This window comes from Bufo gargarizans, chromosome 9, assembly GCF_014858855.1.
Source record: "Bufo gargarizans isolate SCDJY-AF-19 chromosome 9, ASM1485885v1, whole genome shotgun sequence".
NCBI lineage: Eukaryota > Metazoa > Chordata > Amphibia > Anura > Bufonidae > Bufo > Bufo gargarizans.
In genome coordinates, this window is record NC_058088.1 from 172,145,041 (window position 1) to 172,289,219 (window position 144,179).

The 144,179-nt window shown below is 43.6% G+C and overlaps 2 protein-coding genes across 3 annotated transcripts in view; one reads left to right on the forward strand and one right to left on the reverse strand.

Moving 5' to 3' along the window:
* Positions 1-23,727: 23,727 nt before the first annotated feature.
* On the forward strand, positions 23,728-97,721 carry AVPR2 (arginine vasopressin receptor 2). Its single transcript, XM_044305985.1, has 3 exons — positions 23,728-23,909; positions 91,775-92,657; positions 97,417-97,721. Exons 2-3 carry the CDS (start codon positions 91,775-91,777, stop codon positions 97,620-97,622), a joined length of 1,089 nt encoding a protein of 362 aa, XP_044161920.1. The 5' UTR covers positions 23,728-23,909; the 3' UTR covers positions 97,623-97,721.
* Positions 97,722-138,917: 41,196 nt separating this feature from the next.
* The window catches only part of ZNF628 (zinc finger protein 628), a 9,186-nt gene continuing 3,924 nt past the window's right edge, over positions 138,918-144,179 (reverse strand). Inside the window, exon 2 of one of the 2 annotated variants that reach the window (XM_044268534.1) lies at positions 138,918-142,519. In XM_044268534.1, the coding sequence (XP_044124469.1) occupies positions 139,230-142,508 (3,279 nt within the window). In that variant the 5' untranslated portion in view covers positions 142,509-142,519 and the 3' untranslated portion in view covers positions 138,918-139,229. Of the gene's footprint in view, positions 142,523-144,179 lie in introns of both variants that reach the window. The other variant, XM_044268533.1, reaches the window with a different exon arrangement.

The following is a 144,179-nucleotide window of genomic DNA, read 5'->3' on the forward strand; positions in this document are numbered from 1 at the left end:
CACACCCTGACGGAAAATTCGCTCATGTGACGGAGGCCTAATAGGTCTGTGTACATGAGTGTCGTTTTTCACGCATAATTTTTTAGTTTAGGAAAAAAATAAAATCGGAGCATGTCTTATATTGTGCATTTTTCACGTAGCTCTGGTCCCATAGAAGTGAAAGGGGCTTGCGTGAAAAACGGATTGCATCCAGATGCAATGCGTTTTTCACTGATGATTGCAAGATGTAGGGGGCCATTTATTAAACTGGTATAAAGTAGAACTGGCTTAGTTTCCCATAGCAACCAATCAGATCCCATCTTTCATTTTGGACAGCTCCTCTGAAAAATGAAAGGAGGAATCTGATTGGTTGCTATGGGCAACTAAGCCAGTTCTACTTTACACCAGTTTGATAAATTAACAGTTGGTTGAAATGTTGAGTGACTTAGGCCTCTTTCACACTTGTGTTGTCCGGATCCGGCGTGTACTCCACTTGCCGGAATTACACGCCGGATCCGGAAAAACGCAAGTGTACTGAAAGCATTTAAAGACGGATCCATCCTTCAAAATGCGTTCAGTGTTACTATGGCAGCCAGGACGCTATTAAATTCCTGGTTGCCATAGTAGGAGCGGGGGAGCTGTATACTTACAGTCCGTGCGGCTCCCGGGGCGCTCCAGAATGACGTCAGAGCGCCCCATGCGCATGGATGACGTGCCATGCGATCACATCATCCATGCGCGTGGGGCGCCCTGACGTCACTCTGGAGCGCCCCGGGAGCCGCACGGACGGTAAGTATGCTGCTCCCCCGCTCCCCGCTCCTACTATGGCAACCAGGACTTTAGCGTCCCGGCAGCCATGGTAACCATTCAGAAAAAGCTAAACGTCGGATCCGGCAATGCGCCGAAACGACGTTTAGCTTAAGGCCGGATCCAGATCAATGCCTTTCAATGGGCATTAATTCCGGATCCGGCCTTGCGGCAAGTCTTCAGGATTTTTGGCCGGAGCAAAAAGCGCAGCATGCTGCGGTATTTTCTCTGCCCAAAAAACGTTCCGTTCCGGAACTGAAGACATCCTGAACGGATTTCTCTCTATTCAGAATGCATGGGGATAATCCTGATCAGGATTCTTCCGGCATAGAGCCCCGACGACGGAACTCTATGCCGGAAGAAAAGAACGCAAGTGTGAAAGAGCCCTAAAAAAATTATTTGAAAAACACCACCCAAAAAAAGCTTGAAAAAAAAGCTTTTCCTTCACACCAGTTTTGATATATTTCCCTCTTAGTTTTTTTCGTTGCTTTTTTTTTTTGTCTTATAAAAAATGTAATGAAACTCATGTTGCTTTTTTTTTAAGCATTTTTTGGGGTGGTGTTTTTTTAAATAGTATTTTTTAGTCACACAACATTTCAGCCGACTACTGTTGGAAAAATTGCCGTGAGTGATGGTTGACTATGGCCGACAGCAAACTTCTGTCTGCTGAAAATGTGTTTGGCCAGGTGGGAAGTCTTTGCCATTGCGCTCAAGGACCAGAGAGTCCATTTAATAAAAAATAAAAACCATTGGGGTAGAAAAGATTTATCAAGACTGGTGTAAAGTAGAAGTGGCTTAGTTGCCCATAGCAACCAATCAGATTCCTCCTTTCATTTTTCACCGCTCCTTTGGAAATTGAAAGGTGGAATCTGATTGGTTGCTAGGGGCAGTTTTCCTTCACACCAGTTTTCATATATCTCCCTCTTAGATTTTTTCATTGCCTTTTTTTGTCTTATAAAAAACGTCATGTTGGCTTTTTTTTTTCAAGCATTTTTTGGAGTGGTGTTTTTTAAAATTTTATTTTTTAGTCACACAACATTTCAGCTGACTGCTGTTCGAAAAACTAGCGCGAGTGATGGTTCACTATGGCTGACAGCAAACTTCTGTCTGCTGAAAATGTGTTTGGCCAGGTGGGAAGTCTTTGCCATAGCGCTCAAGGACCAGAGAGTCAATTTAAAAAAAAGAAAAACCATTGGGGTAGAATAGATTTATCAAAACTGGTGTAAAGTAGAACTGGCTTTGTTGCCCCTAGCGACCAATCAGATTCCACCTTTCACTTTTCACAGCTCCTTTGGAAAATGAAAGGTGGAATCTGATTGGCTGCTATGGGCAGTTCTACTTAAGCCGGTTCTACTTTACACCAGTTTGATAAATTACCCCCGTAGTTAGTTTTTTTGACGGTTGGTTGAAATGTTGCCAAATAATTGGCAACCAAGCCAGTTTTCCTCTAAACCAGTTTTGATAGATCTCCCCCTAAGTGTGGAAGTACCCTTGTACTGTGAAAGCAGCGGAAAACCATCACCAGATATTAGCGTAAGTGGTGGAGATTAGGGATGAGCGAACTCGAACTGTATAGTTCGGGTTCGTACCGAATTTTGGGGTGTCCGTGACACGGACCCGAACCCGGACATTTTCGTAAAAGTCCGGGTTCGGGTTCGGTGTTCGTCGCTTTCTTCGCGCTTTTGTGACGCTTTCTTGGCGCTTTTTGAAAGGCTGCAAAGCAGCCAATCAACAAGCGTCATACTACTTGCCCCAAGAGGCCATCACAGCCATGCCTACTATTGGCATGGCTGTGATTGGCCAGAGCACCATGTGACCCAGCCTCTATTTAAGCTGGAGTCACATAGCGCCGCCCGTCACTCTGCTCTGATTAGCGTAGGGAGAGGTTGCGGCTGCGACAGTAGGGCGAGATTAGGCAGATTAACTCCTCCAAAGGACTTGATTAACTGATCGATCTGCAGCTGTGGATCATTGAGCTGCTGATCCTCAATTGCTCACTGTTTTTAGGCTGCACAGACCGTTTGTCAGTCTCATTTTTCTGGGGTGATCGGCGGCCATTTTGTGTCTTGTGGTGCGCCAGCACAAGCTGCGACCAAGTGCATTTAACCCTCAATGGTGTGGTTGTTTTTTGGCTAAAGCCTACATCAGGGTGAAGCTGTCACACCAAGTGCATTTAACCAGCAATAGTCTGTTCATTTTTTGGCCATATACAAAATCAGGGGCAAGCTGCGCCTGTCACCAAGTGCATTTAACCCTCAATGGTGTGGTTGTTTTTTGGCTAAAGCCTACATCAGGGTGAAGCTGTCACACCAAGTGCATTTAACCAGCAATAGTCTGTTCATTTTTTGGCCATATACAAAATCAGGGGCAAGCTGCGCCTGTCACCAAGTGCATTTAACCCTCAATGGTGTGGTTGTTTTTTGGCTAAAGCCTACATCAGGGTGAAGCTGTCACACCAAGTGCATTTAACCAGCAATAGTCTGTTCATTTTTTGGCCATATACAAAATCAGGGGCAAGCTGCGCCTGTCACCAAGTGCATTTAACCCTCAATGGTGTGGTTGTTTTTTGGCTAAAGCCTACATCAGGGTGAAGCTGTCACACCAAGTGCATTTAACCAGCAATAGTCTGTTTATTTTTTGGCCATATCCCAGTCTAATTCTGTCACTAAATCCATACCGGTCACCCAGCGCCTAAATACTAGGCCTCAAATTTATATCCAGCTAAATCTGTCCCTAGTGCTGTAGCTGGGCGAGTTATTTAGTGTCCGTTCAAGCACATTTCTTGTTCTGGGTTGAAATACAATTCCCAATTTAGCAATTTCATAATTTAGTGGTTCCTGCTATATCAGAGCTATTTGAAATCTATCCCAAAAAGGGTATATAATATTGAAGGTGCACATTGGGTCATTCAGAATAACTTCACACACACCCGCTACTGTGTATTTCCAAGTCTAATTCTGTCACTAAACCCATACCTGTCACCCAGCGCCTAAATACTAGGCCTCAAATTTAAATCCCTCTAAATCTCTCGTTACCCACCGCTGTACTGTTGTTGCTGGGCAAGATATTTAGTGTCCGTCAAAGCACATTTTTTGTTCTGGGTTGAAGTACAATTCCCAATTTAGCAATTTCATAATTTAGTGGTTTCTGCTATATCAGAGCTATTTGAAATCTATCCCTAAAAGGGTATATAATATTGAAGGTGCACATAGGGTCATTCAGAATAACTTCACACACACGCTTCTGTGCATTTCCAAGTCTAATTCTGTCACTAAATCCATACCGGTGACCCAGCGCCTAAATACTAGGCCTCAAATTTAAATCCCTCTAAATCTCTCGTTACCCACCGCTGTACTGTTGTTGCTGGGCAAGATATTTAGTGTCCGTCAAAGCACATTTTTTGTTCTGGGTTGAAGTACAATTCCCAATTTAGCAATTTCATAATTTAGTGGTTTCTGCTATATCAGAGCTATTTGAAATCTATCCCTAAAAGGGTATATAATATTGAAGGTGCACATAGGGTCATTCAGAATAACTTCACACACACGCTTCTGTGCATTTCCAAGTCTAATTCTGTCACTAAATCCATACCGGTGACCCAGCGCCTAAATACTAGGCCTCAAATTTAAATCCCTCTAAATCTCTCGTTACCCACCGCTGTACTGTTGTTGCTGGGCAAGATATTTAGTGTCCGTCAAAGCACATTTTTTGTTCTGGGTTGAAGTACAATTCCCAATTTAGCAATTTCATAATTTAGTGGTTTCTGCTATATCAGAGCTATTTGAAATCTATCCCTAAAAGGGTATATAATATTGAAGGTGCACATAGGGTCATTCAGAATAACTTCACACACACGCTTCTGTGCATTTCCAAGTCTAATTCTGTCACTAAATCCATACCGGTGACCCAGCGCCTAAATACTAGGCCTCAAATTTATATCCTGCTAAATCTCTCGTTACCCACCGCTGTACTGTTGTTGCTGGGCAAGATATTTAGTGTCCGTCAAAGCACATTTTTTGTTCTGGGTTGAAGTACAATTCCCAATTTAGCAATTTCATAATTTAGTGGTTTCTGCTATATCAGAGCTATTTGAAATCTATCCCTAAAAGGGTATATAATATTGAAGGTGCACATAGGGTCATTCAGAATAACTTCACACACACGCTTCTGTGCATTTCCAAGTCTAATTCTGTCACTAAATCCATACCGGTGACCCAGCGCCTAAATACTAGGCCTCAAATTTAAATCCCTCTAAATCTCTCGTTACCCACCGCTGTACTGTTGTTGCTGGGCAAGATATTTAGTGTCCGTCAAAGCACATTTTTTGTTCTGGGTTGAAGTACAATTCCCAATTTAGCAATTTCATAATTTAGTGGTTTCTGCTATATCAGAGCTATTTGAAATCTATCCCTAAAAGGGTATATAATATTGAAGGTGCACATAGGGTCATTCAGAATAACTTCACACACACGCTTCTGTGCATTTCCAAGTCTAATTCTGTCACTAAATCCATACCGGTGACCCAGCGCCTAAATACTAGGCCTCAAATTTAAATCCCTCTAAATCTCTCGTTACCCACCGCTGTACTGTTGTTGCTGGGCAAGATATTTAGTGTCCGTCAAAGCACATTTTTTGTTCTGGGTTGAAGTACAATTCCCAATTTAGCAATTTCATAATTTAGTGGTTTCTGCTATATCAGAGCTATTTGAAATCTATCCCTAAAAGGGTATATAATATTGAAGGTGCACATAGGGTCATTCAGAATAACTTCACACACACGCTTCTGTGCATTTCCAAGTCTAATTCTGTCACTAAATCCATACCGGTGACCCAGCGCCTAAATACTAGGCCTCAAATTTAAATCCCTCTAAATCTCTCGTTACCCACCGCTGTACTGTTGTTGCTGGGCAAGATATTTAGTGTCCGTCAAAGCACATTTTTTGTTCTGGGTTGAAGTACAATTCCCAATTTAGCAATTTCATAATTTAGTGGTTTCTGCTATATCAGAGCTATTTGAAATCTATCCCTAAAAGGGTATATAATATTGAAGGTGCACATAGGGTCATTCAGAATAACTTCACACACACGCTTCTGTGCATTTCCAAGTCTAATTCTGTCACTAAATCCATACCGGTGACCCAGCGCCTAAATACTAGGCCTCAAATTTAAATCCCTCTAAATCTCTCGTTACCCACCGCTGTACTGTTGTTGCTGGGCAAGATATTTAGTGTCCGTCAAAGCACATTTTTTGTTCTGGGTTGAAGTACAATTCCCAATTTAGCAATTTCATAATTTAGTGGTTTCTGCTATATCAGAGCTATTTGAAATCTATCCCTAAAAGGGTATATAATATTGAAGGTGCACATAGGGTCATTCAGAATAACTTCACACACACGCTTCTGTGCATTTCCAAGTCTAATTCTGTCACTAAATCCATACCGGTGACCCAGCGCCTAAATACTAGGCCTCAAATTTAAATCCCTCTAAATCTCTCGTTACCCACCGCTGTACTGTTGTTGCTGGGCAAGATATTTAGTGTCCGTCAAAGCACATTTTTTGTTCTGGGTTGAAGTACAATTCCCAATTTAGCAATTTCATAATTTAGTGGTTCCTGCTATATCAGAGCTATTTGAAATCTATCCCAAAAAGGGTATATAATATTGAAGGTGCACATTGGGTCATTCAGAATAACTTCACACACACCCGCTACTGTGTATTTCCAAGTCTAATTCTGTCACTAAACCCATACCTGTCACCCAGCGCCTAAATACTAGGCCTCAAATTTAAATCCCTCTAAATCTCTCGTTACCGCTGTCCTGTTGTAGCTGGGAAAGTTATTTAGTGCCCGTCAAAGCACATTTTTTGTTCTGGGTTGAAGTACAATTCCCAATTTAGCAATTTCATAATTTAGTGGTTCCTGCTATATCAGAGCTATTTGAAATCTATCCCAAAAAGGGTATATAATATTCAAGGTGCACATTGGGTCATTCAGAATAACTTCACACACACGCTTCTGTGCATTTCCAAGTCTAATTCTGTCACTAAATCCATACCGGTCACCCAGCGCCTAAATACTAGGCCTCAAATTTATATCCCGCTGAATTTGAATACAATACATTGGGCCAAATAATATATTTGTTGTTGTGGTGAACCATAACAATGAGAAAAACATCTAGTAAGGGACGCGGACGTGGACATGGTCGTGGTGGTGTTAGTGGACCCTCTGGTGCTGGGAGAGGACGTGGCCGTTCTGCCACATCCACACGTCCTAGTGTACCAACTACCTCAGGTCCCAGTAGCCGCCAGAATTTACAGCGATATATGGTGGGGCCCAATGCCGTTCTAAGGATGGTAAGGCCTGAGCAGGTACAGGCATTAGTCAATTGGGTGGCCGACAGTGGATCCAGCACGTTCACATTATCTCCCACCCAGTCTTCTGCAGAAAGCGCACAGATGGCGCCTGAAAACCAACCCCATCAGTCTGTCACATCACCCCCATGCATACCAGGGAAACTGTCTCAGCCTCAAGTTATGCAGCAGTCTCTTATGCTGTTTGAAGACTCCGCTGGCAGGGTTTCCCAAGGGCATCCACCTAGCCCTTCCCCAGCGGTGAAAGACATAGAATGCACTGACGCACAACCACTTATGTTTCCTGATGATGAGGACATGGGAATACCACCTCAGCATGTCTCTGATGATGACGAAACACAGGTGCCAACTGCTGCGTCTTTCTGCAGTGTGCAGACTGAACAGGAGGTCAGGGATCAAGACTGGGTGGAAGACGATGCAGGGGACGATGAGGTCCTAGACCCCACATGGAATGAAGGTCGTGCCACTGACTTTCACAGTTCGGAGGAAGAGGCAGTGGTGAGACCGAGCCAACAGCGTAGCAAAAGAGGGAGCAGTGGGCAAAAGCAGAACACCCGCCGCCAAGAGACTCCGCCTGCTACTGACCGCCGCCATCTGGGACCGAGCACCCCAAAGGCAGCTTCAAGGAGTTCCCTGGCATGGCACTTCTTCAAACAATGTGCTGACGACAAGACCCGAGTGGTTTGCACGCTGTGCCATCAGAGCCTGAAGCGAGGCATTAACGTTCTGAACCTGAGCACAACCTGCATGACCAGGCACCTGCATGCAAAGCATGAACTGCAGTGGAGTAAACACCTTAAAACCAAGGAAGTCACTCAGGCTCCCCCTGCTACCTCTTCTGCTGCTGCCGCCTCGGCCTATTCTGCTGCTGCCGCCTCGGCCTCTTCCTCCGCCTCTGGAGGAACGTTGGCACCTGCCGCCCAGCAAACAGGGGATGTACCACCAACACCACCACCACCACCTCCGTCACCAAGCGTCTCAACCATGTCACACGCCAGCGTTCAGCTCTCCATCTCACAAACATTTGATAGAAAGCGTAAATTCCCACCTAGCCACCCTCGATCCCTGGCCCTGAATGCCAGCATTTCTAAACTACTGGCCTATGAAATGCTGTCATTTAGGCTGGTGGACACAGACAGCTTCAAACAGCTCATGTCGCTTGCTGTCCCACAGTATGTTGTTCCCAGCCGGCACTACTTCTCCAAGAGAGCCGTGCCTTCCCTGCACAACCAAGTATCCGATAAAATCAAGTGTGCACTGCGCAACGCCATCTGTAGCAAGGTCCACCTAACCACAGATACGTGGACCAGTAAGCACGGCCAGGGACGCTATATCTCCCTAACTGCACACTGGGTAAATGTAGTGGCAGCTGGGCCCCAGGCGGAGAGCTGTTTGGCGCACGTCCTTCCGCCGCCAAGGATCGCAGGGCAACATTCTTTGCCTCCTGTTGCCACCTCCTCCTTCTCGGCTTCCTCCTCCTCTTCTTCCACCTGCTCATCCAGTCAGCCACACACCTTCACCACCAACTTCAGCACAGCCCGGGGTAAACGTCAGCAGGCCATTCTGAAACTCATATGTTTGGGGGACAGGCCCCACACCGCACAGGAGTTGTGGCGGGGTATTGAACAACAGACCGACGAGTGGTTGCTGCCGGTGAGCCTCAAGCCCGGCCTGGTGGTGTGTGATAATGGGCGAAATCTCGTTGCAGCTCTGGGACTAGCCAATTTGACGCACATCCCTTGCTTGGCGCATGTGCTGAATTTGGTGGTGCAGAAGTTCATTCACAACTACCCCGACATGTCAGAGCTGCTGCATAAAGTGCGGGCCGTCTGTTCGCGCTTCCGGCGTTCACATCCTGCCGCTGCTCGCCTGTCTGCGCTACAGCGTAACTTCGGCCTTCCCGCTCACCGCCTCATATGCGACGTGCCCACCAGGTGGAACTCCACCTTGCACATGCTGGACAGACTGTGCGAGCAGCAGCAGGCCATAGTGGAGTTTCAGCTGCAGCACGCACGGGTCAGTCGCACTACAGAACAGCACCACTTCACCACCAATGACTGGGCCTCCATGCGAGACCTGTGTGCCCTGTTGCGCTGTTTCGAGTACTCCACCAACATGGCCAGTGGCGATGACACCGTTATCAGCGTTACAATACCACTTCTATGTCTCCTTGAGAAAACACTTAGGGCGATGATGGAACAGGAGGTGGCCCAGGAGGAGGAGGAGGAGGATGAGGAAGAGGGGTCATTTTTAGCACTTTCAGGCCAGTCTCTTCGAAGTGACTCAGAGGGAGGTTTTTTGCAACAGCAGAGGCCAGGTACAAATGTGGCCAGCCAGGGCCCACTACTGGAGGACGAGGAGGACGAGGATGAGGAGGAGGTGGAGGAGGATGAGGATGAAGCATGGTCACAGCGGGGTGGCACCCAACGCAGCTCGGGTCCATCACTGGTGCGTGGCTGGGGGGAAAGGCAGGACGATGACGATACGCCTCCCACAGAGGACAGCTTGTCCTTACCCCTGGGCAGCCTGGCACACATGAGCGACTACATGCTGCAGTGCCTGCGCAACGACAGCAGAGTTGCCCACATTTTAACCTGTGCGGACTACTGGGTTGCCACCCTGCTGGATCCACGCTACAAAGACAATGTGCCCACCTTACTTCCTGCACTGGAGCGTGATAGGAAGATGCGCGAGTACAAGCGCACGTTGGTAGACGCGCTACTGAGAGCATTCCCAAATGTCACAGGGGAACAAGTGGAAGCCCAAGGCCAAGGCAGAGGAGGAGCAAGAGGTCGCCAAGGCAGCTGTGTCACGGCCAGCTCCTCTGAGGGCAGGGTTAGCATGGCAGAGATGTGGAAAACTTTTGTCAACACGCCACAGCTAACTGCACCACCACCTGATACGCAACGTGTTAGCAGGAGGCAACATTTCACTAACATGGTGGAACAGTACGTGTGCACACCCCTCCACGTACTGACTGATGGTTCGGCCCCATTCAACTTCTGGGTCTCTAAATTGTCCACGTGGCCAGAGCTAGCCTTTTATGCCTTGGAGGTGCTGGCCTGCCCGGCAGCCAGCGTTTTGTCTGAACGTGTATTCAGCACGGCAGGGGGCGTCATTACAGACAAACGCAGCCGCCTGTCTACAGCCAATGTGGACAAGCTGACGTTCATAAAAATGAACCAGGCATGGATCCCACAGGACCTGTCCGTCCCTTGTCCAGATTAGACATTAACTACCTCCCCATAACCATATATTATTGGACTCCAGGGCACTTCCTCATTCAATCCTATTTTTATTTTCATTTTACCATTATATTGCGATGCTACCCAAAGTTGAATGAACCTCTCCTCTGCCTGTGTGCTAGGCCTAAATATATGCCAATGGACTGTTGCAGTGGTGGCTGACATGAAGCCTGATTCTCTGCTATGACATGCAGACTAATTCTCTGCTGACATGAAGCCAGATTGTCTGTTACGGGACCTCTCTCCTCTGCCTGGGTGCTGGGCCTAAATTTATGACAATGGACTGTTGCAGTGGTGGCTGACGTGAAGCCTGATTCTCTGCTATGACATGCAGACTGATTCTCTGCTGACATGAAGCCAGATCCTCTGTTACGGGACCTCTCTCCTCTGCCTGGGTGCTGGGCCTAAATTTATGACAATGGACTGTTGCAGTGGTGGCTGACGTGAAGCCTGATTCTCTGCTATGACATGCAGACTGATTCTCTGCTGACATGAAGCCAGATCCTCTGTTACGGGACCTCTCTCCTCTGCCTGGGTGCTGGGCCTAAATATATGCCAATGGACTGTTGCAGTGGTGGCTGACGTGAAGCCTGATTCTCTGCTATGACATGCAGACTGATTCTCTGCTGACATGAAGCCAGATCCTCTTTTACGGGACCTCTCTCCTCTGCCTGGGTGCTGGGCCTAAATTTATGACAATGGACTGTTGCAGTGGTGGCTGACGTGAAGCCTCATTCTCTGCTATGACATGCAGACTGATTCTCTGCTGACATGAAGCCAGATCCTCTGTTACGGGACCTCTCTCCTCTGCCTGGGTGCTGGGCCTGAATATATGCCAATGGACTGTTGCAGTGGTGGGTGACGTGAAGCCTCATTCTCTGCTATGACATGCAGACTAATTCTCTGCTGACATGAAGCCAGATTGTCTGTTACGGGACCTCTCTCCTCTGCCTGTGTGTGTGCTGGGCCTAAATATATGCCAATGGACTGTTGCAGTGGTGGCTGACGTGAAGCCTCATTCTCTGCTATGACATGCAGACTGATTCTCTGCTGACATGAAGCCAGATCCTCTGTTACGGGACCTCTCTCCTCTGCCTGGGTGCTGGGCCTAAATTTATGACAATGGACTGTTGCAGTGGTGGCTGACGTGAAGCCTGATTCTCTGCTATGACATGCAGACTGATTCTCTGCTGTCATGAAGCCAGATTGTCTGTTACGGGACCTTTCTCCTCTACCTGGGTTCTGGGCCTAAATTTATGAAAATTGACTCTTACAGTGGTGGGTGACGTGAAGCCTGATTCTCTGCTATGATATGAAGACTGATTCTCTGCTGACATGAAGCCAGATTGTCTGTTACGGGACCTTTCTCCTCTGCCTGGGTTCTGGGCCTAAATTTATGAAAATTGACTCTTACAGTGGTGGGTGACGTGAAGCCTGATTCTCTGCTATGATATGAAGACTGATTCTCTGCTGACATGAAGCCAGATTGTCTGTTACGGGACCTTTCTCCTCTGCCTGGGTTCTGGGCCTAAATTTATGAAAATTGACTCTTACAGTGGTGGGTGACGTGAAGCCTGATTCTCTGCTATGATATGAAGACTGATTCTCTGCTGACATGAAGCCAGATTGTCTGTTACGGGACCTTTCTCCTCTGCCTGGGTTCTGGGCCTAAATTTATGAAAATTGACTCTTACAGTGGTGGGTGACGTGAAGCCTGATTCTCTGCTATGATATGAAGACTGATTCTCTGCTGACATGAAGCCAGATTGTCTGTTACGGGACCTTTCTCCTCTGCCTGGGTTCTGGGCCTAAATTTATGAAAATTGACTCTTACAGTGGTGGGTGACGTGAAGCCTGATTCTCTGCTATGATATGAAGACTGATTCTCTGCTGACATGAAGCCAGATTGTCTGTTACGGGACCTTTCTCCTCTGCCTGGGTTCTGGGCCTAAATTTATGAAAATTGACTCTTACAGTGGTGGGTGACGTGAAGCCTGATTCTCTGCTATGATATGAAGACTGATTCTCTGCTGACATGAAGCCAGATTGTCTGTTACGGGACCTTTCTCCTCTGCCTGGGTTCTGGGCCTAAATTTATGAAAATTGACTCTTACAGTGGTGGGTGACGTGAAGCCTGATTCTCTGCTATGATATGAAGACTGATTCTCTGCTGACATGAAGCCAGATTGTCTGTTACGGGACCTCTCTCCTCTGCCTGGGTGCTGGGCCTAAATATATGCCAATGGACTGTTGCAGTGGTGGGTGACGTGAAGCCTGATTCTCTGCTATGATATGAAGACTGATTCTCTGCTGACATGAAGCCAGATTGTCTGTTACGGGACCTTTCTGCTCTGCCTGTGTGCTAGGCCTAAATATATGCCAATGGACTGTTGCAGTGGTGGCTGACGTGAAGCCTCATTCTCTGCTATGACATGCAGACTGATTCTCTGCTGACATGAAGCCAGATTCTCTGTTACGGGACCTCTCTCCTCTGCCTGTGTGTGTGCTGGGCCTAAATATATGCCAATGGACTGTTGCAGTGGTGGCTGACGTGAAACCTCATTCTCTGCTATGACATGCAGACTAATTCTCTGCTGACATGAAGACAGATTCTCTGTTACGGGACCTCCCTCCTCTGCCTGGGTGCTGGGCCTAAATATATGCCAATGGACTGTTGCAGTGGTGGCTGACGTGAAGCCTCATTCTCTGCTATGACATGCAGACTAATTCTCTGCTGACATGAAGACAGATTCTCTGTTACGGGACCTCTCTCCTCTGCCTGGGTGCCGGGGCCTAAATATCTGAGAATGGACTGTTCCAGTGGTGGGTGACGGGAAGCCAGATTCTCTGCTATGGAACCTCTCTCCAATTGATTTTGGTTAATTTTTATTTATTTAATTTTTATTTTAATTCATTTCCCTATCCACATTTGTTTGCAGGGGATTTACCTACATGTTGCTGCCTTTTGCAGCCCTCTAGCTCTTTCCTGGGCTGTTTTACAGCCTTTTTAGTGCCGAAAAGTTCGGGTCCCCATTGACTTCAATGGGGTTCGGGTTCGGGACGAAGTTCGGATCGGGTTCGGATCCCGAACCCGAACATTTCCGGGATGTTCGGCCGAACTTCTCGAACCCGAACATCCAGGTGTTCGCTCAACTCTAGTGGAGATGTTTCAGGCCGTTACAACAATTATTATAATCATATTAAGGCCTATTGCACACGTTCCGTGGCCGTATTGCAGGACACATTTGCAGATCCGCAATACAGGGGCACCGTTCCATGTGCATTCCGCATCACAGATGCGGACCCATTTGCTTCAATGGATCCGCAAATCCGGAGATGCGGAATGGAAGCACGGAACAGAACCCTACGGAAGCACTACGGAGTGCTTCCGTGGGGTTTCGTCCCGTACTTCCGTTCCACAAAAAGATAGAACATGTCCTATCTTTTTGCAGAACAGCCGGATTGCAGACCCTTTAAAGTGAATGGGTCCGGGATCCGCTGCAGCTGCCCTACGGTGGGTGTTCGTGCATTGCGGCCTGCAGCACGGCCACGGGGCGCACACGTTCGTGGGCAAGAGGCTTGAATGAATGAGTTGTATTTATAGCATTAGGCCGTGTGAGAGCAAACACATTATGTCCCTGGGGTCCATCAGAGCTAGAAAACATAATATGTCATCCCACCAGTAGTTACTTATTAAACCCGTCCCTGCCTGGCGTGACTAAAAAATCCTGGCGTGACTAAATGCAACGGGCGGCCGCACCCCAGGGCCCTCTATATAACGCATCCCAGGTGTAGGAATTGCCGAGTGGTATAGTGCGGCCTAAAATGTCTCTTATTGTGTGTCACGGTGCTCCTACCTGGATACGGCTCGACCCCAGGCTTTGGCTCCAAAGCAATAAATAGGGGGAATAATTTAGGGAATAAGGAAGAACTTGAGTCCAGACCTTGAGATAAAGTTCAATTGGCAGCTTTACTTGAGTAAATGTTTTTCCAAAACAGATTTCAGGCTTTGTCTTGGTTCCAGCAGGCTTTAGCATTAAACTGGCAGGCAAACTTCACTCTGCTATATCAGTTTCTCTCTGGCTCTGCTGTACTGACAAGCTGGCTGTATAACTCAGCTTCTTCCGTATGCTGCACTTTGTAGTATAACTCTAGATTAGGCCAGGGAATTTTCCTCCTGGCTCCTGAGGCTTCAAGCTTTGGCCTCCATGGCCAGCAGAGCTTAAGGTGCTCTGGCTGGCGTGGGCACGTCTAGCAGGGGGTAAGCTAGACTGACTCTAAGTGGTCCCCACCCTTCCTGCAGGAAGTAGGACTAGCCCACTTCTTTCCAGAGGGGAGTTAGAATGGAATGGAAGGTTCCATTCTTTCTAAGTACAGCTCTGCTTTGTGTTCTGCCACCTGATGGTGAACCAGGAACATCTCTATTTATAATTTCTAGTAGGAGTAATAGAGGGAAGACACAACATAACAGTCTAAGAATAGATTATCTGGAATTGTTATTACATGGGAATGCAAGTAGTTGCTAAAACAGACATGTCAGAAGAGGGGGCAGGTCCTCTTTAACCACTACAGGACCGCCGTACGCAGGATTGCGTCCTGCCGGCGGCCCTGCTCTTCTGGGTGGACGCATATACGCGTCCTCCCGCGAGAGCCGAGATTTCCTGTGAACGCGCGCACACAGGCGCGCGCGCTCACAGGAACGGAAGGTAAGCGAGTGGATCTCCAGCATGCCAGCGGCGATCGTTCGCTGGCAGGCTGGAGATCCGAATTTTTTAACCCCTAACAGGTATATTAGACGCTGTTTTCATAACAGCGTCTAATATACCTCCTACCTGGTCCTCTGGTGGTCCCTTTTGTTAGGATCGACCACCATAGGACTAAGGTAGGTCAGTACAGTCGCACCAAACACTACACTACACTACACCCCCCCCCCCCCCGTCACTTATTAACCCCTTATAAACCCCTGATCACCCATGATCACCCCATATAAACTCCCTGATCACCCCCCTGTCATTGATCACCGCCCTGTCATTGATCACCCCCCTGTCAGGCTCCGTTCAGACGTCCGTATGATTTTTACGGATCCACGGATACATGGATCGGATCCGCAAAAAGCATACGGACGTCTGAATGGAGCCTTACAGGGGGGTGATCAATGACAGGCGGGTGATCACCCATATACACTCCCTGATCACCCCCTGTCATTGATCACCCCCCTGTCATTGATCACTCCCCTGTAAGGCTCCATTCAGACGTCCGCATGATTTTTACGGATACATGGATACATGGATCGGATCCGCAAAACACATGCGGACGTCTGAATGGAGCCTTACAGGGGGTGATCAATGACAGGCGGGTGATCACCCATATACACTCCCTGATCACCCCCCTGTCATTGATAACCCCCCTGTAAGGCTCCATTCAGACGTCCGCATGCGTTCTGTGGATCCGATACATGTATCCATGGATCCGTAAAAAATCATGCGGATGTCTGAATGGAGCCTTACAGGGGGGGTGATCAGTGACAGGGGGGTGATCACCCTGATTACCCTGATCACCCCCTGTCATTGATAACCCCCCTGTAAGGCTCCATTCAGACGTCCGCATGCGTTCTGTGGATCCGATACATGTATCCATGGATCCGTAAAAAATCATGCGGATGTCTGAATGGAGCCTTACAGGGGGGGTGATCAGTGACAGGGGGGTGATCACCCTGATCACCCCCTGTCATTGATAACCCCCCTGTAAGGCTCCATTCAGACGTCCGCATGCGTTCTGTGGATCCGATACATGTATCCATGGATCCGTAAAAAATCATGCGGATGTCTGAATGGAGCCTTACAGGGGGGGTGATCAGTGACAGGGGGGTGATCACCCTGATTACCCTGATCACCCCCTGTCATTGATAACCCCCCTGTAAGGCTCCATTCAGACGTCCGCATGCGTTCTGTGGATCCGATACATGTATCCATGGATCCGTAAAAAATCATGCGGATGTCTGAATGGAGCCTTACAGGGGGGGTGATCAGTGACAGGGGGGTGATCACCCTGATTACCCTGATCACCCCCTGTCATTGATAACCCCCCTGTAAGGCTCCATTCAGACGTCCGCATGCGTTCTGTGGATCCGATACATGTATCCATGGATCCGTAAAAAATCATGCGGATGTCTGAATGGAGCCTTACAGGGGGGGTGATCAGTGACAGGGGGGTGATCACCCTGATTACCCTGATCACCCCCTGTCATTGATAACCCCCCTGTAAGGCTCCATTCAGACGTCCGCATGCGTTCTGTGGATCCGATACATGTATCCATGGATCCGTAAAAAATCATGCGGATGTCTGAATGGAGCCTTACAGGGGGGGTGATCAATGACAGGGGGGTGATCAGGGAGTCTATATGGGTGATCACCCCCCTGTCATTGATCACCCCCCCCCCCCCCCCCACCTGGTAAGGCTCCATTCAGACATTTTTTTTGGCACAAGTTAGCGGAAATTTTTTGTTTGTTTTTGTTTTTTCTTACAAAGTCTCATATTCCACTAACTTGTGTCAAAAAATAAAATCTCACATGGATGCACCATACCCCTCACAGAATCCAAATGCGTAAACATTTTTAGACATTTATATTCCAGACTTCTTCTCACGCTTTAGGGCCCCTAAAAAGCCAGGGCAGTATAAATACCCCACATGTGACCCCATTTCGGAAAGAAGACACCCCAAGGTATTCCGTGAGGGGCATATTGAGTCCATGAAAGATTGAAATTTTTGTCCTAAGTTAGCAGAAAGTGAGACTTTGTGAGAAAAAAACCAAAAAAATCAATTTCCGCTAACTTATGCAAAAAATAAAAAATTTCGAGGAACTCGCCAGGCCCCTCATTGAATACCTTGGGGTGTCTTCTTTCCAAAGTGGGGTCACATGTGGGGTATTTATACTGCCCTGGCTTTTTAGGGGCCCGAAAGTGTGAGAAGAAGTCTGGGATCCAAATGTCTAAAAATGCCCTCCTAAAAGGAATTTGGGCCCCTTTGCGCATCTAGGCTGCAAAAAAGTGTCACACATCTGGTATCGCCGTACTCAGGAGAAGTTGGGGAATGTGTTTTGGGGTGTCATTTTACATATACCCATGCTGGGTGAGACAAATATCTTGGTCAAATGCCAACTTTGTATAAAAAAATAGGAAAAGTTGTCTTTTGCCAAGATATTTCTCTCACCCAGCATGGGTATATGTAAAATGACACCCCAAAACACATTGCCCAACTTCTCCTGAGTACGGCGATACCAGATGTGTGACACTTTTTTGCAGCCAAGGTGGGCAAAGGGGCACATATTCCAAAGTGCACCTTTCGGATTTCACCGGCCATTTTTTACAGATTTTGATTGCAAGGTACTTCTTACACATTTGGGCCCCTAAATTGCCAGGGCAGTATAACTACCCCACAAGTGACCCCATTTTGGAAAGAAGACACCCCAAGGTATTCCGTGAGGGGCACGGCGAGTTCCTAGAATTTTTTATTTTTTGTCACAAGTTAGCGGAAAATGATGATTTTTCTTTTTTTTTTCTTTTTTCCTTACAAAGTCTCATATTCCACTAACTTGCGACAAAAAAAAAAAAATTCTAGGAACTCGCCATGCCCCTCACAGAGTACCTTGGGGTGTCTTCTTTCCAAAATGGGGTCACTTGTGGGGTAGTTATACTGCCCTGGCAATTTAGGGGCCCAAATGTGTGAGAAGAACTTTGCAATCAAAATGTGTAAAAAATGACCGGTGAAATCCAAAAGGTGCACTTTGGAATATGTGCCCCTTTGCCCACCTTGGCAGCAAAAAAGTGTCACACATCTGGTATCGCCGTACTCAGGAGAAGTTGGGGAATGTGTTTTGGGGTGTCATTTTACATATACCCATGCTGGGTGAGAAAAATATCTTGGTCAAATGCCAACTTTGTATAAAAAATGGGAAAAGTTGTCTTTTGCCAAGATATTTCTCTCATCCAGCATGGGTATATGTAAAATGACACCCCAAAACACATTCCCCAACTTCTCCTGAGTACGGCGATACCAGATGTGTCACACTTTTTTGCTGCCAAGGTGGGCAAAGGGGCACATATTCCAAAGTGCACCTTTCAGATTTTGCAGGCCATTTTTTACACATTTTGATTGCAAGGTACTTCTCACACATTTGGGCCCCTAAATTGCCAGGGCAGTATAACTACGCCACAAGTGACCCCATTTTGGAAAGAAGACACCCCAAGGTATTCCGTGAGGGGCATGGCGAGTTCCTAGAATTTTTTATTTTTTGTCGCAAGTTAGTGGAATATGAGACTTTGTAAGAAAAAATAAAAATAAAAAATCATCATCATTTTCCGCTAACTTGTGACAAAAAATAAAAAGTTCTATGAACTCACTATGCCCATCAGCGAATACCTTAGGGTGTCTACTTTCCGAAATGGGGTCATTTGTTGGGGTTTTCTACTGTTTGGGCATTGTAGAACCTCAGGAATCATGACAGGTGCTCAGAAAGTCAGAGCTGTTTCAAAAAGCAGAAATTCACATTTTTGTACCATAGTTTGTAAATGCTATAACTTTTACCCAAACCATTTTTTTTTTGCCCAAACATTTTTTTTTTATCAAAGACATGTAGAACAATAAATTTGGCGAAAAATTTATATATGGATGTCGTTTTTTTTTGCAAAATTTTACAGCTGAAAGTGAAAAATGTCATTTTTTTGCAAAAAAATCTTTACATTTTGATTAATAACAAAAAAAGTTAAAATGTCAGCAGCAATAAAATACCACCAAATGAAAGCTCCATTAGTGAGAAGAAAAGGAGGTAAAATTCATTTGGGTGGTAAGTTGCATGACCGAGCGATAAACGGTGAAAGGAGTGTAGTGCCGAAGTGTAAAAAGTGCTCTGGTCATGAAGGGGGTTTCACCTAGCGGGGCTGAAGTGGTTAAAGGAGTTTTGATAGACTCATAAATGTCTGGTCCCTTCTATTGCTAGTACAGGGCCACAATTCCATTCATTGCTATAGAATTTCCGAAAATAGTCGATCTCTGGCTATTTTTGGGAGTCCCATAGCAGTGATTGATATGCCTGTGCGATCTGCATGCACTCTGTTCATGGTGAGGTCACGTTCCTCAGATGGGACCTGCACCTATCAGACATTTATGACCTATCCTATCCGTTTTGCAGCCTATAGACCTCTATTATGACGGAATGAATAACGGAATGCCTCTAAAGGCTTTCCGTTATGCATTCTGTCATAGAGTTGCGTTATGGTCCGTGGTAACGGAATCCATAACGCAATTCTGCTTTTACCACCAAACGAAGCGTGAACGAATTTCATAAAATGAAATTCGCTCATCTCTAGTTATAAATGAACTGCCAGCAGTCTGCAATAAACGTAAAGATGGGTGTTACCAGTTGGGGCGTGTCCATGCACAGTCTGGCACTATCCAATCAGAGCTGTGCAGGGACACACCCCCAACTGGTAACACCCATATTGACCTTCACTGTAAACTGCTTGCAATCCATTCATAACTTCTAGCAGGAATAATAGACATGTCTGGTTTAGTAACTACTTGCATACCCCATGTAATAACAATTCTGGAGCATCTATTCTTATGACTATCTTGTGCCATTCCTTTATTATTCCTGCTAGAAGTTATAAATGATTTGCCAAGGACCTGTCCCCTCTCCTGACATCTGTTTTATAAACCACTTGCATTCCCCTTGTAATAACACTTCTGGAGCATCTATTCTTATGTCTCTATCTTGTGCCATTCCTTTATTATTCCTACTAGAAGTTATAAATGAATTGCCAGGGACCAGGCATGTATGGGTCTATCAAACCCCTTTAAATAGGACCTGTCCCTTTCTCCTGACATCTGTTTTAGAAACTACTTGCATTCCCAATGTAATGACACTTCTAGAGCATCTATTCTTAGGATGTTATGTTGTTCCATCCCTCTATTACTCCTACTAAAAGTTAAATATGAATTGCCAGCAGTCTGCAATAACGGTTAAGATGGGTGTGTCCTTACACAGTCTGACACTATCTAAACCAGGCATCCTCAAACTGCAGCCCTCCAGCTGTTGCAAAACGACAGCTCCCAGCATGCCCGAACAGCCTACAGGTATCAGCCTACAGCAGGGCATTGTGGGAGTTGTAGTTTTACAACAGCTGGAGGGCCGCAGTTTGAGGATGCCTGATCTAAACTGTGCAGGGACACCCCAAAGAGAACTACTTGTTCCAAAAAATAATGTGTACTATAGTGCGGGGGTTATTAGCAGGTCAATGTATTACAACCCCCAACATTCTCTTTATAATGGAATGTTGACATGAAGACCCCCACCCCCCAGACCATCAAACACTACACAAGTGGCCTGTGCTGGGAAGACAAGGGTTACAGGGTCACAGATTGTGTCCCCGGAGAGAGGGGGGGGGGAGGATTTGGCCATTGAAGCATGCCAGAAGCCGGCCATAGAAACATGGCGCTATCTCGCAGCGCTTCTGCTCCCAGATATCGGATCTTGTGACGAGCTTTGCATATGAAGGACTTTTTCAGGACACATGTTTATTTTTCTGTCCGGAAATCTTTTTTTATTTTTTTTTAAGTTTCGCTGAATTTCTTGGAACGACTGAAGAGACCCTGTGGTTGGGGACAAGCAATGATACGAGTGCAAAATGCAATGGAATTAGAAGCACTTCCTTAGGGCTCATGCACACGACCGTATGTAGTTTGCGGAATGGAACAGCTGACCCCCTAATAGAACAGTCCTATCCTTGTCTGCAATGCGGACTATAATAGGACATACAGACGTACGGAAACGGAATGCATACGGAGTAACCAGGTTTTTTTAAGGACCCATTGAAGTGAAAGGTTCCGCATACGGTCCGCCAAAAAAACGGAACGGACATGGAAAGAAAATACGTTTGTGTGCATGAGCTCTTATACGCGTCTAATCAGCATCACATAAGGGCTCATGCACAGAAAGGTATTTTCTTTCCGTGTCCGTCACTTTTTGTTTGCGGACCGTATGCGGAAAAGGAAGTTACTCCGTGTGCATTCCGTTTCCGTATGTCCGTTTCGCAAAAAAATAGAACATGTCCTATTATTTTCCGCATTATGGACAAGGATAGGACTGTTCTATTAGGGGTCAGCTGTTCTGTTCTGCAAAATACGGAATGCACGCGGACGTCATCCGTATTTTTTGCGGATCTGTTTGTGCAGATCACAAAATACATACGGTCGTGTGCATGAGCCTTAAGTTTTTTTTCCGTTCTCCTGATCTGTCAGAAGAATAGATAAATAAAGCAAAAAAGCAAAGCAAAAAACTGATCCATTTGAGCTATTTTCATCGGAGATCCGTGCGGGACTTTTTTTTTCCACTTATGTTGTGAGGATCCGGCAGGCAGCTCCGTCGCCGGAACTGGCTGTCGGATCCGGAAATCCGCGTGCAAACGGATAGCATTTGTAGACGGATCCAGATGCGGATCCATCTAACAAATGCATTGAAACACCGGATCCATCTCTCCGGTGTCATCCGGAAAAAAAGATTCAGTATTTATTTTTTTATTGCATTGTTAAAGGTCTGTGCATGCGCAGACTGGAAAACCGGATTCGTTTTGCTGAAACAATTGATCCGGCAGTAATACATTTCAATGGAAAATAATGCCGGATTCGGCATCCCGGCAAGTGTTCTGGAATTTTGGAGAAAATACTGCATCATGCTGCGGAATTTTCTCTGGCCAAATACCGTAAAAGGACTGAACTGATGCATCCTGAACGGATTGCTCTCCTTTCAGAATGCATGGGGATAAAACTGATCAGTTCTTTTCCGGTATAGAGCCCCTAGGACGGAAATCAGTGCCGGAAAACTTTAACGCAAGTGTGAAAATACACTAAAATAACAGATCTGTGACGGATATGGCTCAAATGGATGATAAGGGTCCATTCACACGTCCGTAACGTGTTTTTGCGGATACGCGGATACGCAAAACACGGACACCGGCAATGTCGCACTTCGCCAGCACTAATAGAATATGCCTATTCTTGTCCGCAATTGTGGACAAGAATAGGACATGTTCTATTTTTTTCGGGAACGGAAATGCGGACCTGGAAGTGCAGGTCCGCATTTCCGGAGCCGGGCTGCACATCGTGCGGCCCCATAGAAATGAATGGGTCCGCAATTCCATTCTGCAAAATGCGGAACGAAATTGCGGATGTGTGAATGGGGCCTAAATGTGCATAACTGATGCACAGGATCCTTTTTTTTTCTTTTCTGCTCTTCTGATGGATAAATAGATTACAGATAAATACTGAAGATAGATAGATTAGATAAAACAGGGAGAAAAAGATAAGCATATATATTAGACTGATATATGTACAGTACATGCATGGGGATAGATAGATAGATAGATAGATAGATAGATAGATAGATAGATAGATAGATAGATAGATAGATGGATAGGAAATAGATAGATAGGTAGGAGATAGGAGATAGATAGATAGAAGGATAATAGATAATAGATAGATAGATAATAGATAGATAGATGGATAGATAGATGGATAGATAGATAATAGATAATAGACAGAAGGATAAATAGATAGATAATAGATAGATAGATAGATAGATAGATAGATAGATAATTAGATAGATAGATAGATAGATAATTAGATAGATAGATAGATAGATAGATAGATAGATAGATAGAAGGATAATAGATAGATAATAGATAGATAATAGATAATAGATAATATGTAGATAGATAGAAGGATAGACAGATAGATAGATAGGAGATAGGAGATAGATAGATAGATAGATAGATAGATAGATAGAAGGGTAATAGATAGATGATAGATAGATAGATAGATAGATAGATAGATAGATAGATAGATAGATAGATAGATAGAAGGATAATAGATAGATAATAGATAGATGATAGATATGACTGCAGGTGACTGTAGATAAACTGACGTGTGTCCAGCAGATATTACAATCATTGATGCATTTATGATGACACAATTACCCATCTGATTAACTGGAATGGATCATACTGGTCACCAGTCCTGGTCAGGGAACAGTAGCTAGATCTCAGCAGTCCATTGCCCCTGGTCACCGTCCAGCTGTATAACATAGGGTTAATCTGGACCAATAACCGGTCAGTTTGGTTTATATAACAATTTAATGTAACAATTTTGTTGCTGAAAACATTCTTAGCGAAGCAGTGCTAGGGTTTAGTGATGCCTGTGCCAGCCCCTGTGTGCCCCCTCCTCCTCCTCCTCCTCCCTGCACAAGTAACAGCTCCAGCTCCTGTCAGGCTCACAAGTCCTCCAGCCTGCCGCCTCATGTCATGTCCCTGCTGTGGATCTAGAGAGCCTCAGAGTTCCTCTTTAGGATTTCAAGGGATCAGGACAGGTGTTGTTGTCCTCTTCTTGGACTAATACAGCAACTCAACAGACAGATGCCAGGGTAGGAGGGGGGATGCCCTACCAGTACCCATCACAAGGTAAGGGCAGGTCTGAAGAACCCTTCAACTTTGGGATCAATGAAGCACTGGTCATGGTAAAAAGCTTCAGAGATATTTTTGAGGGATAATTGATATTATACATCAGAGGTTCCCTCTACCATGATGATTAGCATCACTATCATCATTTTAAAAATGTATTATTATTATTATTATTACTATTATTATTATTATTTTCTATTTTATTATTTGTATTATTATTTGTATTTTTATTGCTATTTTTTTTAATTATTTTTTATTATATTTTATGTATTTATTAATTTCATTCTTATTTTTGTATTATTATTGTATTCATATCTCTATTAGTGTAAATGTACATGAAGCGTCACCCTTTACAGTTCTGTCCAAGACTTATTATGGCTTTGTCGCTGATCTTTGTTGAATTGTGACCAGTTTGGTCTTTTAGCTGTTTTAGACCTTTGGACTTATTTTTGCTGTTCACACCTCGCCTCCGGCGTTTCCTTTTGGCAATGCTCATACAGTCTGCAGCATTATCCTTGTAGTTCAAAAATATCAGAACCTAGACGAAACATTAACGTTAATGGCGTTGATCAGAATTTACCCACGTCCGTCATAACTGCGTAATAAACACTAGACGCGGGCAGTGTGAACAGAGCCTAAGGCATGCCAGACCTGATCATTCACAGTACAACAGGCAATCTAGACATCGTACCATTTAAAAGAAAAATGTACATATATATTTTCAAATCAACAAAACTTTTTGCCTATTTAGGGATTTGCATGAAGATCGATTCCCTACTAAATACTCGTCACAGAGGAATGAAAAGGGGACAAATTCTATCTAAAATTAGGAAACTATCTTTCTGACAAGTTTTACAAAGTCCAGTAAGGCTACTTTCACACTAGCATTATTCTTTTCCAGTATTGAAATCCGGTAAAGGGTCTCAATACCGGAAAAAAACTCTTCCGTTCAGTATGCATCAGGATGTCTTCCGTTCCAGCCCTTGTACGGTATTTTTTCCGGCCAAAATTCCAGGACACTACCACACTTGCCGGATCCGGCATTCATTTCCATTCAAATGTATTGATGCCGGATCCGGTACCAAGTGTTCCGGAAATTGACGCATCGCCGGATCCGTTTTCCGGTCTGTGCATGCACAGTTCTTTCTAGCTTTAAAAAATGTAATACCAGATCCATTATTCCGGATGATACCGGAAAGACGGATCTGGTATTTCAATGAATAAGTCTAACCGATCCGATCCGTTTGCATATGGATTTCCGGATCCGGCAGGCAGTTCCGCCAACGGAACTGCCTGTCGGATTCTAGCAACGCTAGTGTGAAAGTACCCTAAGATGTTTTAAGCTCTATCTGTTCCTGGGTGAATCCTGAATGACAAGTAGTTATTAGACAGTGATGAATAATCAGCTATAATATTGTAGTGGAGAGATAAACCGCTAACCCCTAGCTGTGCATGCACCAGATATTCCCTGGCACTGAGAGTTTTCCATCCCATTTCAGCTTGTACTGTATATGCCAGTATTCCATGCTGCTCCCATGGGGGGAAATGACTCTTAGGTACCATCCTCCTATATGGACATTGCAGTATTTTACTTTACGAATGTGCACATTGCGGTATTTTACTTTACTTTAGAAAATTTACTACTAAACAAGATAGACAAGGCGGCAAATCATAATGAGGTGGTTATTATGGGGGACTTCAACTACCCAGATATAGACTGGGAAACTGAAACCTGTACATCTCATAAAGGAAACAGGTTCTTGGCAATAACCAAAGACAATTACCTCTCCCAACTGGTTCAGGACCCGACTAGAGGGACGGCCATACTGGACTTAGTATTAACCAATAGGCCTGACAGAACAACAGATGTGCAGGTCGGGGGACACCTGGGACATAGTGACCATAAAGTAATAACCTTCCAATTATCATTCAAAAGAGCGTTTCTACAGGGAGGAACAAAAATACCAAACTTCAAAAAAGCTAAATTTAGCCAACTAAGAGAGGCCATAGGCCTAACAAGTCCTCAAAAATAAAAATACAGCTACAAAATGGTATATTTTTAAAAGCATCCTTAAAACTTAATTGTGAGAGGTACATACAGTATGGGAATAAAAGGTTAAGGAACAAGAAGAAACCAATGTGGATAAATAAAATGAAAGCAATAAATGACAAAAAAGAAAGCATTTAAATCACTAAAACAGGAGGGTAGCACGGAAGCACTGAAAAACTATAAGGAAAAAAAAAAAATATGTAAAAAACAAATAAAAGCGGCCAAACTAGAGATTAATTGCCAAAGAGAGCAAAATTAACCCTAAAATGTTCTTCAATTATATAAATAGTAAAAAGTATAAATCTGAAGGTGTCGGCCCTTTAAAGAGTAATGAGGGGGGAGTCACAGAGAGCGATGAGGAGAAAGCAAAGCTATTAAATATTTTTTTCTCCACTGTATTCACTAAGGAAAATAAACTGTCAGATGAAATGCTGAATGTGAAAGTAAATTCCCCATTAAAAGTGCCCTGTCTGACCCAGGAAGAAGTACAACAGCGACTTAAAAAGATTAAAATAGAAAAATCGCCAGGACCAGATGGCATACACCCCCGTATCCTAAGAGAATTAAGTAATATCTTATTTCTGATATTTAAGGACTCTATACTGACAGGGAGTGTTCCACAGGATTGGCGCATAGCAAATGTGGTGCCAATATTCAAAAAGGGTCTAAAAACAGAGCCTGGAAACTATAGGCCGGTAAGTTTAATATCTGTCGTGGGTAAACTGTTTGAAGGTTTTCTAAGAGATGCTATATTGGAGCACCTCAATGAAAATAAGCAAATAACGCCATATCAGCATGGCTTTGTGAGGGATCGGTCATGCCAAACTAATTTAATCAGTTTCTATGAGGAGGTAAGTGCTAGACTTGACAGCAGCGAATCAATGGATGTCGTGTATCTGGACTTCTCCAAAGCGTTTGACGCTGTACCACATAAAAGGTTAGTATATAAAATGAGAATGCTCGGACTGGGAGAAAACGTCTGTATGTGGGTAAGTAACTGGCTCAATGATAGAAAACAGAGGGTGGTTATTAATTGGACATACTCAGATTGGGTCACTGTCACAGTGGAGTACCTCAGGGGTCAGTATTGGGCCCTATTCTCTTCAATATATTTATTAATGATCTTGTAGAAGGCCTGCGCAGTAAAATATCGATTTTTGCAGATGACACTAAACTGTGTAAAGTAATAACACTGAAGAGGACAGTATACTGCTACAGAGGGATCTGGATAGATTGGAGGCTTGGGCAGATAAGTGGCAGATGAGGTTTAACACTGACAAATGTAAGGTTATGCACATGGGAAGGAATAATGCAAGTCACCCGTACATACTAAATGGCAAAACACTCGGTAACAGTGACATGGAAAAGGACCTAGGAATTTTAGTGAACAGCAAACTCAGGCTACTTTCACACTTGCGTTCAGAGCGGATCCGTCTGCATTATATTGTAAAATAAATTCTAAGTGTGAAAGTAGCCGCAGACGGATCCGTCCAGACTTTACATTGAAAGTCAATGGGGGACGGATCCGTTTGAAAATTGCACCATATTGTGTCACCTTTAAACGGATCCGCCCCCATTGACTTCCATTGTAAGTCTGGACGGATCCGTTTGCCTCCGCACGGCCAGGCGGACATCCGAACGCTGCAAGCTGCGTTCGGGTGTCCGCCTGCTGAGCGGAGCGGATCCCAAACGCTGCCAGACTGATGCATTCTGAGCGGATCCGCATCCACTTAGAATGCATTAGGGCTGGACGGATGCGTTCGGGGCCGCTTGTGAGAGCCTTCAAACGGAACTCACAAGCGGAGCCCCAAACGCTAGTGTGAAAGTAGCCTAAGCTGCAGAAACCAGTGTCAGGCAGCTGCTGACAAGGCCAATAAGATAATGGGTTACATTTAAAAGGACATAGATGCCCGTGATGAGAACATAGTCCTACCACTTTACAAATCACTAGTCAGACCACACATTAAGTACTGTGTACAGTTCTGGGCTCCTGTGAACAAGGCAGACATAGCAGAGCTGGAGAGGGTCCAGAGGAGGGCAACTAAAGTAATAAATGGAATGGGAGGACTACAGTACCCTGAAAGATTATCAACATTAGGGTTATTCACTTTAGAAAAAAGAAGACTGACGGGAGATCTAATAACTATGTATAAATATATCAGGGGTCAGTACAGAGATCTCTCCCATCATCTGTTTATCCTCAGGACTGTGACTGTGACGAGGGGACATCCTCTGCGTCTGGAGGAAAGAAGGTTTGTACACAAACATAGAAGAGGGTTCTTTACGGTAAGAGCAGTGAGACTATGGAGCTCTCTGCCTGAGGAGGTGGTGATGGTGAGTACAATAAAGGAATTCAAGAGGGGCCTGGATGTATTTCTGGAGTGTAATAATATTACAGGCTATAGCTACTAGAGAGGGGTCCGGGATCCAGGGAGTTATTCCGATTGCCTGATTGGCGTCGGGAAGGAATTTTTTATTCCCCTAAAGTGAGGAAAATTGGCTTCTACCTCACAGGGTTTTTTTGCCTTCCTCTGGATCAACTTGCAGGATGACAGGCCGAACTGGATGGACAAATGTCTTTTTTCGGCCTTATATACTATGTTACTAATGTGCACATTGCGGTATTTTACTTGACTCATGTATGAACTGCTGTATTTTACTTTATGAATGTACGTATTGCGGTGTACTTTACTTTATGAATGTACATATTGCGGTGTACTTTACTTTATGAACATTAAAATATCAAAGTTAAAACCTAAACCTTCCTTGTGCTGGGGAGATGGGAAAAACGTTGCACTTATAGCGCCGCCATCTAATGATGTAAATGCTGTACTTATTCTCTAAAAGCTCATGCACACAAACAATTTTCACGTCCGCCTGACTTTAAAACAGACGTCATCCGGACTGAACATCAAAATCAATTGGTGCATTTACGCAGCAGTCTTTTGTCATGTCCTATCTCTTCCGTCAGTGAGAAAAGAAACCCAAACCACACTGATGGTCGGTCCATTTTTCACTGATGGTTGCTAGGAGAGGTAGAGAGGATTCATCTTTTTTTCATTCATGTAAAAGAAAAAAAAAACATCAAAAAGTTATGGCATCCGCACAGAAAAAACGCAAGACCTTAAAGGCGTTATCTCAAAAATTGTAAACGTTTTTTTACACACATATCTAGAGGACTTTCTTCCCTTTCTGTGGGTGGGCAGCAGCTCATCAAGTACTTGTAGCTCCTGGGATGCATAGCAATAAGCTCTTGTTAACCCCTTGCTTCCCTGCATAGAAAATAGTCCCTTCCATGCAGGGGTGCACCACCAATAAGGCCAGGCAGCACCAGGTAGGGGCAAGAGGGGGGCAGCCGAAGGGCCATGGGCTGAAGTGAAGGGGTTAGGTTAAGAAATTGGCATTGGGGAGAGAGAGGCGCCGTTTCAGTTTTCGCCTCAGGCAGCAGAAAGGCTAGGAGCACCCCTGAGAGATGCTTATGGTATGTAACGCCCCCACAATAGAGAGAGATAGAGCTATATGCCTCTATGAATGTAGACTTACGGATAAATGGATGAAAGGTGTCTGGACCACTTCACTACTTGGTACTGAAGCAAAAGGAAAGGAGCAGGGAAGCTACTGAGCATGTCAGTCCATCTCAGAATGCATGTGAAGGAGGACCAGAAGGATAACCAGCAGGAGGCGCTACCAGAGCGGAAAATGACGGAAAAAAATAAAAATATTTTTTTATTGCATGTATATTGCAGTAAAATTTAATTTAAAATGCTCTGGTCATTGCATAGAAATACTTTTCCTGGGATAACCCTCTTGGGGCTCATGCACACGACCGTATGTATTTTGCAGTCCACAAAACACATATCCGCCCAAAAAAAAAAAAAAAGAATGACATCCATGTTGCATCCGTTTTATTTATTTTTTGCAAATCCATTGTAATCCAATGTCTGTCCTTGTCCATGTTCAATTTTTTGGGCGGAACGGACACATGGGCATAGGGACACGGAATGAACACTGAGTCTTTTCCGTTTTTTTTCAAGCCCCATTGAAATGAATGGTCCCGCATATGGACCTGTAAAAAAACGGAACGGAAACGGAAGAAAAATAAGTTTGTGTCCATGAGCCCTTAACAAAATCTCCAAAAACACTGGAAAACCAGTAAAAATGTCAGTTTTCCAATAACAGAGCTTGAACGTGCTGTGCATGAGTCCTAAGTGCAGTCATATAGAAGCTGTGACATCAACCTGGGAACATATATGGCAATGAACGCATATTTTTTTTTACCAGGGAGCATTGCCTGCAAGACTCCCTACATCCAGCTGGATCTCTCCAAGGAGGACCAGGGCTCCTCAAGAGTCAAGTCTTAGCTGGCATGCATTAAGCTAGCTCTAGACATCCTCTGATTTCGGCGAGACTGGCTGACCGTCTAATGTGCATAAGAGGGGCCTCTGAACTCTTCCCCAATGCCTGATGTCATGGCAGATAAGATCAGGCAGTTGGATTTCAACATGCCCAATCCTTTTGTTCTTGAGGAGACATCACCAGAAGGGTCTAGCAGCGGCTTTCACCCCTCTCCCTGTTGAGGACACATACACATTCGGCCAAGCAGACATGTCTATGGGGGAGTCGGGAGAGAGATCTGACAGCTTTCTAATTTCAAAAAATTTCAAGGGAGAAGTTAGGGCTCATACACAAACCTGTAATGATTCGGAATATGGTGCCATATATAGTCCACATTGTACCTTCACGTACCTCCGACTCCATATGTGACATCCATATTAGACTTTCCGTCAGATGCCGTATTACAATCAAATTCTACAAAAAAACAACGCTTGTAGGGAACAGTATGGTGCCATGGTGCACGCTATGGCAGCACAAGGAACGCAATATGGATACACAGGGAACATTTCCTTGTGCTTCGTGGTAGCGAAACAATTTTCCCTGAATGGCGGTAAAAAAACAAGCATTTTAGAGCGCTCCGTTCTGTTCAGTTCAGTTTTGTCCCCATTGACAATCAATGGGGACACAACTGAAGCGTTTTTTTTTTCTGGTATTGAGCCCCTATGACGGATCGCAATACCGGAAAACTCAAACGCTAGTGTGATAGTAGCCTTAAGCCCATGTCGTGGTGACAATTCTCAGTATTAACCTTCATCATTAAGTGTTGTATTGAGCTGACTGATCCCATTTGGTGAATTCTATCAGTGTGGGCAAACAATGGTGGCAATGTCCTACCTAATGCTGGACAAAAGGAACCAGATCAGATAATGTTCCCATTGTGAGGATCCATTGTTGGAGCAGTCCCGGCGTATTGTTCAATGCTTTATCAATAGCCCTAATACAAATATTGAACGATCATCATATTACTATAAGGACGTCTCTACCTTTTTATCTGTTGGCTGTACGACTACATATCTGTCAGTATAGAGATCATGTATATGTAGAAGCCTCTGTAGCAGAGATGAGCAAATTTCTTGAAATTCGTTTTGGGTCCAGTTCTAACGAATAGGTCAAAAAATTTAATTTGCGCCTGAATCATTTCTACCTGAATCAAAAGTGCACCAACTGGCTGGAAAATTAGTGTTTGACACTAAGATATTCTAGGACTGATATTTTTTCTCTCTTTTTCTTTATTTTCCTTATTTTCTTTTTTTCTCTCCCCATTTTTTAAGCTATGACAGCAATAGTAAATAATGTGAGAAGTAATACAGACATATACAGCTATGGGTAAACGCATGGTTGATGGTGTGAACAAACACACTTCGCCATCAGATTTGCTGTCCGCTTTTTACTATTGATGACCTACCCTCAGATCGGATCGGCGCGGGGGGGGGGGGCGACTCCCGACACCACCACCGCGCGCTGCCTTTTCTGCTCTGTTTACCTACTCGCCGCAACAATTGCAGTGCTGAGCAGGTGTAATTACAAGTATGGCGTCCCTATTCACTTCTATGGGACGGCTCTGTAGTATTCACTTAAACACTTAAAGTATTCACTGCTATGGCGAGCAGGTAAACAGGGCAGAGAGGGGAGCGCTGGTATAAGTGCTGCCTTCGATTCAAACAGCTGAAGGGCAGGGGTGGCCGGAGTCAGAACTCCGACGATCTGATATTGATGATCCATTCTGAGGATAGGTCATTAATAGTAAAAAGTGGACAACCCCATTAAAAACATTACAAAAATTGCCCCTTATTTGAGGCAGACACGGGGTATCGGAAAAACACACACGGGGTTATCGGAAAAAACAAGCCATCCCTTGGTACAAACACACTGCACTGAGACTGACCCACTAAAATGCACACAATTGCACAAATATATATGGTAGCAAAATTGCAATGTTTTTTTTTGCAATTAACAGAGGAGCAATTAAACATCCCCTGCTACGAACACACTGCACACTGGTAGTGGCACCGTTAAATGCAGTGAATTGTGCGGTATAAACAATAGCAAAATTGTAACGAAAAAGGCACAATTGTGCAGCGCATGCAATGAAATATATGCTGCTGGTGGTGCTGGGAACATGCCTAAAGAAGCCTTGTAACATATATTTGTTTTTGGGGGGGGGAGCTGGGCATATGCACAGAACAAAAAGATCTTTGTGTCTGCAGTGCACATGAAGAGCTCCAGCAGCTGCCCTCACTGTAAGACACAGTACACTGCCCCTATGGTCTCCCTACTGATAACCTGACTTTCTATCTAGTAGATCAATCTACCTAACTAAATATATCCCTACATTGTCCCTGCAAGACCCTAAGATGTCTCACATCATTGGCATAGCTCACAATAGTATTAGTGCTGCAACGCATTGTGGGAAAGCCCAGGGTCATGTGTTACATCCTCCCTGCCCTGTTTCCCTGGCACTTTAACAGCAAACTGGCAGGCGTCATTTTGCATGATTGGTCCATAGCGAATCGCCAAAGTTTCGAATTCATTTGGTAAAAGATTTTTTATGAAATTTGTGACAAATCCCTTAATTTAGAATTAATTCAATAATCTCTTCTCTATAGCCTTTAAAGGTGCCTATACACATGAGAGAGTCAGTAGAATACAGTGACTATTTTATGTTTATGGAATGTCAGGAGGAACAGTTGCTCTACCAACAGCTATCTCTCCCGACCCATCAATACACATGTATAGAGATGAACGAATCTCTTGAAATTTGTTGTTGGTTGAATATGGCCAAATCGGTCAACTGATTCGATATGGGTTAAAATTAATTCTGCTTGAATCGATAATGCTCCAATTGGCCTGAAGATGTTACAAAATTCAGGTGAAATCCAATTTGTTTAGAATTGATTCCCTCCTCTCTACACATGAACACTCTACTGAGCATCCCTGAACAGAGTGGGGGAGAAAGATACTGCCAGGCCCATCTGCCAGATGCTTATCTCTCCAAGAACGAAAGGATTCGGCAATTTAACTCCATCAGTCATCGGGGGAAGAGTCAGATGGCCCCCATACACATTAGATGGTCATCAAATTGGTGGATTAGGCAAACATTTATCTGATTTGTATGGCCAGTTTTTGTCATGCCCTGCTCTGACTATGTGCGGAGGTCTGCCAGATTGGCAGCACGTGTTTAGTTTTTTGTTTTGGAGTCGTGCTAGATCAGCCTCCCTTCAGGTGCACGGTGTGGGATCATTGGTTTAAATTGCTCTTACTTCCAGTGTTCCGTGCGGGTTATAGCATCAGTCTGGCTTTGGAAGCAAGGAAGGAAGGATTGGCGCTGTTCCGGCTCAGATAAGATAAGTTTGGTTTCTGATGTTTGTTTGCTGTCTAGGCTGTTTGAGTGACGTCTGTCCCCTCCAGGTTCTGAGGGAGCAGGCTGCCCCTTTCCCCTTTCACCATCTTAGGGATTCTAGGGTATTTTCAGCCCAGGCACGAGGACACATTATTCTCAACTTTAGGGTCTGAATGTGGGCATAGCAGTATAGGGAGAGCTGTTAGGGATTTGCTAGGAGGTGACCTTATCCCCAGCTTCTCGCCTAGAAACTTGTTTATTTATCTGTGTATCTGAGATCCTGTCTGCCGTGACAGTTTTAGGCTTTAGCGGTTCAGTGTTTACCATATGTTTTCATGGAGTCTGTCAGCAGTTTTGTCAATACAAAACTGCTGACAGACTTAGGCTATATTGGCAGGGGACAGGAGGTAATATATAGTTCTGTCCATGCTTTTAACCAATAGAGTGCTTTGAAAATAACTTTGTAGCATCAAACCAAGAGACCACTACAGCAGAGGTGAGGGCCTGTGAAGTACTGAAGCCTATGGGCCTGCCCCCGATACACTCATATAAGATAGGGCCAGGGACTATTCATAGTATTCAGTATATTGGGCAGACTAGATGGGCCAAATGGTTCTTATCTGCCGACACATTCTATGTTTCTACTTACGATATACTTGCAGGAGTGACGCCCACAAAATTCAAAGTTACATTTTACAGCACTCCATTGCCTAAAAGTGGGGACAGAGATATGTATTACCTCCTGTTCCCTGCCCCTACCTATGTCTGTCAGCATTTGCACCAATAAAAACTGCTGACAGATTCAATTTAAAGGGCAATTCTACTTTTACTTACTTCATGACACCAACATTATTAGGTTGACTTATGTGCCTACGTGTCCCATGTAACACATAACTTTTTATCTATGCTAAAATCAATGATGCATTTATGTAACCCAAGATAAATACTATCCCTGACCTCAAGATTCGGTGGATTACTTGTGTAACAATATGTTATGTTTATTTTTGATGGATGATTAGCTCATACCACTATTTATGTGAACATTTCGTTATAAACCCCTTCCGGGAACAGCTCCTTTCAGCAATCCAAGGGTTAAATTGGGACTGAGCGACATGCAAAAAAAAAAAAAAATGGAAGAGTACTGCTATTTAGTAATATATTACTATTATAGCCCATGGTAATTTGTATGTATTATCTAATTATAAGACTTTCAAGGTAGAGTTTTGCATCCTTCATGTGGTTCTTTTATAGGGAAGGTTGAGAGACACCTGCTTGGTCACCTATTCTGCCCCACCCAAAAAGTCTTAGTGCTTAGATATGGCAAGTTCAACCATCACCCAATATGTAGGGTGAAGGAAGTACTTATGATGTCATCTGTAATTATGTACTATTGAAGGTGACCACCTTGGCCTACAGAAGAACATGATGACCTAAGCCAGGCAGACACAATGTGATCCACTTGTTGGTTCAGACCATGCAATATGAGTAAGATACACATTTAAAAATACATGAATCCTAAAAAAAACAAAAAAAAAAACATTACATACTCACCTGTTTCCCCTACAGTAGTAAATGAATAGCAAGGCACACAAACCCGGCCACCGATCCATTCACCGCTATGGGACTGCCGGAAATAGCCAAGCCAGAGATCATATATTTTCAGCACTCACTTAGTGGTGGATGGAGGGTGGCCATACATGCACAGTTGCTCTCCCTTCACTTCAGAGGCCCCATTCGCGAGAAGGTCCCAGAAGTGGGACCCACCTCTATCTGACAATTATCGATATACCACAAATGTTTCGATGGTGTAAACAGAGCCTAACTTTGGAGTGAGAGGGATTCCATTTGCCAATTCACCACTGAGCTCCAAAGGGGTAGAGGAAAATTACCAAGTACTAAACCCTTTTCATTTGTCCTTCATAGGATGTTACAAACTTATAACCCAGTTTACTTACTTTACAAAATGTAAAAGTATTTGTAAGTTTGCCTTTAGGTCAAGTTTTTTAAGGAGAAACCAGTTTTGATCATATGTAGTCAGACAGGCTGGACTGCTCAACAGGCATCATAAACAGATTATTTATGACTAATCATAAATATCTTGATTTTCCATAAATTTTTAGGACGGCAACCTATTTTATGCAAGGTTATGACTATAATCTGAAATTGACATTAGACTCACCGTGAGACTCACTGAACATTGACATAACATGACCAGCATCTACAGTGCCTTGTAAAATTCTATTATATGTAATTACTGTAACTTGATGAGAGACTGAAACTAAAAATTGCCTAATGTTCCACATTCTGTTAACCCGTAAAAATCTATTTGACGTTCCACTCCTGCATTATGCAAAACCATGTATGGTGGCAACGGCAGGACTTGTAGCTTCTGGGCTCCAATGCAAAATCTTAACCTGGCCCACATTCTATTATAATATTGTCGTCTCCTTATGTGGTGCCTAAATACACTCAATAACTGTTGGACAAATGACTAATGGTGTACAGGCAGCTATTCTTTCCAATTTGGCTCAGTCAAGCATGCGTGTGTTCACAATGGGCAGGTGGGAGTATAGTAAGCCTTCATTAGATACCTTTGGTGGCAACTTATCTCAAGCGTTTAAATTTAACATGTTCGATTCTTTCCCGAAACATCCTCTGTCGAGGGATAGTTGGGCGGTCCCACCAAAAGCAGAACCAGCCAATACATCTTCAGTTGCTGTTGGTCAAAGGCTTGTTCAGTTAAGAGCTATTCTCACTCATCCCCATACACAAACACGTATAGCTCGGCTAGTAAGATTAAGTCATGCATTGTCCTCTCCAGCTGATCCATGACCAAACTCTACCAGTACCTATATAGTTAGGAAACCATCAGTCTCTGCATTAATGTGACTCTTCTTTTCTCCACCAAACTCCTTTTTGGGCAACTTCATGCATTTACATCTATATTTTCTATGTTGCTTCTTAGTCCAGGAGATACACCACCAAAATGTATGACCATGGTTGAATTGGTCAACTGGTTGCAAATCCTAGTATTATCCCTGGTGGCATAGATCCCCAGAATATATCTGACCTTACCCACTGTCAAAACCCACTCATAATGTTTGTAGCAGCAATACCTAGCCAGTCTGTGACACCTTGATATGAACTTTCGTTCAGAGGTGCTCAAAATTAATAGCCAAATATATACATACAATGATGGCCTCACCTGTGGCTTCATGGATGCTGTGCATGTTTATGGTGGATTCAGGGGGAGCAGTTATCAGTCAGACGGCCCTTTGGACAACAGCTGTCTAATGTGTGTGGCTACCTTAAAGGGCTCCAGCCTAGGAGCTTACAAACCCAATGGTTGGAACCTAAAAATAAAAAAATACACTACCACATGGCTTGGTACCATGGCTTCTGCAGCTAATCTCTGTCCTCAGCTGTCACATGTCCTAGAACAGCATGTGTGAGGTGCTAACGATGTGCCGTTCTAGTGAAGCCAGTGATTGGCAGCATTGGTCACAGGGCCAAGCCATTTGAGGCCTGGAATGAGGCAGCAGTGCTGGAACAGCAGTACTGTGGACAGGTGAGTTTTTGTTTAAATTGGGAACAAGTTCCAACTATTGGTTTTGTCTGCTCCTAGGCCGAACAGTCCCTTTACTCATCCCTGTCCAAGAGCTCTTTAGGGATTATTTTTTTATACCATTATCATTACATCTAAGGAGGGCATATCTCTTCCAGTCTATAAGGAAAAATCCTGCAGCCTAATGTTTCTCTGATAATGTCTGATTCTGTCTCCCTTGATAAATTGCACCGCAGAAAGCTGCGGTGCGCTTCACATATGAATACAAATGGCAGTAAAAGTGCTTTGTTCTATTCCTACCAAGACAAATCCAGCTCAAGACCAAACCAAAGACGGCTACGACAACTACTTACTTCACAAAAAGTCATTTCAGAAGTGCTTGACTCATAGGACAATGCAACCAAATCATATTAGCAGATTGCAGGAGACGGGACATCCTGGGACGAATTTATGAAGGGTTCGGAATATTCTACACAGAAGTCAAGGTGGTCTTGATATTGTTGATACTGTCCTAATTCTATCCAAATTTATTTGGACAGTTAAAATTTTTGTGGATGATTTTCAACTCAGTTCAACTGTGCAAAGGGTAAAAAAAAGCTCAGGTAATTGTGCAATTTGCCCATTATTGCTGTGTGTGGTCCCAAATTAGCCCATCTGGTTATATTTAGTTCAGTCTATCTCAGGTTTGTTGGCACATGCCAATAGCAAATGTTACACATTGTTGCCAACTTAGACCATGGACACCCTTTAAAATAGAGAGGGCACATCCCTGGTAAACCCGGTCCCGGTGATCCAGTGGTATATTTCATGTTGATTCAACTCTCAAATAAAATATAGTTTCTCGCCTCTGGAAAGAGGCAGGCTAGTCCTGGTTGGTCTCATTCCATGTGCTACAAGGTAGTGAGATGCATTTTACATCTTCACTCATTGGGGAATCTGCATTCACAAAAAAAAAAAACAATGGTGAATTGGTCAAGGAAGAAAGAGCTTTGTGGATGGAGCAAACACCAGACCCTTCTTTCTTGAGTAAAGGGTCTCCATGTTGTACACTACTGCCAATGAGATAGCATTCATTGCCTCTTGATATTGCTTATGTGTATTTCATGGTCATCTGATGGATGGTCCTGGTAGCTGTCCAGTCCTAGGTAATCCAACAAACAAGTGTCTCTAGGGACCTGGTCAGAAAGTGTCCTTTTTGAGGAGATCTAGTGGTGCAATGTCCTATAACTAGTGATCCTTTAGTCATAATATCCAGTGCCTTATCCCCAGTGATGTCTGGGAAATTGCCTTCCTTGTCTGTATAGCCAGTCAGTATCTTTGTCACAGATTGTTTTAGGAGAATACAAAATTGAATACATTCCTTTGACTTTTTGTCTCGTTGGAGTGTGGAAACTTCAAGATTTACAGCCAGGTAAAGCCTGGAACAATAATACGGTTTGGCCAAAGTCGAGTGCCCCTTCCTTTATGCTGTCAGATGACTGCTCAATGGAGTCTGTGGAAACCTACTGACTCCAACAATGCTTTAATAATAAAAATATTTCATGATGGTGATGAAAGTGTTAAAAAACCTGATGCTACCATGATTTTACAACAGCAAATGTGTTATTGTGAGTTATTAGGCATGAGCCATTTATAGAGGAGTTGAAGATGGATGGAACTATGGAAAGGTAGAAGAATTGAGTCGGAAGTTTGACTTTAATTCTTTAGCCCTGTCTTAATCCCTACTCTAGCTCTCTGAGGGCACTGTGATTATGAAATTAGTCATTTTGTTCTTCCATCATGCCAACACACTGAGAATTCCCACAGTTGCTTTTAGCTGCTTGTAATGGTGAGTTTTTATCACCTACTATACATCCGTACATCTAAAGTTCACTCTGTCGGAGTCTTAATGATAAGGATTCGAGACGTGCTTCTTGAGACGTGTTTCCGTATTTCATGGCCGGACAGTCTATGAGTTAATCAGAAGAGTTACCTAGTATAATGTGATAGGCTTACAACCAGTCATACCTTATCCACAGAAAGCCTAAACTGCAGATTGCTGATTTCCTTTAGCAGCAACTGTACCAATAAACGTTAGGCACCAGATTGCTGACTAACCGTTTCACTCACACAGCTGCGTTCCTCATACTTAGAGTTAATCACATACAGCACAGCATCTCATTACTTCACAGTTTGAAGTTTCAGAAATGCTTGCAGATATTTCAGTGTGGCTTAAAGGTGTATTTGCTTAAATTGAGTTGATATCTCTGTAACACCGCAGGTAAATCCAGTAACATCAGCTGCATCACATAAGATCCATAAATTTAAACATTTCTCATTCCAAAGCTAAGCACCTGAGATTTGAGGGTACGATGTAATGTAGAACATTGCTGGGTATTCTTGATGTGTCGTGATGATGTCGTGTTTAAAGCGTAGGTGAGTTTTCAAAGAAAGTTTGCATAATGACTGTGGCTTTGTACAATCCTAACTTTTTTGGGCTTCCCTAATGTCTTTTCTTTGTTTCAGCTGCACAGCTTGATGCATTTCTCTCACAAGCAGGGACCGTCTTCCTTCTGTGGAATCTGCCACCACTGTACTGCTGTGATGTCCTTTCCTTTACTTTCCACTATGTTTGTTTTAAGCTCTGAAACTCACAGAACAGATAGGGAGGGGAAAATACACTTACAGACATACAGGACACTCCTATAATTCAAAAGCTGTGTAAAATAAATTATTTTATCAGGCTCAGGATCTCAGCTACCTCTGACACATCCCCATTTTTTAAGAGCCGTTCCATTTCTCCTTTGCCATCACATTGAGAAACATTGTCCTAGAAGACAGGAACAACAAGAGCTGTCACTTTTGCATTAGGTAGGTGTTTGGCTTCCTGAGAGATGGAACTATTCCTCAGGAGTTCTCCAATGGTAAAAAGGTTGGGAATCACCCTCTGCATAATGCAGTAGCCTGGGTGATCATGCATCCATTCCCCTAATACCAAGACCCACCTGTATGATGTCCATTTCTATGCCTTAATAGGGCATATGCACAACACTTGTCTTCATAATATGACTCCAAGGAATCACCAAACATATTCCATGTTTATGGGATGGTAAAAGAAACAGTTGCATAGGGGCCTCTATCAATGAGAGTTCTTTAGCAATCTCCCTTCAGCCCTTTCAGACAATTTAATACACTTCAACATTGCCAGATCATGTTGACATCAGTAATAGGGATGAGCGAATTGATTTCGGATGAAACATCTGAAGTCGATTTGCATAAAACTTTGTTTCAATACTGTACGGAGTACAGTATTAGAATGTATTGGCTCTGTTATTACTTCGTGAAGTCTCGCGAGACTTCGCATAATAACTTCAAAAATTTATTTCTACTGTAAGAAAACATTTCCCGAACTCAGGTTCGGTTCCAAGGGATGCCAACAAAGTCTGATGTCTATGGCCATCTTAAGCTAGTCATAAATTATATGGCACTGCTGTGGAGGAGGGTGGGGGGTCCTGCCATTGTTTTTGCCAAAGAGGCAACAACAAACATTGCTTCAGCTTCTGGCATGGTACCTTACATTCAAAGCAGTCGATAGTGCTAGTGGTCGATATGTGTTGGCATGTTGTATGTTGAAAAATTACTTCAACACTTAATTAAATTAGTTTATTGACCTTTTAGCATCTCTAGATCATTGACTTGCTCTGGCAGCTTCCTGAACATCTGTTGTGTTTCATAGTACAATATGATGCTACATTAGCTGTCTTCACACACACAATAAAAATAAGGATATGCTTTTGGTTCCACCAGTTGGAAGGTTGCTATTCTATAAGAGGAGCATAGCATGGCCTGTGAGACTCCTCACATCTACTAGGTGCTCTCTACAAGGAGAAATATTATGATTCCACTTCACTGCTTAAAATCTACTCTATGAGTAGGTGCAGATCACCAGCTTCTTGACCATGATTCCTCTGGGTCTCAGACCATAAAAATAAAAAGACCATAATACAGTGGGCACCTTAAATTAGGCACCCAGAAGATTTATACTTTCTTTTCCAATATATAACAAACTATCTCAGTCAAATCAAATGTAGTAGGCACTGGCTGACACCATTGGATTTTCTTACTCCTTCAAAAGTGGCACCATTGCCCAGTATTAGATATAGCACTTCTCCTGGAAATGACTGAGAGGAAATATGGTTGTCTCTCTCCAGAGCTGGAGCTTGGTTTTCTTGGTATTTATGACATCCAGCACTGAGAAGGGTTTGGAAAAGCAGGATGGCTTTTTAGGCTTTTTGACTAACTCAAGCATGACAAAGGCGGACATGCCAAATGTGTAATTTGTACATCTGTAAGCAAGGGGCCACTTCCACCTATTAATGCATATGGATGTCATGGATTGACATAATAGAAAATGCCGCAGCAGATTCAATGGTCCACGAAATGTAAAATAGCTTTTCACAGCATAAGATTGGAATGTGCTCCTGAAAATGTAATGTTCATCTCGAAGAGCTTGGAATCAAAACTTCTGAAATCTTTCACTTATATCTGCTGACTCTTAAAGTCCCCAATTTATTCCAGCTGGGACAGCTCAAATTGAGGAGGTTAAACTTTTTTAGATAATACACATCTTCCCTAGCTGCTGCTTAGGTTAAGCCTGACAAGCAGAACGTATTAGTGATTTATGAATTATGGCAGCAATTCCCACCAAATGTTTTTCTCAGGCTGAAGAATCCGAAAAGAAAGACGGAGCAACTGTTCTCAACATAACTACAACACAAAGGATGGCTTTGTTATTAACATGGTCGTAAGAAAATGTTTGGTGTCCATAGAAATGCTTCGCATTGGTTAGTAAATTTTTGATGGGGAATGAATGGAAAGAACTGATGGTTATTGTAAGGTGGACAACAATCACTGTACAGTGTGTCCACATGTGTGCCTTTAACTGTGTATATTCCACAGGTAAGTGAGTAGTCTGCACAAAACAAAACAAAAAACACTTTAAAGAAGTTCTGTTATGAAGACAACCCCTTCCATATGTTCTATTACGGCATACGGACATCATATATGGGCAGGGCCCTCTGGGCCATCATCTACTGTATGAGCTACTGAGAGAGACCAATACTGTTTATTTGAATATCTTTAATTGAATGCAATATGTTTTTCTTCTACACAGTAGAAAATTGATAGGATTACCAAAAATAAACCCAGCGCATGGAAAAGTATGGTTGCTGGAGGTAAGAGCTTCCCAAACCCTGGCATTCACTTGCTAAGATATTAATCATTAGCTATAGGGAAATGGGGGAGCAACAGTCCAACACTGGTCGCAATTAGTAGGAAAAAGAAGCAATAAAAAGGTTGTACAATGAAACAGACAGAAGCCAATGAGCAGCAGTTATATTGGACTGTGGACTGTGAGGTCTAATGTATGCAATAGGCTTACTGTAAGGGAAGGGGCCTGAGACTGAACCAGCATCTATAAATCTGCCCCAATGTGCCTAGTTCTGCCAGAAATAAAATAGTTATAGCTAGCCTTTCCTTCACCCAGGGCAGCAAATCAGTTTTGGTCCCAAGCCCAGTGCCTAAATACCCTGGCCAAAGCTTGTTGATACCCTCTTTACACATGCTTCACCCAGGACACATGCCCCATCAGCAACCTATGCTTTGCCCTGACCAAATTGTGGCTTGAACGGTGGAGCCAACCTTTCCTGATCTCTCCAAGTCCTCCATCTGAATTACTGCCTGTGACCAGCTAAGGGTTGCAACTCCTGTGGATATAGTACCACCACCTTAAGTTTTCTGTCACTGGTATGGACAGGCATGTCATTTCCAGGGACAGAATAGAGGCAGTGCGGTGGACAGGGCTGTAATCTTAAGGACAGCATCCTTCACCATCTCCCGGTGCATGTGTTGAGTCTACGCTGTGCATGCGCTAATAGATGAGGGAGGATTTCGGCCACAGGATTACAGCACTGTCGACTGAACACCCCTATGCTATTCCTGGAAATGACATGCTCATCCATTCCAGGAACAGAAAACCTATGGAGTAAGGAGATGTATGTGACCACCATGAGGCACCTTCTGGAACCTAGAAATGAAACACAGATTTTGTACATATCAGTGCATTTGTCTGAAATGATGATAGTACCCAAGCTTAATGGAATTATGCACAAAGTATCCTGGACTGGAGATCCTTAAAGGAGGGGCAAGTTTGTGATTGGAGAGGATGATACCTCTGGCACCTAATTAGGCAAAGAAAGTCAAGTAGGTAGACTACCAAGCCAACCAAAATATATGATAAATCTCAACAATAACCTATCCATCTCTGGGATACCTTTGGGCCAATAGCTAAAAAGATACAATAAGGCTTATCATAGAACATTATCTAGCATTCCATGTAGAGATATAATTAATGCGCAAAATAGGTAAAATGCTAATTGAAGCATTTACAGTGTTATAGTTGACCTCACTGTGGATAGTACCAGGAGGATACATGACAGGACATCAATTCAGTATGAAGAAGCAAAAAGGACAGCTGGAGGACACACATTCGAAGGCTGGAATCATATGATCCAAGGTCCCATGGGATGATGGAGTCTTAGGGAGCCTAGTCTTTTATGGTATCCAATGTAACCAATGCCTTGACGTTACCCCTTTATTAAACACTTGAATGGGGCACTTGTAGACATGTTTTACCATAAAGTAGATACTCTGTAGAAGAATAACAGTAAGTTCATTTGAAGTCACCAAAGAAATGTATTTAAAGGTTCCTTATACTGTTTCTAGACCTGTCATTTGTTCCTTCCTTTATATATACTGGACATTAGTAATTTAAACGCTTGAAATGCTAGCACAAAAGTGTATAATGCCTAACTAAACACTGCCCTAAAAGACCTCAGGCCAATATAAGTAAAAAAAAGTCATGATCTCAAAGCATGATGCAAACTATAGCACTGGCTAGAAAGGGGAACAAAAAATATTGTAACTGCAACATCTTCTCTGTTTCCAAATATTTAGATTCTCATATTAACATCTGTCATAGCTGCAGTAAGAGATTGTCCTTCAACTTGTAGAACTGAAGAGATGAAGATAGGCGGTTTGCATTGCTCCTGTTAATGCTGGCATTTAGACATGGCTTAAAGAGGTTGTCTGGGTTCAGAGCTGAACCCGGACATACCCAGAATTTCACAGATGCGGCCCCCCCGAACAAGAGCATCGGAGCAGTTCATGCTCCCATGCTCTCCTTTGCCCTGCGCTGAATCGCACAGGACAAAGGCATTTCGTGGAGTTCCGGTGACGAACAGGGCTCTCCTTCGGGCTGCCAGGCGGAGGCTTCCACCCAGCAGTGAGCCCAGTGACGTCACCAGCACTGATGGGTGGGCTTTGGCGCTGCCCTAGCCTCTAAAACGGCTAGGGCAGCGCTAAAGGCCCCCCCCCATCAGAGCCAGTGACGACATAGTAAATAAAAGAGCCCTTGCCCTGCGCGATCCTGCATAAACTGCTCCGATGCTCATGTCAGGGGGGGCTGCCTGGGTGAAATTATGGGTATGTCTGGGTTCAGCTATGGGTATGTCTGGGTTCAGCTGCTGAGAGCTTTCACTCTTAGGTCTCAAAATGATTTTAACGGAGAGGTAGCCTCAAAGGCATCTGGCTCGGCTCCCACCCATACAACTTTGTGAGATGTCTCCTGCCAGAGTGAGTGGCTCTTTAGTATAAATCACTGCTTAAATATTATACTAATATCAATTTCAAATAGTATCTTCCCAGCATAAAAATGTAATCATCTGGTATCGAAAAAGTTTCAGATTTGATTAAATCTCTATTTTTGTGGTATCTTGCTGACAGAAAAAGTAGCTGAAGTTGCATATAAAGACCATATGTTTAGCTCCAAGAGCCAAGTGCAGTAGACAATTAGATGATTATTTGGCGCTCTCTTGACAAGTGAACTGCATTGTGCTTAGAACAAAACATTCCAACATAAAGATTTGATTTGAAGCAAATAGACAGTTCTAAGTAATCAGAAATAGATGGAGCCCAATGACTGCAGACATGTTAATGGACATGTTGATATCCTCTCACTTAAGCTCTTACTTCAGACCACCCCTGGTGACAAATCATGGGCTGAAATAGAAAGTTGTTTTTTGTTGTATTCACACATGTACACATTCTGCTGTACTGTGTTTTGGATAGAAGATAGGTATGTAGGCCACTTCTGTATTTGTGATGTATGGAGCTCATACATCTTGTTTACTGGAAAAATAGGTTCAACTTTTTTTTTTTTCCAGAGGTCATGTGTGACTCTGAGCACATAGAAGTGGTTGGACAACAGATTTGCCCTCAGAAAACAAAATTTACAACCTTGTAAAAACTGTCACCTCCAAATGTAGTTATTTTTTTTGTCCATTTTGAATTATTCACATAATCATAGAACATCTAAGTTGTCAAACATGTCTCCAAGTATCTTGGCTATGATTTTGTGGGTACTGTACATGAAATCCTACTTAGATAGTACCAGGAACTTCTTCTCCGACTTTGGTTCTTTTGGAGGATGATGTAGCCACCTGTTTCGGGACCAAACAGACCCATTTGGTCAGATGGAATGCCAAAGATCTCTAGGGTTTGTTCTCTTCTTCTCTCAATACAGCAAATGCCTAAAGCTATCCAATGTAGAGATGTTCTACGTTCCATTGATTGAACCTCTTTTAGGAAAGCAATGTAATATTAAATGATACATCTCTGTAATGTTCATGTTTTTGTTCTGTTTTTGTGACATCCATGTCTGAAGACACTACTCAGGATATTCAATCGAGTTTATCATGTATGAATTTATCTTATACCTATTTTTCTTTGGGAGATTGGTCTCCTTGGTCATATTTACCGAGAATATACCATAATTCTATGGAGGAAGACAAATCTCTAATAACGTAGGTACATATGACCCCATCCCTTCATATTGAGCTCTGTCCCATGGTTCTGATGGATGTACAGTATTTTGTATCCTGGAAATTTTCTCAAGTAACTGAAGTCATTATAAATTCCCAGTGCCAATCATTCATCCTTAAATGAGTCTCCAGACTCTGGGAAGATTGTATCTTCATGTTTACTTAGACTGAAAAAATATAGAGGTCACCGAAGTATTGATCCATTACATTTCTAAACTACATAATGTAGTGTAGTCATTTTTTTTCTGGGGGTGAATGCAACGCAACATGATTCCGGGGCAAGGAACCAGGCTCTGCATGTAAATCTACATGTACAGTTGTGGTAAACATGTAATGCACTGACTGATAACTGAAATATGAAGTGGAAGACTCTCATTGTCTCCGCATGAGGGTAAAAAGATCATTTGTCCTCCGCCAAGACATGACCACTGCTCCTTAATGTGGAAGATATTCAAATTAGCTTTTTTGAGTTGGTCTCAAAACCTCAGCCATTTTGAGATTGTCTTATGACTTTGTGTCTACTAATTTTGATCAAGATAGTATAGGCACAGTAAGCTTTTACATAGGGCTCCATTGCCGTGGGAGCCACACAATTTGTAGATATAAAAACAGTGCTAGGTTATTTAATTTTTTGTACAACCAATTAGATGTTCTGTCTGACCAGCTGATAGGTGTTTGTGTCCATTGAGACCCTAGCTTTAGAGCTAGACTAGCCATTAACTATAGAATCAAAATTTTGATTCATTAGAATTAGAATTCCTTGAGAATTCCTTGAGATTCCATTTGGGAGAATTTTTGGAGAGAGAGATCTTCCAGACATTTAATAATAAAGTAATTTTCATTAGAGTAGAAATGATTCATACCCAGATAGAATTTTTTGGCCAATTCTGACAAATCGGACCAGAAACAAATTTTGGGAAATTCCCTTATCTCTAAGCTAGACTTATCCAAGAGAATGAGCATCAGGCAGCAGTATATATTAGAGATCTGATATCTACTGATATGATAGGGTGACCAACCTACCCTGCTATGAGTGCTACAAATGTATGGAGTGGATGGAGGTATAGGGAACTTGGGAGGATTTATCATAAATAATAATGCAGAGGAGAAGGGGGCAGGGGCAATTAGATGAATGAATGTCTGTTTGACATGTTGCACTCTTGAGACTGGGAGTATTAGGTGCCATTCTGAAACCCCAAAAGACTTGTCCCACCTATGCTACTTATGTACAACGAAGCATAAGGATGTTCAAAATGAAAGGGATTTCCAGGCTCCTGATATTGATGACCTATGCTCATGATCCATCTTTAAAGGGGTTGGCCACTTTCTGGTTACTGTTGACCTATGTATCTGTAAGATGACACTTAATAATATGGTTTTTGTTGAAATTCTGCGCCATTTTCTATATTGCATCAGGTATCCTCCCTCTTTTGTGTTGTCCACACAGAGGTCTTGTCCATAAAATGGCTGCTGATGGAGGGACATGTGACCAGGCAAATCACCTCCATGTGATGTCTCCTCTGTTCAAATGCACTGAACCTGACATCTGAACTTGCACTTGCACATGGAGGTTATTTGTCTGGTAACATGACCCTCCATCAGGGGCCTATTTTATGGACAGGACTTGAATGTGTACCGCACAGAACATTTGCCTAACAAGGAGACATGGGTTATGAAATATAACAAACGGCACAGGCTATATTAGTAATTGCCATATAGTCATCTTACATACACATTGGTCACAAGTAGCAAGAAAGTGGCCAACCCCTTTAATATCTGATTGTTGAGGGTCTGACACACCACATCCCCACCGATCAGCTGTTCCCTGCAGTCTCCGCAGATGGATCTAGGACTGTGAATGGAACAGGAAGCACAGCTCCGTTCAAAGTGTAGTGGCCATGCAGGGTTACTGCAGCTCTGCTCATATTCACTTCAATGGGAGCTGAAAGATAAAAGTGAATCAGCACCTCCTGCAAAATAAAGTAAATGCACAGGTACACGTCACCATGGCTAAAACTACAGAAGTAAAAAGAAAGCAAAAATTTAAGTCTATCCTCAGACTGTTACTTTCTGTTTGACAATGAGTCCCAACACGTTGCAGTTCTAGGGCTGGATGTATAGCCCTTATCTCAGAATTCCTGACAGCTCATAAACACTCATTTAAATTATATTCTTATCAGTTTGATAATAATTTAGCTAATGAGTGAATAGAAACATGTCTGCAGATAGACTGATACTTAACTCTGTAGGACAAAAATTGCTGCAAATGCTTAATTAAGACTAACTTTAAAAACATATATTTTTAGCCCAAAATGAGTAAAATGCAGTCATAAAAAAATTGCCCCTAAAAGTGTTTATAGTCTGTGATTTAATGTATTACTTATGTATCTAAACCAATGCATAGCCCGCAGTTGAGGTATGAAGATACAACGCACATCATCTGTTCCAATATCATGGAGCCCTGCTGAACACAAGAAAGGTGGTAACCAAACAGAAATAGATGGACAATGCAATGGAAATGATTGCAATAAGCAGTGGCATAAAACACCAGAGAATAATGGACTCTAATGACAAATATTAACCTTTCACTCTTGGATACAATAATCAATATGGAATTATATTATAACCAGAATCTGATCAATCATTGCTCCCTGCAGTGACCTAATGAGCAAAATAATCAACACGCATTTATATGAGGGATTTTTCCCTCATATTCCAAATGGTAAAAGATGTCTTTATATAGAAGGTATAAATTATGTGAATGTTATTTAGCCTAAAGTAGGCAGCTGGCTACACTGTGAGAATGTTCACATATAATCCCCAATCTTTAGCTATTACAACTAGAGATGAGCGAATGTCATATTTTGAAATTCGTTCGTGCTTCATTTACTGGTAAAAGGTGAACTGCGTTATGGATTCCATTACCACGGACCATAACGCAATTCTATGATGGAATGCATAACGGAATGCCTTTAGAGGCATTCCGTTATTCATTCCGTCATAATAGAAGTCTATGGGCTGCAAAACAGATCCGTCCCGTTTCCGTTATGCAGGAGAGGACTCCCCTGCATAACAGAAATGGGACGGATGCATTCCATCATAGAATTGCGTTATGGTCCGTGGTAATTGAATCCATAACCCAATTCTGCTTTTACCACCAAACGAAGCGTGAACGAATTTCATAACCTGAAATTCGCTCATCTCTAATTTACACCTTTCCAGCATCAGAAGGAATGACAAATCAGATGGAGGTTGAGTCAGGTAGACCTTAGTTGAGTAGTTAGTACAGTAGTCATAGTACACACTTATCAGGAGCTTTAAAATGAATTGCAGTAAAAAAAATAAAAGATGAATGGACCTTTTTTGGGGAGAAATTAAACTTAGGTTGAGTTTCAGAGTGAAGACTACTGCCAAGTGAACATGAGTAACAATCCCCTTTGGATGGTTTTAGACCTCAAATTCATAAGGTCACCATAATGCATCAAGGTTACAGTCAAGAAACATCCAAGGGCAGTTCATTCAGATAAGATCTTAGTTGAGTTTGTAGTAGTTATAGACAACTAAATCCATCCCATCAACAGCTTAGTCCAAGACAGTAATAGTTTTGTAGACCCAGATTGATAGAAAAACAAAAAACAAATAATGATGGATGGATCATCACGAGAAGAAATGTGAGAGGAAGTAAAAAAGTTACTTGATTTTTAGAGTTTGCTCTTCTGACAAATGAACGTGAGTAAGCATCCCGTTTGGATGGTATTAGACCTCAAATTCAGAAGGTCACCACATTTCATCAAGGTTACAGCCGAGAAGACACATCCATCAGATAAGATCTTCGTTGAGTTGGTAGTAGTTATGGACAACTAAATCCACTCGATCAAGAGCTTAGTACTAGACAGTAATAGTTTTGTAGACCCGTATTGACAGAATTTAACCCAAAATAATGATGTATGGACCATCATGAGAAGATTTTTTTAGAGTAACTATCGGTTATGAGTCAGGTTTTAGAGTTGGGTCTTCTGATAAATGGACTTGCGCAAAGAACCCCTTTGGATTGTACTAGACCACAAACTCCTAGGTCGTCACAGTTGACTGAGTTATACCATACGTTATATAATGTCATGTTTAGTGTTTCCTGTTTCTCGCCACACTGTGAAGCACATTCATGTCCTTGGAATGGAAAAAACATGATGGCAGGACGCTGGGGTTGGTTAGAAGTGCTGCTTTCTCAGCTGTCGCTATAGTATATAGAGACATAGATCTTGAGTTCTTCTTTTTACAGCTGTTCCTGGGAGGATCCTTTCTTTTCTAGTCTCATGGGGGTTCTGCAATGGGAAACAATGACATGAAGGCAAACATTGCCCTTGTCTACCATGCACATGAAACATTCAATCCCATTAGTTAGTAATGTATTATGTCATAATTAATGCATCTACCGAGTGATCAATGCATAGGATTGAAAGGTAAATGTCATGGTATTTTCAGAGTAATGTAAAGATCATACAGTTTTCAAATATTGAAGTCACTGCCCCAGGCACATGATTGCTCCTATAGTACACCGAAAAAAGGGTCGGGTAAAGTCAAATAAACTAAAACTTGTCAGCAGGATACAGGTCATCATAAAACAACTTATGTCTGCAGAGCAATATCCAAGGCTAAATCAGACGCTCTAGATCAGCAAATTTTTTTAAATTTGTTTTGGTGACAATTATAGCGAATGGGCGAAAAACTTTGATTTAGTTCCAAATTGATTCCGACCAAATCAAAATTGCTCCAATTGGCCTGAAAATTGGTATATGACACTCTGAGACTCTTGTCTTTCTCTTGTTTATATATATATATATATATATATATATATACAGTATATATATTTTTTATTAATTACAGCAATAGTAAATAATGTCAGAGTGACACTGACATATATATCTTTGGGTAAACACATAGTTGACGGTATTAAAAAATAGCGAGTTTAGAAACACGCTGCACCATTGCATTTGTTATACTTTTTTAAATTAAAAACCTTCCAAATATTTTCGCTTATTGGAAGCAGATGGTGTAATTGGGGAAAAAAAACTGTAGCTTGTCTTGAACAAGCGGTCCAAAGCTTGTGCTTTAATGGGGGTAGATACCTGCCCATGTTTAAACAGACACACAGTAGCATAGGAATAATCAGTAACTTGTTCTGAACAAGATAAAGTGTGCACTTGGTGCAGAATTGCAACATTTATTTGGGTAACAATTACAGGCGCAATAAAATGTCCTTTGCTATGAACACACTGTACACTGATATTGATGCACTAAATTCGACTGAATTGTGGAATTATAAACAGCAACAAAATTGCAACTGTTTTTTGTAAAGAAAAAAGGTGCAATTGTGCAGTGTATGCAGCGAAATATACATTGCTGTGCTCTCCCTACTAATAAATCCCGACTTTCTACCTAGTAATTCAATCTACTGTACCTATATATTGTTTCTAGAACCAAAAATTAACACAAAATTCTTTGTAGTAAATACATAAATAAACTTTATTAACAATGTAAAAATACATGCATGGTTGTAAAAAAGGCAGCACAAAGGTGGAACACAAAGGAGAGGAATAGGCCCTAAGGAGGGGCTGGGAGGTCAGCACACCAGAAATCAGTTATACACAGATGCTGGTCACCAAGAAAGCTCAAGACAATAAGCCCCAAACACAAAGGAGTGGAGGCAAATGTGAGGATAAACAGGCTTGGTGATTAAAAAGAAAAAATAGATAAGCATACCCTGAGTGGTGTGATGATCTCTCAGCCACCTCCTGACCCAACGCCGTTTCGCCAGTGATCTGGCTTCGTCCGGGCTGTTATTATGATATATTGTTTCTGCGGGACCCTAAGATGGCTGGCTTGTGTCTGTAGTAGATATCTGTCAGAGACATGGTAGACATATCCTCTCACATCAGTGGCTGAGCACACAACAGCGTATGTGCTTCAGAGCCTAATACACCAGCCTATATCCTCCTTCCTAATTGGCTGTCAGGCTGCTTGCAAAGCGTTGTGGTCAAGCCTGTAAGATGGGGGCCTGCCCAGGGTCATGTGATCCTCCAACTTCATCCTCCCTGCCCTGTTTCCCTTACTAGTATACTGAATTTTAAATATAAAATAGTGGCCGCCATTTGGGAAAGGTTCCTCACATTGGTCCTGATGGGACTTAGTCCTGTATTTGGCTTATGGAACTGTCCCTCAGCTGCCTAATCTGGCCCTAAATAATGACCTGTGCATGCTTGAAAGTGAAGCCCACCAATTGTTTCCGGGTGGCAATACCAAGAGTTAGTGTACCATAAAAGCATCACCTGTGGCTGCTAAGGAGCTATGATGGGGCTCCATCAAGGGCGGACTGGGAACTTAAAGTGGCCTTGGAAAAAAAAACTAAAAGTGGCCTCATGTTTTAGGCAGGTTCAAATTGACAGAGGGCCATAGTGCAGAACAAAATACCTCCCCAGCAGAACCAACTACCACAGTGCAGCATAAAATACTGCAGCCGACACCACAGTATGGAACGGTATCATTGTTGAATCCAGGAGGGCACCTGTGGCCGTTGGCCAGGTGCATTCGTTTCTGATGCTCCTACATTAATTAATGCAGAGAACATCAGCTCTTATTGTACCTGGCTGACGATCCTCTGGGCATCGGCCCACCGGGAAATTTTCCTGTAAGGTCTATGGTCAGCCCGCCCAAGGGCTACATCCACCTTCTAGGTACACCCAAATTGTGCTTCCTCCCAGAGAGGTCTTTAACCCCCACTTGTTTAGTTTACACCCTTAGCTATTTATGTAAATACAGTCACAAAGGTTCAATGGCTACTTGACGCCTTCTCTGGCACCTATGGACATGCTCTGACATTTTCCCCGAGTTATGCCCCTACAACTTCCCATAAAACAATAGAGAAAGGAATCTACCAAAGAATCCCATTCTGCCTGGTATGGGGAAAGAGAGCGCTATGAAGCACTCCTGTACTTTGCATACATTGTGGAGATGGGGGTCCAAAAATGTCACGTTGGGGGCCTCATTTTGCTGTTGGATCTCTACTTACAAGGGTATAAGCCTGGGAGTTTTTTTCTAAGTGAGATGAATAGATGAGAACAGAATGTAGCTTTTCTCTTTTATATTATCCATTAGCAGTAAAATTGGAGATGGAAATGATCAAGAAATGTCTTCTGCAAGCCATTGTCTGACATATTTGTCTATAATTTGTACTCTCCTCTCTTTGCACTAGGATGGGTCACTTTGATCCTAATACAAGAAACTAAAAATAAAAAATATTAAGTTGATAGAGCATGAAAATTGACTGCAGTGCTAGTTATGTCTTATGTCTATAATAACCACTATGTAATGCCTCATAGTCATACATGATGTATGTAACCTTCACAGAGTCACCCTTTATGTCTTAGTTTTGGCCAAATTCAGAAATGCAACCTTAATTCCATAACCCTATTTTCATATGCAGGGGGCTAAAATTCCAGCAGGAAGGTGGTGAATTGTAATACCAGGGGTAATGTACAGGGGAGCTCTACAATGAGATACTGTTACAGAAACAGATACTGTTCTTGCACAGGGGTCTTCTACTCTACCCTCTGTCCATATGTGATTCAGTTTGTTACCATGTTGCTGGCTTTTTACTTATTTTATGTTGGCTGTGTAATAAGATTCCATAATGAGATGTTTGAGATTCATGTGGTAGACTTACAGGGGTATTCCAGTGTTAAACTCAATTAGACACATTAGAAAGGTCTTTAGGCCCCTTAAAGGACATGATCTGGATAGTCTACCCCAATCTACACAGAACATGTGCACATATGCTTTTAGTTGCATCATTACCTTTGTTGTCATCATTGTTCACACAGGACGTACCATCAAAAAGGTCTAATAGGTTATTTATGAATCAACCCATAAGGGTCCTACTACATGAGTCGACAGAGATGATGTTCGTTCTCGATCATTGCCCACTTTTCTCATTTGTGAGGTGATCAGCATTACCTTTACAAGGACCAGTTTTCAGGAACGAGGATTTGCCCTGATCCTTGGCCTGTTTACAAGGGCCCTAGGAAATAGACCTTATTGATGAGTGATGGGCTCCAAAGTCGCCTCTAAATGGGGTTTTTTAATAGTAGAACTGTTGTTTTAGGGGTCCAGTCCACTGGAGGATCCTAGTTATACTTGCACTGCATTAACACAACCACTTTTAGGGTATGGAACTACTCTAAGGCCCATTTCTCAACTGAAACCATTGGGAGCCATAGAAACTGATGAGTTGGCTATCTCTCCATTATTCTTGTTTATAGCCAGGTATGAATCCAGGTCCTACATCACTACTAATATAACCTCCTCTGGCAAGGCATATACCTTTTAAAATATACTCAGTAGGTAAGTGTTTCTGGAAATGATTAGAAATTGTCAGTAACTCCTTCTATTACGTGTCACACTATTATACCGACGGTCCATGCCCACCACCATCTCACTTCCCCCTGGAGTACTCACTTGTTTCTCTTATTCTGTTCCCCCACCGGTTCTTGTCTGAGGAATCCTGCTGATGTCTCCTGGTAGGCATGGCCTCTGGTGTAGCCCTGATCAGTTTCCTGAGGCCCACTCCTCTGCTGCCCTTAGGTCGCAAACGTCTGTTGGCTCTTAAAATTCCAGAGCACACACCTGAGTCTTCACCAACCAATGGCTGGTCATCTTATGGTATTTAGGACAGCTTCCCCTAAGGGAGGGTCTCTGAGCAATAGGTTCTAGTTGGCTTGTGTCCTGCTAAGGTGTGCAATTGTCTTGGTTTGCCTATCCGCGTACAGACCTCTGCCTGTCTCTGGATTTGACTTTTTGCTCCCTGCCTTGACCTCTGCCTGTTCCTGAGTATGGTTTCTCCTGACCTCTCAGTGCTTCCCCTGTGGATCAATGGCCTCTGAACTCAGACTATTCCAGGAGGTAGCAGCCTGGTGGTTCCCCTGCAGTGGAGTCCAGATCCCTGTATAAGGGTTATAGGGTGAAGAGCAGGAGGCTGCCAGGATAACACCCTTACGAGTTTCCCCAAGCCAAATCAGTTAAGTAGGCACAGTGGATCCCCTTCAGAAGGTACGGCTAGCCACATCCTCTTCTGTAACATACACATGTTACTGCGAATGATTAGCAGCAATAGTTTGTGTCTATACATTTCTAATACAGTATGTTTCTATATATTATGAACATGATTACATTCTGTAGCAACGTACAAAAAATCCTCGATGATATCTTGAAAGCATTACACAGTGTCATATGTCTCCCGGGGGTTTCCTGTAGACAACATCGAGAACAGATTAACCTCACAGACTTCAAAGTGTCCTTGAAAATTGTTTTCAAATGTTGGCAAATATGAAAGGTGAGAAGGAAAAGATGGGGTTTATGACCGTTCGGCATAGAGCTCGGCAGGATGACAGCACCCGGGCTGCACAAAATACGAGCTGCCACGAGGGAGGTCTTGCGTTCACATTTAATGACATTTCCCCAAGTTTAAATTCTTCCTGGAGTAGCACAAACTCAGCATCCTACCACTTCAAAGCAAGCTGGCTGCCAGCAGGTGTAATCTCTGAGCCAGAGTCACAAAAAGCATAAAATCACTGAGGGGAAAGCTGGCAGAAAGAGGGGGGTGACCAGGGTGCATTGCTTGCTCTATCAGATAAAGAAGATTGTGCAACAGGCTGGAAGAGATGGGTTATCAGAGCAAGCCTTGGCACTAGAATTAAGGAGTTGTGTCTTCTCTCTCACAACAAATGCTCCTTGGTTAACTCTTCAGATGCATCTCTAGAACTATGACAGAGAAAGATTAGGACAAGACTGTAGGATTTCAACATAAGCTGCCGCCAGAGGTTTCTGGCCAAGTCAAATGTGCATGTGTATGGTGGAACCTGGTCTGAAAGGTATCTCATGTGTAAGGCCAGCCTTACTTTTAGGTATTGTTGGGGGTTACAGAGTTGTATTGTATTGTATCAGAAAATTAAACATTAACATGATAGGTCATCACATTGGATGTAAGACCACTAATGTCCATGTTGCAAGACCACTAATGGCCATGTTGCTCACCTCCACTGTACTCTCTCAGGCCCCCTCCTGCTCTTCCTGGGGTGGCCATTTTTACTCAGCCTACCTGCAGTGGGCCCGGCCGTCAGAGCCGGCTGCACTATCTCCTCTACTAGTTCACAACCTGTTCTTGCTGACTAGGCCTCTCACTTCTACCCATAAAGCACTCGTGCATGTGCCCTGCAGCTCTAAAAGGGCCAGTGTTCATGCACCCTAATTCACACCAGCCATCTCTGGGTACTTTAGGCACCTTTCTTTATGGTAGGGTCCCTGAGCAATAGGTTGTCTAGCTTGCAAGTTCCCTGCAAAGGTATGCTGTATTTGCTTGTCTGTCCATGTACTGACGTCTGCCTGATTTCTGGATTCTGACCATCCACTGCATGACCTCTGTATTGATACTTCACTGCCTGCCCTGACCACAGTTTTGCCTGATCTCTCTGTGCTCCGCATCAGTGTCTCTAGCCCCCATGGGTCAGATGTCAACCACACAAAGACCATTCCAGGAGGTAGCCGTGGCTCCTCTGCAGTGAAGTCCGGTTACCTGTATAGAGGTTGAAGGATGAAAACCAGGGACTGCCAGGATAACACCCTTAGGATTAGCTCACAGTAAAATCTGTTGGTTGATACAGTGATCCCACTCTCACTGCATAACAGTTGCAATGACTCCTGACTCCCCCAAACACATGCATGGCCAGTTTGGCAAAGCATGTATTGGTTTTCAATGAGGAGAGAGAAGAAAGTCCCTATCAGACAAAGAACCAAAGGATCGGGCTTGAAAATTCATGGTGCATGATCCCTCTCTCCCTTGACATCTTCTGCCAAGGGAAAGTTGGGAGCTCCCCATACACATTAAAATTGTTGGATGGTTCCACTGAAAACGCCAGGTTCTGCTGACACTAACCTAATGTGGGTGAGGGTCTTGATTCCATAATGTGGACCTTTTTAGATCACTGAACATTGCACTTTCAAGCCTGGTGGAGAAGAGTGACCCTGACTGCATTCCAACAAACAACCTGCTGGTTTCCTTACACAAGGATCACTCCAAGGTTTCTACTGAAGGGCTTGATCCTTCTGCTTATCCAAGTCCACAACACTTATAAGATTCCTAATTTGTGAGGCAGATGTAAAACAACGAGAGTTAATGATTAGCCTGACAACCGATGCTTGTCTCCAAACATCAAATTACCACTCAGATCTGATGATTGTAAAATGTATTCATCATTAGTCATTCATTTATGAGAACAATGCAAGCAATTAACATTTTCTATTGTAATTTACAACATATAACAAACATCTAATTACTCAGATTAAAAATGGATCTCGCCCGCCCTAGGGTCATCATATGCTGTATTTCTTGAGACAAAGTGGAGACCCTCAGGGGCCACAGAAGAACTGAAGTTGTCACCTGGTCTCAAGTCCCTGCATGCCCCCGAGTCATGACTTCATAGTGCTATGCTTTGATGCAATGGGGGTAAGGTTTCTCAGCACTATAGACAACCTCATTTTTGGATTCCTGCTTTTTAGGAGGTAGCGGCTCACTCCTCTTTTCCTATTTAGCACCAAGCATGCATGTTTGCTGACAGGTGTTATGGTCTTTTTAAGGTATATGAGACAGACTGGTTACTGGAGAAGCACAGGTTTGATGATAGCAACGCATTTCTAGTAACTATTCTGCCTTGGCTCAAGGATGAACTTGCAGTGGACAGAGATGGGTCAAGAATGGAATCTAAAAGTGATCAAACCACATATTTGTCCATCTCTAAATGGTTTTTAAAGCTTATGTACTGGGAGCTTTTACCAGTGCATCTGCCAAACATACACTGCAAATGATGCATCATCTCCCTATTGGCCCCTATCTTCAAGAAGACCACCCATCCAGAAGACCATTTTATATTGTACCATTTTATCTATGTAGCATATCCTCTAAGAGCCGATAATCTGACAGCAAGGAACAGTTATTCTAAAGAGCAGATCACCCCTAGGCCAAAGCTATTAGAAATAGTTGTATGGGGTTAATTAAACCTGTACCGTCTGGAGATTACAGTAGACAATGATGTCCTCTCTGCCCTGGTATTACTGGACCATTTAGCATACTTGTTGGGATTATGTATCTAGGTGCATGCACTGAGACTTCTGACAGACACTTCACATCATCCTCTCTTTCATCATATAGGGAAGATAGTGCAGGGAGCTTGTCCGCTGGACAATGCCCGTTGGGTAGAGGAGATAATCTTTGTTGTCTTCATAGATTAAACAACCATTAGGTGGATGTCTGTCATCTCCATGGCTCTACTGTCCGGTGACCAGATTGTTAGCTATGTTGTTGTGGATTCTTGGGATTTGCCATATCACCTAGTTGTCAACTAAAGTATCTGCCCATGTACAAGGACGCTTAATACAGATGTAGCTATGTTGAATGTGTTGTTCAACTCTTTGGGGTGATCTTGTCAGTACGCCATGATAAGCGTGTTAAAGGGATTCTGTCACCAGATTTTACCCCTATAACCTAAAGATATCCTCATGTCCGGACTATCCCGTCCCTTTGCCAGATCCCGCGCCTGCGCACTAGGCTCGGCCTGATGCGCCCGTGCGGACTCCTGGCAGCGGCTTCATTGAGTGAAGTGCACATGCGCCGGCGTGATGCGCACTTCGCTCAACCCTAATATGACCTGCAGATTGGCCGAGCCTAATGCGCAGGCGCGGGATCTGTCTGGCAAAGGGACGGGAGGATTGCACTTTGAACGGTCCTGTGATTCCTGTTCCATTCACAGTGCTAGTTCCAACTCCAGAAGCTGCAGAGAACAGCTGATAGGTGGAGCTGCTAGGTGTCGGGCCCCCACTGATCGGATATTAATGACCTATTCCAAGGATAGATCATCAATATCAGGAGCTGGGAAAACCCCTTTAAGCCTACTACATCTGACAAACTCAGCTTTGCTAAATCTATATCTCTGATATACTGTATACACAGCACCACTGATCTCCAGCTAGATAATTCTGATCTTCATGCCTTAAAGGGGTTGTCCAGGCTTTTGTTTTGCTTTTTTTTCTAACCAGACCCCTTCCCATACCAGCTATACCTGCATCCCACCTCTTTAAATGTCACCATATCAATCCTGACTTATGCCAAGTCACCCCATACCTTAAAGAGGAGCTGTCACCTCTCCTAACCTGTTTGTTTTAATAACTATTTGGGCAGCGACCGGGACACGCAGGGGAAAACACGTGAGGCTCAGTGTGGGCTGATGGGGGCAGTAGTCGTTTTCTACTCACGGTTAGCATATGCCTTTCTGGGCCAGCGTGCAGTGATGAGGAAGACAGCACAAAATCCTCCGGGGCACTCTCTGTTACAGGAAACACCAGCCAGATGTTGGTTGAGGTGCCCTTGATGGTAATTAGTGTTTAAGGTGCTTTGGTGCTTTGGTGTTTAAGGTGTAAATATTGAGAGTAGCAGTAGTAAGAATGAGGAGTCATTTGTTATAAACCAGTTGAACATTTACTGCAAATCAATAGTCTCTGGACAGTTGGTACAGTTCATCAATGGAAAGTTTTTTTGTATTGCAAAAGTAATAATAAGTTCAATTGTAATCCTATTATCAGGTAGTGACAGTTGTCAATGAAGGAGCTGTCCCTTTTAAAGTAGACACTTTACAGGCAAGGATCCTGGTGGCACTCTGGTACTAAGTATGCTGATATATCTGGTTACTATGAGCTATCCTTTAAAGGGAACCTGTCATCAGCTTTAGGCCTCATGCACACGACCGTTGTGTGCATCCGTGGCCGTTGTGCCGTTTTCCGTTTTTTTTCGCGGACCCATTGACTTTCAATGGGTCCGTGGAAAAATCGGAAAATGCACCGTTTTGCAGCCGAGGCCGTGATCCGTGTATCCTGTCCGTCCAAAAAATATGACCTGTCCTATTTTTTTGACGGACAACGGTTCACGGACCCATTCAAGTCAATGGGTCCGTGAAAGAACACGGATGCACACAAGATTGGCATCCGTGTCCGTGATCCGTGGCCGTAGGTTGCTTTCATACAGACGGATCCGAAGATCCGTCTGCATAAAAGCTTTTTCTGATCTAAATTTTCACTTCGTGAAAACTCATACCATCGGATTGGAGAAAACTCCAATCCGATGGTAAAAGAACTCCAGACTTTACATTGAAAGTCAATGGGGACGGATCCGTTTGAAATGGCACCATATTGTGTCAACATCAAACTGATCCGTCCCCATTGACTTGCATTGTAATTCAGGACGGATCCGTTTGGCTCCGCACGGCCAGGCGGACACCAAAACGACTTTTTTTTCATGTCCGTGGATCCTCCAAAAATCAAGGAAGACCCACGGACGAAAAAACGGTCACGGATCACGGACCCACGGACCCCGTTTTTGCGGACCGTGAAAAAAAACTGTCGTGTGCATGAGGCCTTATGCTGACCGTACGGAGGGCAGTATAACATAGTGACAGAAATGCTGATGTCAGCGGTGTGTCACTCATGAGCTAAATGTAAGTGGTTGCCGAGAACCAACATCATAATCATTGCAGCTCAGGCCTTAAAAAGAGTCAAATCTACCTGAGAAGAGTCCTGGTTATTCCTAATCTCCTGCTCTCTCACCCGTCTGCTGATGGTTGGCAGTTCTCTCCTAGAGAGAAAGGGAGAAAACTGGGTAGAAGCCGGTCAGCCATCAGCAGGTGGGCAGGACTTCATGGATAACCAGGACTCTTTTCCAGGCCCAGTCTGCGATGATTGTGATGTTGGTTCTTGGCAACCACTTACTTTTAACTTATAAATGAGAGACCTCTGAAATCAACTCACCTGTCTCTACTTTATACTGCCATTAGTATGGGAAGCACAAAGTTGATGACAGGTTCCCTTTAAGGGCGATCTCCTTTGTGGCAGGCAAACACATCTGCTACATTATTTGCAGGAAGTTCTCCTAAAAAGGTTTAGGTTTTCCACTATGACCTGGAAGGCTTGTGTAGTGGATAAGGACAATTCTGCGCACTAACTGTCCATTTGTGTCCTGGCACTCGGAAAGTTGTAGTGAGAAATGAGGTCCATAAGCTAAGTTTAGCTGTTACCCTCGCTAGGCTCTCTGCATCTTTGCACATAGACTCACTGTCTGGTGCTTGGTTGCTGTGGTTGTCTTCTCCAGGCTTGATCAGGGCCCAGAGGAAAGGAAACCAGCTACATGTTGCTTTAGGCCTGTTTCTCTCCTCCATGAACTTGCTTCTCCTCTCTCACTCTGACTCTAACATAACATTCTCCTCTAAGCTAGACCCACCTCACTATATATATTATGTGGTGCAAGCACCACCTAGGGGCGAATGGATGTAAATGACATTGCCAGCCAGATAATAGGGAATACCATGCATTGCAATTCAGATTTAAACATGTGGGACGCTGCATTTGCATTTCCCATGTAATGACAATGAACAATAAATTGCTAGAAGTTTGTAATGAAGATCTGGATGGGTGTTACCGGTGGGAGATGTGTCCCTGCACAGTCCGACGCTATCCAATCAGTGCTGCCACACCCCAAACTGGTAACACCCAGATAGCCCTTTATTGCAGACTCCTGGCAATTCATTCATAACTTCTAGTGGGAATATTAGAGGGACGGCACAACATAGAGTCATAAGTCATGCTCCAGAATAGTTTTTACACTGAGAATGCAATCAGATGCTAAAATAGACATGTCAGGAGGAAGATGTCTCATCTCAAGCCTTCTTGCTGAGCTCGGTTTTATTTGATAGATTTCTCCTGACAAGTTAGTCTGGTTTCCCCGTCATGTAAAAGGTCACATCTATGTGTATGCCCGAGGCCGATGCGTTGCTACAGAGAGACAGATCTCTGCGGAGTGCGCAGGTGGAGTGCACCCTAGTGTCTGCACAGGTAGGTGGTGTCCCCAGTCCATGAGAACAGCTTTTAACCGGCTTTCCTCGGGCAGTGCTGCTATCTATTGGACATCTCTAGTTCTTCAAAGTGGAAATTTACTTCATCAGGCTTTATTTTTCTGTATAATTCCATAGAATCTGATAAGAGATTAATTTTCCGTTTTTTGCATTCCCACAGAGGAAGATGTTTGTCGTTGCCTGGAATGACCCGATCTTCTTTATAAGATGATAAAACCGGTTCCTATTATATTACAGGTCTGGTTTTCTTCTGCTGTATGACTGGTTTATCTAGGATTTGGTGACTTAGTGGGCCGGTACCCTATTACTGGTGACTCAGTGGGCAAAAGTACTGTCCTGAGCAAATCAGTGGGCAAATGTCCTCCAGTTTGTAAATCAATGAGACCAGTGTTGGAATGTGCTTCATTGGGTCCACCTCAGTGATGTAAACAGATATCATCGGGGCCATTGCAAAACATAGTAAGGGCCCCTGGTGAGTTATCTGACAAATTCACACTTTTTTTTTAAATTCATGGCAGAATCTTTTAATAAAAAAAGTCACACCTTCACCCACTATACCCTGATACATCTCGCCTATCATCTGCTTCACTCAGTATATTGTAAAACTGCCTTCTGCAGATACCACTAGGGGGAGCTCAGGGCATAGAAATTCAAACAGTTACCATTGAACTCAATAGAAGCTGTAGAAAATGTTTTTTTTTAAATATCCGGAAGCAGAAGATGTTTAGCCCTACATCCCCCGCCACCACCATGGGACCTATAGCAGTGCCGTTGGTTGCTTTCATGGTAAGTAAACCACTACCCAACCTCTATACAGAACATGTAAACTTGTTACATCATCTACTTTGTTGTTTTCAGTGTACACATAGAACATATTATCAATAACATCTAATAGGTTGTTAGAAATAAACCCTACTTGTAAATGATTGGCCCCAAAGCCAGTTTTAAGTTGAGTTGTCTTCTGGTGGACCTTTGGGCACATTGTTGTGGCAGAGCCAAAGTCGACAGGAGGATACTCTGGTACTTTGGTGGCCTAGTTCAACGCTAAATAGGACAACCTTTAACAGTAGATCCTTTGGTGCTCTAGTGAGCCAGACTAACCCTACTTTGGACATATGTTGTTTCTTCTGGTGACCTAGTTGGAAAAGGACCTTCTGTCCAGTGAACAAGTGGGCATGTGACCAATCTTCAGTTGTATAGTATTTCATGGGTTAATTGTCAAGTCATAGATGATATGTGATCTGTCCCATATGACCAAAGGAGATCCCATCTTCTTCATGATGACCTAATGCTATAGTTTCCAGTTTCTGGCCATTTACTGTTTCCAAGTCTGGTGACTCAGAGGCCAAAGGTCCTATCTCCAGTGACAAAGTTGGACAGTAATGACTCAATGGTATTGCGCCAAGTTCGAATATACCTTCCTTGGTGATCTAATGCTATAGTGCCTTGACCTTCTGATCCAATTACGCAGTGGCCAGGTCCAGATCACCTCTTACTATACTGTTCTGTTCCTAATAATGCTTAATATTAAATAAAAATATTATTCATTAATTACTCTAGCTGCCATTCCTCCTTGAAATGTTTTTTTTTTTGTATTTACCAAATTTTCAGTTTTCTCTTATCTCCCATGTTTGAATCCCACTTCCTGGTTTGTCATGTGACTGCTGTCCTAACATCAGCAGATCATGTGACACTAACCACACCCCTTGCTCTTACCAATGAGACTTCCTACGTCCTACATTACAGGGCTCCAATGCAGGAGGTAACCAACAGCAACCGAAAAAATGGAAACTGATTTGCCACAGGGGGCAATGGTGGGCAAATAACTTTAGAATAAGGTAGTATTTAGGGACCTGATACAACAGTGATATCTGTTGGGGCGGGATACATTTCTACTAGCGGCACAACCCCTTTAATTAACAGTCTAGAATCCACAAAACAGTCCTAGAAAGGGAATCATTTGGGTCAGTGGCCAGAATGAACCATTGGATGATCTAAAAATGACCCACAGAAATGAGTTAAAGGAGAGAATCAGAGAAGAATGGCTGCACCTTCATGAAACAGCGCCACACCAGTCCACAGGTTGTCTGTGGTATTGCAGCTCAACTCAATCAAATAAAAACCTGCCCTTCCAGGATGAATTTGGGCTGAACGGCCGTCCTTTTGTGTAATATTAAAAGCAGCACAGAACAGAACAATAAGGAGAATGTGAGCTGTGATTCAGAAATAAAACTGAAGATAAACCTCGACAGATCAGGTTCCTGTGTTCTGCAGATGGAGTATAGGACGGTACATTGTGGTGGAATCTATGACTTCCCTCCAGGGTAAGAGGAATTAGTGGTTTTGAGAAAACCATTAGAGGAATTCACTGATTTGCTGAATGCCGGCCAAGGCTGTATTGTGGAGGAACATTCCACAGACACATACCACAGATGGTCTGGTGGCCAATGTCCTGTCATGTATTTCATGTGTGTTTTTTCTTTTTCCTCAACAAAAAAAAAAGGGAAGACCTCAGTATCTACTTAGAATTGTCCAACATAAGTGAGACCAAAAGCCAGTGTGGCGTATTATATCGTTACTTAAGTATTCATGATTATACATGATGGAACCTAGCGAAGAAGCAAAGAGCTTACAGTAATTAGTTGTTTGGGCTGGTATCTATGAATGATGGCTTATTTATGCCAATGGATTCTTGGTACCATTAGGATAGAAGTGCACATGGCGTATTCACTGCTGATTTTCTGCAAAGGAATTGCATGTGGAATACACACAAAATTTACGTTACGACCGTATGATCGTAATGCTGCGGTTGTGTACAGAGCGGCCATAGGAGCCTCAGTGGGCACTAATTAAACTAATTAGGACCGCCCTGTTTAATCAGCCTGCCTTGTTAATGGCCACACAACATTGTGGGACCCGCAGGGCCCCTAACTAAACCGACCGGATAAACAGTGCAGTCCTAATTAGTTTAATTAGAGCCTACTGTTGCTCAAACGGCCGTGTGGTACTCGATCGCAGTGAGGCCACATATCAAACCGCAACATGACTGCCACCATGTGGTCGTGCCCTTCCCATAGATTTTAAAGGCTACGTACACCTTTGGGACAATTTCATTGTGTTGATTTTGAGCTGATAATACATTTTTCAATTGTTCTTAATTAAAAATGTTGAGCCCTTTTCTCTGTACAGTCTTGAGATTCTCTAGTAGCAGCCTCTGTATTTTTACTCTGATTCAATAGGCAGCTCAGATGACGGCTCCTTATCCTAAACACTAGTTCTCAATTGCTTACCAAAAGCACTTTCTGACTCTAGGTATGCCCAGCAAAAACTCTCTAACCAGGGGCAGAACCAGCCTATCCCCAGCAACCTAACTAAGACTGCCAGATTTTACTATATGCTTCCCATGCACAACCATTAGGTTTACAGTGCACAAGTAGAAACAGACCATATTACCATTAGAGTGCTTAGGCAATAAATCATTCACAACATTTAAAGGGGTCATCCGAAACTATAAACTGCCCCCCATATGCCGGGCCCCTCACATGGAATATACTTACCCCACTCTGCACTCCCTGGTCCCCTCACCGCCGCTGCTTTCTCCCCGTGCGCGGATGAAAACATCTGGTGTAGGGGGGAGGGTCAGCCGCGATGCTAGGGAGGCACGTCCCTGTCCCCACCTGCCATTGGCTGCTCCCGCCCCCGACACTGTATGTTTTCATCCGCACACGGGGAGAAGCAGCAGCGGTGGTGCGGGGACCAGGAGCGGCGCAGAGAGCGGGGGTCAGGCAGTTTATAGTTTCGGATAACCCATTTAACTCTTTAGCAGTGATTCACTGGGTCAATGCAAATGTGTATGCCCAGCTTAAGCAGTCCTATAGTCTGGAGTCATGAAGTTAAAATCCATATCTGGCACTGATGAATATTAATAAATGTGGAAGAGGCGACTGACAGGGAGAAGGATATTGCTGCTCCCTGCCATTACAGGGGAGAGAAGTGTAAATGTTACCGCTATTCTAGCCCATACTGAAGATTAATTAATATTTACATAGGGATTCACTTGAAAAATGGTTTCATAAATTAAAATGTCTGATACCATCACATCACTTTTCTGCTGTCTCCACAAATGTACAAGGACAAGCTCTCCAGAGGAGCCTCAATGTTAGCAACAAGGGGGGGGGAGGGATTGGACAAGGGTCATCAAACGGGCCATGGAGGGGAAAACAAACACCAGACCTCTGACTAGGCAGGGAGAAGAACCTTGTTCAGTGCAACATATCACAAGAAGGAGGGAAATCATAAGTACCTCATCAGTGATAGCGTCAGCTATTCGCACCGTAGTATCACGGTCAATGAAAGCATATGCCAGAAAAATGATATAAAAAAGTAGCCTTTTTTTGCACACAAAAATTGCAACTTTTGGGGATTTTATGCCACATTTGCTACTTTTTCGATAATTGGGCAGGGCTAAGTGGAAGGGGCGTGTGGCCTTCAGTTGCCCGGCAAATTAACTGGCGCTCGTAACTGATGTAGATTTGGCACACAATGGCCTGAGATGTGCCTAAGCTTTATCTGACTGACTCCGAAACGTGTTCTAGGAGGGTTTCTCTGCCAACTAACCAAACCCCAGCTGGTCAACCTATCTGTGAGCCTGGAATTGGGTTTCTGGCTTGGCGAGCCAGGCAGGGGATGTAAGTCTTGTGCAGGCTGTTTGTTTTGCCTGTGATTTTGTCCTGGCTCCTGTTGTGCCCAGAATAGTGCTTCATTTCTCTTGGACCTTCCTGTGTATTGACCTTGGCTAAAATATGGATTTACCCCTTGTCTACTGATTAGTCTTTAATTTAATGTTTCTCCTAGATTTGACTCCTCAGCTTGTTTCTGGTTTACCCCTTGTCTGTTTTTGTTGACTCTTGGTCTGCTGCCTGCGAGCTAACACCTGTTTTCTGCTGCCTTGCTCCACAAGCATAGCCTGGGTCCTTAGCAGCCAAGTCCATCTGGCCTCATGGCAGGCTCTGGTGAACACTTAGGGGTAGCCTTATATCTACTTACAGAGTTTTGAAGGAAGGTAGCATAGATATGCACTACACAGCAGTGAATTTTATGTGTATTTTCCACAGTGATTTTTGTGCATTTTTAGCTACATTATTTTCCACACCAAATCTGCAAGTATTGTCAAGGAATTTGACGTTGATTTGTCTCACATCCCTCTCTTTGCATTGCAAATAGTGAAATCTGCCGTGAAAATCAGCATTTGATATGTTATGAATTTCAAAATCCATCAATTTTTGCACCATGTTCACAAGATTTTGAAATTCTCTCCTACTTAGCTGGAAGCGTATAATGCTACAAATTTACCCATGCAAATCCACACGGAAACTCGGCAAGTAATACACACTAGGTCCATATATCCTTAGAGTTTGCTGGAGTTGGGCCAGGATCGTGACCCTGTACCTTTCCTCAGCTCCCCTTTACAAGGGGTGAATTCACACACTGCAGAAATCTCAGCAACGATCCCTCTTGCCTGTATAGAGACTGCAGAAATCCACGCACTAGCAGTAGAAAACATATTAGTGTATGCAGTTTTCAATCTCAATCATTTCTGCAACAACTCTGTAGTGTGTGAATTCACCCTTATGGGACCACAGTGCCACAGCGCAGCTGGGCTAACCATCGTGCTGCCCATTCAAGTGGTTATCCAACACCTATAGTGGCCCCCAAAATGCGCAGGCCCCTCATACTGGCCCGCACGGCCGCCGATGCATCTCCTCGTCGCGTGTGTCACGGATGGTGTTGCAGAAAACAAGAAGTAACAAATAAAGATCCGACTGACTTAATCTCAAACTAAGGAACAAATGGGTAAGCCCTATAAAAGCCCTAGAGCTCTCCCTGACTGCTCAGCCCATGCAAAGATCTTTATGATAGAAAGTTGCATGTCCACGTACCTAGACTGAGTGACACCTGCAAACCCTATAATAGTGAGGGGACACGACCACCGGCTCCCTGCACTTAATACGGAGGGAGTCAGGGTCACCTAGAATCAAGCCAACAGGAAAACACAAATACAGAAATAGACTTATCTGAGAAACCAGCAGTAGTAGCATCTAGCAGTGAACACAATCCAGGAAGTCGTATAAACCGCAAAGTGAGGCAGTATGGGAGGGGATATAAAGGGAGGCAATCACTGCTAATAGATGACAGCTGGAAGAGGGAGAAGAGATGTCAAAGCGAAACTAAAACAAAAGAACATCATGCAGGAGGTACTGAAGAACGTCTGTCAGAACTTCTCAGAGATCTGGCGGTGACAGTGTGTATCAAAAGGGCAGCCAATAGCAAGCTGCGACGGAGAAGCGCCTAACTAGCTTTGCGGGTGATGCTAGGGAGGCCCATTCCTATTGTGGTCTGCTATTGGCTGCAACATCCCCATCCTCTCTTCGCCGGATGTTTTTTTTATTCCGCGCGACGGGGAGATGCAGCGGCAGCCGTGCAGGTATCAAAAGTGACGTGGGGAGAGAGCCCGAGAATTTTGGGGGGCATTATAGGAGTTGGATAACCCCTTTGCTGTAATAACTCTACTTTTAGGGCATACATGTAGGCCATTGGTTCCTCTATATGACTCTGTGTAGATATAATTTAGAATCTTGCTTCTGAGAACTATATAAATGCTGCTCCATTTAGAGTAGAGGCCCTTTCTCCCATGACTATGGTTTCGTAGCGCCTGTTCAATAACCCCTCTGATAGTGGAGTGCGAAATATCACATAACGCACAATGCGGCCCTCGACAAAAGCAATTAAAGCAGTCATCCGAGCAGCACCACAGCTGCCACCGCTGTGCACTCGCTCCGTTCTCAGTCTGACGGTTTCATAGTCCCCGTCTGAGAGCTTCGTATCAATCAGTCACAGTTCTGCTATATCCTGTGCATACTACTATCGGTAATGGCTGCATACAGATAACAATAGCTTGCAGCCCACTTTACAGCAAGAAGAGGTAGGTTTACCTTTCCTTTAAAGGGACACTAACAGTAAAAATGTTAAAAAAAAATTTGAAGCAGCAGTGACAATAAGGTTGTGTTCACACTAGTGTAATGCATGCTGTTCATATCTGGCTAAGATGGATCCCCTACAGTAAAGAGAACCTCTCTTGACATGTCTATTTTAGTAACTACTTGCATTCCCCATGCAATAGAGTAGTGCCCTGGAGTAAGGGTACTTTGGACTATGGACGTTTGTGCCCCTATTGCTACATACTATGCAAAGCCATCAACTCACTACTTTAGTGCACTTGGAATGGTTAACTTGCACTGTGATTTATGCCGTTGTTTACCTTTATACTGTTTTATATTGTTGAACTGCATTTTATATGTTTATTATACGACATCCTGTTCATTTGTACTATATCTGCACTCTTAAAAGGGTTAATGCACAACCAGCTAATACTGAGAGACTTTGGGACTTTCTAACTATCTGGAAAAACTGCTTAGTCATTCCCATAGACTTGTATTGAAACTTTATACAAATCTATAACAGACTGAAATTGCAACGTTGTTTCTGTTTAGGCTGTGCTACTCCACTACACCCCTCCCACTAGAAGGTTCTAGTTCAGTTACAAACTGTATATAAGTACGTATTTACAGAAGCCTATACAGGCAATGAAAACCTATCTTGGCCCGGGTCAAATTAATACTTCACTTTTATTAGATACATTGTTAAAAAGTGTCACTATACATTGTGAATCACATTTGAAGAAAGCACACAGACAAAACAACACAAAATAACTACTGTGGTGTTAAAAACACAATTGTGGCCCACCGCAAAAAATACTGTATGTCATCACATAGAGGCGATATATTGGGTCGTGCACCGCAGCAAATTTTATCTGCACTAGGCCACGCCTCTAACTCCGCCCAAAACATAACTATACACCTAATCCCACCCAGCCCCTTTAATGCCCCCACATAGTAATTATTCCCCCTCCATGCCACCGCACAGTATTTATGCCCACATTGTGTCTTCACAGAATTATGCCCAGCTGTGCCCACAGTAATATGCCCAGTTATGTGCCCCCAGTAATATGCCCAGTTATGTGCCCCCAGTAATATGCCCAGTTATGTGCCCCCAGTAATATGCCCAGCTGTGCCACCAGTAATATGCCCAGTTATGTGCCCCCAGTAATATGCCCAGCTGAGCCACCAGTAATATGCCCAGCTGTGCCCCCAGTAATATGCCTAGCTGTGCCCCCAGTAATATGCCTTGCTGTGCCCCAAGTAGTATGCCCAGCTGTGCCCCCAGTAATATGCCTAGTTGTGCCCCAAGTAATATGCCCAGCTGTGCCCCCCAGTAATACGCCCACATTGTGCCCCCCAGTTATATGCCCAAATTGTGCCCCCCAGTAATATGCCCACATTGTGCCCCTCACAGAAAGTAAAAAATAAAATAAACACCACATACTTACCTTCTTCCTAGCAACAGCAGGACATCGGCTGCTCTAGTCTGTGAAGAAGGTGGAGCCAAGGCTAACTGCCGGCCCCGCCCCCCAGCACAGACCAGAGGAGTGGGCAGCCGGCAGGGGGGAGGGATGATGAAGCAGGGATCCGATGCCGGCTCTCTGCTTCATCATAATACAGGTAACTTTATCTGCTTCCTATGGATGCAGAGACAGCTGCCAGAAAGCGGGACATATCTTCCCCGTACCGGGACAGCCACTGTAATCCAGGACTGTCCCGCCGGATCCAGGACGGTTAGGAGGTATGACCCACACAGTAATGGGAGCCGTAAGAAAGTGAATATATAGTCCTCAAGTGTACCATACATATAAACCATGTGTATATACAGTAGTGACAGGACAGGATAACTGCACTTGGTTCCTCATGTGTAACATTTACACAACGTGCAGTAAGTGCCGCTAATATATGTCTGCACTTCCTAAAATTTAGAAGAGACGGGCTCTCTGTAGTGCAATATTAATGGTAGGCAAAGGTTAAGTCAGCAAGAGACGTTATAAATTCTGGCCAGGAAGGCCTCCTACACTGACCCGTTCTTGACCCATAGTAGAAGACAAGGCTCTATTAGCACCAGACAGTTCTGCAAAATTCACCATTAGTAGGGCTTTTAGTTGTGGTGATGTCACGACCATGTTATGGCCGTGACTCCTTGGGAGCCGCATACAGTTGCCCGCGGTTTGGGTTGTAGTGTCAACCGCAGCTGGAGGCATATTGTTGTCGGCCTCAAGTGCGGTTGCCGCGGACAACAGCTATGTGTGCGGTTCCCTTGGAGTTGTGTGCGCGTTTGTAAGCACTTTTGTATGTCTGTGTGCACTTTGTTTATGTTTGGTGTGCACTGATATCTTCCCTTCACTGTGGCTGTCCGTGGCAACGTTTGGTTGTATGGTGTACATGTGGTGGCAGTGTTCCGGCCTTCGGGCTGACTCCCAGGACACGGTTGCCACCCATGTCGTTGCCTGCGGCAACAGCCACAGTGTGTTTGTTGTTTGGACACTTCCCCTTTAAGTTGTGTTTTCGCTTCTATGGTTTTGGAAGGGTTAACTCCCTTTCTGTGTGTGTGAGTCACGGGGTGTGTCTGATTGTTGGGTGTGGCCTCTGGGCCCTATATAGCCTCTGTGTTTGCTATGGCTCAGTGGGGTTGCTTCAGCCATGCTTGCTGGAGCAGCCTCCTGTCTCCTCCATCTGCCAAGTGGGGCCCATCCTTCTGGTCATAGCAAAATATATGTCCTTTGGTGTTTGTGTGATGTTCAGTTTATGTTTTCCTTTACTTTTCTGTGCAGCTATGGATCTGGGTTCCTGTGTGTGGATGTGTTTGTGCTGAGTTACATTTATGTTGTTTGTGGACTCTAGCTTGCCTGCACACGGACCCAGTCAGCAAGGCTGTGGCAGGTGGCTGGAACTAGTGCAGCACCTGCCATATCCATAGGCCTGTTGATGTCCCCTTCTTTATGCTGCTTGGCCAAGGAGACTCCTGCTCCTCCGTGTCTAGGAGGAGTGGGTTGTCTTACTCTGTTCTCTTAGTTCAGGGCCGACTTGAGGGCTTGTAGGGACTATAAGGTTACAGCGTATGAGCCCTCCTACCATCAAGGTCGGCTCATACTGACAGGAGACAGGGTCAGCGTTAGGGACGCAATAGGAGGTGACCTGCTCCCTAACTCTGTGGTCCTGGCCAGTAGCGACCGGACATCCACCATCACCGCACGGCTGAGGATTTCCCCCATCCTCAGCCGTGACAGGTGATAGGGTTAATCCTACATGGATATAAATTAATGGAGAATTTGGGGTTTGTGAAAAACTAATAAAAAGTAAAAGTGACCACAAAAAGAACACAAGTCAGATAAAGCTGGTTCTACACAGTAGATGTGTATTGGCCAAACCTGCCAATTTTGGCGGGTTTTGCCAACCTTCGAACATATATGGTTTTCCTCCGATGGTATATGTTGAGGAAAATAAGGATTGGGCTTGTTCGATTCAATGGCCCAATCCTTTTGTTAGTGGGGAGATAAGCCACTGCCAGGCTTCCCCTCTCCCCATCCCCCACTAGATATGCAATCTCATCAGAGCCGAGCTTGTGTGTGTGTGTATGGCTGGATTGGGAGTGATAGCTGTCAGCTGAATGAGCATGACTGCCAGCCATCTCATGTGTATATGCCCCTACCAGTACCCAGCCCCTGGATCTGAATACTTTTGTAATTGCATGTAATGAAAAATGTAGTATAGGCAGTGAGTTATTCAATAAAATCTATCTGTATAGCGCCACCTGCTGTTTGTTCTTTTCCTTATTTCTCTGTCCACCTCACTGAGGTGGTCGCATAGACTCAGTGGCAACTGCCTCCAGTCCTATCTTGTGTTATAAGCTGTGACAGTTACAGGGAAAGAACTGCAGCAGAAAGGACATGCCCCTTGATCTTTAATAGGGAGAGAGCTACAGCAGAAAGGGCACACACCCTTTGTAGTAAATCTAGGAGAGTAATTAGAGCAATGTATGGGGAGATCTCTGGATCCATGTGAGGTACCGGGCTGGTTCTAGCTTTGTTAGAAAGAGATTATCATGTTTTATATGATGTATAACTTTCAGTTTTTACATTACCCGTACCCACTCCACTCCTTACTCTAGTCCATATTCTACACTTAGGCCCATCTCACTCCTTCCCCTCATGTGAGGCAGTGGCTTTTTTTTTCATTCTCTAGATCCTCTGGTCCTTATGGTCATCCATCGCCTTATCCATTTCCTATCCTCCCTATTCCATACAGCTCCTTGGACTCAGTCCTTCATCTCTCATAGCTACGAATTAGAAAATATTTTCCACACTGTACTTGCTTTGGGTTCTCTTGTGCATTCATTTTTTAACCTATTTCTTGCTGATCCCTGTTTTTGCATCAGAACCTTGGCCACCAGGAATAGTCTGGCCCCATGGTGGACCAGTATAATCAATGTGGAAACCTCAACACTATTAATCCTTGGGATTTCTTTTTTTTTTTTATAAGCCAAAATCATGTGGATCTACTCCTCTTTATGTCCCTAAAGGGTACCTCCAGCAATCAAAAGGGAGTAGAACTGGCCAACCAGTTACATCCTAGTTCTCTTCTCCAAGGAATATGACCATTTCTAGTTGCTCTTTTCCTTCTATTATTTTCTTCTGTTGACACAAATTTTTATCTGTAGGATACCAGCACCATACATGTATGGCGCAGAAATGTGGGACAGAAATCCCAGCGCCGTACATGTACGGCGGGCTGATCGGGCGGGTGCAGGAGCTGCGCCCGCCTGATCAGCGGTAGGGGTCCGGCAGTCACTGATAGCTGGACCCCTGCTATATGCGCCGGCATCGGTAAATAAAAAACACATGCCGGCGCATTAACCCTCGCACTGCCGTGGTCAGCGCTGACCGCAGCACATGCGGAATCATGCCGGGTCCAGGGTGGCCATCGGGTCCCCGCGCTGCTGTGACGAGGACCCGATGGCAGGGAAGACAGCCTGATAGCTTCCTTAGGCATTGTGGCTGCCTTCCGTGTAAGCCTGTGAGATCCAGCCCCCTGGATCTCATAGGCAGGAAGCTGTAAGTGTATTACAGTGAGTAATACACTTACAGACAATGCACCACAATACAGAAGTATTGTCATGCATTGTAAAGGGGATCAGACCCCCAAAAGTTGAAGTCCCAGAGTGGGACAAAAAATAAAGTAAAAATATGTAAAAAAAAATAGTTTTACAAAAAAAAAGGTTTCAAGAAAGAAAAAAAAGGTCCTTTTCCAAAAATAAAGTGAAAAAATAGGGAAAAAATAAAAGTAGACATATTAGGTATCGCCGCGTCCGTATCAACCGGCTCTATAAAAATATAACATGACCTAACCCCTCAGGTGAACACCGTAAAAACAAAACAAACAAAAAACTGTGCTAAATAAAACATTTTTTTGTCCCCTAACATCACTAAAAGTGCCGTCACCTCATCCCGCAAAAAATTTGCCCCTACCAAAGACAATCGCCCAAAAAATAAAAAAAACTATGGCTCTCAGACTATGGAGTCACTAAAACATGATTTATTTTTGTTTCAAAAATGCTTTTATTGTGTTATATTAGGTATTGCCGCATCCATAACAACCCTCTCTAAAAAAATACCACATGACCTAACCCCTCAGGTGAACACTGTAAAAAAAAAAAACTATGGCTCTCAGACTATAGAGACACTAAAACATTATTTATTTTTTGTTAAAAAAATGATATTATTGTGTAAAACATAAATAAATGAAAAAAAGTATACATATTAGGTATTTCTACGTCCGTAACAACCTGCTGTATATAAATATCACATGAACTAACCCCTCAGGTGAACACCGTAAAATTTTTTAATAAAAACTGTGTAAAGAAAAGCCTTTTTTTTTTTCCTTACATCACAAAAAGTGTAATACCAAGCGATCAAAAAGTCATATGCTCCACAAAATCATCCAGCAAAAAATGAGACCCTATATAAGACAATCACCCGAAAAATAAAAAAAACTATGGCTCTCAGACTATGGAGACACTAAAATGTGATTTTTTTTTGTTTCAAAAAAGCTGTTATTTAATATTTGTTATGTAATATGGATAATCTGCCCAAAAAGTTAAATTCTGAAATTTCATCTATATTTTACTTTATTTCTTGTAAAACACCTAAAGAGTTACCAAAGTTTGTAAAAATCAGTTTTGAATACCTTGAGGGGTGTCATTTCCAAAATGGGGTCACTTTTTTGGAGTTTCTACTCTAGGGGTGCATCAGGGGTTCTTCAAATGTGACATGCCAACTTAAAATTAACCCAATGAAATCTACACTCCAAAAACCATATGGCGTTCCTTTCCTTCTGCGCCCTGCCGTGTGCCCGTACAGCAGTTTACGACCACATATGGGGGTGTTTCTGTAAACTACAGAATCAGGGTAATAAATATTGAGTTTTGTTTGGCTGTTAGCCCTTGCTTTGTTACTGGGGAAAAAAATATTAAAATGGAAAATCTGCCCAAAAATTTGAAATTTTGAAATTTCATCTACATTTTCCTTTAATTCTTGTGGAACATCTAAAGGGTTAACAAAGTTTGTAAAATCAGTTTTGAGTAACTTGAGGGGCGTAGTTTCTAAAATTGGGTCATTTTAGGGTGGTTTCTATTATGTAAGCCTCACAAAGTGACTTAAACTGGCCCTTAAAAAGTGGGTTTTGGAAATTTTCTGAACAATTTGAAGATTTGCTTCTAAACTTCTAAGCCTTCTAACGTCCCAAAAAATAAAATGGCTTTCACAAAATGATCCAAACATAAAGTAGACATATGGGAAATGTAAAGTAATAACTAGTATATGAGGTATCACTATCTGTTTTAAAAGCAGAGAAATTGAAATTTGTTAATTTTTCAAACTGTTTGGTAAATTTGTTATTTTTTTTATAAATAAAAATCAAATATTTTGACTCAATTTTACCACTGTCATGAAGTACAATTTGTAACGAGAAAACAATCTCTGAATGGCTTAGATAAGTGAAAGCATTCCAAAGTTATTACCACATAAAGTGACACATGTCAGATTTGCAAATATCGGCCTGGGATTTAAGGTGAAAAGTGGCTCGTAGTGAAGGGGTTAATATATATGTTATTTACACTTTGATAATGAAGCTCTGGTTTGATGTCAGAAGACAGGATCAGTAGGAATTGTGAGGTCAACATGATGCCTGCATCTTGGATACTTTGAGGAGAATGTTCAGTTGAGTTTAGCAGAAGTCCCCTTCTGGTGTTGCTTCATGCAAACATACCGCCATACCTTTCAGTTTTCACTGTCTTGGAGGAAAAATGTCTTACTGTTAACCCAAACCTCTCTGTACTTTTATTTAGACATGTACCAATCTGCAACTGATCTATAGATCCCAGAAGAATGAGGTCAGTGGTAGTGACAGAGATGGGTGGAGAGAGAGTTGAGTATATAAGGTGTAAAGAGATTGTGACACATAGCAGAGTTACATATATCAAGGAGAAAGCAGGGTTTGCAACGTATTTGATGCCTCCTGAAGGAAAATGCATAGTTGACTATAAGATACTGGAGCCATAGAAGTAGAAGCTAAGGAGGAAGGAATGGTAAGCTCATAGATGGAAACTATCTCAATGTTATCATGATTGTATTATTTAAATGTGAATATAGGATTTAGATGCCATGAAATTCATCATATTGTCTTGCTTATTGTACATGTATAATCTGAGGAACTTGAGTTCAAAATATGCTGACCTGCGTGATTGCATTTTAAGTACAGTAGGTGGACATATTTGTATGTGAAGACCCAAGCTTTTTCACCATACATTTTATGCTCTTTTTAATGACCTAATTATTTTTGCAATTATTTTTAATTAACTAAATGCACTGTTATGAAGGATGACACTTAGATTACTTGGTGATCAAACTTTCTTTCTCACAAGCCTACTGTACATCACTGGGCTCTATCACATTTTTGTGGGTTTAAAAACCCTAGATTCCACTAAATCCGTCTCTCTCATTTGCCTATTTGGAAGCCACAGGAATTGCCCCCTCCCCCATCTTGTTTTCTCAAGTGATTATTCCAAAAACAAACAACCTTCAAATAACCTTGCATTCTTGATCATGGCACCTCGAGGTATTCCATGGAAGACCTCACCAACCTGGTGTAGAGTTATCTCACTTTGAGTCTGTCTTTGCTAAGTTTTTGGTGCCACTCTTGGTCATATTTCTTTAGTATTCGTGTCTTGGAGATCCTCAAAACATTTCCTTTCCAATTTTTTTGTCTCTTGGGACAGGCTTCGTATAGCAGTATCCCTATAGTATGCTTGTGCCTTCTTGAGGAAGGAGAAAATATGATCCTACAGGGGACAGTGGGGGAACAATCTTTATCTCTATAGTAGATAATATAATAAATACATGCCACTGGACATCCTCTTTGACCAATTATCACAACTCTTTTAAATATAGATTTGTGAATGTTACTAATAGCTTTTTACATAATATAACATTTATTTCAGACCTGATGGTTCTTAAAGGGAACCTGTCACCCAAAAATCGCCTATTAAGCTGTTTACAGTACCTTATAGTGCTGTATACTCGGTTCTTGATGCACTTTTTGTTCGTTTTCCCGCATGTCTGCTCATTCAGAAATCGTAGTTATATTCAGCTGCTGCCCCGTGCTGCAAGTCAGGCTTGAAGTCACGGGGGCAGCGGCCTCGGCGTCTTACATGGCCCTCTCCCCGCCCCCTGCCTCTGTTACTGACAGCCGAACTCCGAATCCGGGACCGCGCTCAACGGCCGCATGCGCAGTAAAGGGCGGCAGGAGCGCGGTCCCGGCTGCCGCGCGTACTACGCGCCGTCTTACTTTCGCCGCACTGCGCATGCGCCCGACATCCTGTATCAAACGCGCCCGCGCCCGGCATCTGGGCGCGGGCGCGTTTGATACAGGATGTCGGGCGCATGCGCAGTGCGGCGAAAGTAAGACGGCGCGTAGTACGCGCGGCAGCCGGGACCGCGCTCCTGCCGCCCTTTACTGCGCATGCGGCCGTTGAGCGCGGTCCCGGATTCGGAGTTCGGCTGTCAGTAACAGAGGCAGGGGGCGGGGAGAGGGCCATGTAAGACGCCGAGGCCGCTGCCCCCGTGACTTCAAGCCTGACTTGCAGCACGGGGCAGCAGCTGAATATAACTACGATTTCTGAATGAGCAGACATGCGGGAAAACGAACAAAAAGTGCATCAAGAACCGAGTATACAGCACTATAAGGTACTGTAAACAGCTTAATAGGCGATTTTTGGGTGACAGGTTCCCTTTAAAGCTGCCTAACTCATTTCTTAGAAATGGCCTGCAAGCTGTAGCCATGTTCTTTTCCACTCAACTGTAAAGGGGACTTGTCACCGGGATGTTGTGTATAGAGCTGAGGACATGGGTTGCTAGATGGCCGCTAGCACATCCGCAATACCCAGTCCCCATAGCTCTGTGTGCTTTTTTTGTGTAAAAAAAACCTATTTGATACATATGCAAATTAACCTGAGATGAGTCCTGTATGTGAGATGAGTCAGGGACAGGACTCATCTCAGGTTAATTTGCATATGTATAAAATCCTTTTTTATTACACAATAAAAGCACACAGAGCTATGGGGACTGGGTATTGCAGATGTGCTTGCGGCCATCTAGCAACCCATGTCCTCAGCTCTATACACAACATCCCGGTGACAGGTTCCCTTCAAGAATTTTCCTTCTACAGTAACACACTGAGATGGGTTTTACAAGCCCCGTATCCCAATAAAATTTAGCTTTATGCATCTTTCCAGTGGTTTAAAGTAAGTCTAGTCAAACTAACCATAGGAGAATGTTTAAAAAGTTGGACCAATAAACTCTGGTGTCTCCGTGGGCACATCTCGTAACCTCCTTGTAATGTGTTTCCCCTGTTCCCATGTCTTCTTATGTCTGTAAATGTTTACCAAGTATTCCCTCATGCACTGAATTATTCTAAGAATTCACCTATGCCTATATAAATTTACAAAGTAAGGTTTACAGAGTAACTGTGTCTCTATAAATTACCCTTATAAAGTAAAACTGCCCCTTCAACAACTCCCCTCCTATCTGTATGTTCTCTGTCGGTTTTTGCCAGGTTCCTCTAGTCAGTGACCTAATACATATTCATACCTCTCAACTTTTGAAAAGCCCAAACAGGGACAACAGTAGTTATGCTGGACTTCCTAGACAGTGGTTCCATCTAAAATGATAAAAGTCTCATTCCTATTCCATGCATCTGCTCATCTCGTTGGATATAACAGGGTAGTGGAGGGTGTTTTACTTTGTCATTCATGGTCTTTATGCCCTGTATGTCCAGTTGGGTGCACGTGCCATTTTCTTAAGAACTTCTTTAGATGTCATAACAATTCCATCCTATAGGGGGTATCTTATTTATTTTATATACTGTATATTATGTGTTTGGGGATTTACATTATAGATCACTGTAGTCTTAGCAAACATGCCCAAATCAATAGTACAAGCAAATACAAAAATGTTTAAAATGTATCTTATTAGTGAAAAAAGTCTCATCTTATGAACTAGTTCTCCCCCTCCTCTAACCTCCTGAACTGACCATTCACTCTGAATTCACAGTTAAAATTCATCTTGACAGGAGGCAAACCCAATTATCAGCTTACAGAAGGATCAGGATAGATGCTGTCCATAGAAGCCTAAGGAGAGGGGAAGAGGAGGGGAGGAGTGAGCTGCTGGAGGTGGACAGAGGCCAGGGGAGGATTGGCCATAGACCTTACAGGGAAATTTCCCAGTGGGCCGATGCCCAGGGGGCCACTTGGACTCTTCTCATGGCCGGCCAGTAGAAGTTTTTGGTGATGTAGTTTGTGCTGCTGGCAATAGTATTTTGTGATGGACTGTGGTATTTGGCTCTGTTGGGGTGGTATAATGTGCCACAATATGGTATAGCTGACCCGACTAAAAAACAGGGCTACTGTTAGTATTTCCTCTTCTGTCTAAGTGCAGTCTATGGAAGACATTATAGCAGCTACTAGTTTATGGAAAACTTACAATTAAAGATGAAACCTGTAAAAGGGGGAAATGGTGAAAAATCCAGGTTACAAGTCATATTATAGCCAGAAATAGTATTATTTCTCACATACACCAGAACCCTGCAAGGATAGGTATGCTTTAAAGGGGTTATGCAAAAATGGGGGGAGGAGTTATTTACCTGCTTCCCAGCACTGGGGTCCCTGCTCTTCCAGGCCTGTGATGCTTAGCTGGGCTCCCTCAATGTAAATATCCCAGCCCCCCTTACGTCACATAATGTAAGGGGACCCGGTCTCCACTGCAGCCAGTGATTGTCTGCAGTGATGTCAAACAGGATTTTTACATCGAGGGAGCCCTGCGAAGCATCACAGACCTGGAGCAGGAGTGGGGAACCGGTGCCAGGAAGCAGGTAAGTAAGCTTCTCTTGGGACAGTTTGCAAATTTTTCACACCAGAAAACTGGCAAAACTAAATGATAAATCAGGCCCTATGTCATCTCATATGGCTTTGCACCAGGTACAGCTATGACTACTGCCTCTGAAACCCTTATACCTTTACCCCCTAGTATATATGTAAAATATCTTCTTTCTGTATCAGCATGTAGATATTAATCTATGTTTGTGACCATGTGTTTGGAATATCTTTACTCGAGGTGAGCAACATTCGTGACCCCAAGGCAGAAAAGGAGTTTAGGATACCATACAATCCATGTGTCTGCAAATTCAACAGGAAAGAAACTCATTTTGCTTCTGTAAAATTTCACTTTGAAACCGGATCAAGTGACGGTATCTGGTGACCTTGAGAGGCCTTGTATTCCCCAACAGAACATATCTTACACATGCTGCCTGGAATCATTCAGGAAAACATGGAAATGTGGAAGCTGTGAATGAACATATGAGAGTAATGGGCTACACGCCATAAATAAATGGTCATCTTTCCATCCCCCACATTGGTTCCTCCCTACATATATCACTACCACCTATATAGTTTTTGTATCTCTTCATATCTTTGGCCCATTGCATAGTTGGTAAATATAATTAGCTGGTGTACCAAGAGCTCCTGGTGGGGTAAAACAATTTGTACAACATGACTGCTTACTTTCAGAACAGCACCACTCCTGTCCATAGGTTGTGTCTGGTATTGCAGCTCAGGGCTATTAAAGAGGGTGACCTACCATAGGAAGTTATTACCTATCCACTGCAGTTGGACCATGATAACAGGGTCCCACTGTTCCCAAAGTGAATTGATCATGCATGTGTCTTATCTCCCCATTCATCTGTATGGGAACTCTGGAGATAGCTGAGAGCTGTATTTAACTTTTCTTTGATAGACCCATAGACTTGAATAGCTCAACAACGTGCATCCAGCCTGGGGACTCTGGGACACCAATCTGGTGAACATGTGGGTCCCAACAATCAGACTCCCACTGATCATACACCTCTTGTAGAAGGAAAAGTCCTACAAGAGATAAAGAAGGATGGTGTAGAAGGAAGGGTTAGTATCCCTCTTCCACTATTTTCTAATATGGATGTACAGTACCTGTGGAGATAGGGCCTCATTGAGAAGAAGGATGGGCCAACCTGATTTTGGGCACTCATAGCTGCCTCTATGGTATATGGTCATAGCATTGGTGACTTATAATGCTGTCATTTTACATCTCCTTCTGCCAAATTTTAAGAATTGTTATTAGCCCGGAATGAAGGACCATTGAGGTTTTTTTTCATATTTTTTAGAAAATTTAATGGTTTTCAAGACTGGTCATCATGGTTTCATAACTGGTCATCTCAAGGCATCCTTGGTGGTTGCTAACATCTTTTAGACATTGCTAGCCTGTGCAATATACTCATTATTTTTATTGAATTTCCAAAGGTGACGGCCACAAATTTGGGCCATTATAGTGCCCATAGGAGTTGTCAGTCACCCATTTTTCCACAGACCCTCATTCAAGATACAGCAAGTTGGGAGTAAGGGTCACATTGAGGAAAGTAATGAGCATTTATGAAATTCAGTACATAGTCGATAATGAGTGTACAGATGCTTCCCTGTTCCTAAACTTGGTTTTAACAGATCATTTTGGGTACATTTACTGTAATAATTATCATGTCTGGAAATAGATATTCCCTCCAGGAATGCAGTAAATACTGGCTCAGATAATGGCGTGCACGCCTCCTGTCACTGTCTGATGTGTAGGGAAGGTAAACAACTTAAAAATAGATATATGTAATAGGCGCCTACAGAATACTGATGAAGCGCCCAGAGGAGATGCCTGATTCCAGGATAATTATAGAGCTGCAGATACAACCTCTCCCTCCCAGGTAGGACACAGCGTGATACGAAAATATATCGTGGTGAAACTATCTCAATGACATGGAAATACCTAGTCAAATGTGTCAAAATTCAGTCCCTTATATTGGAGAGCACTGTAGTCATGGCCAAAAGTTTTGAGACTGACACAAATTGTGGTTTTTAAAAAGTTTGCTCCTTTAGTGCTTTTGGATCTTTTTCTTAGATGTGTCTAAGGTATATTGAAGCATTTTATAGACGAATCCATCAAGTTCATGCAAAGACTCAATATTTCCAGTGTTGACCCTTCTTTTTCAAGAAATCTGAAGTTCTCCCCCAGGCAAGCTGGATATCAGCTTCTGTGCCAAATCCTAACTGATGACAGCCCATTCTGGTCTAACCAGTTCTTGGAGTTTGTCACAGTTTCTATATTTTTTTTTTCTCCACCCACCTTTTGAGGATGGACCACAAGTTCTCAATGGGATAGAGATCTGGGGAGTTTCCAGGCCATGGACCCAAAATTTCAGTGTTTTGGTCACCGAGCCACTTAGTTAGGACTTTTGCCTTGTGACATGGTGCTCCATCATGCTGGAATTGGCATTGGTCCTCACCAAATTGTTCCTGTATGGTTGGGAGACATTGCTTTTGGAGAATGTTTTGATTCCATTCTTAATTCATGGCATTGCTCTTAGGAAAAATTGTGAGAGTGAGCCCACTCCCTTGGATGAAAAGCTTGCGTAGGAATGGCAGTAGACAGGTGTCAGTGTATCTGCACGCTCAGTCTGGTGAAGGCTTTTGTTGGATGGCCTGGTGTCAAGAAGGGCAGTAAGGAAGCCACTTCTGTCCAAGAAAAACATAAAGAACAGACTGACATTCTGCAGGAAGTAAAGGGCTTTGACTGCAGAGGACTGGGGTAAAGTTATTTTCTCCCTGTCTTCATCAGGGACATTGGGACATCTGGAAAAATTTTTGATCTGAGAAGAAAAGGTGAGCGCTACCATGAGTCCTGTGTCATGCCAACAGTAAAGCATTCTAAGACCATTCAAATGTGAAGTTGCTTCTCATCCAAGGGAGCACACTCAATTACATTTTGGGTAAGAGCACTGCCATGAATACAAAATGGGATCAAAACATTCTCCAAGAGCAACTTTTCCCAACAATCCACGAGTAATTTGGTGATGACTAACGCTATTTCCAGCATGATGGAGCACCATATCACAAGGCGAAAATCATACCTAAGTGCCTCAGAGAAAAAAAACATTGAAATTTTGGGCCCACGACCAGGAAACTCCCCAGATCTCAATCCCATTGAGAACCTGTGGTCAATCCTCAGAAAGTGGGTGGACAAACAAAACACAGAAATTGTGATAAACTCTAAACACTGGTTAGTCAAGAAGAAGCTCATAACTAGAATGCAAGGGCGAATTTCAGAAGTCTTGAAAACCAAGGGTCAACAAATTAAATATTGAGTCTTCGCATTACCTTGATAGATTTGTTAGTAGAAGTTATATAACCAATGAAATTATTATAATTTTCCTTCAGTGTACCATACAAACATCTGACAAAAAGGATCCAAAAATACTGAAGCAGCAAACTTTGTGAAAACCAAAATTTGTGTCAGTCTCAAAACTATTGGCCACGACTGATACAAGAAAGGCTGTGCTAATGGAAATTCAAAGCTATGATGAAGGCCAAGTGTGAGCAATCTCATGAATATCTGCATCTAATGTTACATCGATTTGTACATTTTAAGTTGTATTCAAGACGGCAGCTGACTTTTAGCATACATTATAAGTACTCACACTAGTCTAATACATAATGGCAGACGGGAGATATGAAAACATCATGTTTTGGGTTAGAAATACCATCTAACAGAGATTGCAGGACCATATTATCTCCAATGTATACTCAAACTGATCAAAGCTGATGGACAGATCATACAGAGTCCAAGGCAAATAATGAGAGGGGCAGAGAGAGAGAGAGAACAAGCTCCTTTCTAATTTAGACTGGAGCATGATCATGGGAAAGGGGTCCATTTTGATATTTGATATAGGATGATTGTGATAGCTTGACCATGTAAAAACTGCCAGTTGACTTGCAATATCATTTGGTCATGGTCTGTAAAATATAAAGCTTATGTTATACCTGAAATTGTGCTCTAAATTCTGTCCTCAGTTTCCATTTTTAACATATATATACATATCAGTATAAGCCAGAGGTAGGTCAAGACCACTGAAAATGTATTAAAACGAGGATAAAACAGTAGTATAAAACAACATGAGGAAAGTGAGACACGTTTCGAAGAGAAAGAGGGCACCTGAAAAGTCAGGGCAAGAAAGCCAGTAAATATACAGTTAACCCAGAAGAAAAATCATGAGTGACAGAATGAAATTAAAAACAAATATTACACAGATAAAGTGAAAAATTTAAAATATAACAGCATACACATATCAGGGGAAAAAAAGCTATTAAATGAAATATGGGAGTATCAGTAGGTTGAGCATGCGTGCGGGCGTACACAGGTGACGCCCGCACCTCCTCCTCGGGTAATGAGCTCCAAGCCCAGGTGAGATGCTCCCACTGCCGAAACAGCCTCCAACCAGCTGATCCCTGCCATGAACCCTGGTGTGAGCCCCGCTGTGAACTATTCGCCGCCGAGGCTTGCCTGATTTAACGGTATACTGGAGGATTGCTATACAGATGGATCCTAGCGGCCCCTCAGGTTCGTGACAGCAGAGGAACATGGGTAGCGGCAGAAGCTGATTTGAGTGCTGGATATCTTCCTCGGTCTCGGTGTGCCCCGCTGGATGAAAACAAGAGCGGAGTGGGACGCGAGGTACCAGTGTCAGGGGGTCAGGTAGCGGAGCGGCGCTTCGCATTATCCCGGCCCCCTTACTGAGGTGAGACGGATAGTTGTACGGAGGATCCCGAGGCGAGACTTGAACCCGATAAAACGGACAGGCTCTGACTCTTTGTTGCGGAATCAGGTGGAGGTTGTCCCCCGTATCCTGGGCTATAAGTTGGGGGTCGAACTTGAACTTACGTCCTGGAGCCGAGGAAGGAGGGACGACCTCCCGGGCAGGGACTGGTATGGAAGGTGATAGAAGAAACTGAAAAGTACTGGATCAACCTGAATTCGTTTTTTGTTGGAGGGTTTTCCTTGTTAAATCTCCTGGTGGTGTGCTGAAGGCGGCGGGGTGAGGTGCCTGCTGTAAACATTGATTATGATCGATGGAGGGAAAAAGACAGTAATTATTTATTGGCTATATTCTGCTGAAAATAACAGCCTCTACTAGAGGCTGATTTCTTGGGGGCTACTGGAACCACAACGAGGTTGGAGTGTTGGGAGACTCTGGATTGATTCCCTGTTGTTTTTTTTTAGATCCCCATATATGAAAACTGTATGATCTCCCTTTTTCTCTATTTAATGTATTATGGCCTAACTGTCATTACAATAATTATATCTAGAGATTGAGAGGAGCAGTTTGGTGCGAATCGCCCATTGCAGGAAGCCAGCAACACTTACTAGTCAATTAATAATTATTTCATTTTGTGTATTGAGGTTCTGGGTGCTAAATAGTGGACTAACTGCTGTAAATTGGACAATTGACAGGCGGGCTGTAAAGGAAAAAAAAGGAACGGAAAAAAAAGGGGAAGGAGAAAGAAGGGGGAAGGGAATAAGGGATAAGAAGAAGAGGGAAGGAAAAAGGGGAAAGGAGGAATAAAGAAAAAAAAATGATTTTTTTGAATCCCCTTTTTTCTCTTTGACTGTTTTGCTTTATAATATAGAAATGTCTAGACAGGGGGCAGGAAAGAAGGGGAGAAACCATCCAGAATTAAATACCTCCATTTCCCCAATGTTTAAGAGGGCAGAGAGAGTTAAACAACAACTGCTGATTAATACAAGCGGACAGATTAGCCCAAGAAAGAAGAAAGATGATATATCCCAAAGTCAGGAAAGGGACCCCGGGTTGATGGAGGGTGTGACGACAACACTACCCGGTGGGGAGTTCCGGCCTGGGGAGAGAGGTATAGAACGCCTCAAAGAGAGTGAGAGAGGGGCTCTAACCCAGACAGAGCAGGCACGAGTCTGCTGGAAATATTTCAAGAAATAAAAAAATGTAACCTGGCAGTACAGGACCTCTCTCTCCAGACTGGAAACATTAAGGAGACGGTGGGGCTTCTCAGGATGGGTTTACAAAAATATAAAGATAGATTAATAGAAGTAGAAAAGAGGACATCGGATAATAGTTAAAGAGAAATGTACCTTAAAGGAAGAAAATGCAGTACTTAAAAATAAACTACTGGATATAGAAAATAGGTCTCGGAGGTCCAACCTGAGAGGCCTGGGGTTCCCGGAGGGAGTGGAGGGACAAGACCCTTGCGGTATTATACAAACCTGGTTAAGGGAACAATTGGGTCAAGATATCTCAGAATATAAAAACTTTCTAGAGCGAGCTCACAGGCTGCCGACAAGACTACCCCCCCTGGAATAAAACCGCGTCCAATAATAATTAATTTCTTGTCGGTAAAGGAAAAGGAAGAAGTGTTACGCAGGTCAAGAAATAAAGGGAAGCTGGAATATGTGGGTACAAGTATAATGCTTTTTTTTGATTATGCAAAAGAAACAATAAGAAAGAGAACTCATTTTATTGATGTTTTAAAAAAAATTGCGTATAAATAATGTTAAGTACTCAATGATATTTCCAGCTAAGCTGAGGGTCGAATGGGAGGAAAAAACTTGGTTCTTTGATACAGCAGAGGCAGTGGAAGAATGGCTGAAAGAAAAGATAAAAGGTTAAGGGGAACAGGGCTTGGGGTTCATATGAGAGGGAGTAATGCAAGTGAGAGGGCCAGATCCAGATGGTATCCTGGGCCATTCAGCGAGGGAGGGTTTGGTAGCTGCTGCGGCGTGCACTCCTGAGGGGGGAACAACGAGGGTTTTCCTCCTTTTTTTTTTTTTTTTTTGCTCTCCTTCTTCTGTACTCCGTCTCCCCTGGTACCCATTCCCCCCCTTCCCTTTTTACTCTGGGTCTACATCTATATATTTTTTAGTAATGGATAGCTATCAACATATTTTTTGTGGGATTGTATGAGAGTAATTTCATGGAATATTAGGGGACTGGGCAGGGGAACCAAAAGAGTAGCAGAGTTTGATGCAATTCAAAGGTTTCTCCCTACTATAGTCTGCTTGCAAGAGACACATTTGACAAAGGAGACGACAGCAGGGGTAAATAGGGCATGGATACAGTACGCTTTCCATTCAGTGTTTTCAACATATGCAAGAGGGGTGAGTATACTAATCCATCGAAATGTAGATATCAAAATAGTAAATACAGCTATAGATAAGGAAGGTCGATATGTCCTTATGGATTGTATAATAGAAGGTAGAGCATGGATTATAGCAAATGTACATATACCGGCCTCCCTTTAGACCAAAGGCCTTATTAAAAATAAATGAGTTCGTGCTCAAGGCAGGAGATAAACCACTATTAGTAATGGGAGACTTTAATAATGTAATGGACGCTCAAATGGATAGATGTGGACAAAACAACCTCCAATTAACTAATACAGGGTCGAAATTAAAAGATATTACGGTATAACAGAACTAGGCTGGCTTGATATTTGGAGGGTAAGAAACCCAAATTTAAAAATTAATTCCTGTCATTCTAAAACCCATGGGAGTTTATCACGAATAGATTTGGTTTTCACTGATAATAGAGGGGCACAGGAGATTGAACAGATTGTGTAGTAGTATGGACGGCGGGGGATATCGGATCACAATACAATTATTATAAATATTTAAAAAAAAAAAAAAAAAAAAAATGAAGGATGAATATAAATATAGGATGGATTAATATAATGGGCACTCATAATAAGATATTGAATGAGAGTAGGGGATATTTTGACATAAATGAGGGTTCATCAAAAAATGACACGGTATGCGACACCGCAAAGGCATGAATAACAGGGATTATCACTAAATACACTGCAATATATAAGAAAGGAATTAGGAAGAAAATAATGGAACTAGAAAATGAGGTGGAAAACCTGAAAAAATATATATTGAAAACCCATTGTACAAAATTATAAAGCATGGACAGATAAAGTGACCAAGCTGAAAAGCGACCTACTTCTACTAGCGGAACAACAAAAAGAGAACTATGTAAGAGACAATTACATCTGTGCCCACATACCCGGTAAAAAACTGGTCGCCTTGGTGGCAACTCAGACAAAAAATAATAACTATAGACATTGCCTGGTAGATAAATCTGGCCACAAACTGGTGGAACAATCAGCTAAAATGGAGGTACTTAAGGAATATTTTGAAAATATATACAGCAGTAAGATAACCAAGAGTGTGAGGGAAAGACAGTTCCTTGAGCAAATTGCTATTATCAAGCTAACCGATGATCAAAGAGAAAGTTTAGAGGATGCTTTAGTTATTACAGAAGTGGAGGTAACTCTATCTAAGATAACCAAGAATAAGACCCCGGGAATAGATTGGATCCCGTTTCAGGTCTGTGCTCAATATAAAGAAGTATTAATGTAAAAATTGCTTAAAATGTGGGCTTCTTCAAGGGAATCAGGAAAACTTCCGGATTCTGTGAGAGAAGCCCTAATAACACTTATATTAAAACCAGGAAAAGACCCAATACTCCCGGACTCTTATCGCCCTATCTCATTAATAAATACAGACAACCAAATACTGGCAAGGATCTGGGCAAAAAGATTGGGGAAAGTGGTTTCCGGGATCATTCACGAGGATCAGTCGGGGTTTATGGCAGGCAAAACTACAACCGATAATATAATTAGATATTTTATGAACACCCAGCTGGAACCTTCGAATTGTGGTGAACGTATGGTTGTAACCATAGATGCCGCAAAGGCGTTTGACACCATAGAATGGCCCTTCCTATTCGCTACATTGGAGAGAATGGGATTTAGAGACAATTTTATATCTTGGGTTAAATTATTGTATGCCGAAGTTTCTGCAAGGGTAATATTGAACGGTCAATATTCAGACTAAATATCCCCGTTGCTATTTGCTATAGCAATGGAACCTTTAGCTGATAAGATAAGACAAGATAAACAAATTGAAGGTTTTAGATTTGGAGCTCATGAAGAAAAAAAATTCCCTGTATGCAGATGATATTATGCTGTTTGTGGGATCTCATGGCTCACTTATGAAGATATTTCAGGTATTCGAAGAATATAGTAAGTATTCTAGACTGAATATAAACTGGTCCGAGTCGGCCTGTATTCTGATTGATCCTCTGGTTTTGTACCGGGACTACTAGAAGTCAAAGAAAGTCGAGAATCTGTAAAATATTTAGGTATCCAGATAACAACTAGTCCCGGGGATTATATACAGCTAAATGTGCTCCCTAAACTACAGGACTTGCGGAAAAAAATAGAGGTTTGGAAAAAAATACATATTTCGATGGCAGGTCGTATCTCACTGGTTAAAATGTGTATATTACCCTCGTTATACTATATTTTTTGTAATACACCGATAATAATCCCCAAAATAATTTTTAATTAATAACGGACTTGATATGGCGCGGTAAAAAAACAGGGATAAGAGCCCAGATATTATACATCCACGAGAAAGAGGGTGGATTATCAGTTCCGGATCTGGAGCTCTATTTTGTTTCTGGACAGATTAGAAACATGATAATGTGGAGTAAGTCATGTAGGTATAAGAACATGGTGGCGGGGATCAATAAATGGTTAGAAAAGTGTAGTATCTTCCAATTATTAGAAGCAGATATATTGTCAAATCAACAAGTTAATAAAACACCCCTATTCGATCTATGGAATAAATCTTGAAACATGGTAAAAGGTTTGTGGCCTCAAAGGGACACTTTGCTATGGGACAATACCCATCTAAAAGAACTAAAACTAATTGAACAAAAATTTGGTGCGAGTATGGAATACTCAAACTTGGTCAGATATGGAGAGAGGGGGATATAATAACCTATCAAGATCTCAAAATTGAATATAATATCGGAGAAAAAGGCCTGACTCTCTTTTATCTACAGTTGAAACAAGCTCTGCGAGCGGAGCTAGGAAAAGGTCCACAAATAGCACCCCACCCATGTTTTTTAGAGGACATCTCTAATTTAGTGTCAGGGAGGAGATTGATTCCCAAAGTATATGGAAGTCTGTTACAGCAGAAGACAAATAAAAAAAGCTATAACTACCCTGAATTATAGATGGCGTGAGGATCTAAACATGCAAAGGGAAAAGGCCATACAACTTCTCATATAGAATCATGCAATTTAATATACTTTACCGGTTATATTACTCCCCGAAGTTTTTAATGAAATGTTATAAATCCAAACAATTTAGCTGTAAAAAATGCGGGGAAGTAGGAGTAGATGACATTCATATACTTTGGATATGTTTAAAGATCCAGTGCTTTTAGAGGAATGTGAAGGAAAAAATAGAGAAATATCACCGGTTTAAACTCCCTCTTAGTTTCGAAGCATGTATCCTGGGTGTGATGGATAAAACGGTTACCGCCAAAGATCAAGAAGTAGCATCTAAATTGTTATTTTATGCTAGAACATGTATTGTGACACACTGGGGAGATGGGACGGTACCTACAGTTAAGTTAAGGAATGGGAGAATTTGACCAGATTCTCGCTTGTTGGAGAAGAATTTCATTTGGTGTCAATTAGGAAGAAAGATATGTTTGCTAAAAAGTGGCAGAGATGGCTGGTCTAGTAACGTGGGGCTGGTGGTGGACTCGGAGTGAGGATGGGGGACTGGGGAGGCAGTGTGGGGACGGTTGGGAGAGTTGGGAGCACAGTGGGTTTCCCTTTTTTTTTTCCTCCTATCCCCCCACAGGAGTGATTTAAGCAGCAGGAGGGAGGACGATAAGGTATTACTGTTTATGCCGTCAAGAAAAATGGTAAAGTCAAATGGAATTGTTGAACTTTTTGTAAATTATAAGCAGCTAATAAAGATTATAAAAAAAGAAAAAAAAAGAAATATGGGAGTATAAATTAAAAATAAATTGACAGAATAAAATAATAAAATCAGTCCACAGTCTTGAACTTGAAGGTAATCACAACAAAATGGCCGTATTTGTTTTAACTATAGTCCTTTGGGGCCTTCAACTTTCTTTTATTTACTGACTGGCACATCCTTCCAGTGAATTATTTCTTTTGTGGTGTGAACGTGCCATAAAAATGCCATGTCTACTCTATTTCCAGGAAAATACATTTGAGAATTTTTCTTACTGCTGTGCTTTACATTTACCACTATTTTATGTCTTGTTTCCTTGTAGATGTCTGTGACACAGAGCCCCTTTGCAATTATTAGTACCAATGTCACCGCTGAAGATGTGGACAAACGAAACCCTTACGTGGTACAGTGGAACATTGCCCTTCTCGCAATTGTTTTTTGTTTTGCCACCTTTGGAAACTGTCTGGTTCTCTTCACCCTTCTGAGAAGACGGAAGCACAATGCCCTCATGCACACCTTTATGATTCACCTATGCTTGGCGGACTTAGTGGTGGCTTTCTTCCAGGTTTTACCTCAACTTATCTGGGACATTACTGACCGCTTTCAAGGTCCAGATTTCCTTTGCAGGTCTGTCAGGTACCTGCAAGTGGTGGGAATGTTTGCATCTTCTTATATGATTGTGGCCATGACTTTTGATAGACATCAAGCAATCTGTCGACCTATGATGACTTTTAAAAAGGGCTCTGCCCGGTGGAACATCCCTGTCTGTTTGGCATGGGCCGCCTCCGGCATCCTCAGTCTTCCACAGATTTTTATATTCTCAAAAACAGAGGTTCATCCAGGTGTCTATGACTGTTGGGCAAATTTTGTGCAGCCATGGGGCATTAAAGCTTATGTGACGTGGATAACACTGGCAGTCCTTATCCTTCCCGCCATTTTTATTACCACGTGCCAAGTACTGATTTTCCGAGAAATCCATAATAGCTTATATTTAGGAACGGAAAGATCACCTGGGTCAAGAAGAAAAGAAAAACCGGAGGGTGGAATAAATGGAGTGTCACCAGTTTCAGACACAGGGGTGACCAAAGCCATGTCCAAGACTGTGCGGATGACTCTTGCTATAGTGCTAATCTACGTGATATGCTGGACACCCTTTTTTATTGCGCAGTTCTGGAATGTCTGGAACGAGAAGTCAGGAACAAGCCGTAAGTCACTTTTTAGACTATTCTTGCTGTATGCTATATTTTATCATGCTAACTAGTATATGTGAATTGCTTTTTATGCCATAACCTTCATGGTTTTTTCACAAATTAGACTTTTTATGTCATCACTAGTGCCTGATTGATGGGGATCCAGTTGCTGGAATCTCAGTGAGCCTGAGGTTGGGACAGGTTCTTTAGCAATACTCAAGATCAGCCAGGTTCCATGTACGGTAGCTGGACCCCATGGATTAGGATGTTCTGACATGTCCTACTGACTACTATATTGTAAAAGTCTAATTTGAGAAGGTTTACTCAAACACTTGTCAACTCTCCAGATGTAGTTATATAGGTTAAAATAAAGTCACAGGACCATCAAGTTCAACCTTTCTTGATCTAGTTGTTAAATTACTTTTAACCTTTTGACATTTGTTATTAGATAATTATCTAGCCCTTTTTTAAATGTTGACATAGTATCTGCCATTACCATCTTTTAGGGTAGGGCATTCCATAGTTTGACTACTCTAATTGTAAAGAATCCTTTCCTGACCTTTCCATCATAAACATAAAGAATATCCCCTGCTCCTTTGTAAAGTCTTTGGAATGGATAAATTCTTTGCTAGTTATTTGTATTGTCCACACATATGTATACTTGTACAGTTGTCCATCAGGTTACAGTATTAAAGGGGTTATGCCATGACTGATGCAAAACATGAAAATCAGACATCATATAGTACATGACAATCTCTTTCTAACAAAGCTAGAACCAGCCCTGCACCTCACATGGGTCCAGAGATCTCCTTATTAATTGCTCCAATTGTTCTACTAGATTTATTTCATGCTGGCAGCTCAGCGGTTATGTTCTTTCCTGGGGGGTTGTCCTTTCTGCTGTATCTCTTTCCATGTAACTGAAACAGCTTCTAACAGACAGTGACAGTTGAAGATTTAAACTGAGCGTGTGCGACCATCTCAGTGAGGTGGACAAGAAAAAAGGAAAAGAACAAACGGCAGGTCAACTCAAAATAAGACAAAAATTTTAAAGACAACCATAAAACAAGTACAGGTATATCTAGTCCATACATATGAATGTAAGAAAAAGCTGCTGGAAGCTATAAATCACTGTTTATTGCGAGGACAGGAGCTTTTTCGGGATCCTGTATAGTACACACATGTAACAGAAAAATTTAATGGAGCCCCCCTTATCTGAGGTCCATAGGGGGCAGCTCATCCAGACACAGGTGAAGAGCCTGACCTCATGTTAGACTTTGCGCTGCAGAATATGGCAGGACTATTTATGAGGGATAACAAAATATGACCAGATGTTTCTGCTATAGATATTTATGGCATATTAATTTGATATGTCACTAATGTCTTATTTCCAACTAATGGGTTTCCCAACAATCGTGAGAACCTGGGTATTTGCTTCCCTGTTCCTCACAAAGAACATGGCACAAAGTCATGGCCACGGTGAATTTCTATAGGAGCATGAAGAGTGACCACGTAGACAGGAAAGGACAGACTAGCATTTCCTTTCTCAGAATTGATTGCTGTCCAAATGCTGTTATATCAGTAGGCCATAAATGTCTCTAGTTGTAAAGCTCCTTCAATTGTAGCATTCTTATTCTACAAAAGGAAAAGTTGAAGACTTCATACTTTTCCTATCTCATTGTTCAAGCAAAAGTAGCCTTGCCCTGAGTGAATATATCCATTTGCTGTATCACATCAAGTGGTGAATGACCCTACATGGTTCCCTTTTGACTAGAACTTGAAGTGTCCTTCAAAGAGTGATATGCCAGCAATCTCTCTGAGACAACCATGACTTTATATCCAGCAATGAAAGAGTGCTCTTCAAAATCACAGCTCTTCCCAACCATGCTGTGGATGGAATAAAATTCCACACCCATGAATGTTTTCACTGAAGCCTGAACCTTAAAACCCTTATAAACATGCACGTTCTTCTCCAAACACTCTGCAGGTGTTCCTGTTGGGTTTGGCCTTGGATGCGTTCAAGCACTAGCCCAGAGCTAGAAGTTTCCAAGTCCTCCTATATTGTCTCTGCTGACTCTAGTTCTATCTGGAATGATACGCGCCTCTGTAGTCACCATACAAGGCTTTGTCAAATTCCCAAGGACTTAAAAGGGACTTTATAGTAAAGTTCCAAATTCTCCAGGGTCTCTGTGCTTGTCGGGAGAACTTGCTCTGGGGATGTTTTCTGATAATATCTAGAATTGTGAGTTTTTTTTCCTGGCAGGGGCATTGCCAGAGGATGCTGTCAATTTATGAGATGTGCAAGGCAGGAAGCAGGAATGTGATAAAATATTCTGGGACAGGGCATTCTTCCAGGAGAGAGACTGATTTGATAAGCATATTTGGTATCATGTATGTTACTATCAACGTGCTTCAAATGAAAATTAAAGGGATTTTCCGAGTGTTTCATACTGATAGGGCATCAATATCTGCTCGGTGGTGGTCCGACTCCTGGCATTCCTGGCAATCAGCTGTTTGTAGAGTCCATCCCTTTGATCAGCTGTTTGAAGAGCCCAAAGAGCTCAAATTGATTGATCAACTGAATGGGGCTTACATGCTATACCAAGTACGGCCACTATCCAATGGATGGCGCTGTGCTCACCAGAGCGCCACAGCCTCTTCAAACACCTGATCGTCCAGGATTCAGACCCGCTCTGAGCAGATACTGATGAGCTATCCTGAGGATAGGTCATATGTATTAAACACTTGGAAAACCCCTTTAATTCCAGGACTTTTAAACCCTGTCCCATGAAAAATATTCTGCAGTTTTCAACCTAGCACCTGGAGCTGAATACTTTTGTAATTACATGTAATGAATGTAATTTACATGTAATTTAGTATAGCCACTGAGTTATTCGATAAAATGTTTCTATATAGCGCCACCTGCTGTTTGTTCTTTTTCTTACTTCTCTGTCCACCTCGCTGAGGTGGACGCACATGCTCAGTTCCATTCTTCAATTGCCTCTTGTGATAGGGAGAGAGCTTCAGCCTAAGGGTCTATTCACATGTCAGCATGAATGCGTCCACACCCGTTACGTAATTTTGCGGAACAGGTGCGGACCTATTCATTTCAATGGGGCCGCAAAAGATGCGGACAGCACACCATGTGCTGTCCGCCTTCGCACGTCTGTTCCGCAGCCCCGCAAAAAAGATAGCGCATGTCCTATTCTTGTCCGCAGCAATGGACAAAGATAGGCATTTCTATCATAGTGCCAGCCATGTGTGGTCCGCAAAATGCCATGCCCCCTGAGCTGCCAGTTTATAATACTCGTAAATCTAGAAGACCAATAAATGGGGGGATCTCTGGTTCCATGTGAGGTACAGGGCTGGTTCTAGCTTTTTTTTAAGGAGATTGTCATGTTCTATATGATTTTAATTTTTGCATCAGTCATGGAATAACCCCTTTAAGATGATTTGTCATAGTGAGACAACTTAACGTATTAAAGACACATTCCGTCAGTGATTTAGGAGCTTCTGCGCTGGGTACCAGTCCTAATCTGCAGAGGGAACAAGTCTTCTAATTCCATCTAGAAAGCAGTTATGACCCTTTCTAATATATTTTCAGTTTCAATTACTCAACATTTTCAGTATCCCTGCTTGCTTTCAGTGAATGGAAGCACTCTTAATTACATTCAGATGGTAAAAACTGGTAGCTGAGGTTTTGATACAATATATCCATCTTAGGCAACATTAGCAGCACCAATGTGTCTTCTGCCTCAAGGGCATGCCATCAAAAGGTTCAGTCCCTTTTGGTGGCAAGAAGAGGGCAGACCCCCACCACTACTCTTTTGATCCATCATTTGGGGGATCCAGCTTTATAAACAGAAGCCGTGATACTAGTGTAAATATTGGATGATTTGTACCAAACCCTCAGCTGTGAGACTTGGTTACATTCACTGACAGCAAGTTGAGATCATGAACACTGAGAAATTGTATAGAAAATTGTGCAAGGTATAGGAGAAGATTTGCCATGGATGGGCCATAGTGCTTCAGCATGGCATCTGGCATCCCCGTCATTGTTTGCCAGGCCCAGCGCCATACTTTTGTAGTTGTCCTACAGCTCACCCTAATCACGGTGGGGTTGCTGGGAATCTGTCTTTTACTGATCTGATGGATAACCTATCCTAAGGTGTCCCCAGGCACTTTCATGTTATGTGTCGGATCAACTTGAAGGATATGGACACATTTGGGACTTTTTTCAGTGACTGATTTCTGCTTACTTTGGCCTGAAAATATTTTTTTACATTTTTGGTCTTTATTAAAATTTGTAATAATTTTTCCTCTACAACTCTCCGTTCCCCTGCCTTTTCCTTCTCAATGAATCAGTCAGGGAGCTGCTCTGACGGCTCGCTCTGCAGCTCATAAAACATTTATTTGAGCCATATTCCTATCGGTTTGATAGAAATTTACCTTCACTGAGAGTTTATGAGCTGTCAGGTATAAAGAGATAAGGGATACAGATTGAGCAGTCAGAGCAGCTCCCTGATGGGTTAATTGAGGAGAAGCTCATTCTGCAGATGCAGTGGAACCGAGAGCTGTAGATGAAACAAGTATTGGAAATTTTTTAGTAAAGACCAATTGAAAAAAAAGATTTTTAACCTAAAATAAGCAGAATATAGCACAAAATTTGAAAACCCAAAGGTGTCCATAGCCTTTAAGAGTTAATGTGCATCCCTGTTGGGGCCCTATAGCACAGCTACATGATAACATATTATCTTCTTATCTTCCCGTTCCACAGACTCTGCCATCCAGATCCTGATGATACTGGCAAGCTTGAACAGCTGTACAAACCCTTGGATCTACACCATCTTCAGCAGCAGCGTCTCGAAGGATGTACATGCCATCTTGTGTTGTGGTTGCAAGAAGAGACGACGAAAGAACTCTCTGCCTGAAGACTCCTATTTCACCGGGTCCACCACAGTACAGAAGGAGTCGCTGTACTAAACATGGCTTGGCAATCATGTGTATGCCAAACCTGAACAGTCACGCTGATAGGCCAAACATGGAGGACGATGGTGGTTGAGGAAGGCTTTTTGAAGGCCTCTTCAGAACTTCATGTTCCTGTGAAATAATCTTAATGCACTGCACCTTATATGTCCGTAGAGCCGTTGTTTTCGAAGATGGGTGAAGTTCTCCGAATACCTGATCTGCATATCTTCAAGTTCTATTGTTATTACATGGATGTCATGTGTAAAAAATATATATACATATAATATATTGTAAAGAACATGATAATGGACCTAAGATCTCACTCTACTGGTGAAGGAAATGCAACTTTTTTGAAGAACAATAGGAACTGTTTGGGAGTCTAGGCTGTAGGAGCATCCTACAAGAATCACTATGAACTTCTGTCACCACATTGTAAAAAAAACACAGACTTTGGGTATGCACATCTGGACTGAAGTAGATGACATTATCATTGATGTCTGTGCATTTGGGGCTGGGTGACGGCTTTCTGTGATGCTGTGAAAATTAAGTGGATTTGGTGAGAGAGAATGTCATATTTTTTATCATGAATGGTCTACACAATGTAATCTGCTAAATATGGTAAATATGTGCCGTATACAGTCAGTGCTTAACGTGTAATAAATTAATTTTAAAGAATTGAATACTGCATGTTGCCAGGGCCGTTTTAATACATTGGTGGGCCCAGTGCAGAAATTTAATGAGTGGGCCCCCCTTTGTGTCCCCATACAGTAGATATGCCAACCTTGGTGTCTCCAAAGAGTAGATATACCCCCATAATGTCCCCACCCAGTAGATACGCCCCCTTAGTGCCTCCTCATAGTAGTTATGCCCCCTTAGTGCCTCCTCATAGTAGTTATGCCCCCTTATTGTCCCCGCATACTAGATATGCCCTTTTAGTGCCCCTGCACAGTAGATATGCCAACTTTGGTGTCCCTACACAGTAGATATACCCCCTTAATGTCCCCACCCAGTAGATATGCGCCATTAGTGCTCCCTCACAGTATTGCTGTCCCTTTAGTGCCCCCCACAATAGTTGTCCCCTGGTCAGAGAAGCTGGCACCAAAACTGTAAATCTCCTGCTGTCAGTAAAGGGGTGCTCTTGTTAATCGATCATAGGGTGTCCTGCATCAAGGACCTCCAGTGATCAGCTGGTATCTGTTGGAGAAATCAGCAGGAAGAGGGGAAATGGGGTGTTACACATTGCCCGTTGAAATCAATGGGATGTCCATGTAATGCAAGGCCTAGTGCCTCCAGTGAGAGACGTTCCAGCTAAAATAGGTTTTCTAAAGGCTGGATTTTGAACAGAGCCAAACAGATCACATTTATTCTAATAGAATCCATTTGGCACTATTTTTGACGGACTCTGTGATGGAGGCCCCGAACACAACCTCTGACACAGAAATGAATGTAGCCTAACCAGATAACCCCTTAAAAGTGAATTTGCAGGTAACCTGGACCTTAAAGTAGTCGTCTCATCTCAGACATTGGTGGTACAGTATGTCACTAGGATATGCCATAAATGTCAGCTAGCTGCGGGTCCCACCTCTGGGACCCACTCCTATCTCCAGAACAGGGCCCCCAAAGTGAAAGAAGAGCAGTCAGGCATGCATGACCACCCTCCATTCACCACTATGGGAGTTCTGAAATGCTCCACAGCATTGTATAGAGGTTGGCCATGCATGCGTGGCTGCACTCCGTTCACTGTGAGGGCGGTGAATGGAATGGCGGACGCATTTGCTCAGCTATTTTCAGAAATCCCATAGAAATGCGTGGCGTGCTCTCCTTCACTTTGGGGGGCCTCGTCTGGAGATAGGAGCGGGTCCCAGAGCTGGAATCTGACCTATCTGACATAGATAGCATATCCTGCCATCAATGTCTGAGATGGAAATACCCCTCATTTTCCAATTCTTACTTAGCAGTCCAGCAATGAAAACATCTCAGATGTTCTCCTGGCTTGGTTCTTCAAGATCTTAATCACTTTCATGGGGTGGTTTCTTGGCCCTACTTTGATTATGGGATTCTATTGAAAGGGTCATGGACTGGAGGACAAGATAGACGGCCTCCATGATCTGTGTGTCATGACTCCAGGCAAGTAGGGATTATACATACAGATGACATGACATTGACAGTTATTAATTCTAGACTTCTAAATCTCATGTGTTTTACGGATTCTCTATTGTTCAGTTTATCTAGTGGTCTACAGGTTTCTATACTACTTTGGACTGTATCCACCAGTGTACAGATGCTCATACATGGATTGTCTCCAGGACTATGCTTCACTGAGCCGAGTCTATATGATATCTTACCGCATGGAAGGCAAAGACAAAGCGACCAACCTTCATCCTTTACAATGAGACACCTCCAATAATAGCCGAACGCATGGAAGCTTATGGAGTTGTCACTATGAATTTAGGTTTTCTCACTGACTCCTGACATTAGAACTAGTGATGTGCTTTGGCCTCACCATGACCTCTTCTAACCATCTGCATCTCCAGGCAATATTGGTCATTCCATGGCATGCGTCATTGAGTCAGAAGAGGACGGGGCGAGACAATAATTAAGGATTACCCATCTGTAAAGTGGAGCTATGTAACGAGCATGATCAATATTTCCATTCACTGAGTCATCTCATCAGTTTACTGAGCATCTCATCTGTATCAGCCCTGGTCAAGACTATAGACACCATGTATGGGAATGACCTAAAGGGGTTATCACATGATTAACCTCTTAGTGACCACAATACAACTTTTTAAGGCAGTTACTAAGGGGCCTTAGGGTGGGCCGCCACCTTTTTACGGCAGCCCAGTCTAAGCGCTGCATGGGTCTCTCGTGCAGCAGGGAGACAGGGCTTGGCTCTCCCATGAGAGCTGCACTCCTGCTCTAATGCCCCGGACTGGCTGGAGCAGCTATCTAGGCCGTTTAACTGCTTACATGCCGCGGGCAATAGCGTCTGCGGCATGTAAGCGGTTACAGAGGGAGCGGACTTCCTCTGTTTCCCCATCGGCATTCCGCAAAACAGTGGAATGCGGTTGTCAGTGCAGTGTTTCCCAGCAGGCTGAGCCTCTCTAGTTAGGCCTGTTTGTGAATGTCAGTATAGCACTGACAATAAAATACAATGCACTACAGGAATAGTGTATTGTATTTCAAAATATCACCTTATGGGACTATTAAAACATTTATCAAATGAAAAAATTACAATTAAAAATATGCTTTTTTCCACTGAAAAAAACATTTTTCGATGGAAATAATAGCAAAAATAAAATATATTTGGTATCGACGCTTCCATAACTACCCACACTTCGCAATTATCATGTCATTTATACCGTATGGGGAATGCGGTAAAAAAAATAAAAATACTAGATTTGCTGTTTTTTGCTTATTTGTCACAAAAAATTGAATCAAAGGCAATCGAAAAGTGTTCTGTATCCGAAAACTATACTAATCAAAACTACAATGCCCTCACACAGGTCCGTAGAAAGAAAAATTTAAAAGTAATGGATCTTGGGATGCGGTGATGCAAAAACATTTTCTTCTTTTTAAATCAAGGTTTTTTTTTGCTCAAAAGTAGTAAAAAAAAAGTAGTAAAAAAATAAATAAAAACTATGTATTTGGTATGGCTATAATTGTACTGACCCAGAGAATAAAGTTCTCATGTTATTTATGCCGAAAAATAAACGCAAAAAAATGTAAAGTGTAAAAAAAAAACCTCTGTGGTAGTATTGCTGTTTTTTTCCTATCTCCCTCCCAGAAAGAGTTCATGAAAGCTAATGAGAAAGTTATGTGTACCCCAAGATGGCGCCATTAAAAACGACAACTTATCCCCCAAAAATCAAGCTCTCATAAGGGTCAATACGGAAATAAATAAGTTTTAGCTCTTGGAAGGTGACGGCGAAAAAAAAATCGCTTGCTCTGTAAAGCCCAAAATAGTCTGGTCACTAAGGGGTTAATAATTATTTTTTTTAAATCATATAGTACATGACAAACTCATCCAGAGATCTCCCCATTCATTGCTCCAGTTGCTCTGTTAGATTTATTTCAAACTTGCGTCTTAGGGGGCGTGTCCTCTCTCAGGGGAGTTTCCTGTCTGCTGCAGCTAGTGGCAGTTGAAGGATGGAACTGAGCATGTGCGGCCATCTCAGTGAGCAGGACAGAGAAATAAGAAAAAGTGCAAACAGCAGGTGGCGCTGTACAGATTTCAATTAATAGCTCAGTGGCTAGAATATATTTTTTATTAGATGCAATTACAAAAGTATTCAGATGCTGGTTTAAACATTTTTATAACATTATTTATGGGACAACCCCTTTAATGTAGATGTATATAGGAACTGACATAGGCAGACGTCATGCTTACGGATCGCGCCTAATAGTGGACTAGGCAGCTCTCCGGACACGTCCCACTATATAACAATGCTGGAGCAACTTCCTTACAATCCTGCGTTTTGCTGTTCCTGTGTTATTCCTCCTAAAAAATGTATGACTAAAGTGACAACTGGGTGTAGGGACATATCCCTTTGACATGGGGACTGTTACCCCCCGTGGTCAATTTATTCGTGCATTTCTAGGAGGAATACGAGAGGAGCGGCAAAACACAGAATGGTTATTTTATGGGGAAGGGTGACGAGTCCTCTTTAAGAGTAAAACATTTCTCTAGAGAAGAAAAATATTGGGCGAGGTTCTAGATGTGTATAACTAAATAAAGACATATACTGTGTGTAATAAACATCTTCACCGAGCTCCATATGAAGTAAATTTAATGGGGGTCATTTATCAAACTGGTGTAAAGTAGAACTGGCTGAGTTGCCCATAGCAACCAATCAGATTCCACCTTTCATTTTGGACAGCTCCCTTGGAAAATAAAAGGAGGAATCTGATTGGTTGCTATGGGCAACTCAGCCAGTTCTCCTTTATATCAGTTTGATAAATGACCCCTAATGCGTATTTTTACAGGGCAAATAAAAGGACATATGTGTGCTGACAGAAATGGAAAGTCTCTACAGGTTCCCATACTACAGTTGGGGTCACCTTAAAGGGGTTTTCCCTATAACAATATGATCGTTGGGAGTCTAACCATTGTGACCGACAGAAGAACTGGGGGTCCCACGGTCCCCTGTGGGAAAGGAGTGGTGGTGGTGCATGTGCGTACACCGCTCTATTCACACAGGGGACTCAGGGACCCCCACTCTCTGAACATACACTCACCTAAAGAATTATTAGGAACACCATACTAATACGGTGTTGGACCCCCTTTTGCCTTCAGAACTGCCTTAATTCTATGTGGCATTGATTCAACAAGGTGCTGATAGCATTCTTTAGAAATGTTGGCCCATATTGATAGGATAGCATCTTGCAGTTGATGGAGATTTGAGGGATGCACATCCAGGGCACGAAGCTCCCGTTCCACCACGTCCCAAAGATGCTCTATTGGGTTGAGATCTGGTGACTGTGGGGCCATTTTAGTACAGTGAACTCATTGTCATGTTCAAGAAACCAATTTGAAATGATTCGAGCTTTGTGACATGGTGCATTATCCTGCTGGAAGTAGCCATCAGAGGATGGGTACATGGTGGTCATGAAGGGATGGACATGGTCAGAAACAATGCTCAGGTAGCCCGTGGCATTTAAACGATGGCCAATTGGCACTAAGGGGCCTGAAGTGTGCCCAGAAAACATCCCCCACACCATTACACCACCAGCCTGCACAGTGGTAACAAGGCATGATGGATACATGTTCTCATTCTGTTTACGCCAAATTCCGACTCTACCATTTGAATGTCTCAACAGAAATCAAGACTCATCAGACCAGGCAACATTTTTCCAGTCTTCAACAGTCCAATTTTGGTGAGCTAGTGCAAATTGTAGCCTCTTTTTCCTATTTGTAGTGGAGATGAGTGGCACCCGGTGGGGTCTTCTGCGGTTGTAGCCCATCCGCCTCAAGGTTGTGCGTTTTGTGGCTTCACAAATGCTTTGCTGCATACCTCGGTTGTAACGAGTGGTTATTTCAGTCAACGTTGCTCTTCTATCAGCTTGAATCAGTCGGCCCATTCTCCTCTGACCTCCAGCATCAACAAGGCATTTTCTCCCACAGGACTGCCGCATACTGGATGTTTTTCCCTTTTCACACCATTCTTTGTAAACCCTAGAAATGGTTGTGCGTGAAAATCCCAGTAACTGAGCAGATTGTGAAATACTCAGACCGGCCCGTCTGGCACCAACAACCATGCCACGCTCAAAATTGCTTAAATCACCTTTCTTTCCCATTCTGACATTCAGTTTGGAGTTCAGGAGATTGTCTTGACCAGGACCACAACCCTACATGCATTGAAGCAACTGCCATGTGATTGGTTGACTAGATAATCGCATTAATGAGAAATAGAACAGGTGTTCCTAATAATTCTTTAGGTGTGTGTATATGTTACTGCAAAAAAAAGTATACAAAACCTATATAAAAAAAAAAAAAAAAAAAGGAGCCAGATTCAAACAAAAAATATACCACAAAACATACAGGGGGTCATTTATTAAGAGTCTTTATGCCTGTTTTTGCCATTAAAAAGTCGCAAGGCCCCGTTTTGCTTCCTCATGACAAATTTTGTAGCATGAGTTTTTACGTAGTCCTTGAAACTATAGAGTGGTGGGACATGGTCGGGGGCCGGGCAAATTCACTAACATTTACACCTGGAAACTGGCATTAACCACTCAACGCATAAGGCTGTGGTGAGCCCGCTCCATACTTGACAGATGTTGGCTGTATCATACAGCAGGCACCAGGCCGCAATTACGGGAAACGGCGATCATGCTGCGTTCAAAAGCGATTGTGGCATCTGTGAGGTTTGGCAGAGGGATGCAGCTTCCTCTGCCTTCCAGTCTGAGGCCCCGCAGTGAAGTCATGGAGCTCTGATCGTTACCATGACAGCCTGGACCCTGCTGGTGGTTCCCAGGGCGGACATGATAAGCTTCCTGCTAAAAACGCATCAGTTTTGTCCCCATGCATTCTGAATGGAAAGTAATCTGTTCAGGATGCATCAGGATGTCTTCCGTTCGGTCCCTTGTACGGTATTTGACCAGACAAAATACAGCAGCTTGCTGCAATATTTTTTCCGGCCAAAATCCTGGAACAATACCGCACTTGCCGAATCCGCCATTAATTTCCATAGAGATGTATTAATGCCGGATCCGGTACCAAGTGTTCTGGAAATTGCCGCATCGCCAGATCCGGTTTTATGGTCTGCACCGGGATATAGGAGGGGCTAGTTTCAATTATTTCACCGGATCAGTCTAAGGGATACGGAAAAGTTTGTATACGGCTTGCCGTTGCCGGAACTGCCTGCCGGATTCTAACAACGCTAGTGTGAAAGTACCCTAAGCTGTGCAGGAAGCACAGCTCAGCAGGGAGAGCATTAGAATGCCATTCACCCTAATTGATCTCTATTAGGGCTCATGCACACGAACATTGTTTGGCTCTGCAAAAAATGCGCCTCGGATGCGGAACTATTCACTTCAATGGGGCCGCAAAACATGCAGTGTGCTGTCCGCATTCGTTGCTCCGTTCCGTGGCCACGCTAAAAAAATAGTCCTATTTTGGTCCGTTTTGCAGACAAGAATAGGCATTTCTATTATGGATGGCCCAATACCTTCCGCAAATTGCAGAACGCACATGGGCGGCATCTGTGTTTTGCGGATACGCAATTTGCAGACCGCAAAACATGAGCCCTTAGGGTGAATGGGACAAGGGATCAAAGATCCCAGGTTTTAGCCCCCTTAGAGGGCTAAAAGTTACTGTAAAAAAAATATATATATCAAAAAAAAATATTAAAAGTTGAAATAACCCCCCCTTTCCCAATTTTACAAATAAAAATATATAAACAATAAAAAAATAAACATATCACCACGAAAATGTCTGAAGTATTAAAATATTTAAAACATTTTCCAGCACGGTGAACATCGTAACGGGAAAAAAATGAAAAACACAGAATTCGCAATTTTTTTTGTCACCTTGTCCCCCCATTATAATTGAATAACTGATCAAAAAGTTGTACGTACCCCAAAAATTAAGTAAAAACAAGCCCTCATACGGCTCTGTAGACCAAAATATAAAAAAAGTATGACTGTCAGAAAATTGCGATGCAAAGAACATTTTTATTTTTTTTCAAAGGTTTTTATTGTTTTAAAGGTAATAAAACAAAATAAAAACTATACAAGTTTGGTATCTCCGTAATCATATTGAGCTGCAGAATAAGGATGTGATGTCATTCTTAGCACACATTGAACGCCATAATGTCAAAACCCCTAAAAACAATATTTTTCATTCATGTGCTATCAGTATTTTTTGTGGTAGAACACGGACCCATTCTTTTCTATGGAGCCGTTAAAAAAAAAAAAAAAGGTCATCCTTATGCCCGTTCCACACACAATAGGATATGTCCTATTCTGGTCTGGAGGAGTATATCAAAGTCTGTTGATGGGAGAGAGAAAACTGTGGATTGCACAAGGAAGGTATCTGTATTTTGCGGATCTGTGGTTTGAGCACCAAAATACAGATATGGTCAAGTGCACAAGACCTTAAGGCTATGTACACCTTTGGGGGCAATTTTTTTTTTTCACATTGTACTCATTTTGAGCTAAAAATAATTTTTTATATTGGTTTCTATTAATAAATATGGAGCCCTTTTTTCTGTACAGAGCTGAGATGCTCTAGAAGCAGCCTGTGGATTTTCTGTCCTTTCCGTCAGACTGGGAGCTGAGGACTCCTTATCTTTGTTCTCTGACATTACAAACACTCAGTATAGCTCAGTTCTTATCTTACTGATGGAATGTGGCTTAAATAAGTGTTTATGACCTCTGAGTAGTTTAGAAATAAGGGTTATTAGACGAAAGTGAAAGTACCAGTCACACAGTTAGAAAAACAGTTAACGCTTTGGGACAGAATTGCTAAATATTTTTAATAAAGGCCAATTGAAAATATGATTTTAGCCAAAAATGAGTATAATGCAATCATAAACACAAATTGCCTCAGAAGGTGTACATAGCCTTTAAAACATACAAAAAAAAGTTAAAAGATCAAAATGCAAAAAGAAAAATGACACATACAGTACATCTGTGCCAAGCTAACACCTAAGGCATACCGCCGGCAAGCAGTCAGCCTTCACTCGGGCGTGGCGTCATACCTGTGAGCCGGCATATTTACATGTGTCCACACCAATCAAAGTATCCTCATTGCAATCAGCTCATCTGAACATGCCAATAATATCCAGCACGTGCAGCAAAACCGTAGTGTGATGGGAAAACTATAGTAAATACATATGGAGCTACAGTTTTGCCATTTGGTGCAATTTAATATTTCTCCACTAGGCTGCGCCCACCATCCAAAACTTCTATTGATGTAGAAGGTGCACTTAACTGTGCGCATGCGCATCAAGTATCCAGTTGGGTAGTCCGAATCTGCATCTCGATCATGTGATTTTTCACTGGCGATACTGGCCGGCGCCTCTCTCCTCGCGTCTAATAGATCCGCAAAACGGATATAGTACGTGTGCATCCCGCACTTTTCACAGGCCCCATTGAAAAAAGTGTCTATTTTTTAAATCGGACATGTACTATAATTAGCATTTTGGCCGTACGGATGTGTACAGCCCGCGTTTTTGTGGCACCATAGTATTGAATGGGTCTGTGTACAATCCACAAAAAATGCGGACCGAAAATATGGTTGCGTAAATGCACCCTAATGGTGATGTACAGAGGCTCACATTGCAGAAGATTGCCCTATTTCCATTGTATCCAACATTGCCTCCCCTTCCTTCTAATAAAACTCTTGCTTTGAAGAACCCATTCGCAAGTAAAGCAACGGCAGTGTCATCCATATGAAAGGGACATGTCATCTTTAAACTGGCCACTAGGTGTCACCACATTCCTAACTTGTTCTACAGCCATTAGTACAAAAGGAAGGGGCTCTTTAAAGAAGACCACCACTCAGAATATAAACTCAGCTAGAAAATACTGACGTCAGGGGGTCCTTCTGGTGACATAATGCATAATGTTGCAGAGATTTTCCCTCTATCACTTACTGATCGATCGAGATCTGACTGCCAGTATAGGCTGCATGCTTGATTAAAGGGGTACTCCAGTTAGAATAAGTAATCCTCTATCCACTAGATCAGTGGGGGTCCTGTGCCCCATGTCCATTCATCTCTATGGGACTGCCAGCTGTCTCCGGCAGTCCCGCAGACTGACAGAACAGTGGTGGGCATGCTCAATGCTGCAGCATTTAAAGGGGTATTCCGGTTAAAACAAGTAATCTCCTATTCACTGGATAACTGTTATACTGGTGGGGGTCAGACCACCGGGACTCTCACTGATCATGAGAACGGGAGTCCCAGTGGCACATCACTTGATGATATCATCAGTATCCACTCCATTCTAGAGATTGGCGCGATTGGCCAGACCACCACCAGCGTCACTAGGTAACTGCCGTGTCATTTCAGCTCCTGCTGGCTCAACTCAGACATACGGTAGACCACAGCGCCGGCCGTTTATAGTCAATGGTCCATCACCCAGCATGAAAGCCAATATTAGCCAAAGTGGCACAGTATTTCGTGGTTTCACTGCCACTTTACTAGCAATTAACAGGTTTTAAGGTGATCGACCCCCCACTGACCGGACGCCGACTGTGTATACTAGCGATATGACATTACTGCCTTTAGTGAGAGCCTCCAAAAAGACAACCTGTCAACTCTCCAATGTCTGTTTTAGTATATACAACACTGCATTGTGCTGTTCCTCTGTTATTCCTCCTGGAAATGAATTTATGAATAAACCGACAACTACTATTGCCATTCCCCCTGTGAACGGGGCTTGTTCCTGCAGATTATGACACTGTACAGACTTTATAAAGGCACCCCTATCTGACAAGGGGAATGGCAATGCCTAATTAGCAATTTATTTATACATTTCCTGGAGGAATAAGAGAGGATTGGCACAATAAAATAGTCCTAATACAATAAATTAGTCCTAATAAAAAGATAATTGGAAACTGTTATTTGATGGGGAAGTCTTTACTCAGGCAGACATGTCAGGCTTTGTGGTGTATCATATTCTGTACGGAAATACAGAATGTTTGTGCTTAAAAATAGCAGTCACCTCTGAAAGAAGAAAGGTCTGGCTATTTTAATCTCCGGCTCCTATTTATCTCAGCCGCCCCAAGAGTGCACTCAACTACCACTAAGCCCAATTGAGATACCTAAAATATGCTGCGCACTCTGACATCCTCGGCAGTTTTAAGCCTCACTGACGTCACGGGGCTACGTCTGCTCCTGACCTGCGCTATTTTCAGCTCAAGGCTCTATTATTGAGTATAGAAATAGCAGCTAAGCGGATATAGTTATATAAGTATATTATCACTAGCGTGGCGCTGGGGACATGGTGCCCTTTCCAAGAACTTGGTGGAATGACTCTTTCTTCTTGAAGGACATAGAGAATCTTTCTAGTATGCAAATGTCCTAAAAAAAAAAGGCATGAAAGTCTACCGCCAGTCATAAGCAAGTGTTGAAATGAATAGTACAGGTGAATAGAAACTTTGTAATATATCTTATTAAAGAATGACGCTCTTGGGCTCTTTCCTACACTTTGCCTCTAATCTCTGTTAGGTCCTCTCTCCATCCCCAGCCCCACACACAACATTCTATGGAGGAATGGGCCTACTGCCAGCTAGTAAGTGATTTATTACATCACTCTGAACAGTGGTATTTATTTATTTCACTCACTTATATAGCGCTACTATATTCCGCAGCCTTTTACAGACATTGTCTGTGAAGGTTCCCATTTATCCAGGTCATGGTATATATCTGTAAAGAATAAATCAAGGCAACTGGACGTACTGTAGATTTCTTGAAAACGTTTCACTCGTTCTTCCAATGAGCTTTCTCAATTCTGAGTGATTGTACAAAAATTCTGGGAATAAATATGTAACTGAATCCACATCTGGTAATTAGACCCAGCATTGGGTCAAAGGTGTTGATTCCATTATCCTAATGGAATCAACACCTTTGACCCAATGCTGGGTCTAATTACCAGATGTGGATTCAGTTACATATTTATTCCCAGAATTTTTTGTACAATAACTCAGAATTGAGAAAGCTCATTGGAAGAACGAGTGAAACGTTTTCAAGAAATCTACAGTACGTCCAGTTGCCTTGATTTATTCTTTACAGATATACTTTACAGACATTAGCATCCAACTGTCCCCAATAGGGCTCACAATCTAACGTCCCTATCAGTATGTATTTAGAGTGTGGGAGGAGACCGGAGTACCCGGAGGAAACCCACGCAAACATGGGGAGAACATACAAACTCCATGCAGATGTCCTTGGTCGGATTCGAACCACTACTACTAAGACATAGGAGAGTGAAAAGTGTAGCATAGCTAAGAAACTGCAATCTGTGTGTCTCTCATCAAGCAGCCTCCTCTTTCCATAAACCAAGCATAAAAGCAGATAGAATTTTTCTTTAATAAGATATATTACAAAGTTTCTTATATTCACTTGCATTATTCATTTACGCAAAGTGGTTTTATATCTGGAGGTATGCCATAAAAAAAATAAAAAAATATCTCTTTAAAGGAGTTTTTTGGACCTACGTTGATGATCTATCCTCATGATAGGCCATCAATATCTGATCAGCGGGGGTCAAACACCAAACACAGCTAACGATCAGCTGATGCTGGAAGTTGCTGCCAGAACTACAGCGCCATCCATTGTGTGTAGTGGATAAAGCTGGTAACTGCAGCTCTGCTCCCACTGAAGTGAATGGAAGTATTGGATGGAGTTGCAGCTGATCAGCAGGGGTTCAGGTGTGTACCCCCCCCCCCCCCATTGACATTGATTTCCACCAATCAGAAAGCAGTAAATCCTAGAGAAACCAATTGATGGTAGTTACTGTATAACACAGTAGTTTTGTAGCAATAATAATGTAGTTGGTTAGCGGCGCCTGATACTTGGCCACATTCCTGAAGTATACATTACCTGTACATGCGTACTGCACGCTGGAGACCTTTAGGAAGGGCCAGGAGGCTAATAACCATCTAGCTATGTAACAAAGAGCTCAACTTCATTGAGGACCTCAATCTCTTATCATAGTTTAGTAAACTGTTTACAGACCTAAGTTGTGGTAAACGGGTTTTGTCATCTTGGACATTGGGGACAAACCAAGAAACAATACTCTGTCCTCCTTCTCCTTGACCTGTCCTCTGCCTTCGACACTGTTGACCACTCCCTTCTGTTGCAAACTCTCTCATCTCTTGGCATCACTGACCTGGCCTCTCCTGGATCACATCATACCTCACAGACCGGACGTTTAGCGTCTCCCACTCTCGCACCACCTCCTCGTCTCATTCCCTCTCTGTTGGTGTCCCGCAAGGCTCTGTCCTAGGACCCCTGTCCCCTCTCTGGTCCAGACATCACCACATTATTATCCAGAATCTCACAATGTCTATCTTCTCTATCATCCTTCTTCGCCTCTCGCTTTCAAAAACTTAACATGGATAAAACAGAATTCATCATCTTTCCCCCATCAGACCTATCTATCATGATCAATGGCTGCACACTCTCCCCAGTCAACAAAGCCCGCTGCCTTGGAGTGACCTTGGATTCTGCCCTTTCCTTCCGACCGCACATCCAAGCCCTTTCCACCACCTGCCGCCTCCAATTCAAAAACATCTCCCGCATCTGTGCTTTCCTTAACTTTGAATCTGCAAAAATGCTTGTACATGCCCTCATCATCTCCCGCCTAGACTACTGCAACATTCTCCTCTGTGGCCTTCCATCTAGCACTCTCGCACCCCTCCAATCTATCCTCAACTCTGCTGCCCGACTAATCCACCTCTCACCCTATTACTCCTCTGCTTCTCCCCTCTGCCAATCCCTTCACTGGCTCCCCATTGCCCAGCGAATTCACTTCAAAGTACTAACAAATACATACAAGGCCGTCCACAACCTGTCCCCTCCCTACATCTCTGAGCTACTTTCCCGATACATCCCCACATGCACTCTCCGATCCTCACAAGACCTCCTTCTCTCCTCTCCTCTTATCACCTCTTCCCACAATCACCTCCAAGATTTCTCCTGTGCATCCCCCACACTCTGGAACTCGCTACCCCAACATATCAGACTCTCACCTACAGTGGAATCCTTCAAAAGAAACCTGAAAACCCACCTCTTCAGAAAAGCCTACAACCAGTGACCCTGCTGCCTCTATACCGCCATGACCAGCTTCACCTTCACCTACTGTGTCCTTCTCCCATATCTGTCACGGACGGTGTACAGGAAACAAGACAATGCAACATGCATATATGACTCACTGGATCCAAAGCTAAGGAACCAAAAGGGAGACCCCTGCACAAAACCTGGCACTTTCCCTGGCTGCTCAGCCTATGCAAAAATCCCAGAGGTGGATGGTTGCATATCCACGTACCTCGACTATATAACACCTGAACACCCTACAATAGTGAGGGGACACGACCACCGGGTCCCTACACCAGACACGGAGGGAGTCAGGGTCACCTGGGATCCAGCAAACAGAAAATAACAGATAAATGTACAGCACTTAACTTAGTAGCAGACCGGGAAATAGGATCAGCATGCACACACACTCCAGGAAGAAGTATAAGCCGCCCAGTAATGCATTATGGGGAGGAATTTAAAGGGAAGCAATCAGTCCAACTACATGACAGCTGAGAGAGGCTAACGAGATGAGGAACTGAACAGCACAACAAAGAAAACTCAAGGAGGAGGTTCTGAAAGGCTTCTGTCAGAGCTTCTCAGCTGTCTGGTTGTGACAGTACCCCTCCCTCTACGAGTGGACTCCGGACACTCAGAGCCCACCTTCTCAGGATGGGACCTATGGAAAGCCCTGATGAGACCAGAGGCCTTAATGTCCGTCACTAGGACCCACATCCTCTCCTCAGGACCATAACCCTCCCAATGAACAAGGTACTGAAGAGAACCGCGGACAAGACGAGAATCCACAATCCTAGAGACCTGAAATTCAAGATTCCCATCAACCATAATCGGAGGAGGAGGCAAAGGCGAGGGTACAATGGGTTGAACATAAGGTTTCAATAAGGACTTATGAAAAACATTATGGATCTTCCAAGTCTGAGGAAGATCAAGACGGTAGGCAACAGGATTGATGACAGACAGGATTTTGTAAGGCCCAATAAACCTAGTGCCCAACTTCCAGGAGGGAACCTTCAATTTGATATTCTTGGTAGACAACCACACCAGATCACCAACATTCAGGTCCGGACCAAGCACACGTCTCTTATCTGCCACACTCTTATACAGGGAGTGCAGAATTATTAGGCAAGTTGTATTTTTGAGGATTAATTTTATTATCGAACAACAACCATGTTCTCAATGAACCCAAAAAACTCATTAATATCAAAGCTGAATATTTTTGGAAGTAGTTTTTAGTTTGTTTTTAGTTTGAGCTATTTTAGGGGGATATCTGTGTGTGCAGGTGACTATTACTGTGCATAATTATTAGGCAACTTAACCAAAAACAAATATATACCCATTTCAATTATTTATTTTTACCAGTGAAACCAATATAACATCTCAACATTCACAAATATACATTTCTGACATTCAAAACAAAACAAAAACAAATCAGTGACCAATATAGCCACCTTTCTTTGCAAGGACACTCAAAAGCCTGCCATCCATGGATTCTGTCAGTGTTTTGATCTGTTCACCATTAACATTGCGTGCAGCAGCAACCACAGCCTCCCAGACACTGTTCAGAGAGGTGTACTGTTTTCCCTCCTTGTAAATCTCACATTTGATGATGGACCACAGGTTCTCAATGGGGTTCAGATCAGGTGAACAAGGAGGCCATGTCATTAGATTTTCTTCTTTTATACCCTTTCTTGCCAGCCACGCTGTGGAGTACTTGGACGCGTGTGATGGAGCATTGTCCTGCATGAAAATCATGTTTTTCTTGAAGGATGCAGACTTCTTCCTGTACCACTGCTTGAAGAAGGTGTCTTCCAGAAACTGGCAGTAGGACTGGGAGTTGAGCTTGACTCCATCCTCAACCCGAAAAGGCCCCACAAGCTCATCTTTGATGATACCAGCCCAAACCAGTACTCCACCTCCACCTTGCTGGCGTCTGAGTCGGACTGGAGCTCTCTGCCCTTTACCAATCCAGCCACGGGCCCATCCATCTGGCCCATCAAGACTCACTCTCATTTCATCAGTCCATAAAACCTTAGAAAAATCAGTCTTGAGATATTTCTTGGCCCAGTCTTGACGTTTCAGCTTGTGTGTCTTGTTCAGTGGTGGTCGTCTTTCAGCCTTTCTTACCTTGGCCATGTCTCTGAGTATTGCACACCTTGTGCTTTTGGGCACTCCAGTGATGTTGCAGCTCTGAAATATGGCCAAACTGGTGGCAAGTGGCATCTTGGCAGCTGCACGCTTGACTTCTCAGTTCATGGGCAGTTATTTTGCGCCTTGGTTTTTCCACACGCTTCTTGCGACCCTGTTGACTATTTTGAATGAAACGCTTGATTGTTCGATGATCACGCTTCAGAAGCTTTGCAATTTTAAGAGTGCTGCATCCCTCTGCAAGATATCTCACTATTTTTGACTTTTCTGAGCCTGTCAAGTCCTTCTTTTGACCCATTTTGCCAAAGGAAAGGAAGTTGCCTAATAATTATGCACACCTGATATAGGGTGTTGATGTCATTAGACCACACCCCTTCTCATTACAGAGATGCACATCACCTAATATGCTTAATTGGTAGTAGGCTTTCGAGCCTATACAGCTTGGAGTAAGACAACATGCCTAAAGAGGATGATGTGGTCAAAATACTCATTTGCCTAATAATTCTGCACTCCCTGTATCTCTCACTCATGCTCTTTAGATTATCCTGAATCTTTTGCCAAATAGATGACAAAGACGAGGAGAATCTGTCCTCATCAGGTAAACCAGAAGACCCCTCTCCCGAGAAAGTCCCAAACAGCGGATGAAACCCATATGCACCAAAAAATTGTGACTTATCAGAGGACTCCTGATGACGGTTATTTAAAGCAAACTCAGCAAGGGACAAAAAAGAACACCAATCCTCTTGATTCTCCGCCACAAAACAGCGCAGATATGTCTCCAGATTCTGATTGACGCGCTCTGTCTGGCCATTCGACTGCAGGTGGAAAGCAGAAGAGAATGACAACCGAACCCCCAAGCGAGAACAGAAAGCCTTCCAGAATCTGGAAACAAACTGCATGCCCCTATCAGAGACTATGTCTGAAGGAATACCGTGCAATTTGACAATGTGGTCAATAAATGCCTGCGCCAGCGTCTTAGCATTGGGCAAACCAGAAAAAGGGATGAAATGCACCATTTTGCTAAAACGGTCCACCACCACCAGAATCACAGTCTTCCCCGAGGAACGAGGCAGGTCCGTTATGAAGTCCATGGACAGATGTGTCCAAGGACGGGAAGGAATGGGTAAGGGAAGGAGAGGACCTGATAGCCGTGAATGAGGGACTTTGGCACGAGCGCAAGTCTCGCAGGCTGCCACAAAACCCTCAACCGACTTACGGAGCGCAGGCCACCAGAATCTCCGAGCGATGAGATCCAGTGTGGCTCTTGCCCCCGGGTGCCCAGCAAGGACCGTATCGTGGTGTTCTTTAAAAATCTTGTGTCTTAAAGCGAGAGGCACAAACAACCTCCCAGGAGGACAAAGATCAGGAGCCTCTGACTGGGCTGCCTGCACCTCTGCCTCCAATTCAGAAAAAAGAGCAGAGACCACCACACCTTCAGCCAAAATGGGACCCGGGTCTTCAAAATTCCCGCCTCCCAGAAAACAATGTGACAGGGCATCTGCCTTCACATTCTTAACTCCAGGGCGGAACGTGACAACAAAATTAAACCTAGAAAAGAACAAAGACCATCTGGCCTGTCTCGGGTTCAGACGCTTGGCTAATTCCAAGTAGGCCAGATTTATATGGTCAGTAAATACGGTAATAGGGTGTCTGGCTCCCTCTAGCCAATGGCGCCATTCCTCAAAAGCCAACTTGATGGCTAACAATTCCCTATCTCCCACATCGTAATTTCTCTCTGCGGAAGAGAGTTTTTTCGAGAAAAAGGCACACGGTCGCCATTTGGCAGGAGAGGAGCCCTGAGACAAGACCGCCCCCACACCCACCTCAGAAGCATCAACCTCAACTATGAAGGGTAAAGAAATATCAGGTTGCACCAAGATGGGAGCGGAAGCAAAACTCTCCTTGATATTAGAAAAAGCCTTACGCGCCTCTACTGACCAAGAAGAAAAATCTACCCCCTTTCTGGTCATATCAGTGAGTGGTTTAACAATAGAGGAATAATTCAAAATAAACTTCCTGTAATAATTGGCAAAGCCCAAAAAACGCATCAGCGCCTTCTGGTTCTCAGGAAGCTCCCACTCAAGCACAGCGCGGACCTTCTCGGGGTCCATGCGAAAACCAGAAGCGGAGAGAAGAAACCCCAGAAATTGAATTTCTGGAACCGCAAACACACATTTCTCCAGTTTCGCATATAATTTATTCTCCCGCAGGATGAGCAAGACCTGACGTAAGTGTTCCTTATGAGTTTTGAAATCAGGAGAAAAAAATCAAAATGTCATCCAAATACACCAATACAAATTTTCCCATCAAATGATAAAAAATGCTGTTCACGAAATGCTGAAAAACGGCTGGGGCATTCATCAAACCAAAAGGCATAACCAAATTCTCAAAATGACCCTCAGGGGTATTGAAGGCCGTCTTCCATTCATCTCCTTCTCTGACCAGGTTGTATGCCCCTCTTAGATCTAATTTGGAAAAGACTTTAGCCCCAACAACCTGGTTAAACAGGTCCGGGATCAGAGGAAGCGGATAAGGTTCACGAATAGTGATACTGTTCAGCTCCCTGAAATCCAGACAAGGTCTTAAAGAACCATCTTTTTTCTTAAAGAAAAAACCAGCGGCAACAGGTGACTTTGAGGGTCGTATGTGTCCCTTTCTCAGACTCTCAGAGATATAAGCACGCATAGCGATCCTCTCAGGTTGGGAAAGATTGTATAAACGAGATTTAGGCAGCTTGGCGCCTGGGATGAGATTAATAGGGCAATCGTACTCCCTGTGCGGGGGCAAATCCTGAACTCCACTCTCAGAGAAGACATCCGAAAATTCAGAGAGAAAAGATGGTACAGTCTTAGTAGCAACCTCAGAAACAGATGTCGTGAGGCAATTCTCTCTGCAAAAGTCACTCCAACCATTTATTTGCCTCGCTTGCCAATCAATGGTGGGGTTATGTTTAGTGAGCCAGGGTAGCCCCAACACTAGAGGAGTAGGCAAACCGCTAAGGACGAAACATGACACATCCTCAACATGAGCATCACTCACAATTAAACGGATATTGTGAACTATGCCCTTTAATGATTTCTGAGAAAGTGGAGCGGAATCAATCGCAAAAACCGGAATATCCTTTCCCAAAGTGCGCACCTGGAAACCATGAGTTATTGCAAATTGATTATCAATGAGATTGACAGCTGCTCCACTATCCACAAAAATCTCACAAAAAATGCTCTTGCTCTCTAGCGCCACCCTAGCAGGCAGGACAAAACGGGAACTACAAGCAAACGAAAAACCTTCAATTTCCGCCTCAACCCTGCCAATAGTAACAGACGGAACATTTTTAAAAGATTTTTTCCTGTTTGTTTCTTTATTACTCCCAGAAAACTGCCTGAATCTCCTAGAGGGACAAACATTTGCCAAATGATTTATACCTCCACAACAAAAACAAACCCTCCCATGCGAGCTGAATCTTCTATTGTCAGAGGCAATCAACCCCAGCTGCATGGGCTCCTGCTCAGAAGGGGCTGACAGCGACCGAGACCCCTGCGCACAGAATGAGACCGCTGCACTGTCCTGGGACTGAGTATGACAGGAAGGAGATATCTCTCCTCTCTCTCTAAGATGCCTGTCAATACGAACGGCCTGAGACATAGCAGAGTCCAAGGAAATAGGCCTCTCATGAAAGGCAAATGCATCTTTCAATCCCTCTGAAAGACCATGGCAAAATTGACTTCGGAGTGCAGCATCATTCCAACCAGTATCAGCTGCCCATCTCCGAAATTCGGAGCAGTATATCTCTGCGGATTGTTTACCCTGGCATAATAGACGTAGTCTAGACTCAGCCAGAGCAATACGATCCGGATCATCATATATCTGACCCAGGGCTAAAAAGAATTCATCCACTGAACGGAGAGGCCGTGTCCCTGAGCAGCGATATGATGATCCCCACCCTTTATTCCGCATCACCAGAGGAATGGGGAAGAAGGCGAAAATTGAGTTTGCAAGCCTCTCTAAAATGCACAAAATTCTCACTACCCCCGGAGAACGTATCCGGGAGCGAGATCTTAGGCTCAGAACAAACTCCATGAACGCAAGCTGAACCGGTCACTTGAAGCTGAGAAAAAGTCTTACGGAGATCAGCTACCTCCAATGAAAGACCCTGGAAGCGTTCAGCCAAAAGTGAAACCGGATCCATGCTTGAGACGGTTTTGGGCGGCTTATAATGTCACTGACGGTGTACAGGAAACAAGACAATGCAACATGCATATATGACTCACTGGATCCAAAGCTAAGGAACCAAGAGGGAGACCCCTGCACAAAACCTGGCACTTTCCCTGGCTGCTCAGCCTATGCAAAAATCCCAGAGGTGGATGGTTGCATATCCACGTACCTCGATTATATAACACCTGAACGCCCTACAATAGTGAGGGGACACGACCACCGGCTCCCTACACCAGACACGGAGGGAGTCAGGGTCACCTGGGATCCAGCAAACAGAAAATAACAGATAAATGTACAGCACTTAACTTAGTAGCAGACCGGGAAATAGGATCAGCATGCACACACACTCCAGGAAGAAGTATAAGCCGCCCAGTAATGCATTATGGGGCGGAATTTAAAGGGATGCAATCAGTCCAACTACATGACAGCTGAGAAAGGCTAACGAGATGAGGAACTGAACAGCACAACAAAGAAAACTCAAGGAGGAGGTTCTGAAAGGCTTCTGTCAGAGCTTCTCAGCTGTCTGGTTGTGACAATACCATGTAGATTGTAAGCCCTCACGGGCAGGACCCTCTCTCTTTCTGTACCAGTCTGTACCTCGTCTAGTTTATGATTAGTGCAATTGTCTGTATTATGTATGTACCCCTTATCATATGTACAGCGCTATGGAATGAATAGTGCTTTAATAATAAATAATAATAATAATAATATTGCTAGGATATGCCCCCAATGTCGGACAGTCCTTCATACAGAGCCCGCAAAGTGCAGGAAGGCGCACCACGCTTGGCTATGGTCGGCACTCCCCTAGAAATTTATGGGAAGCACACCGCTGCATTCACTTCTATGGTGCTAATGGAAATACCCAAGGCAGCGGCGCATGCTCGGCGCACTCTCCTGCACTTTGCGGACTCTGTACTAAGTATAGGTGAGGGTCCCAGAGGTGGGACCCATACCTATCAGACATTGGGAGCATATCCTAGCAATACGACTCCAATGTCCAAAATGGGCCAACCCCTTTATATCTATTTTTTCCCCAAATCTCAGATCTCACAATAATACAGTCACTAACGTAAAAAATGGCGCTAGTTCCATGTTTGTTCGCACCTAAAGCTACAGTCACATCTTCATTTCTCTTTTCCTGTATAGGAGCAGAATAATGGAGTTCAGGCTGCGAGGTTTCTTTCATAAGACAGACACCAGTGGACCACTCTGGGTCCGTCGGGTTCCTTATTTTACAAGGAAAAAAAAATTAAAATAAAAAAACGTGCAGTGCTGCATGCTGCGCTATGTTTTCCAGCAAACACAACAGAATTTGTAGAGAAGCCACCAACGCTGAGTGGACAGAACCTAAAGGAAACCCTCATCGCCTCCTTCTATAATGATCAGACCTGAAAGCAATTCACGACAACAGTTAGGCCCCTTGCAGACGAGCGTTTGTCACGCCGCGAGTCCGCAGCTCCCGGCCTGACCTTCCAATACTGACGGGGGTCACATAGCATCATAAATCAATAAAATGCTATGTAACTCTTATACAGTCCTGGAATGTATTAGATGACACTAACAGCATTATGTCAGTGTTATCCAATACATTGCGGAACTGTAAGGGTTACATAGCATCATAAATCAATATAATGCGATGTGACCCCCATCAGTACTGGGAGGTCAGGCCGGGAGCTGCGCTGCGGACTCGCAGCGTGACAAACGCTCGTCTGCAAGGGGCCTTAATGATGAAAATTTCCATCCCCTGTCAAGTTACGGGAAATCTCGGCAGATATTTATGAGTGTTCTCACGTCAGGCATTAGTAGTCATGCAGGTTCCAGGATGACAGGTATAATGGAGGGAGGTTGGTTCTCCACCAGTGACTCATAAAAGGCAAATGAGGACAAGTGAAGGCTCTTGCTGGGACTGTGTCCCCCCCTCCCCCCCCCCCCCCCCCCTTCCCACATGGATCCATGCAAGAATTAAAGAGGACCTCTCCTGACATGTCTTCTGCTCATGTAATTACAATTCTGGAGCATCTATTTTTATGACTCAATGTTGCGTCATTCCTTTACTATTCCTACTAGAAGTTATGAATGAATTGCCATCAGTCTGTAATGAAGTACATGCATCGGGGAACCGCGCAAGATTCAAAATCAATAAAGTTGTTGGACAATCGAGCCTTCCGCCTTTATCCAGCAAGCACACACCAGTTAACTTTGTGCGCCACTTCTTATTTAAACATACTATTAGACATCAAGAGAGACGCATACATAGTGAAGCACTGTAGCAACCAGTTGTACCTGCCTTCTGATAATACAGGCGTCTCAAAGGTAAGCCGATCAGTAGTTCCTGTGAGAGTTTTCTTTCATCACACTCCCGGCAAACCATTCAATAATGCTCCCATAGTGAAGATCCGTGGTTAAAATTCATAAAAACGATTTATTATACTCACATTTAAAAACATAAATAAAATGTGCAATTGTAAAATAGGCATCAAACTATGCTCCTGCCCGACCCGGGTTTCGCTCCAAATGGCTTCATCAGGGGCGCAACCTACAAATTTCCCATAATCCTTAAAGGGATTCTGTCACCAGGTTTCACCCCTGTCAGCTAAACATATGCTGATGTTCAGGGCCTCATCAGGATTCCTAATGTGGGCTTCTAAATGTGATCTGTAGCCTTATTTTGCTAAAAAAAAAAACTGCTTTTACTAACCTGTCATTCAAAGAAATAAGGTGCCCAAGGGGATGTCAAGGGATGCAAGGTGCCGGCCGCACCCACCGCCGTTCGTGCCCAGCGCCGCCTTTCCAGACTTCTGCACCGCCTCCTAATCCTCTGTGCCGCCTCTCGCTCTCCCTCCCTCCCCCCTCCTCCTGCTGTAAGATCTCGCGCATACAGGGGTTGAGCGAAGTGCCGGCGCATGCGCACTTCGCTGTAAGAAGCCAAATGGAGAAGTCCGCACGGGCGCATCAGGCAGAGCCCTGTGCTTACGCGCGAGATCTTACAGCAGGAAGAGAGGGGAGGGAGGGAGAGCGAGAGGCGGCACAGAGGATTAGGAGGCGGTGCAGAAGTCTGGAAAGGCGGCGCTGGGCACGAACGGCGGCGGGTGCGGCCGGCAGCTTGGATCCCTTGACATCCCCTTCGGCACCTTATTTCTTTGAGTGACAGGTTAGTAAAAGCTGTTTTTTAGCAAAATAAGGCTACAGATCACATTTAGAAGCCCACATTAGGAATCCTTATGAGGCCCTGATCATCAGCATATGTTTAGCTGACGGGGTGAAACCTGGTGACAGAATCCCTTTAAATCTCCAAACTTACTCCACCCATTGCTCTTCATTAAAGGGGTTCTGCACTTTGTTTAAACTGATCATCTATCCTCTGGATAGATCATCAGCATCTGATCGACGGGGGTCCGACACCCGGGACCCCCGCCGATCAGCTGTTTGAGAAGGCAGCGAGCGCCGCGGCCTTCTCACTGTTTACCGCCGGCCCAGTGACGTCACGACTAGTATCAACTGGCCTGGATGCAGCTAAATTCTGTTCACTTGAATGGAGCTTAGCCCCGCCCAGGCCAGCTGATACTAGTCGTGACATCACTGGGCCTGCGGTAAACGGTGAGAAGGCCGCGGCGCTCCTGCCTTCTGAAACAGCTGATCGGCGGGGGTCCCGGGTGTCGGACCCCCGCCGATTAGAAGCTGATGATCTATCCAGATGATAGATCATCAGTTTAAACAAAGTGCAGAACCCCTTTAATGTCTAGTGAACTCAAATCCATATTCCACCTCACTTCAATTCCAAAACACTAGGGATCTACACATAAAAATTATTTTTAGCACAAAACAAAAGTAGGAACCAAATCATAACACCAAACAGAAACTAGAACTCTAGTTGAATTTAATCCACTGTTCTCCCCAACGTAGTACGTAAATACAGCTAATCTGGTCTACTCAGTCTATCAGGCACGGTTTCAAATCAAACTCTACCTTCAGACCATGCGGTTGTATCGTACCCATCTCGTATATCCAATTTATTGAGATGCACCTGTAGAAGCCTGCATCATCAGTGGACACCTACAGCCACAGGTGCCAAAGTGAAGCCATAAGGAAGGGAATCGGGAGAGAGACATTGTCCGCTAACCAACTTCTGAGTGTCATCTTCTGCCACCATAACTCATATTGTTTTTGCAGTAAAGAAAGACGTTCTGTGCTCTACAATCTCTGCCTGGTTCCTTCATCATCACCTTTTTCACTGCACAGGGAGCGACGGCCTGAGGGAGTACACCGTGACACAACACTGCATCAGGGGCACTACCACTCCCATCCTCTGCATGGGCTCGCTGCACAAGGGATTTTAGAAAATTTCAGCCGCATGTTACAGAAAGGGTCGCAGTAAAATTCATACATTTTAGGCCTCGCACAGCGGTTGTTTTGGTCCGCATTCGAGCCGCAGTTTTGGCGGCTCGGATGCGGACCCATTCACTTCAATGGGGCCGCAAAAGATGCGGACAGGACTCTGTGTGCTGTCCGCATCCGTTGCTCCGTTCCATAGCCCCGCAAATAAAATATAACCTGTCCTATTCTTGTCCGCGCTTTGCGGACAAGAAAAGGCAGTTATATTAAAGGCTGTCGGCAAATTGCGGAACGCGCACGGACGCCATCCGTGTTTTGTGGATCCGCGGTTTGCAGACCGCAAAACACACAACGGTCGTTTGCATGAGGCCTTAGGATACCGTGTTTTGAAGTCCGCAAAAAAAAAAAAAAGATGACATCCGTATGCCATCCGTTTTTGTTTTTTTTGCAGATCTGTTGTAACAATGCCTAAAAAGGACAAGAATAGGACATGTTATATTTATTTTTGCGGGGTTACGGAACAGACATACGGATGCAGATAGCACACTGTGTGCGGTCTGCATTTTTTGTGGACCCATTGAAAGGAATGGGTCTGCATCCTGTCCGCAAAAAAACGGAACGGACACGGAAACAAAACAACGTTCGTGTGCATGTAGCCTTACATTTACAAATTCACGCACAGTGTGAATTTAAAAACCATAGTATGTCAATTCATGCTGTGGATTTCTGCCACGGATTTCACCCTTTTCAATGCAACGGGTAAAATCTGTGGCAAATCTACGGCATTTCTGCACAAAATCCACACTAAAATCTTCACCATTTGGTGTGAATTTTCGCACTGTGTGTGACCACACACAAAAAATTCTGGGCCACCTGCAGCTGTACAACCAAACGGCGCAGTCATGTCAAGGTTGCGCCGCGGCCGCGTACACTATGGTCATACGGACCACAGGTGGCTCTTGACTAATGAGGCTGCACTGTTTAGTCGGTCAGCATTGTCAATGGCCGAGCAGCACCTCTAAATAGAAGGTTGAACACCAAAAGAAAGCTTTGACCTTTCCTAAGGGTTTTTTCAGGTCTACCACCAGGAAATTCACTATTAAACCAGGCGCTATGGGGGGGATTTATCAAAACTGGTGCAAAGGAAAACTGTCTTCCACCGAAGGAGCTTTGAAAAATGAAAGGTGGCTTTTTTGGGCAACTAAGCCAGTTTTCCTTTACACCAGTTTTGATAAATTTTCCTCAATGCCTTGTAGGGCTAGCTCAGCTAAAAGTAATGACACCTTTCACATAGTGAGCCACTGGTTTTAATCCACATGCAAATGAGCAGTTAAGTGCAGTCAGGGTGAGCCCAAGTCACTCGATGCACCCTTGCTCCTCCTGCCGGCCCCTCCTTCTCCTTCTTGAGTGCCAGGAGAGATAACTACAGTATTTTTCGCCCTATAAGATGCACCTAAGTTTTAGAGGAGGACAATAAGAAAAAAACTGAATTAGACTTACCGGTAATTCCTTTTCCTTGAATCCACCATGACAGCAGGAGGAGATTGACCCCTGACCTCTGTAGGGACAGGAAACAGAGAAAGGTTAAATTGCCCCCGCCCTTCATCCTCTTCAGTGTTTACCAGATTACTATAGCATCTCGGGATTTAACCCCAATATATATATTAATTATTATATGGGTTTTTTTGTAGGGTGGGAATACTTGGCTGTCATGGTGGATTCAAGGAAAAGGAATTACTGGTAAGTCTAATTCAGTTTTTCCCAATTCACCACCATGATGGCAGGAGGAGAATAACCAGATTAATCAGTTAGGGGGGGGGGGGGGGCTATGGCTTGAAGGACCTTCCTACCAAACTATAGATCAGAAGATCCTGACAAGTCCAGTCTATAGTGTCTTACAAAGGTATGAATGTTAGACCAGGTCACTGCTGTACATATCTGTTCCAAGGAAGCACCTGATTTTTCTGCGTAGGAAGAGGCCATCGCCCTAGTAGAATGGGCTTTAAGATTTATCGGACAAGGAAGGTTCTGGAGTCTGTAACAGTTATGGATGGTTTGCTTGATCCATCTAGCAATGGAGGCTCTAGAGGCCGCTCTCCTTTTATTTCTTCCTGCAAATTGCACTAATAGATTATCTACTGTCCTAATAGTTGCCCTAGTTACCTCCAAATATTTAATTACACTGCGTCTAACGTCAAGGGAATAAAAGTCCTCTTCTTTTTTGGGTTGTTACAGAATGATGGTAGTACGATTTCTGAATTCCTATGAAAGTCTGACACTACTTTAGGTAGAGAGGTAGGGTTTCAGGATCACTCTATCATCTGTAATTGTTAAATATGGCTGCTTGATCGAGCTTGGATTTTTCCTATTCTCCTATCAGATGAGATTGCGATCAGAAAGACTGTTTTGAGAGAGCATCTTGACTGATATTTCTTCTAGCTGTTCAAAGGGACTCTGGGTAAGACCCTTAAGCACAAGTATGTTCAAATCCCAATTTGGGACTCTACATCTGACTAAAGGTTTAAGACGACCTGCGGCCCTAAAAAAATCTCTTGATCCATCTATGTTCTGCAATATTTGCATCATAAAAAGGCACTGAGTGAAGAAACCTGAACTTTCAAGGTCGAAGGATGCAATCCCGAGTCTAACCCTTGTTGTAGGGAATCTAAGATTTTCTGAATGTTTGGGGTTGATTGATCGATTTCTTCCTGTCCCCACCATGAACAGAATTTTTTCCATTTTTTTCTAAATTAAATTTTGGAAGTCACTTTTTCCCCTACTAGCTTTCATAGTATAAATAAACTTTTCTGATAACCCCTGCTTCCTTAAATTTTCAGTTTCAGGATGCAGGCTGTCAACTTTAATAGTTTGGGGCATGAATGTTTTACTGGACCTTGAATCATAATGTCTTCTCTCAAGGGAAGAATCCATGGTTATGAAGTTGTCAGATTTTGGGACGCAAACCAACGTCTTTTTGGCCAGAATGGGGTGATTAGGATCATATTTGGTTTGCCCATAATGATTTTTTGGATTACTTATGGTACGAGTTGGAATGGTGGGAAGGCATAGGCTAGTTTCCAATCCAACATCTACTGCCCGAGGTATTGACTTTTGAGCTTGTTCTTGAGGCGAAAAGATCTAAGACTGGATGGCCCCATTTCTCCGTGAAGAGATTGAAAGTCTCTGGTTTAATGCCCATGCTCCTTGGTCTAAAGATTTTCTGCTCAAAAAATCTGCTACCTGATTTTGTGTGCCTTTTAAGTGTACTGCCGATAGAGATTTTAGATTTTCCTCGGCCCAGGAAAATATTTTTTCCGTCAGCTTGATTAATTTCCTGGATCTGGTTCCTCCTTGCTGTCTTAAGTAGGCAACGGTTGTTATAAAAATCTTTTCAGACAATGTATGATGTCCTTTTAGGAGGGCTGGTGCCGCTTTTATTGTTTCCCCCACTGCTCTCAGCTCTCTGTAGTTTGACGACTGATTTACAATGCTTTCTGGCCAGATCCCTTGAACAGGTTCCCCTTCTATACTTGCGCCCCACCCCGTTTGGCTGGCATCTGTATGGATCTGAATAAACAGGGTTTTCTGCCATGACAAACCCTTTAATAGGTTTTTTGAACCTGTCCACCATTTGAGGGATACTTTTACATCATATGGGACACGTATTGACCTGTCCAGGGATGTTTGTTTTTTGTCCCAGTGTTTTAGTATCTATAATTTAAGAGTCCTGAAATGGAACCGATGTCATGCAGGACATCAAAACCCCTAGGAGGCTCATTTCCTCTGATGGTACATAGATTTTTTTTTTTTCTGGAATTTTTTCTTGCCACTAAAATTCTTCCTTTTGGAAGAAAAGAGGATTGATTTTGAGAGTCTAGGAGGATACCTGAACATTTTATTTTGTTTTGGGGAAGTAGCCTAGATTTTTTTATATTTATGATCCAACCCAGCTGTTCTAAAAAGGATAGAAAGGATCTTAAGCCCCTTTCAAATTTTTCTTTTGAATCTGCTAATAAAAAGAAAGTAGTCTAGGTTTGGGATTATTACTATGGCTTGCTTCCTTAAATGGGCCACTACTTCCACTATTATTTTGGTGAATATTAATGGTGCTGCGGAAATGCCAAAAGGCAGGGCCTTGAACTGAAAATGATGCACCTTCCCTGTTGTGTCTTTTAACGCAAACCTCAGGAATTTTTTAAATTTTCGTCTGATAGGTATGTGATAATATGCGTCTTTGAGATCTACAGAACACATTAAAGAACTCAGACTTATTAAAGGGATAGTTGACAAAATGGATTCCATTTTGAATTTTTTGTAGAGTATGTTTTTGTTGAGTTGTTTTAACCACTTAAGGACCACAGGTTTATACCCCCCTAGTGACCAGGCCCTTTTTTACAAATCGGCACTTCACAACTTTAACGGTTTATTGCTCGGTCATGCAACTTAGCACCCAAATGAATTTCACCTCCTTTTCTTCTCACAAATACAGCTTTCTTTTGGTGGTATTTGATTGCTGCTGACATTTTTCCTTTTTCCGATATCAAAATAGGCTGCAATTTTCTCAAAAAAAGTGTATTTTTAACTTTCTCTGGTTAAATTGTTCAAATATAATTACATTTCTATACAAGTTTGTGTCAGAATTTATCATGCTACATGTCTTTGATAAAAAAATCTAATAAGTGTATATTTATTGGTTTGCGCAAAAGTTATAGCGTTTACAAACTATGGTACAAAAATGTTAATTTCTGCATTTTGAAGCAGCTCTGACTTTCTGAGCACCTGTCATGTTTCCTGAGGTGCTAGAATGCCAGGATAGTATAAATACCCCCCAAATGACCCCATTTTAGAAAGAAGACACCCCAAAGTATTCGCGGAGGGGCATGGTGAGTTCATGTATGATTTAATTTTTTTTCACAAGTTAGCAGAAAATTACACTTTCTGAGGAATAAATAAAATAGTTTCCATTTCTGCTAACTTCTGGCAAAAAATAAATAAAAATCTCCCACGGACTCACTATGCCCCTGGGGTGTCTACTTTCCGAAATGGGGTCATTTGTGGGGTGTGTTTACTGTTCTGTCGGGGCTAAATTGTGAACAACCCTGTAAAGCCTAAATGTACTCGTTGGACTTGCGGCCCCTTTACGCACCTAGGCTGCAAAAAAGTGTCATACATGTGGTATTACCGTACTCAGGAGAAGTAGGGCAATGTGTTTTGGGGTGTATTTTTACATATACCCATGCTGGGTGAGAGAAATATCTCTGTAAAATGACAACTTTTTGTCTCTGTAAATTGACAGCCTAGGTGCGCAAAGGCACGAGTTAGCGGAAAAAGATTTTTTTTTATTTATATATTTTTTTTCCTTACAAAGTCTCATTTTCCACTAACTTGTGACAAAAAATAAAATTTTACATGAACTTGCCGTGCCCCTCACGAAATACCTTGGGGTGTCTTCTTTCCAAAATGGGGTCACTTGTGGGGTATTTATACTGCCCTGGCATTTTAGGGGCCCTAAAGCATGAGAAGTAGTTTGGAATCCAAATGTCTAAAAATGCCCTCCTAAAAGGAATTTGGGCCCCTTTGCCCACCTAGGCTGCAAAAAAGTGTCACACATGTGGTATCTCCGTACTATATTTCTGTAAATGACAACTTTTTCCATTGTTTTATACAAAGTTGTCAATTTACAGAGCTATTTCTCTCACCCAGCATGGGTATATGTAAAAATACACCCCAAAACACATTGCCCTACTTCTTCTGAGTACGGCGATACCACATGTGTGACACTTTTTTGCAGCCAAGATGCGCAAAGGGGCCTAAATTCCAATGAGTACCTTTAGGATTTCACAGGGCATTTTGACGCATTTGGATTCCGTGAGGGGTATGGTGAGTTCATGTAAGATTTTATTTTTTGTCACAAGTTAGTGGAATATGAGACTTTGTAAGAAAAAACAAAAATACAATTTCCGCTAACTTGTGGCAAAAAAAAAATCTATGAACTCGCCATGCCCCTCAAAAGTGATCTTTATAGCACTGCAGCGATTTTACAGTGTTTTTGCAGAACGGAATTGCGGACCCATTCATTTCTATGGGGACAGACTTTGTCCCGCTTGGATCCGGAATTGCAGATCTGCACTTCCGGGTCCGCACTTCCGTTCCGCAAAAATATAGAACATGTCCTATTCTTGTCCGCAATTATGGACAAGAAAAGGCATTTTCTATATAGTTCTGGCAATGTGCGGATCCGCAAAATGCGGAAAGCACATTGCCGGTGTCCGTGTTTTACGGATCCGCGGATCTGCAAAACACATACGCTCGTCTGAATGGAGCCATACAGGGGGGTGATCAATGACAGGGGGGTGCGTGTAGTGTGGCGATTGGTGCTACTTACAGAGCTGCCTGTGTCCTCTCGTGGTCGATCCAAGCAAAAGGGACCACGTAGCAGGTATATCAGACGCTGTTAACAAAACAGCGTCTGATATACCTTTCTGATGCGATTATTTTAACATCTACAGCCTGCCAGCGAATGATCATCGCTGGCAGGCTGTAGTATAACTTCCGAACAGTGCGTTGCTGCGCATGCACGCGTTCACGCGAAATCTCGGGTCTCACGGCGTTAGTGTGACCTGAGGGAGCCGCCGCACTGACGCCGATCGGCGTTAGTGTGATGGCAAGAGGTTAAATGTATTATTGTCCTGAATGTTCCATCTGGTTTGGACACTAGGAACAGTGTGGAGTAAAATCCCTGTTTTTTCTTGAGAGGAGGGAACCTGCGTTATAACCCCCAGATTCAACAATTCTTGAACCCCTTTCCAGAGTCTCTTCTTTTGTAGAATGGATGGAGGCGTTGTTATTACAAATTTCTTTGGGGGAAGGGTTGTAAACTCTATCTTGTATCCTGTATCCAGCAATTATGTCTAGAATCCAAGGGTTTGATGTAATTTTTCCCATTGGGTTAGGAACTTTGATAGCCTTCCCCCGACTCTGGCGTAATTTATTTTTGGTATTTCTATTCTGGGGATTAAAAAGGAAACCCCTGCCTCTTCCACCTTTGGGGTAGCTCCGGAAACCCCTGCCTCTTCCACCTTTGGGGTAGCTCCGGAAACCCCTGCCTCTTCCACCTTTGGGGTAGCTCCGGAAACCCCTGCCTCTTCCACCTTTGGGGTAGCTCCGGAAACCCCTGCCTCTTCCACCTTTGGGGTAGCTCCATCTTCCCGTTTTCCCTTTTCCCCTATAGGACCTATCTTTTGACCCATAGGAACGAAAGGGAAAGTTTTTTCTTTGGGGTCTCTTTTCAGGGAAACCTTTTTTCTTGTCTGTTGCCTTTTCAAGTATTTTATCTAGAACAGGGCCAAATACATATTCCCCGGAGAAAGGAATGTAGCAGAGTTTCAATTTTGAAACTTTGTCGCCAGACCAAGACTTCATCCATAAGGCCCGCCTTGCTAAATTTGAAAGTGCAGCGTCCTTGGCCGCAAACCTAACAGTTTCGGCAGAAGCGCCTGCAAGAAAAGCTGTGGCGGATCTAAGCAGTGGCATGGAGTCTAAAATCACTTCTCTAGGAGTTTTATTTTTTAAATGATTTTCAAGCTCATTTAACCAGAAATATATAGATCTTGTGACCGAAGTCGCCGTGATATTAGTTTTTATGCTAAACATAGCCGCTTCCCATGCTTTATGTAAAAGCTCATCGGCTTTCCATTGGGTCCCTCAGCTGGGAGGAATCTTCAAAGGGTAGTGAGGTTTTTTTATTCACTTTCGCTACCTGTACGTCTATCTTTGGGACATCAAATCATTTTGACTCTGATGGGTCAAACAGGAGCCTATTTCTGAATTCTCTTGAGATTCCTAGACGTTTCTCCGGATTCGACCATTCGTCTAAAATCATTTCCTTTATATTTTCATTTATGGGGAAGACTCTTGATCTTTTTATTTTTAATCCTCCAAACATTTCATCCTGGATCGTTTGGGGTTTCTGTACCTCCTCAAATCCCATTGTAGTTCTAACAGCTTTTAGTAAATCCGCCATTTCTTCCGAGGAAAAGTAGAATTTGTTTGCGTCTTCCACTATTTCCCCCTCAGAAATAGAATCTTCATCTACTTTATGAGTAGAAGGTTCCCTTTCATTTAGTTCACGTTCAGATTTGGAGGAAGAAGGGACTATTAATCTGTTTTTTGGGTGGAGGAGGATCCTGACGGGTGTCCTTTAAGGAACTTATAGGATTTTACTTAGCTTCTTATCAATGACTTAACTTCCTCCAACATAGATGGTTGTTCCTCTCTCATCACTTGAGAAATACAATCTTTACATAATTTTTTTGAATACGACTCCGGGAGTTTTGTAAAGCGTGAAATGCACTTGACACTTTTTCAGGGTCTTTTTTCTGCCTCCTTAGATGCCTATCGAAGAGAGAGGAGCAATCAGCCACCAATAACCCTACATATAAAAAGTGAGATCTAGAACTTATCTAGAGGTGTACACTAGGTGAGATATTAGTACATCATTCCCCTATGGGAACGTACTGTCACCGGAGCAGGAGTGTCCAGCTCTAATGGTTGATCTGCTGCCGACATGTTTGTGGATGTGATCCTCCGCCTCGGATCAGAATCCAAACGTGGCTTCCTGCAACCGAACATGCTGCCACCGCTTTATTTCCGGAACATCTCCCTGGGTTCCACCGTCACCGGGAGTGACGTCCGACGCTGAAGATCACGTGGGGGAGGGTTCCGGTTTGCGTCTGCTTAGGCTCATATGAGAGCAAGGAAGACGCGCGCGATGCACGCGCCAGACACAGGTACCCGATGTACAGATACGAAGTCCGCCCCCCCTCCTCGGCTCAGCATTGGAATAATACCGCCGGCTAGCAGAGGAGTACTTCACAGCCAAATAAAATCATGGGAGGCCTGGCCACCGATGACCTCCACTACCAGGTACTTTGGTTCACCTCTCTCCAGAAAAGGTCCTTTCTCTGCCCTGTCTGCTGTAGGGGCAGTAAAACAGGTTGAAGGGCGGGGGCAATTTAACCTTTCTCTGTTTCCTGCCCCTATAGAGGTAAGGGGTCAATCTCCTCCTGCGTCAAGGTGGTGAATTGGGAAAAATTTGTTTTCATTATACCTCGTCATATCAGCAATCAGACCTCAGCTCAAATCCCAATGTGAATGACCCCCAATCAGACCTGAGATAAGAGTACCATGCACCTTTCATCAGCCCCCAGCGGCCTCATAGCACATAAAATAAAATATAACAAAACACTTACCTCCCCTGCTCCGGACAACACCGCTGCTCTCCGCCAGCGCTCCACCTGCTGTCGGCTGTGCTGTGACCCGACGTGCACAGCATGAGGTCACAGAGCGCCCTCGCGCTGCGTGCAGCCACAGCACAGCCAAGGACCAGAAAGCGGTGAGTACAGAGCCTTCACCACTTCCCAGTCCTCCGGTACTAATGAGAGCTTCCATTCATTCTTTTGGGGGGGGAAGGGATGCGTCTTATGGAGCGAAAAAATACAGTATGCAGGAACCTGGCAATGTGAAGCACAGAGTAACTTGGGCCTGCCCTCAGTGCACTTAACTGCTTATTTGCCTATGGACTAAAAGTAAAAAAAAATCCAGGATGAATCAACAGATTTCTAAATGTAAGGTATCATTACATTTGGCTGAGCTAGCTTTGTGCATTCACAGCTACCTGGCGATCTGTGCCCAGGCTAGGCAGGGGGTGTACCCCTCTCATACATACATCGGACTTGTAACCGAGTACACTATATTCCTTAAGGTAGTCTAATTACATAAAAAAAATTGTGCTATTTTGGCTACTAGTCCAGACCTGTAGCTGAAATATGACTTTCTAGAGATGAGGAAATTGAAATTGATTCGTTAAGACTGGCTGTCCCTAAAGCAAAAAGACGCTCCTTCTGCCGCTTGATTGACAGGGCCTGTGCCGAATAGTGGCGCAAGCGCGGAGGCCCTACTTTCACTGCTGGAGCAGTGAATGTACCTGCGCCGCTACCCTGTCAATTACGTGGCAGGGCGAACACCCTCAGCTTCAGGGACACTCCGTCTTACAAAACTATTTTCTCTATACAGGGCGGCCTATCAAGCCGACACCCGGCACCCTCAGCAGAATGAAGAAGCCAAAGCGTGTCGGGGACCAGCTCAGCGCCATCGATATGCTTGCGGCTGTACCCGATACTTTATTCTACTATTATAGCATAACATATGTTAGACTGTAGCAGTAGCGGTCAGTAACATACCATTTCTTTAGCCACAGGTTTCCATTTTTTTTTTCTTAGAGAGAGTCTCTGGAGCCAAAAAACAATAACTCTTAAAAATCATTTAATAGCAGAAAACTAGAGACGCGTTACACAATTTCATAACTTAACTACTAGATTTAATAAATATATGCAAGTGAGGAACTAGAAGCAGGTTCGGAGTGCTGCTGAAATAACTGCATGTCCCGCTCATATTGGCTACTTCTGTCACAAATGGTGGTACAGTAACTTCACCTTGCGGACCCCCCCCCGTATGTCCTAATTTTACATACAGACATAATCTACATCCAAAGAAATCACTTACCACTGTGGCTGTTGAGTTATATACACCCTGTATTATTATAAGGCCTCACGCACACGTGTGGCTCGGATGCGGACCCATTCACTTCAATAGGGCCGAAAAACGTGGACAGCACACATTCCGTAGCCCTGCACACATTCCTATTATGGGTGCATTTCTATTATGGTGGCCCACGGCCACCGTCTGTGTTTTGCGGACCGTAGAACACGGCGCGGTCGTGTGCATGAGGCCTAAGGTTGAGTTTCCATGGTGAGGCTGTGATGCGGTGATCGCACCCTGCCAGCAGCCGAATGAAGAAAAAAAAATCTGAAGAAAATATCTCCATTATCCTGCAAAATGATGTGGGCATTAGCTGGACGCCCTGGAAAAACCCAGCATAAGGCCTCTTTCAGACAGGCATCAAAAACATGCGAAAAACAAGCTCCGTGTGATTTCCCGTTATGATCTGGGAGGGTGGTACTATCTGTCCGTGAGGAGGCTTATAGGCCATACATGCTCCTCTGGAAATCTGGGAAGAATGGAAGGCAAATGAGCGATTAACACGCTCTGCTTCTGATGCCACCAGATGTAAGGCAGCTATCCTATAACATGTTTGACCCTTTAAACAGGCCTTGCGACATGACTCGGATATTAAATAAGCCAGCACCTCATCTGCAGACAGCTGTTTCGGGGTGATTGCCCCTCATCAGTGCAGAGCAGAGAGTACTGGACACTGCTCTTTTCACATTTCTAATGCTGCGCGTCTCTGCCAGACCTTGTATCTACTGAATTATACCGACAGCTTGATGTCGGTATAAATCAGTAGATGCAAGGTCGGACAGAGACGCGCAGCATTAGAGATCATTATAATGCTGTAAAACGAGCATAATGGGAGATCTTGCTCCCACACGGAGCATGTTTTCCGCACTGGACACCCCCATCTGAAGGAGGCCTAATCCAGAGCAGCATTCACAATTTTGCTGGTTGAAACTGGAAACAGCTGGCAAGTTTACGTACAGACCACTAACCGCTGAGTTGTGCTCCTATATTAAAATGGAAGCGATAGGGGCACATTTATTAAGGAACTATTTTAGCCAAATAGTAGTCTCAAGTCCCCTTTTTAACCAGCCGTGCGACAATATTTAGTCGCACAGCCGGTTTTACGCCGTGTTCGCCAGTTGGACGGGATGGGGGCGGGTGCTGGGACTTCAGCCCTGGCAAATCTACTAACATTTACAGGCGCAAATGTTGATAAAAGACAGGTGCAAGGACTGCTATAGATGCGTCTAATTGATGACAAGGGGAACACCTGATCAAAAGTTAGAGCAGCGCAAGGGGGGAACTAAGACCGGCGTACAAAGACGGTTTTAGTAAATGTGTCCCATTGTCTTTTCTAAAGGCCCCATGTACACAACCGTATCCTTTTTCAAAAATATGGATGCGGCCCATGTGCAGACCCCATTTTATTTGCGGACCTATTCTTTTCAATGGGTCCGAAGTCCGTATTTCCCCGACAAGTATAGGAAAGGCTCTATCTTTTTGCGGAACGGATATATGGATGCAGAAAGCACACTGATCATCCATGCGCTTTCCGCATCCTTATATCCACTGCGCAAAAAGATAGATTATGTCCTCAAAATGCGGACCACAGATCCATTGAAAATAACGGAACTGATACGGTCAAGTGCATGCTCTGTACATACACTAAGCCAGGACTTCCGAGAGAGTTCTGCTCTGAAGCCTGCAGTACTGTAAATTACCTATGAAGTAGAAGACAGGATCAGAACATGATGATTTCATGCATTTACAAAGTCACTTCCATGCAGGATCCACTGCATGACAGATATTACCGATACCCAAGGAAAGAGTAAGGGTACATTCACAGGACCATATGTATTTTGCGGTCTGCAAAATACGTATGACGGTTGTGTTGCATCCGTTTTTTTTTTATGGACCCTTTGAGGTCAATGGGTAAGGGGGAAAAAAAAACTAAAAACATACAACACAGATCTCACATATCACCCCTACTTTGCCGCTTATGTGTAAGGTTTTTTCTGAGGTTTGACTATGCTGCGCTTTTCTTTCCGTGAGATCTACAGAGACTACGGAGTGAGTTTATAATGACAGTGTGAACAGAGCCCTATGCAGATGAATTGTAATCACGTGCTGAGGAAGGCTTTACTAGCCACAGGCACAGGATGCGGTCTGCAATGCACGGCCACCGACCCTGCGCTCACCGCCTGTTCTTTTGAATGGGGTTCGCGATCCTCATCACAAGAAGGTAGTGCATGCAATATTTTTTTGCAGTGCGGAGGCACTGACAGAAAACCCATGGAAGCACTCTGTAGTCATCGGACTGCGGACCCATTCAAGTGATATGGGTCGCACACGGCCAATGCACGTATGTTGCGGACCTGCTGTTTGCGGGCCGCAATACGGACACCGGCTGACAATGGCGGTATGCTGAGTCCTAACTGTTCCCTTGACCCATTTGACCACTAAAGTGGCTGCCTGGCCGATTAAAAAAAGTTTGGGCATGGCCACAGTAGCAGGTTTGCAGAGAAAATTCCGTACCAGATCTGACGATATTTCACACCAGCCGCACCAAATGGCGCTGATTTTGTTACTGAAATTATCATGAAAATGCTACACGTTCGCGCACGACAGGTTACGTGCAGGTATTTATACTGCAAATTTCATTAGCAAAATTCTCATCGACTTCGACAGTGTGTAATTTTTCCTTACCGATGCCCCTTGACTTACAAGAAATGTCCACCCCCAGCCAATAGGCTCAATGCAATACCAGACACAAGGGTGGTCAGGCTTCAGATCCGTTCCCCCCCCCCCCCCCCCTAGATACCGCATAAGTGCTCTATTGAAGCCGCATTTGTAATTATACCAAAAATTGACGCATTCAAACAGGATGGATTCGTAGGCGAAAAAACTCTGCGACTGTCCCATTCACCTGAAAGGAGCTGTGCCTGCTGCCAAAACGCGTTCAGAGGTACGGAACCGATTTTCAGGATTAAATCTGCCAAGTGGGCATGCACGCCAATAAGGATAGGTCATCAGTATCTGATCGGTGGGGGTCCGACACTCAGGACCTCTGCTGTTTGAGAAGGCAGCGACGCTCTCAGTAGCCCCAGCTTTCCCTAGGTCATGTGACGCCGCGTTCATCGGTCACGGCGCAGCTCAGCCCTATTGAAGTGAATGCGCCTGAGCTGCAGTACCAAGCACGGTCACTATACAATGTACGGCGCTGTGCTTGGTCAGCAGAGAAATGACCGAAATGCTATTGCCTTCTTAAAATGCTGATCGGAGGGCGAACTGGGTGTAAGACCCCCACCGATCAGATACTGATGACCTATCCCAGCCCTTTAAAGGGCTTCTGTCATCAGAAACATGGTTATTAAACTGGCCGGCTTCAGACATGTTTTAATGTCAGCTGAAACGAACAGTCGTTGACCCTTCTTTCTAGGTGCCTCCATTTTGGTGAAAAATGAAGGTTTATTTTATGCAAATGAGCCTCTAGGTGCAAAGGGGGTGTTGCTGAAGTTCTCCCTCATCGAGCCACGCCCTCATCATGTTGATTGACAGGCAGGATGATGTGAGCTCTGCCTGGCCCTGTCAATCAACATGATGAGGGCGTGGCCAGAGGATGGAGAACTTCAGCAACACCCCCATCGCTCCTAGAGGCTCATTTGCATAAAATAAACCTTCATTTTTTCACCAAAATGGAGGCATCTAGAAAGAAGGGACAACGACTGTTCGCATCAGATGACATGAGCACATGTCTAAAGTCAGCCAGTTTAATAACCATGTTCCTGGTGACGGAAGCCCTTTAACATCCTCTTGCTGTATGTGGATTCTACACAACTATCGCCCCCAGACGTTCCAATGAGAATAGAAAACATGTTAATTCGTACCATGCCAAGTATCGCTCACTTTTAACGTTACCGCAGCTATTTTTAAAACATTTTTTGTCTAAAGAAATCCAAGGACGGTGCATGCTCGTGCTATAATACGGGAAATGATCGGGGAACGGAGGGGGAATCTAGACCACTAATCATTCTCCAAGAAAGTGCTATATATTTTGGTTAAAAAAAAAATGGCAGCTAATTGGCTTGGACAGAAGGTCGCTTAACATGATAGCATTAGTAGATATACTAGAAACTATATATTAAATCCTAGGGAACTGAAAACCGTCCTGCGGACACTGCCATGCATAACTGGAGGCGTCTGTAAGGCAAGGGTCGTGGAGTACGGGCAAACTATAGCCGAGCTGTTCAGACTGGTCAAGGTTTCTCGTGTATGGCGGCACGTGCAAATCAGGCCCTGCTGTAGTGTCAGTCTAAGGCCTCGTTCACATTTTCTGCGGACAGCACCGTACCCATCGATTTAAATGTGTCTGTTCACATTTCAGTATTTTTTTACTGACTGTGGGTCAGTAAAAAAAAATATCTCGGAGACAGGCACTACTTTGGTCCGTGATGCAGACCAAGCGCGCCCATTTAAGTCTATGGGTCAGTGAAAAATCACTGACACAACACGGTTGGCATCCGTGTTGTGTCCGTTTTTCATTGAAGACTAATAGGAGCAACGTCCGTGAATTACGGATGACACACGGATGGTAAAAACGGACACACAGACCAACCGCGGATCCTTCGCAGATGAAACACAGACGCAAAAATGTGAACGCGGCCTTAGGGCTCATGCACACGACCCTTGTTTGGCTGCATCTCCTGGTCCGACAGCTGCTCATCTGACCCGAACTCACTGCATCATAGTAATTTAGGAAGCAGCGAGTTCCTATCCGACTGCGTGTCTATTGTACTGTACTCATCATTAGGATGCAGCAAGCTCGGGTCTGGGAGATGCGGCCGACCTACTGCCCGTGTTTCCCGGGCCGCACGCGGTCCTGTGCACGAGTCCTTACTATACGGGCAGCTCTCTTTTAAAAGGAAGCTGTCGGATCTGTTAGACTGCAGTCTCTCTAGGGACAGCATAAAGTAGTGGCTGTCACTCCGACTGAAGGGGTCTGTCACAAAGGTGCTACAGTCCAGCAGATTTCCAGAACTTATCACTGCAGCACGCGGCCAGAAAGGAGTGCACTGCCAGTAAGAAGTCCGATGGTAGTCACCATATGCATACTGCGCACCTGCCCTTCAGCCGCTGTGCAACTGCAGGGAAATCTCCTGCACTTGAAGGGGTTGTCCAGCAGGATAAAATATTTTACATAAAGGGCAGAATGGGTTTAATACAAAAAGGATTGCTCACCAACACGTTGTCGCTGCCATCGCAGTTCTTACCGGGTCCCCAATTCCTGGTGGCAGCTTGACACACAGGAAACGGCAGGAGATATTTGCTCAGCCAATCAATGGAAGCAACGGTGACCTGCCTCAGCTAGGGATTGGCTGAGCAATCATCTTCATGACCATGAAGCGGACAACAGCAGGAACATGGTAAGCACCAGCGCAGCAACAGCAGGAGGGAGACAATGTGCGTAAGGCCCTATGCCCACGACCGAATCCATTTTGCAGTCCGCAAATCATGGATCCGTAAAACACGTACATCGGATATGTGCTTTCAGCATAAAAATACCTATTCTTGTTCACAAACGGACAAAAATATATTTTCTGCAAGGATACAGAACCGACATACGGATGCAGACAGCACATAGTGTACCGTTCACATTTTTGGCAGCCCCATTGAAATGCATGGGTCCGCATCCAACCCACAAAAAAATGCAGATCGAATAAAGACCAAAAATACGGTTGTGTGCACGGGGCCTTATGCTGCTATAAAAAAATTTTTAAAAAAAGTATTCGGCCCCTTAAATAAATAATTTTTAACCCCCTCTGAGATGGCAGCATAACAGGCCTGACAGGTGCCTTTTAAAGGGGTATTTTGGTAGGTACAAGTTATCGCATATCCACAAGATAGGGGATAACTATCAGATCAGTGAGGGTCCTACCATTGGGACTCCCACCAATCATGAGAACGGGGGTCCCGTACCCCCCTGCAGGCCCTCTGTTGTTTCCCTGGGTGGACGCTCCATTCATTTCTATGACAGTTCCAGAGATAGGGGATAACCTGTACCAACCGGAATACCCCTTGAACGCAGCTTACATTAGAAAGTATGGACAAGCTGAACTTTCGGAGCACTCTGTACAATCTGAATGAAGGGCAAAACGTGCTGTAATCCCTGAACAGAATTCTTCTGAAGTAGCTGGATGGTCTGTACGTTCTGGGTTCCAGGGCCGACAGTCTGTACGCTCTGGAGCCCCTGACTGCTCGGTACAGTCCTCAGCTGCATGTTCTGTGGAAGCTGCACAGTGTTGTGGCTCTGAAGGCCTGGTAGCATCTGAAGCTGGTTCTGCCCAACTTGCAGTTGGTTCTGCCCGGCCTGCAGCCCTTGAATGTTTTCCACCACGTGCAGATTCTGATCTCCTTGAAAGTTATCGACCACTTGCAGAGTCTGTTCCCCTTGAGAGCTCTGGATAATAAATACTTTCTGACATTCGCCAGCCGAGTTTGCCGCCTCCTGCATATTGGACATGGCTTGCAGCTGAAGGTTCGAAACGTCTTGTAAGCCCTGAAGGTTCTCCACTCCTTGCACGCACAATCGCGTTTGCTCGCCGTCGGCGTTCCGCAACACCAGGACGTTCTGCAGACCGTCTTCGGTCTGAAGGGTTTCAAAGTGGACGTCCTGAACTTCCTCCATAGACTGCAAGCTTTCCACACTTTCGCTGGTGCTTAGCAGCTCCTCCCCCGGGGAGTTCTGCACGACGATCAAGTTTTGACGTTCCTGTAAGCTGGAGATACTTTGCGTTTCTTGAAGTGCTTGCATGTGGATATCTGAAAGGTGTGCTGCATTCGGGCTGGGCTGGAGCTGTACATTGGGTAGTTCCTGGTGGATATGTACGTTTTGGGGGTTAGAGAGGGTATGGATACCGGACATCTCTTCTGGAGGTGGTAGGGTCTTCATTTGAAGGTTTGATAGTTCCTGAGAGCTAGATAAACTTTGAAGGGTTACATCTTGTGGACTGGAAACCTGCTGGATTTGCACGTTTGCGGCTTTCGGAGCAGGCGGCGCTGCATTTATTTGCACCGTTGGTAGCTGCAGAGGGCTTTGCTCGGTCACATTCTGCAACAAAATGATGTTCTGCCCCATGGATAACGTTTGTGCTCTGGGAAAGCTTTGAATAGCCTGAAACTGAAGGGGTTGCACACTAGGCAATGCCTGGCTAGTATTTGGCATAATGAGAATATTCTTATTCGGGGGCGTAATATTAGGAACCGCAATTGAGGTTTTCTGCTTCGCTCTCTTTCGCGAAACCCTACTCTGCTGATTTTTCTGACATGCATTGTTTGGTATGGTCGCTAGACTGGTATTAGTACTAGGTGCTACAGGTACCTTCTGCTGGCAGTTTAATATTTGATGAGAGGGCAGTAATATAAGCTTGGGGGCGTTCTGCTGTGGGACTTGTACCAAGAAAAAGGTGGGTTGTGGGTTTAACGAAGGCGTTTGGTTGCAGACCTCGAGATTTAATGTTGCGGGCATATCAGATATAAAGTGCAATTTTGGGGTGGCAGCTGGGGCTTGTCCATTCTGAGCACCAAGCGACGTCTGTGCGACCAACTCGGCACCCCCCAACGCGTGGGTACGCATGTGTCTCTGAAGATAAGAGGACATGACAAAGCCTTTGCCGCACACCGTGCACCGGTAAGGTCGTTCAGTGGAGTGTGTGCGCTGATGTAGTTGCAAATTGGAAGAGTGGGTAAAGGTTTTATCACATTTTTCACACTTGTACGGCTTCTCTCCCGTGTGAGTTCTTTCGTGCTGCCGTAAATTAGACGTCTGCGTGAAGGTTTTACCGCACATGACGCAGGCGAACGGGCGCTCACCCGTGTGCAACTGCCGGTGGCGGCGTAAACAGGAGGTGTTTTTGAATGACTTGCCGCACTCTGGGCAACTGTAAGGCCTTTCCCCTGTGTGGAGTCGTAAGTGGTACTGATAATGTGAAGACCATTTGAACGTGAGGCCGCACTCCGCGCACTTGAAGGCCCTGACGCCAGTGTGCACCCGCTGGTGGATGGACAACAGTGACGAGCGTTTGAAAGCTTTACCGCACTCCGAACATTTGTAAGGACGCTCTCCGGTGTGATCTCGCATGTGGTAACGGAGTCCTGAAGACCCTTTGAAGGCTTTGTTACAGTCTGTGCATTTGTACGGACGGTCGACAGTCTCCGGAGGGGTGGTTGCTGCAAACGGTTGAACTATTTCAATGGTTTGTGGGCAGGTGACCTCCGCTTCGGTTTGGATCAGCTGTTGCTCTTCAGTGTGGGTTCTCTGGTGCATCAAAAGGTTGGAGAGTTGCACAAACGTCTTCTCACATATGGAGCATTTATAAGGCCGTTCGTTGGAGTGGGTATGCTGGTGGTGTGACAGTCCTGAGGCGTTCTTAAACGTCTTATCACAAGCCGTGCAAGAATACATCGGCTCTACGGCATGGCTCTGCTGATGCTCGAGAAGCAAATCCTCGTTCTTGAACGTCAAGTCACAAGTGCCACATTTATAGAGCATCTCCACCGTCTCCATGTCGGCAGCCGTGGTCAAGAAGACTTCGGCATCAGCCGGCACAAAAGTCTGCTCAACGGTGTGTGACTGCAAATGCTTTTGCAGGAAAGCTTCTGAAATGAACACCTTGCCGCACAAGTCACATTTGTGTGTGTGCCCGTTAGTGTGTGTGCGTTGGTGAAGGAGAAGGTTAGAGGAATGGGTGAAGGATTTACCGCATTCATTGCACTTGTAGGGACGCTCCCCAGTGTGGATCCTTTCGTGTTGCTTCAGGTTTGTAGACTGGGTGAAGGCCTTGCCGCATACAGTACAGACGTACGGCCTCTCTCCGGTGTGAATGTTTCGGTGTCGTCTCAAGCTGGAGGAGTTCTTAAACGCCTTGTCGCAGACGTTGCATTTGTACGGTCGCTCGCCCGTGTGTTGCCTCATGTGGTACTGATAATGAGAGGACCACTTGAACGCCATCCCGCAAACATTGCACTTAAAGGAGCGAAATCCAGTGTGAACGCTCTGATGGATCTGCAATAAGGAGGAACGCTTGAAGGCTTTGCCGCAGTCGCCGCACTTATACGGCCGTTCCCCAGTATGGCTTCTCTGGTGATAGAGCAGCGCTGAAGAACCTTTGAAGGCCTTGGGACACTCTGAACATTTATATGGTCTCTCTCCCGTGTGAGTCCTTTGGTGATGAATCAGTCTAGAGGACCACTTAAAGACTTTCCCACAATCGTGACACTCATACTGGTGGCTACTGGTGTCCGTAGACTGCACCAGGGGTGGCTGCTGTGCTGAGGACGTCTGAACTTCCATCTCCTGACCAGCGCCCACCATTCTGAAGAACTCTGCTAAGAAAGTATGGAAATAAAAAAGTGAGTGTCAACATGTAATGACCATCTGCAATATAATTTATATTTCTGGGAGCAGCTCTATCAAATCGGAATAAATTCAGAAGGGAAGATTATCAAAAGCCCCTAATGAACTGCATACACATCATCATCATCATCTAAGGCCTCTTTCACACGGGTGTCATGTTTTTGAGCCGGATAGGATGCGAGTGCGTCGCGGGAAAATGCACAATTTTTCAGCGCGAGTGCAAAACATTGTAATGCGTTTTGCACGCGCGTGAGAAAAATCAGCATGTTTGGTACCCAGACCCGAACTTCTTCACAGAAGTTCGGGTTTGGGATCGGTGTTGTGTAGATTGTATTATTTTCCATTATAACATGGTTATAAGGGAAAATAATAGCATTCTGAATACAGAATGCATAGTACAATAGCGTTGGAGGGGTTAAAAAGTTAATAAAATAATTTAACTCACCTTAATCCACTTGTTCCCGCAACCCGGCTTCTCTTTTTTCTTCAGGACCCGGTAAAGGACCTTTGATGACGTCACTGCGCTCATCGCGTGGTCCATCACATGATCCATCACCATGGTGATGGGTCATGTGACGGACCATGTGATGAGCGCAGTGACATCACCACAGGTCCTTTTCCTACTGCACAGCAAAGATGAAGACAGAAGAGAAGCTGGGCTGCGCGAACAAGTGGATTAAGGCGAGTTTAAAAAAAAATTAACCCCTCCAGCGCTATTGTACTATGCATTCTGTATTAAGAATGCTATTATTTTCCCTTATAACCATGTTATAAGGGAAAATAATAATGATCGGGTCCCGATAGTCTCCTAGCAACTGTGCGTGAAAATCGCACCGCATCCGCAGTTGATTGCGATTTTCACGCAGTCCCATTCACTTCTATGGGGCCTGCGTTGCGTGAAAAACGCACAAAGTAGAGCATGCTGCGATTTTCACGCAACACACAAGTGATTCGTGAAAATCACCGCTCATGTGCACAGCCCCAAAGAAATGAATGGGTCCGGATTCAGTGCGGGTGCAATGCGTTCACCTCACGCATTGCACCTGCGCGGAAATCTCGCCTGTGTGAAAAAGGCCTAACTCCCACAGTTTATGTAAAAAAATAAAAAAAATACATATTGGAGGTTTCACTGCTGGAAATGACTGCTAAATGTGAGAGTAGTTGGATTGGCTGATAAATTCTACATATTAAAATACATTCTGATATTGATAACCTCTCCTGAGGATAGGCCAGCTATGTTAAAAGCCCAGAGAACCCATTTAAAACACAAGAAAGCAAGGAGAAGATTCGGAGGATGCGGGCGGTGCTGGGCTCCTTCACAGCAGGCGCGGCTGGGCCCCTGAAACGTTGGTAACAGCCCCTTGGGCTCCTTACTTGCCTCATTTACATATATATATAAAATCGGTTTTTTTGCTATAGGCAAAATCCAGGTGACAGAATCCCTTTAAAGGGGTGTTCCGAGATTTTGATACTGATGACCTATCATCTGGATAGGTCATCAGTATCTGATCGGTGGGGGTCCGACACCGGGGACCTCCGCTGATCAGCTGTTTGAGAAGGCACCGACGCGCCTGTGAGCACCGCGGCCTTCTCTCAGCTATTCCTAGGCGGAGTGACGACACGTTTATC

Excerpts from the sequence above, each read along its gene's own strand:
- AVPR2 (XM_044305985.1), top strand. The coding sequence starts at position 91,775 with ATGTCTGTGACACAGAGCCCCTTTGCAATTATTAGTACCAATGTCACC. Across the intron at positions 92,658-97,416 it reads CGAGAAGTCAGGAACAAGCC|ACTCTGCCATCCAGATCCTG; the intron begins GTAAGTCACTTT and ends CCCGTTCCACAG.